This window comes from Alligator mississippiensis, chromosome 10, assembly GCF_030867095.1.
Source record: "Alligator mississippiensis isolate rAllMis1 chromosome 10, rAllMis1, whole genome shotgun sequence".
Taxonomy (NCBI): Eukaryota; Metazoa; Chordata; order Crocodylia; family Alligatoridae; genus Alligator; species Alligator mississippiensis.
The window spans coordinates 37,866,428-37,986,650 of record NC_081833.1 but is presented as its reverse complement, the minus strand read 5'-3'; the positions used below and the strand labels follow the sequence as shown (position 1 = coordinate 37,986,650).

The window sequence follows — 120,223 nt, the reverse complement described above, 5'->3', positions numbered from 1 at the left end:
CAGTTTCCTGATGAACAGCATACTCCTCCTGAATCTTCCAATTTTGGTGGCTTGAGGACCGGGTTTGCACCACGGCAATGTCTCCCCGTGCTCCTCTTTTTGCTGTAGCAGCTTCTAATTGGTTCATTTTGGCTTCTAAAGTATCAGCCTTTTGATGACCTTTAACATGTCGAATGTATAGTGAGGATGGATGCCTTTGAATCCATCCCCAAATTGCCTGCCAGTCACCCTTTTGTGCAATTTCTTTGCCATCAGCAGCATGCCAATTAGCTTTGTTCCACTATGTATCCAGTATAGCAGAGCCTTAGCACAGAAGTCAGAGTCAGTGTAGATCCACAATTTCCCTTCAGGTGGGTTATGCTGTTCAAGGAGTTCCCTCAGAGCTCGTACTTCAGCAGCTTGAGCTGAGTACCCCGCTGGCAAGGGACCCCCTATCGGATCATTATTTACATTCACCACTCCATATCCAGTAAACCACTTTCCATTTTCAAAGCTAGAGCCCCCATCTGTAAACCACACACGGGTAGGCTGATCCTCCACTGCTGGGTTTTCTTCCAGCAGTGGAGCCTCAGTGACCCCTGTGTTCCCTTGGCAAGGCTCTATACCAGGGCACTGGTGAGTAGTGCCTTCTATTAACAAGGCATAGGGGAGCATATCCACCTTAGACTAGGTTTCATGTCCAACTCCCCATCCAGTCAGGAACAATGCCCACTGGGCGATCCGGGTGTTGGACACTTTAGACCCTGTCAGGTTTCCTGACAAAATGTACTTTAAGGGTGAGTGATGTGTCTGAATGATTACTGGGACCATCTCTGTGAGTCCTTCAAATTTTTGAACAGCCCATAGTGCAGCCAGGCACTCTCATTCACACTGGTTAAAATTAATCTCTGGACCTGTCAATTTGCGGGATTCATAAGCTATGGGTACTAGTTTACTGTCTGAATTTTTTTGTAGCAGTACAGCTGATAGAGCTATTTCATTCGTTGCCAATTTAATATAGAAAGGCTTCGATGGGTAGCAAAAGTGCATGGGTTTTTTGTGACACTTTAATGTGCATTAAAATAGGCTAATGCACTTAAAGTTCATGTGTAGACTCACCCACAGAGTGTGTCTATCTCATGGTGGCAACTGGCTTCATCTTGTTGCTGAGGAAATAAGCCCTGCCCACCAGCTCCCTCTCTTCATGTACCTATCTAGGAAAGGAGGCAGTGAGGGACCCTCAAGCCAGAGACACCTCCTGAGCATCCTTGGTGCTTCATATCTAGGACTGATACATGTGGAACAGGTTGGGGGGGGTCTTATTTCCTTAGTGACAAGACAGAATCCCCTTATGCCCCAGTGTAGACAAATTCCTGGAGCCTTGGGATGTGATTTTAGTTTCTTTTCAGAGCAGGGGTAATGTTTACAGTTTGCCTTTCATCCAGAAACACAAGACGTCCTGAACACTGATTTGAACCTCCCTAACTGTGGAGGTGTAGAAACACCAAGTAAGGGGAACAGTCCTTGCACTAAAAGGTTCCCATGCTAGTGTGCTGACAAGGTACCAAGGGCGTGCCTTCTGAGACTACTGTGGCACTGTGCTGACAAACCTGCTAAGCTTTGCAGAAGGCTTCACTTCCCCAGCAGCCTGGTGCACGATGTCCACACCAGGCAGTGCTGCTTTCACACCCTGGCTTAAACACCTTACCAAAAACATTTTGCTAAGCATTATTTGCATGCAGGTTAGGCAACTCTCATTTCTAGGAACACATCACAGTGCTGTGTTTGCAGTTTTTAATAACAACCAGTAGATTAGGGCATCTTCATAGAGGAAGCTATCTAGTTGCCAGGTGAAGCTATATGGCAAAAATATTCAGAAATGGCTACAGGTTAGGTGCTTGAATTTTATTCTTATCGCACCTGGATGGATGGATGGATCTGGGGACTCAAATTTATTGAGTATCAACTGCTGTAGAGGATAGGTGTTCTGAATGCAGCTTATTTGAACTATATAATGAAATGTCTAGCTGTAATAGGATCCATTTTCAAAATGTTTTGTTGCAGGGTATAAGATATTCAACTCTTATTCCTACAAGTGCTGAGTAACTGGTCTGCTGGCCTCTACTGGAGAGTATGTCAGCTCCCTTCAGTTCATGGGCCCTAGGAAACCAAGCTGATTTATTTGTTCTATTTCTCATTTCTTTTGACACTTCTTAAGGGCAGAAGTTTTTTTAGAACACCATAGCAGGATGCTACATTTGCTAGCAGCTATTGTTCACATTCTGAATTAGCATTAAAGAGAAGGAGCTTTACTCTGGGATTTTGGTCTAGCTGCAAAAGTCAGAAGTAAAATGCAGCCCTTATAACCCTCAAGCAGATCAAAGCACTCTGAAACCATCTGTCAGAATCATTACAAAGGGAAAGGGCCTCGTTGTTTCATGGCTGTACTTCAAACCAGTCTGCATCTTGCTTTAATAACCATTTAACACTCACAAAACGCTGCAACATTTAAATATTTAAATGTTAAGAGACAGATTGCAGGTTGGCAGGGATGGGTGCAAGAGGGCTTTGGATGGATGGGGAGGAGGCAGAATTTGGCTCAGTTGCAGTGACATAGATAAGCCATTAGGAGCAGTTCACAGGACTGATTTGCCTCAAATCATTTACACAACAGTGGGCCCGTCTACACGAGACACTAAATGTGCAGTAGACTAATTCTACTGCACATTAGCAAGTCATGGCAAAAGCCATGCCAATGTGCTAATATGCAGTAGAATTAGCTTACTGTGCATTAGCATCACTAAAAAGGCGTGCTCTGGGGCTACTGCTCAGTAGCACCAGTTACTGCACATTCCATTTGTACCTGCTATTACATGTACTAAAATTAATGGGCAGTAATTATGATGCATTAATGTATGTTTGGATGTGCTCAGTGTAGCTCTGTTAACATCAGTGGAGTTACTCGGTGGAGAAGGAGCATGCTGTTCATGAGAATCAGAAATACAGTGATGTAAATTAAAAGCAGATGTAAATAAGGAGAGTGGCGCAAGCTGCGTCAATATCTGCGTGAGCAATACTCAACTGCTTCCAACTGCCTGGGCCTGTCTGTCAGTATCTTACAGCCTTGTATGTTGGTCTTGCATATTCATGAGCACTCATTTCTTCCCATATTTTATTTAAAGCGTAATTTTTCGTAAAAACAAATGATGGCCCTGACCTTGAAAACACTTAAGCATTGGAGCTGTGCAAAAGACCATCGTTTTTTTTTTACATCTGCATTTCAAAGGGACAGTGTTTCATTTCATTTTGAAGCACTGTGCTGTTTTGTTTCGTTGAAACTATTTCACTGTTTTGACTTGTTTTGACGTTTTGCCCATAAGCTATAATGAGGAATCATGAAAATGCCTAAAATGTTGTCATTTATTGCTTGATTCAGATGCAAATTATAGGGATGTTAGCCTCTTCTGAGGGCATGAAGCCTGCCAAGTTTCAAGGTGATAGGTGCAGAGGTTTCTTGGAAAATGTACCTCAAATGCTTGAAAGCAAAACTCGTGACACTTCCCGGTAGCAGCAGCCTCCTGTTATCTGGCACACAGATTTCATAGATTTCGTAGACATTAGGGCTGGAAGGGACCTCAGAAGATCATTGAGTCCAGCCCCACACCCGAAGGGCAGGAAGTCAGCTAGGGTCATAGGATCCCAGCAAGATAAGCATCCAATTTACTCTTGAAGGTGTTCAATGTAGGTGCTCGAACCACCTCCGATGTCAGGCTGTTCCAGACCTTGGGGGCTCGGACAGTAAAGAAATTCTTCCTTATGTCCATCCTGAAACAGTCTTGCAGTTCGACCTTGTCATCCTTTGGGGCACTCTGGTGAACAAACGTTCCCCCAGATGCTGTTGGTCACCCCTGATAAACTTATAGGTGGCCATCAGATCATCCCTGAGCCTGCGCTTTTCCAGGTTGAAGAGCCCCATAGCTCTTAGCCTGTCATCGTAGGGTCTGCTTCCCTGACCTCTGATCATGCGCGTGGCTCTTCTCTGGACTCTCTCAAGCTTCTCCACATCCTTTTTGAATTGTGGAGCCCAAAACTAGATGCAGTACTCCAGCTATGGCCTCACTAAGGCCGAGTACAAGGGGAGAATGATGTCCCGGGATTTGCTTGAGAAGCATCTATGAATGCAAGCCAGCGTTTTGGTCACTTTACTAGCCGCAGCATCACATTGCAGGCTTATGTTCATCTTGTGGTCAATGATGACCCCCAAGTCTCTTTCTTCCATAGTGCTAGCCAGTGTAGCACTGCCAAGCCTATAAGGATGCTGCAGGTTTTTCCTCCCAAGGTAGAGAAACTTGCATTTTTCAGTGTTAAACACCATCAGATTCTCATCCACCCATTTGCTGAGCCTGTCCAGGTCAGCCTGGATCGCCCCCTGTCTTCTGGTGTGGATGCTTTGCCCCAAAGTTTGGTGTCATCAATGAACTTGGCCGGTCCACTTCTGACTCCAATGTCCACATCATTAATGAAGATGTTGAACAATATATGTCCAAGGACAGAGCCTTGGGGGACCCCACTGGTCACAGGGCACCATGATGATTGACTTCCATCAATTACTACCCTCTGGGTCTGACCATGGAGTCAATTTCCCAGCCAGTGGATCATGGTGGACCCAAGGCCACAATTGGCCAGTTTTGCCAAGAGGTGATCATGGGATACCAGATAGAAGGCTTTTTTGAAGTCAAGATATATGACATCAATCTCTTCTCCCTTGTCCAGGTGATAGGTCACCTGGTCATAGAAGGAAATGAGATTGGCCAAGCAAGACCTACCTGCAACAAACCCATGCTGGCTATCCCTCAGGATGTTGGCATCGGCCAGTCCATTAAGGATGGCCTCTTTAATAATCTTTTCTAAGATCTTCCCTAGGTTAGAAGTCAGGCTGATGGGCCTATAGTTTGCCGGATCCAATTTCCTCCCTTTCTTGAAGATAGGCACCACATTGGCCTTCTTCCAGTCTTCAGGCACTACACCAGAGTGCCAGGAGTTTTCAAAGATCCGTGCCAGAGGCTGGGCTATGATGCTCACCAGCTCCTTGAGTACCCTGGGGTGTAGATTGTCAGGGCCGACTGACTTGAAGGTATCCAGCCTCTCAAGGTGTTCCTTCATGAGGTCAGCATTGACGGAGGGCAGGGGATCTCCCTCACCCAGACCTCCCTGTCCCGTAGTGGGCATGGGCGTCCCATGGGACTGATGAAAGACCGAAGCAAAGTATCCATTTAATAGGTTGGCTTTTTCCTGGGCGTCAGTTGTCAGTTGTCCCATCTGGTTCAGAAGGGGTCCAATGTTGCCCTTGCTTTTTCTCTGGCTCCCCACATATCTGAAAAAGGACTTTTTATTGTCCTTGATGCGCGAAGCTAGTTAGAGTTCAGTTGCAGCCTTGGCTTTCTTGGTTTGCTCCGTGCAGGACCGGACCAGTGCAGAATATTCCTCCTTGGAGGTGAATCCCATCCTCCATCCTTCGTAGGCCTTTCTTTTAGCATCAGGAGGTCTGCTAGATCCCTGGAGAGCCAGGGGGGCTGCTGTGCCCTCTTGCTGCCTGCCTTTCCTCCGAGATGGAATAGAATTAGCTTGTGCATTGAGGATTGCTCCCCTGAGAAGCAACCACTCTTCCTGAACTCTCCTCCCCCTGGGGTCGTGGTCCCTTAGGGCCTCACTGATGAGCTGTCACCCAGCTTTCCATCGATCACTAGGTCGCTGATTACGTCATCCCCAGATCCAGGGGCCTGCATTAAGTGATAAGTGTACGGGGCTGGGAATAGCGAGTGGGTGGGTGATTGTGGGTGTTGCTGCTCCAGTTGGATGAAATTGCAACTGATGGTGGAAGGCGAGCTTTTCTGGCCTTGGACTACATTTCCCATCATTCCCAAGCTGCCAGGGCTTGGGATAGTTCCCATGGAGACATGACAGTGGTGCTGCAAACATCTTTTGGAGATGTGTTGTGAACTTTTTTTTTTTTTTAATGGTGGGTTCTTCTTGGGCTTGGGGCATAATATACCCCTCGCCCCACTTCATGCTGTTCAATCATCCCCCATCCGCCCCCCACCCCAACAAGGACAGGTATACTTAACAGGGCTGTGCGAAACAGCACCATTTCATTTCAACTTCCGTTTTGCCATTTCAATAGGACAGTGTTTCGTTTCAAAGTTTCATTTCATTTTGAAGCACTGTTCCGTTTCATTTAGTCGAAACTGTTTCGATGCTGTTTCGACGTTTCACCCGTAGGCTATAAAAGGCCTATAACTTTGTCATTTCTTGCCAGATTTGAATAAAACCAGCAGAGAGGATAGCCCCTTCTGAGGCCATGAAGCCTGCTATGTTTCAAGGATAGAGGTGCAGGGTTTTCTCAGAAACTGAACCTCAACCTGCTGATAAGCAAAACTCATGATGTGTGACTTTGTGTGTATGTTAAGGTGCACCCTCACTGGTGATGGGGCCTCTACATGACATGGTAGTGTGCCCCAATGAGGTCTCTTCCTCCCCTACAGCCTCAACTTGGTCTACCGCTTTAAATAATAACAGGTAAGTAAGCAGCACAATAGCACTAGCATCTCAAGCAGCCAAACTGTCACAGAGCCTTTATTTCCTTTCCTGCAGGAGCTTCTTTTCCACCAGCTGCCAGAGAACTCTCCCTGCCAGCCCCAGCCCTGGGGCTTAGATGTGCCCAGGGCCCTGCGTCCTTCCAGTCAGCTGACCGGGAACAGGTGCTAGGGGTGTAGGTTGTAGCTGTGTTAGTCTAAGGACATGGCACTGGCAGACAAGGTTCTTTGGGTCAATCTAGTATTGTTTAGTAGACCAACTGAATAGTTGGAGAAATATATCTTAGCAAGGTCTGGGGTTGAAAAACCCTTTGTCAGGCTGAGAAAGCACCTGCAGTTGGTGTGTGTACTGTTCCTGGGGAAAGGGGATGTAGCAGCGCAGGTAGAAGTGGAGAGATGCCTAGGGAGTCAGATGTCTGATAGGTTGCAGTGTGTCAGAATTCCAATGTCTATACTGAGTCCATGAGTTTCTGTACCTAGGAGGTTGATGAAGTGCAGTTCATAGGCTTGTCTGTGAAAAGTGGTTTGTAAATTCAAACAAGCACTGAACCTCACTAACCTCAACACCAGAAGCCAACTTCCTGCAGCCCAAAACACACCAAATGGATCCAGGCCATGCCATGACACGAAATGCATTACCTGCCAACAATATATCCAGTATGGAGATATCTTCACAATACAACACATCTCTCTATCAGGACACCAAGTGCTCTGATGGAAAATACGTAGGAGACACCAAGCAACAACTGCACACCAGAACGGTGCACACCAAAAATCTATCAAAAAGAAGACCACCCAACTACCTGTCTCCAGTTTCTCAGGCCTGATTCTCAAAGGGAATTTACAACCCACTTTTCACAGGCAAGCCTATGAATTGCACTTCATCAACCGCCTAGGTACAGAAACTCATGGACTCAATATACCCATTGGAATTCTGACACACTACAACCTGCCGGACATCTGACTCCCCAGGTACCCCTCCACTTTTACCTGCTACATCCCCCTTTCCTCCAAGCCATCCTGTCCCTCACCCCCCGACATTTCCATTTCCATTTTCACTCACTGGCTTTCTTGCCTGCATTGCATGCCAGCCTCTGGCTTCTTTACTATTTCTTCCATTCAGGAAGAGCACACACACTAACTGCAGGTGCTTCCTCAGCCTGACAAAGGGTTTTTCAACCCGAAAGCTGGCATCTTAGGCACCTAAGCTGAGCTCACCTGGAGCCTCACAACTCCACTGCAACCAGCCTCATGCCTGTCAAAGATGTGATGGGTCTGGGCTTTCCCCAGCCAGGACTGTGTGTGTGCATGTGGTAGCTGAAGAGTATGGCACCTCCCCACCTTTCACCAGGGAGATCAAACAGTACCTTCACACAATGCCTTTCCTCAGATCTGGGATAGAACCATATTCTGGTATCTGTATTGCCTAACATCTCAACCCATTGTATAGTTGGTTCAATAAAAGATACTGCCTAACAAACCTTGCATATTCCCTGGACCATTGGGCCTACAACACCACTATGGCCCTATTAAGACTCAGACTTGCACCCCACCTCTGGGACCATACTGGAGAGTAGGGCTATGTGAAACAGCACCGTTTGGTTTTGACTTCCATTTCGCCGTTCTAAGAGAACAGTGTTTCCTTTTGATGTTTCATTTTGTTTTGTTTAGAAGCACTGTTCCATTTCATTTAGTTGAAACTATATGTGACAGGTACACGATCTGGGCTGACCTAAACGTGGCCCGCACACCTGTTCCTGGGGGCAACCACCCGCCTACTTGCCTGCCATGCCTTGTTGTTAATTGATTAATTGGTGTTAATTAGCGGGAGGCTGCCCTTGTACTGCCCCGCTGCCAGGGGGCGCTATCTGCGGCTCCGTTTCCTCCCCTACACCGCAGTCCACACCTCGCCGATGGAATAATCATTGACTCAGGTCAATCACTATCTGGCCCCTTCCTGTTCTCTCTGGGCCTTCCTTCCTTAGATGCACTCCCTCCAGTGCTAGGGCTCTCCACGGCCCTATCTCACTCTGCGCCCTCTTCTCTGGGGCCTTATCTACAATGCTGCCCCCACTCTGGGACCTTCTCAGTGACGCTACGCCCTCTCCTGGGGCTCACCATGCCCGCCCTGGGGCTTCCCAATAATGCCACCCTCTCCTGGGGCTCTCCTTGCCCACACTGGGGCTTCTCAATTATGAATGCTGCCCTCTCCTGGGGCTGTCCGTGCTCACACTGGGGCTCCTAAATAATGCTGCCCCCTATCTGGAGCTCACCGTGCCCACACTGGGCTTCTCCGTAAGGCTGCCCCCTCTCTGGGGCTCTCTGTGCCCACACTGGGGCTCCTTAATAATGCTGCCCCCTATCTGGGGCTCACCGTGCTGCTGCCCCCTTCTCCGGGGCTCACCACGCCCACACTGGGGCTTCTCAGTAGTGCCCCCTCTCTGGGGCTTGCCATGCCCGCACTAGGGCTTCTCAATAGTGCCCCCTTTCTGGGGCTGGGGTCTATGCACCCTGTACGCCACTCCCTTACTGGTGCTAGGGTCCCCACGCTGCTGTGGGTCCCCTATGAGGCTTCTTCCATCCCCTTATAGCCTCATCCAAACCACTGGTCTTGTAACAACAACAAAACACAAGCCCCTGGGCTGTAACATAAATTAAAGCCGCCCAGCTAAAACATCAGTCCGGCCTACCAGGGAACACTCCTTCCCTCATCAGTCACAATGCTGCTCCTGTAGTCAGGCCTCCCCCTTCTTCCCTGAGAGAGTTCCTTCCTCTTGGGCTGCTGGCAGGGAACTGCCTCTAGCCCCAGCCCCTATGGTTTATAAGGACCAGGCCCTGCCCCTTCTGCTCAGCTGACCTTCCCTGGTTGCCCCGGCAACCCACAGCTGGGCTTATTTCCTGGTAGGGCTTCCTCCCCAGCAGTTTTCCCTTCTTTGGGAGCAGGGCACCTCAGTGCTCTGTGACACTGTATCACTGTTTTGAAGTGATTCGACATTTCACCCATAGGCTATAATGGGGAATCACAAAACTGCCTATAACTTTGTTATTTCTTGCCTAATTCAAATAAAACCATCAGGAATGGTAGCCCCTGCTGAAACCACAAAGCCTGCCAAGTTTCAAGGAGATAGGTGCAGGGGCTTCTGGGAAACTGCATCTCAAGCTGCTGACAAGCATAACTCATGTCACTTGTGTGTGTTAAGGCACAGTGAAGTGAAAACAGCAGGTGTGGTAGTGCCTTCTAAGGCCATGAAGCCTGCCAGGTTTCAAGGACAGAGGTACAGGGGTTTCTGGGAAACTGCACCTCAGGCTTCTGACAAGCAAAACTCGTGACATGTGTGACTTTGTGTGTGTGTTAAGGCATGCCATCACTGGTTCTGGGGCCTCTGCGCAACAGGGTAGGGTACCCCAATGAGGTCTCCTCCTCCCCTACAGCCTCAGTGCAATCCACCACGTTAAATAACAACAGGTAATGATTGTAAGCAGCACAGTAGCACTAGCATCTCCAGGCAGCCAAACTGTCACAGAGCCTTTCTTTCCCTTCCTGCAGGAGCTTCTTCTCCAGCAGCTGCCAGAGAACTCCCCCTGCCAGCCCCAGCCCTGAGACCACAAGATGTGCCCAGCCCCAGATGTGCCCAGGGGGACACCGGGGCTGCTAACCGGGGGCAGGTGTAGGTTGTAGCCGTGTTGATCTAAGGATATGGCACTAGCAGACAAGGTTCTTTGGGTCAATCTGATATCTTTTAGTAGACCAACTGAGTTAAAGAAATATATCTTAACAAGGTTTGGGGTTGAAAAACCCTTCATCAGGCTGAAGAAGCACCTGGAGTCAGTGTGTGTGCTCTTCCTGGATGGAAGGAATAGTAAAGAAGCCAGAGGCTGGCATGCAATGCAGGCAAAGCCAGAGAGTGAAAATGGAAATGGAGGCATCGGGGGTGAGGTGCAGGCTGGGGTGGCGGGGAAGGAGGATGTAGCAACACAGGTAAAAGTGGAGAGGTACCTGTGGAGTCAGATGTTCAATAGGTTGTAGTGTCAGAAATCCAATGTCTATTTTAAGTCCATGAGTTTCTGTGCCTAGGAGGTTGATGAAGTGCAGTTCATAGGCTCATCTGTGAAAAGTGGTTTGTAAATTCAAATAAGCACTGAACCTCACCTCATCACCAGAAGCCAACTTCATACAGCCCACAACACTCCGAATGGATCCAGGCCATGCCATGACAAGCCACGCAAAACCTGCCAACAATATCTCCAGAATGGAGATATCTTCACAGTACGTATCTCCATCATCAGGGCACAAAGTGCCCTGATGGAAAATGCATAGGAGACACCAAGCAACAACTGCGCACCAGAATGAGCGCACACTGAAAATCTATCAAAGACAGGAACACCACCTGTCTCCAATCTCTCAGGACTGATCCTCAAAGAGAATTTACAAATTCCCAGCAGCATGATCTCCACCCCAGCTGCTCCAGATGTCTGAGGTGAAGTTTTAGGCCACCTGAGAACATACCTTGCACAGCTACTCCCTAAATTAGTCCCTGAATGCCTCATACAGGGAGGGAACCACCATTCTGCTGAAGGTGGTGCATGTAGGAACTTTGTATGATGGGGCCACGAGTGTCATGAGCCGTCTGAACCCTGGCTGCTCAGCTAAGGAGAAGGGCTGGCCATCCACAGCAAGTATCTGCCCAGTGCTCTGGGTGATCCTGCTCGCCTTTGGAATTCGCCCCCCCTTTCTGTCCACCCGCCTTTCCCCCACTGTTTCAGGGTGGCCTGCCTCTGCTTTGGGGGGACAGGGGCTTTGGAGCGAGAGGGGGACTTCTTTTTGGGTTCGCTTCCACTGGTGCCATGCTGAGGAGGAGCAAAGGCAAGGGGGTCATGCCTGCGGAGATGCATCAGCATCCCTGTGGTGCTCATGTGTTTTGTTCTTTTGCCCTGACTGGTTTTGACTCGGCAGTGCAGGCAGATAGCATATGTGAGATCATCTGCCAGCTCAAAATGGTCCCAGACCACACTACTCACTTGCTTCTGGGGTGCGGGTGCATGTGCGGATGCTGCCTTTTCCCCTTCCTCAGCAGGCAGAGGCACAGCAACAGGAGGAGCGGACTCAGCTGAGCCATTTGTCTCCACAACCTCTACCTCAGCCTCCTCCAAAGTCCCTTCTGAGGAAGGAGACCTGGCTCTAAGGGAAACTTGAGGGGTGTGGAGCACAAACTCAGATGATTCCCCCACCTTCCCCAGAATTTTCCTTGCTATGGCACTCAGCTCCAGCTCCATCTCCAGCTCTTCCTCTGGCACTGGAAGGCTCAGCATGGGAAGTAAAATGGGGGTGGAGGACACTGTCATGCTGGTGCTGCTTGTTGTCATGGTAGGGGGGGTGTTATGGCTGCTGCTCTTGGAGGGCTGCAGACTTGGCACAGGCAATGGCACTGTTCCCCTCTCTTTTCTGCCTGTAGAACTGAAAGCCTCATGCTTGCTAGTTGTAGGAAAGAGGCTGTGTCTCAGTTTGGGTGTGGGGGAACTTATAGCTCTCCCTCTACCTCCTCTTCTGCCCTTCCCTGAAGGCTTGCCAGGTGCCTTTCCAGCACGCTTCATGGTGTGTCTCATAGTGTGTTTGCCTTGGTGTAATGGAAAATCTGTGTGTTCTTCTGTAATGTAATCTGATTTATGTAATATATGTAGATAATTGTATATGTATGTGTATTTATGTAATGTATGTATGTATTTATGTAATGAATAAAATATATAAATGTATGTAGTATGTGTTCCTGAATAAATTCTGTATTATAATATTCAGTCTATGCTGTGCTTCCCTGCACAGTGAATGGAATGCGCACTGTGAGAAAAAGCACGGATTTCTTTTCTGGGAGAAAAGAATCAAAATAGACTAACAAAAACAAAAAGATTTGGGGGGCAGAATAAATTGAAAGGAATGAATATAATAATAAAATAAAAGGGTAGAAAGCAAAAGGTATTGATGAATCTCACTTGCTAGGAACAGGCTAGCAAGTAGGAAATGATAGCCCTTGTCTGATTCTGCTGAGCTGCTGGAAGACACAGCTCGGTAACTCACCCCAAGGCAGAAAGCAACTCAGTTCAAACAATACTGCTTTTTATCCTGTTTTTTCCATCCCTTCCCCAGAGCACTGGGATTGGAAGGGACCTCAGGGAAGGATCACAGTGACTGGCCAACTGCACATGTCAATAACAGAACAGTCTTTCCTCCCTCTTCCCCCTCCCTCTCCTTATTTTCTGTTTCCCTACAAGCAAGCGCAGCTTCAAAACTCAAAATGTTTCACAACTTTCAAAATGTTTTGACTGCCCTCATTTCATTTTGAGGTTGTTTCAAAGCCTTTTGTTTCATTTTGATTTCACTGTTTCGAGCTTGAAACAAGTCAAAACAGTATCGAAATGAAACACCTGGCAAAATATTGCACAGCCCTAATACTTGACCCTGCTGCCCATGGGACAGTAGGTGCCAGTGTGTAATGAGCGACCCTCCCCACCCCAAAAAACCCAACAATGCCAGCCTCCAAAGCAGCAGCCCCCTACCCCAGTCCACCTCACCCCCCTCCCCTCCACTCCCTGTCCGCTACACTGCACACCCCTGAAGACAGACGCAGATGTTTAGTTGCAAATTGTAAAAGAATTTATTGTACTGAAAAGAAAGAGCACTGCTAGTTGCTGTCAGAAATATGTGCTGCTAGAGAGTCTCATACAAGTGCCACTTGACCAGCTTCTCCTTGTGGATATCTCCTCAGTCCCTGTGCTGCCTGGCCACAGCTCTGTCTGGCCACTGCCTGTCACGCTTCTTCAGCCCAGGACTCCCTGAAAACCTCTCCACGGGTCTCACAGATGTTGTGGAGCATGCAGGCTGCCACTACAAAGGCCATTATATTTTCTGCTTCTGCTCTAGCCAGCACGTAAGTGCCCCCCAATCTCCTTTCAGTCAGCCAAAGGCACATTCAATAGCCATCCTGCAGCTGCTCAGACAGTAGTTAAAAAGTAGCTTCTGCGGGTCCATAACATTCTCTCCATAAGGCTTCATGAGCCAGGGTTTTAGTGGGTAGGCAGCGTCCGCTAATATAACCAGGGGAACAGCAGTACTGTGGATTACTGTCTCTTGGACTCCAGGTGTGTAGTGTCCTTTCTCCAAGATGCCAGGGAGAGAAGACTTTCTGAACATGTGTGCATCATGTGCGCTTCTGGCCCACCCAGTAAAAATGTTCATGAACCAGCCCCGGTGGTCCACCATGGCTTGCAGGATCACAGAGGCATATCATTTCTTGTTTGTGAAAGAACCTCCTGCTCCCCAAAGGGCACAGCACTGGGATGTGCATGCTGTCTAGAGCCCCCACACAGTTAGGAAACTCCTCGTCATTGAAGCCATCTATGACTTGCTACAGATTTCCCAGGCAGATAAATTTGTTCGTGGCGATGTCCTTTAGCAGCTGGCATACCTCATGACTCACCACCCTAGTCATGCAGAGAGCCACTCTCAACTGGTTCATGATGTAGTGGAGGCTGCACGGGGTGGCCAGTTTCATGATGGCCCTTGCCACACTTTTGTCCAGCTGGATGGCCCGAAGCATGCTGGTGTCCTGCCTCACAATGTGGGGCTCTAGCATCGAGACAATATGATAAAACATCTCCCTGGTCATTAGGAATGTCTCCAGCCACTGCTTGTTGTTCCAAGTGGTCAGCACGATTCGCACCCACCAGTCTGAGCTGCTCTTGTGGGCCCCGACAATGTGGATGCTGCTCCTGAGCTTTCTCAACAGTCCTATTCCATTGCATCTTCGCATTCCATTTTGTTTTCCCACCAGAACTTGGTACATGTCCATTTTCCTTTTTGCACTGTTATGAAAGCTTGCATAGTTGCTACCACTGCAAACGCTGAAAATGTTATCATGCTAATGTGGTGAGCCATCATTATTCTCATCCATCTCAGCACCACCATCCTCTCCTCCTCTTGTTCCACCATCCTCTCCTTCTGCTCACCCATATCCTCCAGATTGCCCAAGTTGGAGGAGCTTTCACTGCTTTCCTCTCCATTCTCCACTTCCCATTCCTCACACATTTCATCCTGATTCTCCATTTGCCTGCTCCTCTGTCAGCAGCCACTTGTGAGATCTCACACATTATCACCATTCCCCGCACCAGCGGGGGGCAAGATGGGGGTTGGGCTCTGTCTACCTAGCTGCATTCTATAGGTAACCACTGGTTTTTCAACAGCTAGCCCCAGGGCACTGGGCATTTGTGCAGCCTTGATGCTCTGATGCATCAAGTCTTTGTTCAAGACAAGTTGTAATTAAGAGTTGCAAACAGAAGATTTTGCAATAGTTCTCTCCTGTACATGTAGGACCAGACAGCTGAATACATTTCTGAGGTCTGCAAAAACAATTAAATTCTGCAATAAAATTATTTTATTCAGCAATAATATAAAGGTCTTTATTGTGGCACTAACTAGTGGATGACGGGCCAAAACACAAGCAGGCAGGGCAGATGTGAATCAATTTTGGCAACATTCCTGGGCATTGAGCAGCCATCCTAATGGCCTTCTGTAGCCCATGTTCAGGCCCATCAACAAATTTCTTGTTAGTAAAAGGGTGCTTCACTTTTTGGTGTTCTTGTCAGACAGAGATGATGGCTTCACAATCATTTAAATTTTGGCGGCATTTGTATAAAGAAGACCTCCAAATTTTGCCAGTCACTTGCTGTTGCCCATTAGCTGCTTCACCATGCCTCAGAAAGCAAAGGCCAGCAGTGTGGTGGTCTCGGAGCAGGAAGCTGATACCTCCAACATGCATGGACCCAACTGGACCCTAGGAAGAACTGCAAGACTTAATTGACATTTGGTCAAAGCAAATTATCATAGACAGTCTGGAAAATAGGAGGAATAAGCCTGTTTATGTCTCCATTGCAAAAGCAATGCAGGCACAAGGACACAATCATGACTGGACCCAGGTCCAGTGCAAGATCACGGCCCTGAGATCTGTGTTTTACCATGCTAAATATGCAAACTCTTGCTCTGTGGCAGGGCAGACAATTGCTCCTTTCTATGACCAGCTGTCCCTCATTCTCTCCAAGGATGCAGGTGACACTCCGGGTATCCAGTGTTTCAGCACTGGGGTTGTGGAGGAGGAGGAGGTGGAGGAGGAGGATAGCATGCCGACAGAAGAAGCTCCCCCGAGAGTGAAACTGTGAGCATGTCGGAGCAGTATAGAGACTGCTCCATGCTTCCAGTGGACAAAGAAGAGCAAGTCACCTTACACTTGATGTCAATGTTCCACCTGACTCAGGGGAGTAACACAGATGAGCTGGAGGTGGAGGAGGAATGGGGAGAAACCAATGCAGCTGTTGAGGTTTTTCTTCCCAGAACTCAGTCACTATTTTGTGTTGCCAAGACCCAAGAAGATGCGTGACTGGTAACTTGTAATTATCTTGTAATGTGCATCTTACCACTGCCAGGTATTTCACTGCTTGGGTTCATGCTGGTTGTGCTTTGGGGTCTGGTGGCGGGTTTATATTCATGTGTTGCTGGAGGTGGGGCACTATCCTCTTTCGGGGTCGGGGGTGGGGTGAGAGGCATAGGCCATTGTTTTGGGCAGTATAAATGGCAGGTTCTCTTTCTGTGCCTGAATACATTTACTCCACTGCAGGGGAGGGGGGAGGGAAGTGTAGTTGGTGGTGTGTGGTTTCCTCTTCTTGGGGGAAGAAAAAGGAAGAGTTTTGCTTATTTGTTTAACAGCTACTGCACCTGATGGCAGCCGCAGACATGCTCCCCAACCTTGGACACCAGCTTGCACAACAGTAGAGCACTGCAGGCATATGCGTCGGAGGCAGTGACAGTCCTGAGAAACCTCAATGGAGGCTTTGGCAGAGTTGGCATGAGCCAGACTGTCACGCGATGAGTCCTGGCAGGACAAACTCTGTGCCTCCATGCAGTCAGAGGATGCCCTCTTGCAGTGAATGGAAGACAATGGCCATGAAGTTATATGATTTGATGTTTGAAATGGTGAAATCCAACCATCAAAGCAGGTCCCAGCCAAATTACCGCTTTAAAAAGTGGGTGCAGAAAAGCAAGTAGCTCCCCTCAGGTTGCCTCTGTCCTGGAGTTAGCCAGTACAGCTGAGCCAGCTCCCCAAACTAGAGTTAGGGGAGGGCTGTAACACTGCCACCAGGGCCAGGCGGCCACCACTGCAGTTCAGGGAGCCAGGGCCGGTTCAGGGTGATGGTGGGGTGAAGGCAAGGAAAACCAAGTAACCAAACCCTGACAATATTGTGTTAATTACAATAAAATATGTTATCTATCCTGGCTTGCTGTGTCTGACTTCGTTTCAAATAAGTGCATACGCTCTTTTTGCACCCTGGTAAGGGGGCTGGCAGGGGGAGAGGGAGGTGGAGAGGAAGGTGACAAGCAGCCACTTTGCTAAGTCAGTTTGGAGAAGGGAAGCATTCTAACATTCCCATAAAGTGTAAGTGGTGTTTCCCCCATCCCTGACAAGCCATGCATGCACACTTGCATTGTGTATAACTGGAGACTGTGTCAGATTCTGCAAAGCAGAATCTTAGCTCCTTCCTTGTCTCACCCTGACAATGGGGAGCTGATCATAGTGTAACCCGGGTACACCCAAGGGTGTGCCCTATTCTCAATTGAATGGAATGGGTAGGCAGGAGCGGGTGCTGTGAGAAGGATTTTCATCTATAGAGTTAGCCCAAGCCCAAAGTTCTTAACTATATACAATTTATTAAGTTATAATATACATTTATGTTATAATATAAATAAACATAAAACTAAATATCATATACATATATTTACATGGTGGACACTAACCAATAACCAAGGTCAAACCCTAAATGACACTATTTACAACATCACACTACAACATTTTAATTACAAAATATAAGGCACAAACATGAACAATCTTAATAACATCTATTCCTTAATATAGTCCCTGACCCATGGGAAGAGATAGTCCTCCTTCCAATGGGGTCCCTTAGGGGGTGTCCAGGAAGCACCAGGGGCCCCACCCCTTAGGGCCTTGACTAGGCAGGGGGCTGTTCACCCAGCCCCTTCTCTGGGTTTGCCCACCTCAAATGTCTTTCCCCTGTGGGACCCAAGGGCCCAATGACTCACGCTCCCTCAGGTGGCGGTGGTCAGGGTGCAGCTCGATAGGGTCTTCTCTGCTGAAGCACCTCTCCAGGCCTCTCCTGTAGCAAAACACCCAGTTTTTCTTTTATTTGTTTATTTATTTTTATTTTAAAATGCATTCCCTCCCCTTCCCCAACCATTTCTGACTTTTTCTCTCCCTCTGTATTCCCTATAGATAAGTATAAGTGAGCTCAGACTTAGGATAAGCTTTAAACATTTTTATTTTGGTAGCAAGTTTTTGGCTATCCACTGTTTTATATTGTATTATTATTAGGGTTGTATTGATTTTTACTGTTGTATATTGTATTATTATCATTTTCGTATTGATTTTTATTGTTTCATATGGATATTGTATGGTTTAGGCCTGTGTTTGTAAGTGAACCAAAGTCATGTCAAGTTTCCATTTTATATGTCAAGTCTCCATCTTCTGTCCTCTGCCTGGGCATCCCATGTTGCAACAATATAATTCATTGTACCCCTCCCATGTAAACTGGGTCCCCGATGAATGAGAATGATTGGGAATGATTTAAATACAACGGTAGCAGGCCTCTACTGAATGGCCTGTAATGACTGAGCCATCACCTCACATTGATTCATCCAGGAACCATGGACCTCACCCAGCAACAGAGACAAGACCAGCATTTGAAAGACAAAAGGCCCTGCAAAACCAGCAACTCTCACCGTTACAGACACCCGAAACTGCACATCCCTGCATGGAGCACACATGCTCAGCACTCCAGGGGCTGACCCTAGCCTGGGCATGCCTCCTGTCACTAGGGTCACACAAGGTCTGTCCCTATAAAAAGGGGCAGTGAAGACAGACCCAGTGGGATGCCCTCTCCATCTGGACCAGCACCATGCCACACCACCTATCCACCCAGAGGCCCTGCCGGCGACCCTCCTCTGGACAACATCTACTGGACAAGGACCCCTTTCCAGCCTGGATAGGTAGATATTACCTGCACACCTCCTCCTACAATTTAGACTCTCTCTCTCTCTCTCTCTCTCTGTCTCTCTCTCTCCTCCTGGACTTCAGTGGACTTCAGCCCCTGCACCAAGCCTCTCTAACCCCTGTTGCCATTGTGTGTGTGTGCATCTGTGTGTGTGGGTGCAAGGGAACCAATTTGACATTGTGTCACCATCTCCCCTGTTCAATAAAACCACTGTCATTTGCAACCCTGAGTTGGGTCATGTTTTACTGAATCCCAGTCCCTTCCGTATCTTAAATTCCAGCCTCATTCTCTCTCTCTCAGCTCCAGTCCCCACCCTCTCTGCTAGTTTCCTGATCTCCTCCCAATTCCATCTCCCTTTTTCTGCCACCTCTCAGCCTCCCCTGCTCCTACTGCCTTTTCCCTGTGACTTTCTGCTGCCTTTCTCTGCTTTCCTGCTGCCCTGCCGCCTCCTGCTTTTCCTGTGATTTTCTGCTGTTCGTCTCTATGTTTTCAGGCTTCCCCCGCACCTTCTGTAATCCTCCCCCAACACCCCCCCCCCCCCGCAGCTTCCCAGCTCCTCTTAGCTGTCCTGCAGTTTTCTCCAGCAGCTGGAGCCTTTCTCCAGCTTCAAGCACCTACTGCCGCTCCCTGCAACTTCTCTAGCTGCCCCAGAGCTATCCTCTGGCTCCCCACACCCAGAGCCCCTCTTTAACACCCATACTTTCCCTTAGTCCCATTTTCCCTGTCCCCATCTACCTTTTCAGCTCCCCCATAGCTCTGGCTCCAGTTCCAGACTCTGTGCCGGCATGCTTCCCTGTTCTGCAGGCTTTGGACATTGTCTTTTAAGCAATTAAGATCAATTAACCTAAAAGTACGCCTGAGCCTCAGTTCTTCAGCCCAGGCCCCTGTAATCTACCAGTTCGAATCCTGGTCCTGGTAACTTTAACTCCCTACACTTCTACTTTCTTACCTTAACCTTTCCCCAGGTATCCCAAGTACACCAAGCATATACATACATACATACAGATCACAATACCCAACTTAGGAACTCACTTGTGTGTATGTGTAGGTGGGTGGTATGTGTGTAATTACTGAATACACATATATAGATATCATTGTGTATGTGTGTGGTATATGAATTAGTAATCCATGTATGTGTATTGGATGTGCAGGTGTTGGTAACTGGTAACTGATTCTGTCTAAATTTGGTGTGTATAGCGTGTATGGGCTTAAACTGGTGATAGGTGTGCATGAACCTAGTTATTTTGAACGCACATGTATCTGAGTTGCTAGTGTGAGCATGTATGTGTGTGTGCGCGTGCGTGTGTGTGTGTGTGTGTATATATATAAATGGCATTGTGTGCATGATATACAAATTAGTGATCTGTGTCTAACTTCTGGGGTGTATAGTGTATGTGCTTGAATTGGTAATAGGTATGCTTGTGCCTAGGCTGGTTTGAATGTGTATGTGCCTGAGCTGGTAGTGTGCATGAGTATGCACCTGATTGATTTGTGTGTGTTTTGTATATGTGCAATTGTACACCATGCCCTCCTGTCTAACAGCACAATATTGAGATCCTCAGCATTGGCCTGACCCCCCAGGGCAATACTCCTGTGCTGCTGGGCTCCTCCCTACCCCGTGTTCTGCTCTGAGCATGGAGGGCTCAGCTTCTCTCAGCTGCTGCACCACTGCTGTTGGCTCCTGGGTGCTGGGCCTCACACTGCAGCACTACCATTTCCCCGTGCCCTGGTTCAGCACTGAGGGCTCTATTAGTACAGGCCGGGCCCTTCAGGCTCTGGCCAGCCATCCTCATGCTGGATGGCTAACCCAAGCAGCCTCTGCTGCTCCCTGGCTCCCAAGGCTCAGGCCCATGCACCACCCTGTGCACCACGGGACCTAGCCGCTTGCTGGGAGATGGGGCCTGAGCCGCCTCACTGCAGCCCCAAGGCCTTTGCCCCGTGCGCTGCCCCACACACTGTGTGGGCCGCTGGCCCTGCCAGGGTTGCAGGCTCGAGCCGCTGCTTGTGGCTTCCAAACCCTGGGCTCCGTGCACCAAACCATGCACTGTGATGGGCCCAAGCCGTCTCACACCGCTCCCAGGGCCAGGTCTCCACACACTGCCCCTGTGCACCATCAACAGCCCAAGCAGTCTTGCACCACTCCCAAGGCTGCTCCTCCAGTGGCGGCTTCAGGAGCCTTGGGCCTATTGCCTGCTGGGGGAGAGCTCCCCAGCTTTTCTTGGCTCTGCTCTTCGTGAGTCCCTCGCTGCATCTGCTCCTCGTGCTGGGCACGCAGCTCCTTTTATACGCTCCAGGGCTCAGCCCCTGAAGTCTTCCAGACCTGACAGTTTACAGTCTTCAATCAGGTCTGGGGGAGCTCTTCTCCCTGACCCCTAAGGAAATGGGCGTGACTTTATTTCTCCTGCTGCCTCCTGATTGGTGGATAGGCTCCACCAATGAAAACAGCAGGATCTCAAGTCTGGGACTCTACCCAAGCTTGGAAAGGTGAGCCTACTACAATAGAATCTGAAAATTTGGGTTGGAAGGGACCTTGGGAGGTCACATATCTAGTCCAAGCCCCTGCTCAAAGCAGGACCAGCCCCAAATACATCATCCTGTCCAAGGCTTCGTGTAGCCAGGTTTTAAAACCTCCACAGATTTCACCTCTGCTCTAGGTAACCCATTCCAGTGTTTCACCACCCTCTTTGTGAGAACGTTTTTCCTAATATCCAACTTAAACCTCCCTTGCTGTAACTGCATCCCATTGCTCCTTGTTCTGTCAACTCCAGCTCCATCTTCTTTGTAACCTCCCTGCAGGGAGATGAAGACTATTAAATCCTCCCTCAGTCTTCTCTTGTGCAGCCTCGGTCAGCTCAGTTTCCTAAGCCTCTTGTCACAAGTCATGTCCCCCAGACCCCAAAACCATTTTTTTTTTTTGCCCACTGCTGGACTCTCTCCAACTTGTCCACGTCCTTTCTGTAGTGGGGGGCACAAAACTGAACACCGGTGTGGTGTCTCCCCCATCCCTGACAAGCCATGCATGCACACTTGCCTTGTGCATAACCAGAGACTGTGTCAGATTTTTGCAAAATCAGATTTCTGGCAGACCTTGGAGAAAACCCTGAAAACCTTGCTTTCCTGGGGTCCCATACAGTGTGTGTGGTGTGTCACCCATCACAAGCCATGCTTCCACAGAAGCACTTTGCCAAGCACCCACAGTGGCTGATGCAAACAAGCTTCCCCTACCTTCTTTTTGCGCATTTTAAAATGCTGAGGCAGACTTTGCAAACTTTCTCACCTTCTTTTCTCACTCTTTTGCAGCCTGGCACCAGACTGTCTGGTTTCTTTTTTACACCAAAATGAGGCTGGGGGGGAGGGGGCTGCCAACTATAAATTGGGGGAGCAGTGGTTGGGTTGCGTGTTAGCTTATCGACGAGGGAGCTTGAGGTGGTTGTGAGGTGACAGTACACCGGAGGCAGAGAAGGACTCAGCCCAGTGACAAGACTTGCCCCTGGGGGGACAGCAAGGTGAATCCATGGTTTGAAAAGACTGCAAGCTGATGAAGGGGGGTGCAGTGAAGCTTCGAGTGCCACAGCTTTGCGATGTGTGATTTGAAGGAGGACAGCATGATGAGCTCTAAAGTCACCTTTACGCATTGGCAAATGACACCTGTGACCTGCCACTTGTGCGACCGCCCCATGCTTATTGCTTTCAGAGGCCCCGCGGAGCCAAGTAGAGTTGCAGGGCTGTCCCTACCTAGGTTATTTTTGGGCTTTGGGTGGAATTTTTTGGTTCAACTTTCTTGTAAACAGGGCTTGTGGATATTTGTGAGGGAAGGTGCACTGTATATTGGTTTTCAATACAAATTCTGATACTCTTTCTATCTTCCCTCCCTCTGATTTTTAATATATCCTAGTCCCCCGCACTGCTAGCCTCTGGCTGATCCCAGTGGGTGTGACAAGAGGCAGAAGAGAAGAGGAGAGGAAGAGCGTGATGAAATTTCCTTGATGATTCTCTCTGTTCAGCAAATAAATTGTGTCATATACTATAGTATGCATTATATTTTTTAAACTATTTTATATTTACAGTATGCAGTATATTTTTAAAACTATTCTATATAGTATAGTATGCAGTATACTTTTACTTGACTTTTATAATATAGATAGACTTACATATAGCATTATATCATATAGGCTTATAATGAGTTAATAGCAATAATGATAAATGTGAATGGTAGTATTAATATGTATAGTAATAGGTCTGAAAACAGGTAAAGTTGCCTTATCGCCCCTCCCTATTCTTGAAAATTCGCTGTCTGCCTGTTGCCCCAAGAATTAGTTTTTTTCTTGAAAAAAATGCTGGCAGCACCCTCATGCTCACCAGGATCGCTGTACATTGGGATGTGGGGGGTAGGTTATAACAAGCATTCAACCTTGGATAATATCCCAGGCTGCAACTCTTTCCAGTAATACCTTGGCTCAATAAATGCCCCCCAAGCAAATCATTTCCTTGCCAACCCACCCCATCCCATCCAGCCCCAATAGGCCATGCACGTCAGTAGTATATAGGCTCACCAACCTTCAATGCAAATGTGACAGGTGGGTGGGACCGGAAGTCCCGCCCCCTTAGCCCTGCCCCCTTTTCCAATGTATGGCGTGTGGTGTCACCAGCCGCGCCCCCTGACCCTGGTCACGCGGTGCATGATGTCACCAGCCCCAACCCCTGACCGCAGTCACCTGGTGTGTGACATCAGTAACTCCGCCCTCACCCCAGTCACGTGGTGCGTGACATCAGCAACTCTGCCCCCCGCCCCCAGTCACATGGTGTGTGACATCAGCAACTCCACCCCACCCCCCAGTCACGTGGTGTGTGATACCAATACCACATGGTCCATGACATCAGAGGAACAGCCCATGCAGACCCCAAAGCCCAACCCTTCATGCTGCAAGAACCGCCCTAGATCTCGTGGTGCAGTTATGACCTATCGCCCAGGCCCCTGAAGCAGACGTTGAGAATTTGGAAGATGGTATCTTTGTGCCATGGTTTAAATTTGTCCTCAAGCATTTGAATGCACCACACAGGTGTTAGCATGGGGTGGGTGTGGGGGGAAGCGGTTACCAGACATGTCTACACAGGAGGCTATGTTAAAGGAAGTTTATTACTCTCTTGGTGAAGCTGGCAGTTTTGGCGGGGTGAACACACTTTTTGAAGCCACCAAAAGACAGAATAAGGTTCTGAACAGAAGCAGGGTGGCTGCTTGGCTTTCAGATCAGGATGCTTACACCCTACACAGACAGGCAAGAAGAAGTTTTAAAAGAAACGACGACTGTTGTTTCAGATATTGATGCTCAATGGCAGGCAGATTTGGTGGATATGCAGCAGTTTTCCAAGCCCAATGGTGGGGTTAAGTTCGTCTTAACAGTGATAGACATATTATCAAAGTATGCCTGGGCCATGGGTCTAAAAGACAAGTCAGGCGGTGAAATAGCTCGGTCCTTTAAAACCATTTTTACAGAGGGCCATGTACCTCAAATATTACAGACTGATCAGGGAAAAGAATTTTTAAATAAGTCTTTAAGCAAGCTGTTAAAACAGTATAACATTCACCATTTTGTGATGAATAGTGAAGTGAACGCGGCGCTGGTAGAGAGGTTTAGCAGAACATTAAAATCAAAGATGTGGAGGTATTTTACAGCCCGCAACACCTCTTGCTACACTGATGTGTTACCAGAGTTTATAAAGAGCTACAACCACAGTTTTCACAGAGCTATCCACACCAGGCCTGTTGACGTGAGCTTCTCAAACTCTTCACAGGTGTGGAGTCGTGTACAGGGACTATTTCAAAATAAAACCAGCAGCACCCGTGTTTAGAAAAGAAGACCACACAAGGGTGTCTAGGACCAAAGGGAGGTTTGAAAAAGGTTATGAACAATCACTCACCGATGAGATTTTCATAGTGGATGAAGTCCTTAGACGCGTGCAGACACCTGTATACCGCCTAAAAGATTACTAAGACAAACCTATCGAAGGTTCTTTCCACCCTGAAGAACTACAAAAAGTGAACCCCAAACAGGACAGAGTTTACAGGGTTGAAAAAATTCTAGCAACGAAAGGAAAGGGAAGAAAGAAGTGATTGTTGGTGAAATGGTTGGGGTGGCCATCTAAATTTAACAGCTGGGTGGAAGCCTCCCAAGTTTGTAACATATAGGGGGACCTCAGTCAGAAAGCTGAGATGTGTGATGGTGACTTTTACATCACTTTGCCCAGCAACGCTTGCACCAGCATTTTTCTGCAGAAAACCAGCTTGAGCTTTAGCATACAGCTGGTTAAACCTCTGGATCTGCTGGGGAACTGGGAGATAGGGTTAGCAGACATACAATACCCACACAGCTGGAACAACATCAACGAAGACATCCCTTTCAAAATCATTTCTGGGACTAAAAAAAGGGGGTACAGCCTGCCTCAGGGGTATTATACAACCATCACAGAGTTACTGGATCTTATGAAAAATACAATTACCACCAATCCTGCTCCGCCCGAATTAGTTATTCACTATGACCAAGCGTTCAGGAAAGTGAGACTTAAATCTAAAGATAACTCTTATGATTTTTATAAACATGGTGAGCTAGCCTATATTTTGGGAATGCTACCCGGAGTCTCTGTTAAAAAAACACCCTTCCCAGCTGATATTACTGGTGGGTTCAATTTGCCGTATGTCTACACGGACATTGTGGAACATCAGCTTGTTGGGGAGTTTTTGGTACCTTTGCTACACTGCGTCCCTGTCTGTGGGAGCAACAACGAGTTTGTCACCATTACATATGACAACCCGCATTATGTCCCCATCAGTCAGTGCCACATCGACACAATCAGCATTGAAATAAAGATGGATCAGAACAAACACGTCTCATTTCACTTTGGTAAGGTGATCGTTAAGCTTCACCTACATCCCTGGAAGACTTTGAGATTTTATAAAAAGTAAAAGTACAATGGTGATGGTAAAAAACTATGGGGACCCTAATTTGTACAGAAATTATTATAAAGCCCAGGCTGGGTATGGTCTTCCTGGATATCACGGGGTGCCTGTGATGTATGGGGCTGGTGTGGGAGGCATATTTTGCAGCCTCTTTAGAAAAACCGTTCTGCTTTTGAGAAAGGGTCTGAAGATTATTAAACCCCACACTAAAAATGTGGCACAAAACATAGCCAAAGATGTGGTCAGTCACGTCTCCAGAGCTGTCCTAGATAAGGTGGTCAAGCTGGCATCATGTATATTCAAAGAAAGAGCCTTAAAAGACAGAGAGACGCACCAGACTCTGGACGTGCAGGACCTCCTCAACCCCTTAAAAAGAAGAGGGTAAGTCGACGGGGCAGCCAGACACGAAAAACCAAGAAGCAGCCTGGGAGAAAGAAGCGGCACTCTCCTGGAGGAAACAGAAATCTATTTTAACCGCCATGGCCTTTGTTCACCGCGGGTCTGAAGAACGCGCTAAATCCGAACTGGATGTGTTTCAAATAGCCCCTGCACAGACCTGCATTGAGATAAGCTTGTATGTTGAGATCTGCCCACGCTCGGCTATTACCGAGTCCAGCCCCCTTGACTTTTTCATAGCTGGGAATGGCGAAGATTACATGGATTTAAACAACACACTACTGTACCTTTGCTGCAAGATTGTATAGGTGATGGAACTGATCTTGATGCCAGGGCAGCGGTGGGTCTGGTGAATTACCCGCTAGCCTCTGTCTTCAGTCAGCTGGATGTCACCCTACCGAGCCTTCGTTGAATTGGTTCTCAACTACAGCGATGACACCCTCACCACCCAATTTTCTGCCGGCCTGTTTTACAAAGATACCCCCGGGCATCAGGAAATGGTTGCATGGGATGCTGATAATCAGGGGTTTCAGAAACGGGCAAACCTTACAGACTGGAGCAAAAAGATAGAGCTGCTTGGTCATCTCCATAGCGATTTGTTTTTTTAAGAAAAACTGTTGCTGAATGGCGTGGATGTGAAAATTAAGCTGACAGGCAGCAAAGATGCCTTCTGCTTGATGGGCACTGCAGCGGCTGGCCCATGTAAACTAAAAATCATATCTTGCTCACTTTTTGTGAAAAAAGTGAAGGTAGCCCTGGGTGTCTGACTGGGCCACGTGGAGGCCTTGCTTACGGCCAACGCTAAATACGCGGTAGACCGCATGCGTATGAAAGTGTTTAGCATTCCTGCCAGCAGCCAAGTCAGCAACCAGGAGAATCTGTTTCTGGGGCAGCTACCCAAACTCATTGTCATCAGGTTCGTGGATAACGATACCTTTAGCAGGAATTATGCTAAGAACCCCTTTAACTTTAAACATTACAATATTAATTTTGTGGCCCCCTACGTCGATGGAGAACAAACCCCGACAAAGCCTCTACAACCAGATTTTGAGAACAGTAACTGTGTGAGAGAATACATGCAGCTGGTACAGACAGCTGGTAAACATACAAGAGACCGGGCCCTGATAATCAACCGTGAGGAGTTTGCTCTGGGGTACACCTTATTTGCCTTTGACCTGTCTCCTGATCAGGAGTGTGCTGATCATTATTCACTGATTAAAACTGGGAACCTGAGAGCAGAAATACGCTTTGCTGCGGCTTTGCCCACCACAGTTAACATGATTGTGTATGGGGTCTTTGACAACGTCATAGAAATAAATCAGAGGTGAAACGTCCTGTTTGACTACATGTGAAGATGGACACTGAACAGCTCGTCAGGGTTTTATCCTCAGAGCCTTATGCCAAAGAAACTTTCTTAGACGTTTTCCCCTGCGACTGGCTTCCTAAGACTCAACCGTCTAAAAGGCCCCTAAGCTTGGTGGTCAACACGCACCTGCATAATCAACCCAGAGAACACTGGTTGGCTGTCTACCTGGAGGATCGGAACTGCAGAGAATTTTTCAACCCATACACTCACCCCCGAAACAGCGTTCTCTTTCCTCAAAGTATTATGTTGTTTTTAAACAAGAATGCCACCAACACTGTTTTTCAGACAAAACAGTTACAAGACCCCCAGTCTGTCACCTGTGGATACCGTTATGTGTTTTTCCTACTCCACCGTAGCAAGGGGCTATCGTTTGAACAGATTTTAAAATTGTATTCTTCTGACAATTTAGCACAAAATGATAGGGTGGTCATGCATTTTGTAAAAAGTAAATATAAACATTTGTGTGTGGCCGGGCCCGTTCAAAACATGTGTCAACATACCCAGACATGTATTTCTTGCTATGACTTTCATGAATGCTTTGTCTAAATAAAACACTCAGCTAATGTTGTGTAAATAAAGCTGATATTATTTAAATGTGTGTGTGTGTGTGTGTGTGTGCTTTCATTCAAAAAATCCTCTGTAGACAAAAACTTTATAGCAGCATAGAATAATTTATTTCAAAGTGTAAAACTTTACATGGAGAGCCAATGGCTTTTAGAGACAGTTTTTCGCTTCTTAGTCAGAGTTGTTGGTGTTTCTTGGTCTGAGGCAGATACTTTCAGGTGTTCCAGATGATCATGATTCACGACGTTGCCCATAACAGAAAATGGTACGTTCAGTTCGGCCATGGCTTTCATAAAGATGTTCCAGCCTTTAGGTGGATGTTTAGTAGTCCCGGCGTGAGTCTGAAGGGTTCTCTGGACCAAGTCGAGCATGTTAGAACCCTTGACGAGCATCTCTTTGTAGACAAAACCCCCTTGATCATCCCAAGAAGAAATATCCTTGTGATGGCTCAGCTTAGTGAGCAGTACTTTAGCATTTTTCCTGTATCGGGCATGCACGTTATCCAATATTTCCTGAACAACTGTGTCGGGGTTTGTGTGGGTTTCTAGGGGGTATCCAGCTTCTAGGGGGCTCTGTTCTGACAGAAACAGGGTTAATTTCCCTCTGTCCAGATCACCCTGCTTTACGTAGGTCAGGTATTTCTGAAGAACGGCGGCATACAGTTTTGCCTTATCATATTCTGCTAAACCCGGTCTTTGGAGAATATCCCTCATTTCAGCATCCAATAAGTGGGTTGCCTCGGTTCTGATATTTTCCTGAGGTGGTGGGGGAGCCCTTACTTATTCCAGTTCGTGTTTGGGCACCAGGTACATTTTTTCTGCATGCTCCATCACCGGCTAGCCAAAAGCCCCGTAACCAGAGGTAGAGCAAAACTTAACAGAGGTCCGATAAATCCCCCAGACTGTTTCACCAGCTGTTTTTTCTTTTTAAGAGGCAATCTTTTGTTACTTAAGTTTTTTATGATCCCGCGTCTCTTTTTCAGCACGCGAATTTGATGCGGTGTCAAAGGGATGTTTCCTTTTAAGGTGTTCAGAGCAATTTCTGAAATGGCTGCTACCAAATCATCAGAGGCTGAGCAGAGTATAGCTTTTCTCTGCTGTGGGGAGGATTGAAGAAGCAGTTTTAAGAGAGCCAAATTTCTTTTTACGCGGTTAGACATGTTCCTCTTCCACCATCTTGAGAGCTAAGAAGAGGCCACTGCTACATTATCTCTTTTTATTCCCACCTGCTGTTTTTTTAAAAGTGTAAGCAACCGGTTGGTCGGGAGGAAAAAGCCTGGTTTTTTCTTAATCTAAAAGCATCCGGGGTAGAAGCATTTAAATCAACCACTAGATACCTGTAAGGTGTTTTAGTGGCATCCTCAAAAGCTTCTAGAAAGAACTGGGCCTTACCCAGGTACATCTGCTGTGCCAGGGACACTATCTGTAGCTTATCCCTGGGGTTTTTAAACAAAACCATGTATTTTGTGTTAAGGGCAATGGTGCGGCTCCTTTTCCCTTGACAGAAAACGTTTTGAACTATATACATAATGCTAAGATTCTGATGGTGCACGTACTTGGTAAAGGCTTTCTCAATTTCGCTGTTGTTACAGGCAGAGTCCATCAAATCATCTACCACAACCATATTTATTTTATTCGGAGGAAACAAACAGTTGTCATTGAGACTGTCCGGTAGACCCTCCACAAACTTGATAAAAGGATATTTATGTAACCTAGGCAGTACTCCAAGAGGTACCCCCTCTCCAATTGAAGGGATCAAAGCAGGTGCACAAGCGCTGTGGGAGGTGTAGGGACTCTCCTCCCCCTATAGAGCAGAGCCAGATCACCACTGGGGACTTAACCATATACCTTTTAATGAGGGAACAATACTGGGAACATAACCAGTATAAACCAGGAGGGTATAGGGGACACTACAACACCCCGAGGGGGCAGGATTCAACAAAGGTTAGACACTTACAATCATAGACATATTCATCCAGTTGACACAAGACAGGGTTAACCAAAATGTAAAACACAAACAGCACAGCAAACAATACTGGTTGGTATTACTGGAAATACAAAAGGCACAAAATACAAAATGTCAAATTACAAGGAATATAGGGCCTAGGTACCTGGAGGGGGAGAAAACACAATGGCCCCTTTTCACTGCAAGAAGAATTTCTCCTTGTTAGCTCATTCAGCCCAAGCCACCAAAGCTAGGACTTGAAATCAGATCTCCTATGCAGTAGGCAGAAACTCTGCCACACAGCCACTAGTACTGGCACTGCTTCAAGCTGCAAGGGCTCTTGACCTTCCTGGAGCCCCGGCTTCACATTGAGCTGCCTGGCCTCTGATTAGAGGAGCTGGAAGCAGAGCTGGGAACCTCTCAGGTCACTGCTCAGATCTTGCTGGAGCTGGGGAGCTTCTCCTGCTGGCCACAGCCTCTCATAGGCGATCCTGGAGTCCAGTGGGGAGCCTCTCCTGCTAGCCGCATGCTGCACTGCTGAGGACCCCAGTGCTGCCTGCAGGTCCCACGCCTTCAGGGTCTTCTGGGGCAACTGCTCCCACCCTGTTGGCTCAGCTCTTGCCAGCGCTTTGAAGCTCTTTCCTTGTGGTCCCTCACTGGTCTCTCTCTGAGTCAGCCACGCCGCCCCTTTTATCCCCCTCCAGGTGACCCAAGGGGCCAATCAGGGGTCATGGAGGGTGAGTCTCTGGGGCCTGATTGGTGAGGAAAGGGAATCCCAAGTCCTCCAATCAACTTTTGCCCTTTCAAAACCCCTGGGCTAGGTCACTGCCAGCTAGCCTGTCACATCTACAAAGCAGTTCTTTATACAAAGGCTGCCAACAGCTATAGCACCACATGATATTCTCAGGCATAACAGACAACATTTTATCAGCGTAATCCAAAAGGTTTTTTATAAAGTAACTTTTACCACAGTTGCTAGGGCCTGACAAAATCACAGAAAAGGGGTGCTTCCATTGCATATCCATCTTTAAAAACCATAGGGGAGGCTGTTAAAGTTTTCTGTGAGGACCCTTTTGTCATAAATGACTTTCTGTGTTTTTCTCAAGGTTTTGGTTTCTATCATCCACTTGCTTTTGTTCTTGACGATAGAGCGCTGTTGTATCACGATTGTTTTAGGGGTGTCCCCAGCAGGGTTTGCCCCATAATCTAGAACAAGATCTCTCAAGGTTTCAAAGTTGATTTTTTCACTGTTGACCACATTCAAGGTAATCCCTTTCACCTTCAAGCAAACCTTTCCCCCAGACAACTTGTACCCGTAGGTTTTCGGACCGGCCGACATAAACTCTGTGATGTGTTCATCTGGTGGGATTTCGCTGGTGAGCTCACCTAAATAATCACCTAGTGGAGGGTTCCAGTCTCCCTCGCAGCTCACAGATATCACAGAATCTGTGTCGTGTTACAGACACCGTTCTTGCAAGCTGTCTAAAAGCTCGTACAACTCTAAGTGGGCATAAGTGGTGGTGAAACAGGCTATAAAGATGTTTGTGTTACCAGAGACCGTGTAATGCTCTTTGGCATGTTTCCAAGATATGCAGACTGCCTCATCATCAATAAAGTCGCAAGATGAACTTTCATAGGCGGGAGAAAAGAGGTAGCCAAAGAGTTCTTTGGGGTCTCTAACAATGCTGGGGTTGGGCAAGTTGGTTCTCTGACCGAATTTACCCCACAAAGAATTTAGAAACAATTTTGCTATTTGGCACTTTGCAGGGTTGGGTTTGATATGCTCTGGGTATAAAGTCACACCTTTTTGCAAGAAATTAGCCATGTATCTCTCTTGTTTTTCTTGGTTGGTACACCAGGCGGGGTGCTTCTGTCAGTACACCGAGGCTTCCTGCTTCTGTCAGAGGTGCATTCTTATAGACCGTGAAAAAAGGGTGCTAGACTTCTCAGCAAAATGCCAAACTTCATAGATTTGAGCTACTCTGTACCCCTTGGCGATAGCTTTATTCAATCTGGTGTGCACCACGTGCCCAGGAGGGCCCTCTCTTCATCAGTGTGGTCGCACTTTTGCTGTCTTGTTTCTGAGCAGAGGCAGCACAGCGTGAACATAAGTTTCCCGTTCACCCTAGTGGGTAGCATGGGAAAAAAAAAGGCTTCGCGGTGGGTACAGTTTCACCCTGGCTATTCCAAAATAGCTCAACAGGGGTTGGAAATTGTCATGAATGATTTCAGGGTGTCCTGTTGGGTATTCCTTCGTTTTGTTTATAAAGGGGTAAAGACTGGTAAAATCGTAATAGTATATTTGTTCGCCAGGTTTAGTTTGGTAATATAGACAGATGGCATTAATTCTCCCCCCAAAAAGAGCATCCCTAGGCACCAGTGAAGAAGGCAGCAGGGTTCTGCTTAAAAAATCTGCCAGTTCCCCATCCGTTCCTAACAGAGCCCTCCACTCGTGCTCCCAAATGGTCCTAACGGTAAACCCCTCTCTCTTGAGATAATTGGTCTTGTGCAATGCCTGATAATTCAGAAACCCGAAGGTGGTCCACATCAATGGGTTCTGGTCTTTCTCATTGTAGCAAGTGACACAACTGTGGAAAAAGCATCCGTTAAATTCAAACGCCATAGGTTCCCCATCAATGTTGGCATAGTCGTTTAAAAAATAGGGGCCTACCTGAAATTCCCCACCCTGTAAGGCATGTCGAATTTGAATATTTTCTTTCTCCGAAATGTACATTAGCCACTGAATAAATGGGGTTGAAAACCTCTTTTTCTGTCTGTGATAGTTGTCTGGGGGGAGAAGCGCTATGGTCTGCGGTTCCAAAAACATAAACCTGTACATGGCATTGCAGACAGAGGTCAGCGTGATGTATTGAAAAGGATCTATGCAGCGTACTACATTTTGGAGTTCACCATCTACTTTCACTCGGTCTACCCGCTGTGTCATTTTCATAATCTCATCCCTGAAGAGGCAGCAGGCCTCTCTCAAAATTTTTACGTCCTGCTGGCAATAATAGGCCAGCTCCTTCTGCATGTCAAATGTCTTATCACGGTTATGCTGATACCATTCTAAAAACTGTCCTTTCTCACCAGACATCATATTTTCAATGCTGTAGTACTCCATCTTTGGGAGAGGCCCCACATAATTTTGGTTTTCTGCCGTGTTAAAAAAATGTGGGAAATAACCTTTGCATCCTTCAAACCCCATCGCCTGTGGAAGTCTGCTAAGTTTCATTGGCAAAAGATTTAAAGAATCTATGAAACGCATGCCTAGCCTGGTCACTTCAATGCACATGAGTTTACTGCCCTGAGTGATTAGTTTCACACCCATTTTTTTCCTTCAATAACTGGCTGACAATGAAGTAACCATTGTAGCCTTTGGCGCTGTGAGCTATGAAGGTGCAGTCCTTGAACTTTTTATCCATAAAGACCTTAATAAAATCAGACAGACACTCTTCACCTTTAAACTCCCAAGTGCTTTCTGGCTTTTTGGGCTTAGCTTTACAAGCCTTTTGGGGGGTTTTGCCTGCAGCTTTCTGCGGGTTTTTTCCCCTGTCTTTAGCTCCATTGCAAAATTATAGTTGGGCACATGTATCCCTGTCTCCTGCACACATTCAAAATCATAAAAAATGTACCCCTCGCCTTCTTCAGGCTCTTTAATCTGACGCATAAAGCACCAGTGCTTGTTTACATCTGTGATTTTCCTATAACACTGTTTGCACTGCCGCCCTTTGCACTTGTGCTTTTTGTTCACGTAAGATTTACACTCATTGCACAGAGTTTTAGTCAGACATTCAATCCGATTTTCAGAGGCCAGGGCCACATGCCTTTCTAAGCACTCTTTGGAACGATGGAACAGCTTACAATTAGGGCACCTCCGTGTCCTGCCCGCGTTTTCAGAGCAGTTTGGGCTCAGGCAAAGATGACATCAGAACTTGCATGTGTCACTATGGCTGTACAACGTCTGATAAAGATTGCAATTATTTCTCATGCCAAACACCTTTTTCACATCCAAAATACCATAATAATGTTCACCATGCAGCAGAAGAAAAAAGGTGTTGGCGTATCTGGGTGCATCCTGTGTTTTAAATAAACTCCACTCAATTTTTTCCTTATGCATCACTATGTGAATGTTAACCTGTTCACGGTCTTCCAACAAAGGTACTTGATGGAGCATAACCTTTTGATATATAGACATGCCTAATTTCCTATGCAGTTCTTTGGCACCATCTAGCAGTTCGACATCTCTAGCCACTCTACATTTTGTAACAGCCAATAGACTGCCTGCAAAGCACAGGTTAGTATCATAGGTATTCAAGTCGATTAAATACTTCCTCTTTTTAGTAATGATCTGGGAATAGGGGATAGAGCTTATAACTCTATGGCTCCCACCTCCCCGGCCTCTCACAATGACCACAACCAGCCAAAATGTCAAATCAAGCAATATTTCTCTCTGGCTTTGTAACAGATTACTAAACCACTCTAAAAACAGCTCTGGGGTCATCTTGTTTAAATTAATAGCTCAAGAGTATAAACAGTTTCCCATGCTATCTGCCTGAATACATAACTGGGCATAGTCATTGCCTGTGAATCTCTGGCGGAGTTCTGCTACAATTTCTTCCACCCCTCGGCTTATGGCTTCATATGCCACGTGTAATGGCACGTGCTCCAGATTCACAAAATGGAACTCCTCGATGCACCTCGTGCCTCCAAACCTGACTACAGACCACTCTCGCCTTCTCACCCGCACCATATGTACATCCAGTAAAACATCCTCTGCTGACTCAGGAGACCAGGGGGCACTTGAGGGGTCCTCTAAACTGTCTTCCACACCAGATTCGTTATCCCATTCGTTATCCCCTATTCGTTATTAGGGCTTCCTAAATCACAGTCACCATCTCCCTCTCTGGCTCTGTGGGTCTTGGTGAAAGGTCAGGTCTGGGAGACTGGGGTACATTTGAGGGGCCTTCTAAGAGGCTTCCTAAATTATATTCTTCACTCCCTCTCTCTGGCTCCAGGGGTCCTGGTGAAGGGTCAGGACTGGAAGGAGGAGAAGTGTTTGAGAGATCCCTAGGGGATCTCTTTTTTTTTTTTTCTCAACCAGTGTTTAGCCTTCCCCATGCTCCTCTTTAACCAGGCCCTTACTTTTCGCCCTGCGAACCACTTGCTGGTTCACCACCCATTCTTACCCCTACGTTTACCATGACTCCCCCTCTTATGATACAGGCCACGACTACTGTCCAAATTACAAAGACTACCTCCTCTCTGAGTAAAATTTACCCTTTTGCTCTGGTAGTAATCATGATCTTCCAAAGCGCTCTGCACACTCTTTCTGAGATGTATACGTCTGCCAGTATCACCCCAAACCCCCCTCTTTTTTTCACAGTAGTCATGGTCTTTCAAGACAGGGTGTTTATACCCACCCCGAAAACCCAACCTCTTTTTTCACAATAATCATGATCTTTCAAAGCGCTCTGCACACTCTTTCTGAGATGTATACACCTGCCAACGCCACCCCAAACCCCCCTCTTTTTTTTCACAATAATCATAGTCTTTCAAAAAAGGAGAAACACTCTCCTCTTTTTGTAAATTGTGTAAGCAATCAGTCCTGGGTTTCTTATTCACGGGGTCCAGATCACCTGTTTTGGGGGTGTGAATCCTTGTCTTTTTACATATGATTTTCTCAGAGGTATGTGGCTTGTTTTCCTCTGAGGAATCAGACCCTTCTGTTCTGTCCTGGTGGTCTTCTGATCCTTGGGTGTTATGATCTGCAAGCTGAGCATTTCTGGGGCTTTTAGCTTGCACTTTTAGAGGTCTCTGCCCAGGACCCCGCTCTTCTTCAGGAGTGGTGCGTGTGATCACTTAGGAAATACAAAATTTACATCTCAGCATTGAGAATTCACTTTCCTCACACACTACAAATTTAACATTTGCTTAACCCCTACACACAACTTCTCCTCCCACAAGAAACACATAAAGTTTCAGAAGCTGATTTCAGAAAAAATACCTTTTACTACTGGACAAAAACATGACTGTATGTACTTGTTCTGCTTGTCTATTTTAGAAGAAGAGGTTCTGTTTGAAAACAAAGTTACAAACAGTTGTTATAACTTAGTGTGATTATAGTAACACAGCCACAAATAACCCACCATTTTAAAATAATTTTTACCTTGCTGTGGTAAAATTGCATGGGGCTTCCCCACCTGCTAAGCTCTCTGTAATATAAATGAAATGATACAATAAGCAAGTCCTCTGTATTAAAAATTAAATAATAGATTAAGGAAAATAGTGTATGTATAAAGTAAAATATAACTGTATTAAAATAGTCACCCCTAAAAGACAACTCCACCCCTTTAGTCTTAAAACATGTGGAGATCTGGACACACCGGTCAGCTTTTTTTTTTTTTTTTTGAACTGGTTATCTTTATGATACACGCCCGCCACCCCCATACCATACACAATCTGTGAGAATATATATTTTTAAATTCAGTTTTTATTTCCATTAAAAACTTTTATAATATTTTACTAGTTTATTTTGTTACCCCTTCTCCTAAGAAGGGTTTTTATCATTTCTAGTGACCATTAAGTCTCACTGTTTTATCTGTACAAAAAACCCTATATGTATGTGATTAGAGAACCAAGACACTAAAGCAAATGCTAAAATACATTAAGTGTAGAAAACTGTTGATGTGCTTTACAACCTCACATTCCCCAGTCTCCCACCAAGATCAGCAAAAGATATAAACCCCACCCATTTTAAACTGTTTTTGCTAATCCCTTCTCTTAAGCAGGGTTTTATAATCTCTAGTACCAATTAAACTTTCAATATGGGGTATGAGTGTTTTATCTTCCTCAGTGATCAAATCATGAAGGGCAGCATTAAGATCTTCTGCAGAATACACAGTGTTTAGAAGCTCTCTAACCTGAATTAAATGTTTCTCAGTAATTCTGAGAATGTTCCTGGCAAACCCAATGGTTATAACAGCATTGAAAATGCTATCACGACATATTTCCTGGCAAAGTTCCTGAATTATTTGATTTATGTCTTCATCTAACCAAGTAATACATTCGTGGGCTTCCTGACCCCCTAGGTCAAATGTGCACCCCCAGAATAGGTCAAAAAGTCTCTTCATCAAGCAGTATCTCATTATGCCATAAAAGGAAACGCGAACAAGAGACTTCATGAAAACTTTACGTTCACGACTTGAAACTGGAACTGTTGATTCAATGCCTAGCTGTCTTCTGAACTCTTCAGCCTTACCCAGTCTTTGTTCTCTGCAGAAGCATACACTTCCTTCTTGTGTACTGGTGAGTAGGTTTTCTGGTGTCATTAAAAAGGCTTCATCTAGCTGCAGAGGAATTCAAATAAAGGACTAAGTTAGTTAACTGCTGTTTAATCAGTCCTTAGCTACTTCCAAACACACACGTGCCATGAAGTGAACCCACACCACTACCCTCAAAACCCAAGTGCCTCCACAACCATGCTCCAAGTCTCTTACCGGTCTCTTCTCTGCGATGACCTCTACTTCGCATGCAGGCTTTGGCACAAAGTTACCATCTTCCAAATTCTCAACGTCTGCTTCGAGGGCCTGGGCCTCCTCCATTTGCCTGTTCATTTGGTCTTCCCAAACAGGGTCAGGCATCTCAAAGAGTCTTTGGGCAAGGAGCCGGGTGTCCTCCTCAGAACTATTTCTACAGTAACGCTTTCTATAAGGCCGTCTTGGGGTTGTAGTGAGTGGGCCTACAGACGTTGTGAAAGAATCCATATCCACCCTTGCTTGCCTTAGCACGGTCTCAGATAAACAGAGGGGTCATTTGGGAAAGCAGATAGACCTGGTGGGGCTTGCAGCCTAAATCCCACCGCCCTCTACTCATTCCAGTTGGTTCAGCATTGTTCTTAGGAGGTCTGAGGCCTCCAAAACCCCCACCAATTGGTTGGGGGTGGTGGGGTGGGTTGTTAGAAGGGTCACACCACCACCCTGCCGCCCCATAGGCCATGCCTGTGCTCTGGCGGGGGCTAGAGCAGCCTGGGACCTGATAGGCCATAACTGTACCATGTGATCTAGGGCGGTTCTTGCAGCATGAGGGGTTGGGCTTTGGGGTCTGCATGGGCTGTCCTTCTGATGTCATAGACCATGTGGTATTGGTGTCACACACCACGTGACTGCGGGGGTGGGGGTGGAGTTGCTGATGTCACACACCACGTGGCTGGGGTGGGGGGTGGAGTTGCTGATGTCATGCACCACATGACTGGGGCGGGGGCGGAGTTACTGATGTCACACACCACATAACTGGGGTCAGGGTGCAGGGCTGGTGACATCATGCACCACGTGACCAGGGTCAGGGGGTGGGGCTAAGGGTAGTCCTGGAAATCCCGCCCACCTTCATATTCGCATTGAAGGGCGGTAAGCCTATACACTACTCACATCAATCTGTCTATGAAATAAAACATGCTACACATATAGTAATTATTCAGTAAAAATTAAAACAATAGAATACTAGAAGAACCTAGTTGCAGCCTGGACTCCCTCCTTCCCTCCCTGTCTGTCTGTCTGTTTATTGCCCTAGGGCCAAAATATGACACTGCTTCTGGCGGGGGAAAATCCTATCCCTCCATCCCTAACTGAGACAGGGGACTGGGGTCTGTTCTCACCCGCCATTCACACACACACACACGCATGCACACATACACGCATGGTCAACTACTGAGGTCATGTTACTTTTCTTTTCTTGTAGGCTTTGCAGATAAATCACTGGTTACATCAAATACAAATTTGGTATTGGGGTAAAAGATGATTTTTGTATTGAACATGGAGCATTCTCAAGAGATTACAGATTCTTAACACACACACATGCTGCTTCACCACTTAACTACCAATGACAGTCATTCAACAGACAGTCTTCACAATAGGTCTTATGCACTGAGCCCCGTACTCTGGGCTCACTGGGGCCTCAGGCTGGGTCCCTAGGAACCTCCTCCAGCCCCCTGTCACACACAGACATACCTCACCCAGCTTCTGGCTGAGAGAAAATGCCCTCCCTCTTCCTGGTTACTGGCCATGTCTCATCAAATGATAGCTGGTACAAAATTCCCTCCCTTGGTCCCTCGTTCCCCCTGGGATAGGGCCTCCACACACACACACACACACACACACACACACACACACACACACACACCCCCCAACTATTGAGGATGTTACTTTTCTTTCCATGTAGGTTTTGTAAATAAGTCACTGGTTACATTAATACATTTGATACCTGTTGCCCCATTGCAATCATTATTATTATTATTATTATTATTATTCACCACTTGACAACCAAAGGCATTGTTTATTAAAACAATAATGTCTGTGCTGCTTCAGCTATATTGTGATTTCCCAATCGAAATAGATAGCATTTCAATTTATTGTGAAAAAATAAAGAGAAAATGCTGATTTGTACTTGCTCCTGCTTCATTGATTGATTGGGGAAGGGATGATGTTTGGATTGACTGACTAACTGACTGATTGGGGAGGGTGTGTTGGGTGATGGGAAAAACAAAAGGCAACCATTACACAGAAGTTGCCATCATTCAAGGTCCCTGCATGCATGCCTGGCCAAATATTACCCCTTGCTGCTTCTTGTCTGTTGGGTTCTGGTGTGAGCGGGCAGAGAGGGTGGGGAACAAAGAGAGGACTTTTGCTTATGACAAGGTGCTCCTGGATTTGGGATTGCGGGTAAAGAAAGCTTTGAAGGACCTCCCATCTTTCCAGTAATGCCATGACTCCATAAATCTCCAATCTTTAAACAATAGGATTGTAAAGGCGAATTATCTGTGTGCCCTCCTGTCTTTTATGAAACTTGCATACATGCAAAGGATCCCCACACTGAGAAGGGTGGGTGTGTTGGCTACATATGTCCAACTCGGGATCCTTAAAATTCTTGTTTATTAGGCAGATTGAAACACTGTAATAAGTTAAATCATAAACCTTGGGGCTGGTCCCCCCCCCACACACACACATATGCACACACATACACACACACACAGTATGTGTGCCCCTTGGGACTCGGAGCAGGGGGGCAGCAAAAGCACCTGTCGCAGGGCTCAAGTGCCTATATACTAATGCTAGGAGCATGGGAAACAAGCAGGATGAACTAGCGCTCCTGCATGCACAAAACACCTATGACTTAGTGGGGCTAACGGAAACCTGGTGGGATTCATCCCACGACTGGGCGGTACATATTGAGGGTTATAGATTGTACAGAAAGGACAGGGTGGGGAAGAAAGGGGGAGGGGTTGCGCTCTATGTCAGTGAGCATTATACATCGACCCTCATCAAGACAGAATCCAAGGATGAGGAGGTAGAAGGATTGTGGGTTAGGCTACTTGGGGGGCAAAGAGAAAGGGATTTGGTGGTAGGGGTCTGCTGCAGGCCCCCACATCAAGGGGAAGAAATAGATTCGGGGCTCTTGAGGCAGCTCTCGGAAACCATAAAAGCTAAAGAGACGGTAGTCATGGGGGACCTAAACTACCTGGACATCTGCTGGGAGACACAGACGGCAAAGTCCCACCGCTCACGCAGGTTTCTAACCTGTGTACAGAACCTCCACCTGACACAGGAGGTACATGGTCCCACTAGGGGGAATGCCATACTGGATCTGGTATTGGCAACGGGGGATGACATGGTAGGGGACCTACAGATCGGTAGCCATCTGGGGGACAGTGATCACCTAATAATAGAATTCACCATAAGACGTTGAGTGGGTAAGGTAACTAGTAGGGTGAAAGTGCTAGACTTTAGGAAAGCTGATTTCAATGAACTCAGGCAATTAGTCAAGGACGCACTGCAGAGTAGGAGATTTGAAGAGATGGAAGCCCAAGAAGGGTGGCTGTGCCTTAAGGAAACGATCCTTCGGGCACAATGCAAGACGATCCCTGCTAAATGGGCAGAAACAATTGGTGACAGACAGGGGGGACAAGGCTGAACTCAACGAGTTCTTTGCCTCGGTGTTCCTAAGTGAGGGGCACGACAAGTCTCTCACTGGGGTTGTAGAGCGGCAGCAGCAAGGCGCCAGACTTCCATGAGTAGACCCTGAGATGGTGCAGAGTCACTTGGAAGAACTGGATGCCTTTAAGTCGGCAGGCCCAGATGAGCTTCATCCGAGGGTGCTGAAGGCACTGGCCGACATCATTACAGAGCCACCGGTGGGAATATTTGAACGCTCCTGGCACACAGGCCAAGTCCCGGAGGACTGGAAAAGGGCCAATGTGGTCCCCATTTTCAAGAAGGGGAGGAAGGAGGACCCGGGCAACTATAGGCCAGTCAGTCTCACCTCCATCCTTGGCAAAGTCTTTGAAAAAATTATCAAGGCTCACATTTGCGAGAGCCCGGCAGGACAAATTATGCTGAGGGGAAACTAGCACAGGTTCGTGGTAGGCAGATCGTGCCTGACCAATCTAGTCTCTTTTTATGACCAGGTTACGAAATGCCTGGACACAGGAGGAGGGGTGGATGTCATATACTTAGACTTCAGGAAGGCCTTCGATACGGTATCCCACCTCATACTGGTGAACAAAATAAGAGGCTGTGACTTGGATGACTACACAGTCCGGTGGGTGGTGAATTGGCTGGAGGGTCGCACCCAGAGAGTCGTGGTGGATGGGGCGGTTTCGACCTGGAAGGGTGTGGGAAGTGGGGTCCCGCAGGGCTCGGTCCTGGGACCGATACTCTTTAATGTCTTCATCAGTGACTTGGACGAGGGAGTGAAATGTACTCTGTCCAAGTTTGCAGATGACACAAAGCTATGGGGAGATGTGGACATGCCGGAGGGCAGGGAACAGCTGCAAGCAGACCTGGACAGGTTGGACAAGTGGGCAGAAAACAACAGAATGCAGTTCAACAAGGAGAAATGCAAAGTGCTGCACCTAGGGAGGAAGAATGTCCAGCACACCTACAGCCTAGGGAATGACCTGCTGGGTGGCATGGAACTGGAAAGGGATCTTGGAGTCCTAGTGGACTCCAAGATGAACATGAGTCGGCAGTGTGACATAGCCATCAGAAAAGCTAACGGCACTTTATCGTGCATCAGCAGATGCATGACGAATAGATCCAAGGAGGTGATACTTCCCCTCTATCGGGTGCTGGTCAGACCGCAGTTGGAGTACTGCATGGAATTCTGGGTGCCACACTTCAAGAGGGATGTGGATAACCTGGAAAGGGTCCAGAGAAGGGCCACTCGTATGGTTAAGGGCCTGCAGACCAAGCCCTACGAGGAGAGACTAGAGAACCCGGACCTTTTCAGCCTCCGCAAGGGAAGGTTGAGAGGCGACCTTGTGGCTGCCTATAAGTTCATCACGGGGGCACAGAAGGGAACTGGTGAGGATTTATTCACCAAGGAGCCCCCAGGGGTTACAAGAAATAATGGCCACAAGCTAGCAGAGAGCAGATTTAGATTGGACATTAGGAAGAACTTCTTCACAGTTCGAGTGGCCAAGTTCTGGAACGGGCTCCCAAGGGAGGTGGTGCTCTCCCCTACCCTGGGGGTCTTCAAGAGGAGGTTAGATAAGCATCTAGCTGGGGTCATCTAGACCCAGCACTCTTTCCTGCATATGCAGGGGGTTGGACTCGATGATCTATTGAAGTCCCTTCCGACCCCAGCATCTATGAATCTATGAGTAGCAAGCTACAGAGTCAGCAATACCTATCCTACAAGCGCTGGAGTCTGCCGTTGATGGCCAGTCGAGGCTTCTTTCAGCGTGGTGTTATCCTCCAGAAGGGGGTTGCTGCCTGGTCCTTCTGGCTGGACAGGTCTGGTCAAGTTGGAGATCAAGAGGGTGCCACTGAGGGTCACTTTTCACTGCCTTTTATCTGTCCTTGGCAGACTATGGTGACTCCCCAATTTTCAGGTTTGCCCAATCCAGGGGTCATTGACCCTCGTGGGACTTCCCCCCTCCTCGGTGGCTACTGGATGGCATCTGTCAGCCCCAGGGGTCGTCCGCATGAACGTGCAGGTTTGGGATTCCATTGATGAATTTAGAATAGGGCTCTGGGAGTGGTCGATCTGGAGATATTCAGCCCAAAAGTTGGTCCCTGGCATTGATTAAATCAGGCCAGGGCTTCTAGCCCTTGATCAGTGACATTTAGAGATTTCCCGGTTGTTACATTTGTCACCGCCGAGAGCCGCAGCGCAGGGTTTGGGGCCTTAGGAGCCCTAGTCGGCGGGCAGGTACTTGTGACGCTTGGAGTGGAATCAGGTACTGACGCGTTTTGATTAAACAAAAAGGTTGTTTACTTACACTGCTCGTACAGTGCAGGCCAGAAGCTTGCTTCGATTACGGTTGTAAACAAAACTTGGGTCGAGCAGAAATTACAAAGTTTTTTTGGTCGGTCTGCAGAAGTGTTCGGGGTGTTCAAGCCGGCAGTCGTCTTACGTCTCAGGTGGGGGTGTGCTAGGGCCCCTTGGGTCGGTGACGGGGAGTCCTTAGTGGTTGATCAGGCCGCTAAGTTCACTCTGAAACACGCGTGGAGTTTGCTAGGCTCCACTGTGTACTCAGAGTTCTCCACGAGGTGTGTGTGGAGTTTTCTCCACCTTGGGCGGAAACTGCTTCAACCTCTTATATGGCTAGCAAGCCAATTGCTAGCCGCCACGTAGGAATAATTTAAAACTGGCCAATAATAATGTGAATTTGCATATGAGTGGCGGGAACTTTTTTCTAAACTGTAATTTTCCACTACTGTAGCATTTGGTTACTGGGTTCAGGCGTAGCGGAATTTTCCTCCATGACCTAGTTACTGCCACCAGAATGATTGACAGCAAAACTATGCCATATGTATCGAACCCATGGAGTTTTCCTCTGGGCTATACCAATTCTCCTCTGGGCTATACCAATTCTCCTCTGTACTATAGGCATCTAATTAATGGGTTCTGACAACATTGTCTTCTATTGAGTTCTTCCCTTGGTTGATCTGCAGCTTCCAGGTGTTAATTACTGTCTGCTACTATGTTACACATTCAATCACTGATTCACTCGCTCTTTCAGGGGCCAGCCTGATACAGGGAAGGGCAATTTGATTCCTGCCCCTGTTAACATTGTTACAATGTATAATTTACTTATGAAACTAAACACATTCAGTTGAAAGTTGAAAGGTGAGGAGTATAAAATATAAGCTACAAATGCCATGGCACACAAATAGATAAAAATACCAAAATACAAGGGGAGATACAAAATGCACACATACAAATTTTAAAACACAATTCCTTATCTTAAAGTGAGAGAGAGAGAAAGGAAGAAAAGGTAGAAAAAGAGAAACATATCCAAAGAGGGGAGAGCAAATGCAGGCAAGAGGAAAAGGGGGCTTTCTGCTACAGGTGCGGCCAGCACTTTTCCCAACTGACCCCACCCACCCCCGAAATGCAATCTGTGAAAGAAAAAACAACTGACACAATTTCAAACTTTGGAATTTTTATATACTTTAGGTTTCTTTACTATCAATATTGAAAATGTTCAATCTCCGATGCCCATAGTGTTCTTCAGGGAAGGGAAGGAAAAAAAAAAGAATGGGGTTTTTAACTAACAAAAGTCAAAACACCACTGCCTGCCTGAAGACCCTCTCCCCTCCTCCCCCCAGGTCACTGGGACATTCATTACCTCTATATCACCAGGGACGCTTCGTAGTTTGGGGGGATGGTCTGGCAGGCAGCATTCACCTTGACTAATCGCTGTGGTTCTGGAATGGGAATGTGAATTATAAGAAATAGGACGGTTGGAAATATTGAAGGGTTAAGGGGTAGGTAGGTACCAAACTCCAGAAAGTTAGAAAATTAACATTCTGCTGATGCCTCTGTATTGGGCAGTGCTGAACACCGTGGTGGTGGGTGAAGCGGGCTGGGATGGGAATGATCAGAAATAGGAAGGTTTGAAATATTGAAGGGTTAAGGAAGGGCTACCTACCACACTCTGTAAAGTTGCAAAATTACCATTCTTTACAAATGTTATTTCTCTCTTTATTCTTCCCTTCTTCTGGGTGTACCTCCTCCTGTTGGGTATCTGGATCTGTGCACCTAGATAAGAAATCTTCAACCTTATTAGCAGGACCAGGCTGATGGAAAATTTGAATGGCTGCAATGCTAATGCCCACCTAGTAATTTAAGTGTTATCCATTTTCGCTTTACAGAACCATTGAAGAGGGGCATGATCTCTTATTAAGTGGAACTCTCAGTCCATAAGATAGTACCTAAAGTACTCTATGGCCCGTTTAATAACCAAACATTCTCTTTCGATGGTAGCATACCTCCTTCCAGTGGTATTCAACTTACATAGGCGATGGGCCTTTTGTTTCCATTGTGCTGAGCTAGCTTACCATCCCCCGCACTAGATCGGGCTGGACTGACTCCCTGCCCCCAGCCCGATCTATTATGGGGGATGGGAAGTCAGCCCAGCTGGACTGACTTCCCACCTGCAGCGCTATGGTTGAAACATTTTGATGTTCGAAACGTTTTGATTAGCCCCGTTTTTTTTTAAGGCTGTTTCGAAGCCCTTTGTTTCATTTTGATTTTGCTGTTTCGACCTCGAAATGAGTTGAAACAGTGTGGAAACAAAACGGCTGGCAAAATTTCGCACAGCCCTAGCATCTCCAGGCCAGGAGTGTGAGGAGCTATGGGGTACTCACCGGGAATGTCTCCCCGGCCAGGAGCACCAACCCAACCTGAACAGGACCTCCACGCTGCCCTAGCCCAGTCTTATCACCTCAGCAGGTGAGATGGATTGGGGCAAATCCGCAGCCAGGGCAATATCCGGGGGCTGGAGGCAGAGCTAGGGAGCAGAGGCAAAGAAGGAGGAACCCCCAGGAGGATGGAGGCTGGGAGCACCTGACGGTAGATTGACACCCGGGAGCTGGGTAAGCACCTGATCAGGCTCTGAGGTGCAGAAGAACCCTTTTAAAGTCAGGGAAGAAAAGGGCAGAGAAAAGAAAGGAAAGGAAGCCAAGGAGGATGGATACTCCAGAGCCAGGGATGCCAGTTGTTTTGTTTGTTTAGAACAGAAATCAAGAGCCACTGGCTGCCAAGTATTCCCAGCACAGCAGCCGCAGGAAAGAAGATTGTTAACCAAAGGGTGAGAGACCCGGGAGAAAAGCAATGAAATCCAGCCTCTCCAAGGGCCCTGGAGCCCAGATCCGAGGGAAAAAGGAAGCCAGGGTTGGCTGAAGAAAGAGGAGAGTGAAAGCAGTGTCCTCTCACAGTTGACTTTTACAATTTCGTTAAAGTTTTTTTTTGGCTCGTTAAGCAGCTGCGTGCCACCAATCAAGCACAGCGTGGTCCCAATCGGCCCGGAGGGTAAAAGCCTGGTAACAACCCAAGGGACCAACAGGACCTGCTTCCCGGGGAGTCAAGATCTTCCAAGTGTCTTAATGCTAAAAATAAAAGGAAAGGAAAGGAAGGAACCTCTCCAGTCTAGTTATTCAGCTACTTTCCCTGTTTGTGGCATCGGGAACTGGGGCAGGAACTGGAAGTCGGTCTCAGTGGAGGCGGGTAGTTACCACCTCCCTTTCATTAACATCTCCAATAATTAAAAGAAAGATCAAAGTCGTGGCAGGCGGGAAGAGAGAAAGCGTAAGAACCCCCTTTTAGACTGACCAAAGGTTGTGTGTACCCCTGAACGGGCCAGTGAATGTCCATCGGACGAAAGGGCACATGCCCATATCCAGTGACTACCCAACAAGGAGGAGTTCTAAAGTGCAATAGCAGCGCTTAGACATCCCGTGCGGTAATGGGGATAGTTTATAAGATGATACTGCTACCACCTTGCCCGGAGTTCATTCCTTTTCATTATTTTCCTCTGCTCCACTCCATAGTCCTATTCACCAAGAAACCCTCTGCCTTAAAGAAACCTTCTGTGGTTAAACTACAGCAAATCAGAAATTGGACCTTCTTCATTGGAGGTTTTTGAGAAGGAAGTAGAGAGGCATCAGTTGGGGATGGTCTGGGAACAGCAAATCCTCCATATGTGCAGGGGACCCTTGCAGTCCCTTCCAAACCCATGCATTCCTGAGGATGTGTATGATACTGTGTTTTGGTGTCTACAGTGAGAGGCAGTGGAGACACTGCCCCTCCACAACCGCTGTTGACAATAAGATGTCTGGGTTACGCTTGACTAAGCAGGTATTTTGTATATGTAAGGAGGGAGGTTGGAATTCCTAGTGCCCAAGGCTAGCCCATTATAAAGAGTCCCCACGCATTGCTTGATTGCTCTCAAGGGTGCTCTGGTTAGCATGGCAAGGGCCTGTGTGTTAGTCATGCTCCCAGTGCCAGAACCAGTAGCCATGACGCAGTTGGAATAGAATCAGCTTTCAGTCTCATCTCCCCAGCTGTCTCTCTCCCCATTGTCCTCTTTTCTACCCTTTCTGCTTCCAGTGGTATTATTCTGCTTCACTTCCCCCTCCCCCATTTCAATTGTTTTCATCTCTCTTCCTTATCGTCCCCATATTTCCAGCTCCCATTGCTCCCCTTTCACATCCCCATACTGAGGCCTGCTGAATAACTTTATGCCTCTCCCAGACCTGCTACAGCACACACAACACTTAAGTGATGTGTCCCAACAAGTTCCCTTTGTTCTTTGTTGTTCAGTGTTCACAGCATCTGACAAAGTGGGCTGTCACCTATGAAAGCTTATGACTCTCAGGACCAGTTAGCCTCTATATTATTGTGCTACCCTGCTCTGCCTTCAGCTGACTTCAGAGTAACATGACTAATTACCTCTCTCTTATACTCTATGTAAGAGAACAGGTCAAGATACAATTCCTTTCATCTTTTCCCTTCCTTCTGTACACTGTGATGTCTGAGATCTTAGAACTAGACATAGCTGGGAATTTTTATCAAAATGCATGTTTTTTCCCATCAAAAATGACAACTAGTCAAAACTCAAATTGTTTGTGGGAAAGTATTGGGTTTGATGAGTTTAACTAATTTCAAACAATTGGTAAAGATTTAGAGAACATTCAAAGTTATCTAAATGTTCATAATTATCTAAATTATCCCATTTTAATATTTTCAGAACAAAATGTTGGGGATCCTTCTTGAAATGATTTTTCATTGTGAAATTTAACTTAACTTTTCCTAAAAGAAAACAGTTCAAAAGGAAAGAAAAGGTTGGAAGTGAAGCATTTAGAAATTACGGAGCTGGAATATTTCAAATGACCTGACCTGAAGCTGTTCTTTTGGTTTTTCTGGTTTACAAGAACTGTTTTAGATTTCTGATCGATGTCCTGATTCAGGACAGGAAATAATGTTGAATACATCAAATTCCTGCAGAATGAGAAAAGCGTTTCTCAGCTGTACTCATAACAGGCTGGATTCACCATCAGCCCACAGGGACACTAGTCCAGAATAAAGCTGCATGTGGAGAGTATAGAGAAGGGAAGACATTCATGGCTCTTCTCTTACCCTTATTTGTAGTCCATTCATACAACAGGGCACAATTGCTGACCTTGAATTCAGGGGGCTGCTCAAAATGCATCTCAACAGAGCTAGCTAGGATCTTCCTACCACCTGTGTAGCTGTGGCCCACATGGCCACAGATGTTACTGGTGCCCATTGGCATTTAGGCATTTATTAACATCCAAGCCACAGTATTTGATTTGACCTGACCTGATTTGATTGACAAATACCTTGTCTCCAAATTTGCTTGCCATTAGTTTTATCAACTAACCCCTTGGCTTCCTATCATGTAATGGCAGTATGCCAGAGGTGTCAGAAAACCATGGATCACTTTCCATTGTGCCCTTCATAATCTTAGATCCCTCTATTGTATCTTCCTCAAATCCTCTTCTCTTCCAGGGGAAAAAAAAATCCCCAACTCTTTCACTGGGATTAATCTCCCTCAGGGAAGGGGACATGCTATCACATTCACTGTGGGTGTTCTGTCCTAGAACACAGGTGCCCCATGTAACCCAGGAACAGATCAGAAGAGGACTCCAATTGCAATCATATGAACCCCCACCCGGGCATCTAACCACCTCTCTCCACCCTGCCCTAGATATTCAGGGACCCAAACCTGCTTGTGTTAGAGACTCTGAGCCACATAAAGTCTTAAACCATTTCTAAGAGGTACCAGGATAACCCAGCTCTGGAGCAAGGGCTTTGTCTTAAGCTTCTGCTTCTGTTTGTCAAGTATCAGATGCTCCCTTTCCTTGCTCCTGATTTGCATCCTCCTGGTTGGAATCACCTGCGGCCTCCCAGCACTGTCTGAGATGCTCAATGTATCACGCTAACTATACATCATGATTGAATGCAAGGAGGTGGCAGTTGAGATGGGGGGAGGAGGTAGATTATAGGCTTGCCCCCTGCCAGAGGAGTGTCGGTGGTCCCTGGTCAATGAAAGGCAGCATGTGACTAGACTCCCCAGAAGGAGGAAGGGTGGGATCACGAGGAGACAGTTCTGAGCTCAGACTGCATGTGTGAGGAGACATGTTCAACCAGGTAGAAAATATTTGACTTGAAACTTTTCCCACAGTCAATCAGTTGTCTTTCTGAAGTGTTCAGGGACCAGTGAAGCATAAACATGACCCTTCCTGTTTTATCTGTGGAAGAAGTAGAGAGACCTGGGGTGCAGCTCCACTTCTACTCCTAAACAGCAGACCTCAGAGCAGTGTACCCAGTTCTGCTGTGCCACTCACCACAGAGCCATGTACTCCAGCTTTACCCTGAACCTGAAATAGCCCCTGTATCTGTCAGGTCTTCATCTCAGAGCCTAAATTGGGTCAGTCCTCCCCTGACTATCACAGCTGGCATCATCTGCCCACTCAGGAACACACAGTGACATGAAGCCCTGAGGACCTCTGAGGAGAGCTTGCATTGTCAAAGCCATCTTGTTGGTACCCTCTTTATCTCTACCTGCAGAGGTTTCCTAGTACAGCCAACTTGCACACACAAAGCAGGTTGTTCTGGGCACACACTGGTGTTTGCACATATAGTTCCAGCCTTTGCACATATAAATGTATACTGCTGTTGCATGCCTGATGGATTCACCCTCCATCATGCTTTCCTGCAATTTCAAAGTCACAAGATTGCAGAGGGGTTGAACAGATTGTTTTTTGTGCATAGTTAGGGAGCCCGTCAGGGGAAACCACAGTACAGAGATCCCTGTGTAACTCATGCTGAAGGAGCCCCCAGAAATCAGAAGTCCTGTGTGCCAAAAGGAAACCCATAAAGCCAAGGCAATGGAAACCTCCTCCACTTTCTGTCAGCCTCACATTCCCATGCCCAGAGCAGAAGAATGAATGCTCTGAAACATAAGATGTTAAATTATGGATTTCAAGTGGCTCCTGGTTGCTGTGTTCCCGCCATCTCTGTCTCATGTTCCATAAATAGACAACTTGTTAGTACTGAGTATATGGATATCCTTTAGTCTAAAGCCGAAACAATAGCCCTGGGTTGCCAGTGGGGTGAGGCAAGTATTGCACTAAATTTAAAAGAGAGACATTTGCTATGGTCTCTGCCTACACAGTCAGGAGTAGCTGACAATTCCCAAACCTCAGCTTTCCTTTCTCAAGCCCCATAAAACTGCCTTTGTCTGGGGATCCAGTTGCACTCTGAGACCAGGATTTTGAGTTCTGGCATAAAAAGCACAGGACTCCTTCTGTGAAAATCCTGGGCATATCATGGCATTCAGGCATTGCTGTGTCCTGTTCTGCACATGGAAATGGGAGCATGATTCTCTCCCTGGAAGGCTGGTGTGTGATGACTCCTGCACTGAGAGGCTCAGAGTGTGAATCTTGGCAGTGGTGTGTAACTAGCAGGCTTACCTTTTCAGAGCTTGGGTTGCTCCCAGGATAGAGGGTCTGCTGTTTGTTTGGTGGAGCCCACCCACCAATACGGAGGCAGCACAAGGGAAGCAATGCCCCGTCCTTTTCCAAAGGGAGGGGGCAAGGAGCAGCTGGACCTGAATTGGAAGTGCTCCAGCCAGGTCTGGAGAACTTTGAGGGGGTGGACCCCTGAAGAGTATAAAGGGGAGCATGCTCACCACACTGGGGAGAGACGATGAGGGTCAGTGAGAAAAGAGGAGTTTGAGACAGCCATCCTTGGGACCCTGCTTGAGCTTCAGCATCGAGCGAATTGGCGCACGCGGATCAGGCTCTAGGAGCCACTCAAGGCGGCTTGAGTCTGCAAACCTGGCAAGCAGTTGAGCAGTCGGTCTGCAGATTGGCACACAGAGAGCTGTCCCTGGGAGCAGCTTGAGGCTGCTCAGGCCCACACGATGTGCAGCTCGGCGCACAAAGAGCTGATCCTGGGAGCAGCTTGAGGCTGCTCGGGCCTCACCCAGTGCATGGGTTGGCGCACGAAGGACCAGCCTGAGAGCAGCTTGTGGCTGCTAAAGTTAGCCCTGGCCCTAGGCTGAGTGACCAGAGCTCTGCCTTTAACTAAAGGAAAGGACAGGATGGGGAAGAAAGGGGGAGGGGTTGCGCTCTATGTCAGTGAGCATTATACATCAACCCTCATCAAGACGGAATCCAAGGATGAGGAAGTAGAAGGATTGTGGGTGAGGCTACATGGGGGGCAAGGAGAAAGGGATTTGGTGGTAGGGGTCTGCTACAGACCCCCACATCAAGGGAAGAAAGAGATTCAGGGCTCCTGAGGCAAATCTCAGAGACCATAAAAGCTAAAGAGGTGGTAGTCATGGGGGACCTAAACTACCCAGACATCTGCTGGGAGTCACAGACAGCAAAGTCCCACCGCTCACACAGGTTTCTAACCTGTGTTCAGGACCTCCACCTGACACAGGAGGTACACGGTCCCACTAGGGGGAATGCCATACTGGATCTGGTACTGGCAACGGGGGATGACATGGTAGCGGACCTCCAGATCGGTAGCCATCTGGGGGACAGTGATCACCTAATAATAGAATACACCATAAGACATCGAGTGGGTAAGGTAACTAGTAGGGTGAAAATGCTAGACTTTAGGAAAGCTGATTTCAATGAACTCAGGCGATTTGTCAAGGACACACTGCAGAGTAGGAGATTTGAAGAGATGGAAGCCCAAGAAGGGTGGCTGTGCCTTAAGGAAACGATCCTTTGGGCACAATGCAAGACGATCCCCGAGCGAGTCAAAAGAGGGAAAGGGGCCAGGAGGCTTCCCTGGCTGACCAGAGAAATCCAGAGCAGCCTAAGGGCCAAAAGGGGAGCACATAAAAAGTGGAAACAGGGAGAGATCACCAAAGATGAATATACCTCCTCTGCTCGTGATTGTAGGAAGGCAGTTAGACAGGCCAAAGCTACCATGGAGCTGAGGATGGCATCCCAAGTAAAGGACAACAAGAAATTGTTTTTTAGATACATAGGGAGTAAAAGGAAGGCCCAGGGAGGAATAGGACCCCTGCTAAATGGGCAGAAACAATTGGTGACGGACAGGGGGGACAAGGCTGAACTCCTCAACGAGTTCTTTGCCTCAGTGTTCCTAAGCGAGGGGCATGACAAGTCTCTCACTGGGGTTGTAGAGAGGCAGCAGCAAGGTGCCAGACTACCATGCGTAGACCCTGAGATGGTGCAGAGTCATGTGGAAGAACTGGATGTCTTTAAGTCAGCAGGCCCAGATGAGCTCCATCCAAGGGTGCTGAAGGCACTGGCCGACAACATTGCAGAGCCACTGGCGGGAATATTTGAAAGCTCGTGGCGCACGGGCCAAGTCCCGGAGGACTGGAAAAGGGCCAACGTGGTCCCCATTTTCAAAAAGGGGAGGAAGGAGGACCCGGGCAACTATAGGCCAGTCAGTCTCACCTCCATCCTTGGCAAAGTCTTTGAAAAAATTATCAAGGCTCACATTTGTGAGAGCCCGGCAGGACAAATTATGCTGAGGGGAAATCAGCACGGGTTCGTGGCAGGCAGATCGTGCCTGACCAATCTAGTTTCTTTTTATGACCAGGTTACAAAACGCCTGGACACAGGAGGAGGGGTGGATGTCATATACTTAGACTTCAGGAAGGCCTTCAATACGGTATCCCACCCCATACTGGTGAACAAGTTAAGAGGCTGTGACTTGGATGACTACACAGTCCGGTGGGTGGCAAATTGGCTGGAGGGTCGCACCCAGAGAGTCGTGGTGGATGGGGCGGTTTCGACCTGGAAGGGTGTGGGCAGTGGGGTCCCGCAGGGCTCGGTCCTTGGACCGATACTCTTTAATGTCTTCATCAGTGACTTGGACGAGGGAGTGAAATGTACTCTGTCCAAGTTTGCAGATGACACAAAGCTATGGGGAGATGTGGACATGCCGGAGGGCAGGGAACAGCTGCAAGCAGACCTGGACAGGTTGGACAAGTGGGCAGAAAACAACAGAATGCAGTTCAACAAGGAGAAATGCAAAGTGCTGCACCTAGGGAGGAAGAATGTCCAGCACACCTACAGCCTAGGGAATGACCTGCTGGGTAGCACGGAAGTGGAAAGGGATCTTGGAGTCCTAGTGGACTCCAAGATGAACATGAGTCGGCAGTTTGATGAAGCCATCAAAAAAGCCAATGGCACTTTATCGTGCATCAGCAGATGCATGCCGAATAGGTCCAAGGAGGTGATACTTCCCCTCTATCGGGCGCTGGTCAGACCGCAGTTAGAGTACTGCGTGCAATTCTGGGCGCCACAATTCAAGAGGGATGCGGATAACCTGGAGAGAGTCCAGAGAAGGGCCACTCGTATGGTTAAGGGCCTGCAGACCAAGCCCTACGAGGAGAGACTAGAGAAACTGGATCTTTTCAGCCTCCGCAAGAGAAGGTTGAGAGGCGACCTTGTGGCTGCTTATAAGTTCATCATAGGGGCACAGAAGGGAATTGGTGAGTATTTATTCACCAAGGCGCCCCTGGGGGTTACAAGAAACAATGGCCATAAGCTAGCAGAGAGCAGATTTAGATTGGACATTAGGAAGAACTTCTTCACAGTTCGACTGGCCAGGGTCTGGAACAGGCTCCCAAGGGAGGTGGTGCTCTCCCCTACCCTGGGGGTCTTCAAGAGGAGGTTAGATGAGCATCTAGCTGGGGTCATCTAGACCCAGCACTCTTTCCTGCCTATGCAGGGGATCGGACTCGATGATCTATTGAGGTCCCTTCCGACCCTAACATCTATGAATCTATGAATCTATGAATAAAAGAGCCCTGGTGTCCAGAGCAGGGCCCAGAAAAAGGAGGACCCTGGAACCAGGGCCTGTAAGGGTTCAGCTCCCGCGAGAGAGCCCTGGGCTGCCCACTGCATGGCACCAGGCCAACGAGGAGAGCCGAAGGCGGCTGGGAGAGGCTGTCATGGGATCGGCCTCCAGGAGATGAGTCTTGGCTGCTTCAGAGAGGAAGCATGAGTTGCTGGAGAAGCAGGCCCTGCAGGGGAGCCCACACAGGATCGGAGGGTCTGCAGCCTCCACCCTCTATTGCGGGAGGGGCGTATCCACATCCCAGGGCCCTAAAGGGGAGGGGCTCCAAGGAAATCTCTTGCGGAGGTACTGAGTGCACTCCCTATTTTGGGTAATTGTTCTTGTGTCAAGGTCTATATAGCTATGGGTATTCTTTAAGGAAGTTTATGTTTTATATGTTCTTAATGTGTTAATATATATATTTGTATTGTTTCTTGGTAGGTCTAGGAAATATTATTAACTTATTTGGGTTATATAAGTTGAGTCTTCATATGTGTTTATCGTGTTGTAACCTTAACTATCTTGTTCAATGTATTAATAATGATATATATTGTAAGTTATATGGTTTATGTGAATTGTGGGATATTATATGCAGTGTCATATGCTAAGCTTTATTGTAAATATTTCATGTTTTATCTTAAGTATTTATTATAGTAATAAATTGTATATAGTTAAGCACTCGGTCTAGGTCTGTCTCTGTAGAGAGGAGAGGGAACTGCTTTAGTAGCTGGTCCCTCCATCAGCACCCTGCCTGACCCCCATCACTGTCATTGGAGGACAGGGCACACCCCCCTGGGTGTACCCGGGCTATAGGTATGTAAACCCTGCTGCAGTTGTAGGTAAAGGATGGATCCTGGCATTGATGTACTGATGTGAAAATCCTTCTGCACTAGAGCACTTGAATTCTGACATGGTCACAGTGGTGTGATTATGATTACCTACTCTCCAGGCAGCTTGAGACTGAAAAGCAGGAGGCAGTTGGCAACATACAGCATCCTATGAGTGTGGGAGGGAAGGCAAACATCTATTTAGAATCTAGGGAAAAATGAGAGATGTAAAATGTAATCGGGGCATCGGAACTTGGGTAGGTGACACCCTGCCTCTTGAAGAAACTTCCCCAGGTTTTTTGGGGGTAATTAGGGTCACCTCCAAGAGAAAATTCCTTCAGCTGCTAAGCATCCCCTCCCACTGTGTAGGAGATTTCTGTGGAAGTATGCCCCTGGCAAAGTCTCTACCACGACTTCCAACAGTGACCAGCCATGTGGATGTGAACTCAAGGTCTTGGTAAGCAATAGCTCAAAGGGTCCTAGCCTTCAGCAGAGCAGAAAGTTTCCAGTGCTCTCTGCTTAGGCTGTAGGAATCAGTACAGCTCTTCCTACTACTTCACTTTCTTAACTAATTCACCCTGGGCCACATGTTAAGTCTATGGTTTTCAACCTTTTTAGATTCAAGGCAACCTCTGGAAAATGTCAGCTCTTAGTTTCCACTCATCTTTTGACTATAATACAACAATTTTTCTATTGTAAATAACTCAGACAAATCCCAGCAAGTCAGAGTTCTTTTAACACTATGGATTCTTGTTTGAAATAATTGGTATTATCTAGTCTAGTGAATCATGTTTGCACACCTAATAGTGCTAACATTGTGTGGTAGGTATGCCACAGCACCCCTGAAAGGATCTCAAGGCACCCCAGGGTGCTGCAATACCCTGACTGAGAATCACTGTGCTGTGTCAAAGGATGGCCTTTTCCCATTACACAAAACATCAGAGGTAGCTGACCCTCTACTTGCTCCCTTATATTTTGAGGTTAGTCTTGGTGGGCTGGCTGGAGTCAGAGCTTCTGGTTTGATTAATCAGGAAGGAATTTCTTTCAATGGAGAAAGGTACTTGGTGATATTGCAGTAATGTTTCAAAGCCCATCTTGATCAAATTGTTTCCCAACTCCAGTCTTATTAGGAGAGCTCAACACAGCTGATGGCTGCTCTTTCTCAGGGCCTCTATAAAGGGCTTCATACACCCTTGGCCTTTATTGGGACTTCATGTACTCCTGGCCTCTCATCTGCTCAGCCATTTTATTTCCATCCCCTATAGCTTCCTGTCATTGTTAGCTGGAGGCCTCTTATTTCATCACTAATCCCCTTCTTAATCCTGTCATTGTGACATCTTAACTGTAGAGAATGTGCAAGGACTCACATCAAAGCTGCTCCACCATTGCATCTGCTTGTCCTGTCTGGCAGCGGGCGCTGACAATGCAGTCATGGGGCATTGGGGAAGAGAAGAAAATCTAGTGAATCCTCTAGTTGCAGAGAGAAGCTGGAGGGGATGTCTGTAAAATGGTGGCTGTGATGCTCCCGAAGCAGCCAATGCTGCACTTGGACAGCATCATACCTCCTAGCACTCAGTTGCAGAAGCATGAAACTGTTGAATCCAGCTTGGTAACATTAAAAAGCACGTGTCCTGGGAGCTGGGGTTGTTTCCACAGATTATGTTTCATGTCAGTGCTCAGAACACCCAAGGGGATGTTCTACAACACGGTGGGCTGTGATGTCACCCAATCTTACTAGAGAGATGCTCAGTTCATGTGAGGATGGGAGGCTTCCATTGGAACGCCCAGGAAAGCAGGATGCTGTGTGGCTGGCTCAAGCCAACAGATAGCACATTTACTTTGTAGTTTTGAAATACACACCCTGTGCGGCATACGAGAGCCTGGAGGGACACTTGTAGAGATGCAAAAACCAGGTCCTGACCATTTGTGGCCACTTAGACTTACAGTGTTTTCACTAGAGTGCAGGGGCGTGCTCCTTGGTATTATGCTAAATGTTCACTTATGCACTTACCCATGTGCGGACCAGATCTGAAATTAGAACACGGCCCTAATTTTTCAAACCTCAGAACTCTCTGAACACTGGCAAAATACTCGCAGCAAAATCTCTTTGGGATTTTCAGTTTTACTCAGGTAGGGTTTTGTGATTTATTGTCCTAGTTGAGTTCTGCTGCATCATCTGGTTTTCAAGGGAATTGCTGTAGGCCTCCAGTCTGGCTCACAGGACTATCTGGCTTGGAACAAGCTCATTTGGAGTCCTTTGCTGACATGCCAGAGCTAATCTGGATACTAAGAGGCCCAGGGAGAGGCAAAGTGACCGGCTCAGTGTCAGACAGAGCCAACCTTCAGGGCTTTGCAGGGGAGCAATAGTTCGCATTCCTATACTCTGATGATCCCTACATTGTCTCCCTTGCTGCTGCCAGAACCAGAGTGTGCCAAGGCCCAGTGTCAGCCACAGATCCTATCCTTCCTGCAGCCAGCAGAGGCTGAGCAGCTGATCCAAGCTCTGTGCACATATTTCCATTTTCCTTTAGGATCGCCTGTTTTCCAAGTTATGATCCCTCCCATTCCAGCTCCCTGCCTCCTCCCTTCCCGCCTGCTCTCCATAACCCAAGGGGGCTTCCTGTCTCGCCCACACCATCCTTTGATCCGGACATGGTACAGAAGTTAGGTCTGTTACCTGCCTTGTCCCTTTCCTTCTGAGCTGTGCCAGGCTTTTCCTACTTCCCTTCCCCTCACCCTCCCCCAAACTCTAACCAGCTGGGAGGAGGAGGCAGAGGAGGAGACTAAGTTCTCTTATCCCTCTCTAGGTCACCACCACAGCAATCTGATCTGCTTGGGCTGGCTGCACAGATTTTGCTCCATCTACGCTTGGTTCCTGGGCAGCTTGGTCCGGCCGCAAGGGAGGGCACGACTCTGAAAGGAGGTGAGAGATGGGGCTCCGAGGGGTGACAAGGAGCCTTGAACGACTTATGAAATCCCCCACAACGCACAGCCACACCTCTGGGGGCAGCCGCAGATCTGGAGGGACAAGGCCAGGCACACTGTGGCCCTCTCCTGTCTGCGGCGTCTGTAATTACAATCCCGATCCAGGCACGCAGGGGCAGTGAGTGGGGCCGGCCTGGCACGCGGATGGGACCAGCTCAGCCCAAGAAAAGTTTCCCGTGCAGACAGGCTGCGATTTGCGTCCTGCCTGGCCATGCCCACGTCTGTGCGGGGCTGGAGTCCAGCGGAGTCCGTCCCGCCTTCCCTGCTGCAAAGTTGGAGCTGAACTTTCCCCGGTGCCCGCTGCGCGGGGAGCTGGGCGAGCGGGGGCGGCGCGGCCGGCTCTGCTGTGCGGCCGAACGCGGGCGGGGGCGCGGAGGAATTTCAACTTCGCCCTGTAACCACGGCGACATGACGGACAAGCCTGCGGGCCAATGGGAAAGGGGATAGGAGCGGGCTGAGCAGGGTGGAGCTGGGCCCGCAGAGCTGGGCATGGGGGGTGGGCCTTGGGCCTGCCACGGCCTGGGTCTGCTCCCCCTGGGCCAGCGCCACAAGTCTCCCCTTGAGTCCAGGGCGAGGAGACGCTGGCCTCCTTTTTTAGGGGCCAAGTGCTTCGCATGGAAGGGGTATCACTTTTCTGATCTGTTTCCCCCAGCAGAAATCATATCCCGGCAGTTTCCCACTTAAAAATGTACAAGATGGTGCTTGATGTGTTGTGCCTAGGCATATATGCATTAAAGTCTGAACATAGACAATAATATACACAGCAGAAAAGAAGAAAGATCCAGGGCTGTATTTATACCCACAGTGTATATTGCAATATAGAGAAATGCCTGCCTCTGTCTACTTTGGTGGTCCCCAGCCTGTAGCTCGAGGACCGTTTGCTGCCTGCCAGCCCAGGCCTCGTGTTGTTGCTAGCTGCCACTGGTAGGTTTGCTTTCGTGAACACGCTTTGTCTGAGGCTGGCAGGGAGAGCAAAGCGTGATGCTGAATGTAGCGTGTTATTTGTTCAGGACTGTTATCCATGGGGCACTGAAGATTGGGATCACTGACTTGACCTAATGTAATGTTATCTGAGCTAGGTTTCTCTCCACACACTCACTCTCACTCTCTAGGCAAGAAAAGGTCTGTGTTAGATTGCTGCACAGTCTGCCCTGTCTAGTCTGACTGCCCAGCTGGGATATGTCAAACTGGCTAATGTTGCAGGGTGCCCAGTTGGCCTAAAGCAGCTGTGGGACCCTATTCAAACTCAGCTGTAGAAACTGACTGCCGGCTGATCACCACTGATTGTGGGTTTCCTTGGCTTCTCACTCCTGGTTGCTCACCTTGGGCTTGTCTCTTGACCTGATGGTGGCATCTGATTTCCAACTTGCTTTCTGTCCCAGTGGAGTGCCCATGCCTTGGTCTGTCATGTTAGGAGGAGGGTTTGTGTGTGCATGCGTGCATGTAAAATAGAGATCTTGTCCTTTACACGGCCCTACCACTAGCCAGCTAGTTGACATCGAACAAATCAGAGCCTTAATCTTTGCCTCAGTTTCCTGATCTATAAAACAGGGAAAGCGATACTGACCTCCTTTTTAAAGTGCCTTGAGATCTAGGGAAGAAAGTTACCATATAACTGGTACTGTTATTATAAAGAAACACATAGAAAACATAGCTAGCACGGTGAGTGTGGTCAGACACATTACTTTACAATACACTGTTTCCAGTTGCTTATAATTTTACAAACTTAAATAATTTGGGCTTGCATCAGGCTGCTTTATTTTGGAGAATTTCAGCAGAAATAGTGAGGCAGTATCAGAAAATAAGATAAGATAAAAATATGTTGTTTAGGAATATTATAAAAATTCTACAGCTGATTTTTTGGGAGGCTCTGATTCCCCCTGCGTTGGAAGAAGGATTTGAAATATGTCAGGGAGGCCACCATTGTGTCAGGATGTGCCTTTGAAGACCTGCTTCTATCTGATGAAGTTAAAAGCTTGCAAAAAAGCTCAGCCTGCATATACTTGGTAGAGTCTTGTTAGAGTTTGACTGCTAAATTCTCCAAAGAACCCATCTGCACTAAGCAAACTCCATCTCCTCAAGGTCCTACTGTACTGCACACATGCCACTCTTCCTCCCCCCACCACCTTTCATCCCCCAGTAAAGCAAGTGGTCCCCAGGGCTGCAGGGGCTGAGCCATGCTTTCCACAGATGTGCTCTTTCCAGTGTGGAAGGAAAAAGTTGCCAGATGGGAATGCAGAAGGGTGAGGAGGTGACAGAAAAGGAAAGCAGAAGCAGAGACAGGCTGCAGCAGAGGATGAGGGGCAGAAGGGGCAAAGACAGGCTGTGAGAGCCACACAGGAGGAAGGCAGGCAGCCTGGGGACTTGAAGAGCCTATAACTATTGGAGCATACTCCCCTCCAGGATCCAGAATGGAACTAGGGCCCTGAGGCTGACCTGAGCTGTCTAACAAGCAGTCGTAAAGTCCACTGGAAAGAGGGTATTATAGCCTACTATACTGGTCACCCCTTTAGAGAATAGCAGGCTGTTACTTGGGCCAGTTTTTCCCACTGGCTCAAGTAGCAGAGGTCTGTGCTGTGGATGTTAGGGATCAAATGCTGCTGAAGATGTGTGGCGAGTCACTATGGAATTTCTCTTTTCAGTTTGCTTTTTAAAGGAGCTAGGAAGTTATACACATGTGCATGCATACTGATGGCATTAGAGGAATGTTAAAGTTGCACAGTCAGGCTCTCTTGTGTTCAGCTATGACTGCAGCCTTAATTCATTCCCCTAGTTTGTGTGTTTTATGCATGATCGCATACTATTTTTTCCATGAGCTAACAGAACAGACTGTGCTTTGGGAATGAGGACAGTTGAGGGGTGGATCTTTGTTTCTCTTGAATCAGAAGATGTGCAGTGATTGAAATGGGACTGTGAAAAGAAAAAGAATGGTTTCATGACAAAGGCAGTCTTATGTTGCATCAGAGGACTGGATTCCCTTGCTGTGTCTGCCCCAGAGTTCCAGTGCATTTCTGGGCAAGTCACGTCAGCATTTTCATAGGTAGCCATTTGTACTGTGTATTCCTCATGTTCCAGATGCCCAACTGGAGACCCAGAGGCTTGATTTGCAGAAGTCCTGGACGCTCGCATCTATGACTGTTGAGTGGGAGCTGTACTTTGAATATACTAAGTGCTTTAAACATACTAAATACTGAGCGCATCTACACAAGAGGCTTACAGTACATTAGCCTAATAACACTGCGCAGTAGTGTAGCAGTTATTAACTGTAATAATGGCCACACAGTTATAGCTAATAGCTACACAGAGTTCTTAGGTTAATGCGCAGTAGGTGTCACTAAACTGTGTGCTGGTGTTACTAATTATTAGAGGTACTAAAGTAAATGTGTAGTAACTAAGGTACATTAATGAATGTGTAGATATGCCCACCAGGCCTAAGGTGACTCCATCCAAAATCAGCGGACCCATTTAACAATGCAGGCATTAATATTTCAGAAATGACAATTGGACCGATGTGAAGTGGTAGCACTCCTAGGGGCTGTGGGGAAGTTGAACTGTTTGGATTTTGTGGAGCAAGTTCAGACATTCCAGCGATGAGCACATAGGAAAACTCCCAGGGAAATGATTACCATATTTCAAATGGTATAAATTGACACAGTGTATAGGCCAACCCTGATTTTCTGGTGCAAAAAGTTAGGGTTGGGATAGGCACAGTGAATACGTCAGGGTCAGGCTCTGCGCTCAGCTGGTTTGGCCCCATGCCCTGCAAGTGGTGCTGCCGAGCACTGAGCCTAGCCCTGTGCCTTGCGAGCCAGCACTGGAGTCGGCTGCCTTCCCTGCTCCCTGCCTGCGCATGGTGGCAAGGAGCGCAGACTTCCTGGCCCGCTTCTGTTGTGCCGCTCAGAGGGGCTGGGTCTTGGCTGGTGTGGCCCAGGCAGCACTGCTTGCAGGGGTCGGGGCCAGCACAGCCTGAGCTGTGCCAGCAAGCACCAAGCCCGGCTCTGGCTCTGGCTCCTTTGAGTGGTGTGATAGATGTGAGCTGGGTAGGCTGCACTCCTCGCCACCACATGCAGGCAGGTGGCAGGGAAGGCAGCTGGCTCCAGTGTGCATGGCTTCCCCTGGTGATGCGCGAGTGCCAGCAGAACCGTACGCTGCAGGGTGGCAGTGCCTGCATGAGCCATGAGGGCCTGCCACCTGCCTGCTGCTGTGCACCACGGGGGGAAGTGTGTGGGGGGTACCCACACCCACACCCTCCCCCACACTCACACCTTGCCTACCCAAGTTCTGTGCTCCCGCTTCCCTCCTGAGTGCGGCTTTGCGTTCCCACCAGCCTCAACCCCACGTTCTGTGCTGCAGCTCCTCTGTCCCTGCTGCTCCTCTACCTGATGCTGGACGCCAGGAAAGCCGAATACCCCAGCAGCTGCAGCAGTGGCAGTAGCCCTGCCTGACACTAATTATTGGGATCGCTCCTCGTGCAATTAGTGCAGTTAACATGACTGCGCCTCATGCATTCGCTAAACTAGCAGTTTGTCGGCAGTGATTTTTTGAAGTGGCAGTGTATAAGTTGAGTTTGATTTTTAAGACACCAGAATTGGGCTTCAAAACCTGACCTACACACTGTGAAATATGGTACTTGTGTATTTAGTGTAGGGTTTGGATGGTTTGTAATCAATAACCTGGAGACCATATGTTAAAATAACAAGGATAAAAAGAAATATCAACTAGCTTCCTAATGAGTGAGCATGGTTTCTCCTGGGCACTGACTGAGACAGGTACCCTGTGGAAGGAATTAGGTAATCGCGTAGTTAAAGACTATCACAATATTGGTGCACAACGGTCTGGGTAGCCTTCATTCTGGAATTTCCTTGCTGTTGAGTATTTGTATTTGCAACGTTACCCTTCTTTTACCACAGGGGTTTGTTTGCTTTCTTGTATGTAGTAGGTATACTGAGACAGAATGTAGGCCAATCATTTTGCATTATATGAGGAGGTTCTGTCCTGCGCCTCTAAGAGACACAGCACAACAGACTCAGACCTGGAGGAGAGGGTGGCTAGGCCACCTTTGACCTTTCCCTGTCTTGAGGGCTACAAGGAGGCTTCCAGTTTATTTCAGCCTTGAATCCCTGTAACAGGCCCTTGACCCTCCTCCCCCACCCCTGCCTCAGCATCCCCCTTCAGTCAGGGATTGCAGCTGTCTGCCGCAGTGCCTCTACTTAGGAGAACTCTCCTTCAGCTAGAGTTCAAGGCTCTTTTATGTCCCTCTAGCCCTTTTGTGTGAACGCACAGAGATTGGACCATGGGAGAGAATCTTGCCCAACATCTGTCTAATCTCAGTCTCACTCATCCTTCTGTCTATATATTTCTTTCTTAATTTCTAATTCAGCTAATATGTCCTTAGAGCTGAGCTCATCCTGGCATGCCAGATCAGAGCAGTCCTCGAATGTTCAGAAAATTTGGATTTACGGCTCAACCCTTAGATAATTGATTCATTGGGTCTGGAGCTGCTGCTTCTTCTTCTTGGTTTGGAAAGCAACCAGCACATTATATACTCTACCACAATTCTAGTATTATAAAAGCCTAAGTCTGCCTGTCTGCCTGTCCATGATGTGTTATTGGCTGCCAGTCAATCGGAGTGCGAAGAAGTATTCTGACAGAAGGCAGCCCGCTGCCTTGATGGTGGGGACACAGGAGATGGAGCACAGCTGGCCTTGCACCCCCACCCCTGCTCCCTGGAGGCGGGGGCAACAGAGTGGACAGAAGCAGGGGGTGAGGCCAGCAGGGCCTTGCCCCTGCCCCCCGCCCTGCTCCCGGCAGGTAACGTGGGTGGGGGAGTGGGCCTGGGCCCAACATGGCAGGGAGGGGAGCGGGCCCAAGTGGGGGAAAAGCCGGCCCACCACTGTGCCGGGGGGTTGAACAGTGGGCCTGGTCTGACACAGCCACAGCAGTGGCTGGGGGAGGTAAGGAGCAGGCCTCCTCCCCACCCTGGACCCATGTCCATTCCTCCCCAACTCCCCTTCCCCGCATTGGCCCCAAGCCCACTCCTCCCACCCCCGAGCCAGCCCGATGCGGGGGGAAGGAGCGGGTGCACCGTGGCATCAGTGGTGGTGGTGGGGCCAGGGGAGGACTGGGCCCAGGTCTGACTTGGAGGGAGTGCAAGTGCGAGCCAGGGGAAAAGCCAGCCTTCCGCGGTGGCCGGGGGGTGGGATGGACAGTGGGCTCAGACCCCAAGCAACAGGAAGGAAGGGGGAGTGGGCCTGAACAGAAGTGGGGCCCGCTCCCCCTCCATCATTCTTGACAGGAAGTTGGCTAGTCTAAATGATAAATACTGCTGCTAATATTGTCTAGTACAATATGTAGGAACCACTAGTAAACTCGCTCTTTAATGAAAGAAAGAAGGAAAGGGAAACATCTGGAAATGTGCTGTATTTATAGCATCCTGAGTGGGCAATGGAAGCCTTACTTCAGAGCCAAGAATGGGCTCCATTTGGCAGTGAGTTGTACAGTATGTTGAGATATTTTGGAGTCAGGGAGGTGGGTAGGAACAATGCCAGGCTAGCTCTAGGGTGCTGGTTGTACATCATACACTGTACTCCATTCAAACCCCATGTGTTTGAACATGCTGGGTAGTCCTAAAAATGCACCGTCTGGGGACCTGGGAACCATCTGGAAGTATTTCCCTGGAAGGGAATGGTATTACATTTGAGAGTCAGGTGGAGTTGCCAGCTCCTGTCTGCATGGAAGCTACCATAGTTGCTGTTTTTGACCAAAATGTCTCAGGAAATGCAAATAGGCTTGCTCAGTGAGTTTGCATTTCCAGATCCAGTTTGTTTAGCTAGGGAGGACTTGCAGAATTTGATACCAGTGACTAACCTCGGCCAGAACAAGACATATTGTAAGATGTCTGTTTGCAGTTCATTATTGCTCCCTCTGTGTAGCTTGTCTAGTGCACCTCACCTCATGTGTGACCTGTAACTGCCTCAGGGTGATCAGCTATGCCAATGCACCTGTATCTTGTCCTGGAACACCCTCTACTATTACAAACCGAGTCCCCTGACTGTGGTCTGCCAGTGCTTATGTATGCTCACCCGCAGCACATCTGGTCTGAAGTCTGTCTTAGAGTGGGTAACATTTTGCCCTTCTGTAAAATGTCACCACTTCAGAGTATTGTGCAGATGTTAATTCTTTGGCACAATGGATCTGTAAAATACTGTCATCCCTATTTCACGGATGGGCAAATTAAGGTGCCCAGAGATTAAGTGACTTTGCAAAGGTCATACAGGCAGGGCTGGAAGAGCTGGAAGCAGCTCCGCCCCCGCCCCATGCCCAGAGCTCCCTGCTGCAACTGCTGGCAGCCCTTGCAGAGCTGTCCTGAGCAGGCACAGGCAGTCCCACGCAGGCTGCAAGCAGCTGCAGTGTGGGGCGCCGGCCACGGGGTTGGGGAGGAGACGCTTTTCCCCCACGCTCAGCACCAGCTTGTTACCTGCCCCCGCTACCAGCCTGGGCCCTGCGCCGGCTCCTGGCTCCCCCATCGGGGCTGTGCTGTGGTGGCAGCAGCTGAGGCCCCCCACTTGCTGCACCGGGCAGCATTTGCTGCTGCTGCCCAGCGTGCGAGCTCTGGGCAGGCAGCAGGAGCAAACACTGCCTGGCATGGCAAGCGGGGGGGGCCACAGCTGCTGCTGCCGTGGCGCAGCCCCGATGGGCAAGCCCAGAGGCGGCGCGGGGCCCAGGCTGGTAGCAGGGCAGGTTACAAGCTGGTGCTGACTGCGGGGGAAAAGCGGCCCTCCCCCTGCCCCATGGCTGGCACCCTGCACTGCAGCCGCTCGCAGCCCACATGGGGCTGCCTGTGCCTGCTCAGGATGGCCCAGCACAGGCTGTGAGCAGCTGCAGCAGGGAGCGCAGGCCGTGGGGCTGGCGAGGGGCCCACTTTCCCCTGTGCTCTGCACCAGCTCCTTCCCAGCCAGTGAGCAGGGGGTCGAGGCTGCGCGCTGCCCCATGCCTGTACCACGGGGCTGGGGGGGGGCGGAGGGAGGCACTAGGAGTGAGCGGGTGCGGGAGCAGGGCCTGCATCCGTGTCCCAGGGCCAGTGCCAGCAGGGCCCAGAGCAGGGCAGCAGGGGTACAGGGCTCCCCCCTCTCCCTGCAGGGCAGCCCAGCCCAGCTCCATAGACCCCTGCCAGCCTGTGCCCTGGTCTGGGCCCCACCAGTGCTGACCCTGGGACATTGGCCCCAAGACATTGGGACATTGGTCCCAAGATGGTGACCAGGGAGTGGGGCACCTGTCAAGGGGTGGGGCTAACCATGTGGCCCTCAACAGCTTGCCACAACTTGGTAAGTGATCCTCTGCCCGAAATAATTGCCCGCCCCTGCTCTAATTTAATCCTTCAACGGGTAAATTGATACCCTGCAGAAACAGCGCCCCCCATTAATTGAACAAGCAACTGCTACCATGCTCGGTGCTATGATGCAATTGCTATGATGCTCAGTGTTTCTTCATCTTCTTACTAAATCCAGCTTTTGGCTTCATTCTCTTCTGAAAGCAGGAGACCAGACTTCATGGTCTGACATGGTACAGCCAAGTCCTAAATTCACCTGGAAGAGTGAGCCAAATATGTAGGAACATTTTCCCCACCCCAATCATCTTAGTTATTTGCCCTGGAGGCCGTGACAGAATGCAGCTTATTAAAATTTAAGAACCAAAGAGTTCTGAACTTTTAGACACTGCTGGTTTTGGAAGCCATGAATGAATTTGGATGCCTATGATTCTAGCATGCATGCAAATGACTAGCAGATATTACTCTGACTCATGTTAGGTAGCTTCCTGCTCCATGACCAGCTCTTGTGAAATCAATGGGACCATTCAGGTGAGGTAGTGCTACCCGGTGTGAATAGGAGCTCTACAACCTGGCCCAAGGATACAGCCAGGAAGGAAACCCTCTGTGGGTTGCAGGGGACCTGGAGGAGTGAACAGAGCCTCTATTAAGTGCAGAAGGGATGTGCGAGGGGATGAGCACTGCTGGATCTTACTGTCTACCTCCTTGCCCTCCTTTGATTGTTCAGGGGCTGAGACTTGTAGCCGGCTTCTATGTCCATCTACCGTGAGCTGCCCAGCACAGTTAGGCAGGTTTAAGGGATTAGATTCTCTGACAGCTGTGGGCTGACCATCCGCCAGGCCCTGTATTTATCCAATTAAGACTCTCCAGCACCCTCCCATTGAGGTTTCCTGGAGTGGTTCACCAGCGGTTCACCACTGTGCTGAAGTCACAGGTTCTCAGAGTCAGAAATTATTTCAGCTCTGGGGGAGACAGGCCTCAGCTCAGAACTGTTACTATCTAGGTCTGACACGAGGCCTTGGGTGACCCTTAAAAATGGACCCTATAGGGGCCAGGTGTGGCATCCAAGAAACTGGAACTACCTGAGAGGGACCCTTGGCAGGTGATCTGTTTTCTGACAGAGATACAGAGCAATTGCAAAGATCCCACTAGAATTGTTTGCACCCCGTGTGAAGAGCTGTCTTTACCCCACTGGTATTTTTCCACTGATGCTGCAGAAGTACCCTATCAAATATAAATAAAACAAATCTAGTGTTAAAGAGCTTCTTTAGTTTGCCCTGATGCTCTGCGGTCAGGCTTGTTGCTTACACTCTGCCCGTCGTGCCAAACCCTGCCTGCAGTTACCCACTCCACCCTCTGCTGCCAGGGTTGTAGGGCAGTTGCAGTGATATTTTAGACTGGGATGGATAGAGTTCAGGGTTAGCACTCCCACCAGCTCAGTGGGGCAGTTGCATCTCTCAGAGCTGTTGTTTCAAGCTGTCTTTCTGCAGACTGGAGCAGACAGTGCTGCAGCAGGTCACATACAGAAAGTTTTCCCTATAAATGGGCTAAAACTGTGATGATGCTTTCTAGAAGAGAAACTTAACTTGAGCATAACCTGGTGGGGTCAGCAAAAAAAAAAAATGCAGGGGTGAGGCTAGCAGCAAGAGCCAGTTCAGCTGTGCTGTACTTCTACTCCTTCAGAACAGGGCTCCCTGGGCTGCCCTTGTTGCTTGTTTAGAGAGAGAGGAAGAGAAATGTGATCCTCTCCCTTCCTGCCACTTCTCTTTGTGGAGGGAGGAGGAGGATCCAGCCAGGAGACAAGGTTTCACTCCTGCCTGTTCTCTTTGGTGGTGGGCTAGGGACCAGGCTGTAAGAAGTCATTGCTGCTTCTTCATAGCTGCAGGAGGCTGCGCTTTACAAAGATAAACTGGGCACATTGTATGGAAATAACTACATGGGGAGGGAGCAGACCTTTGCTCACAGCAGGTACAGGGGGAAGCCTCTTCATGAGGAAGAGTGGACCACCAACCTCAGCTGCGTCATCAAATGTAACTAAGATCAGATCCTTGTGGCCTACTCGTGAGCACTGTTACCTGGACTCAGTGCCCTGCAGCTACCTGTCAATGGGTCGAGTCTTTTGGAGTTAGCTCACTAATCAGGCATGAGCCAGGGGGGCAGTTAGGAAGGAGACCACACCAAGCCAACCCAGGTGCTGGGCCACCCTTTCGTCTTTGGAAGGGGTCAGCCACCTTTTTAGGCTCTGAGCTGCAATGACCCAGCTTCAGTCCGGAGCTGGCAGGTGCTAGGACCCAGCCACCACTGTCCCTGCAGGGGAAAGCTCCCCTGAACCGCAGGTCAATGGGGCCCAATCAAATGGCTCTGCAGGTTGAATCTGACCTATGGGCTGTAGGTTGCCAACCCTGATCCCTGCAGTCCTGATCCAACACCTTAGTTTGAGGTTAGGATGAGACAGAGACACTAACTGGAGCTATACACAGTACTTACGATAATCAGGGAGGCTTTGTGGTCTGGTGGGCAAGACACTGGCATGGGTGGGGTTGGGAGATTTAATTCTTCTCTTGGCTCTGCCACTGATTTAGTGTGGGAAAAGCCCTTCACCTTGTTGCATCCTTCCTTACCTTAGAGCCCTCTGGCTTGTCCTTTAAAAATCATAGACTTGCTGGTACAGGGACTGGCTTTGTAGCTAATGTTGTACCAATTCTTGCTTTTAAGTTTACAGCATTTCAGTACCACCCACAATGTGCCAACCAGAAGGGAGGCCGGCCCTCTCATGTCTAGCACTTACAAGCACACCACACAGCCCTGTTCCTGGGACCTGCACAAGCTATTCTAATTTAAATTCATTAACCCCAGGCAAAGCAGTACTCAACTGGCTGCCAGATGCTGTCACAGACAAAGATGGGCTCGAACCAAGCTTGGACTGAGCAACTCCAAACTTCAGAGTTGTCTAAAATCTGAATCTGGGTCTGAAATTTGTCACTCAAGCCCATCTCTTTATTCTGGTATTTCCGTTTGCATTTCTTAGCCAGCAAGATAGTGTAACAAAACCCTTCAGTGTCAGGCACAATCACAACAGCCAGTGAGGGATTTACTTTATATAAAGTGCTTTAGGGGTTAGGGTCACAGGCCAACAGGCCAATGGGAAAGGACAAATACAGGTAAATAGGCATTCACAGTATAGCAACATACACTTAGAGGATGAGCAAACAGGTTGTGGTCAGTACCACTGGGGTACATACATTCAGCACGTAGAGTCCCATGCCTACCTCTGGGGATGTTCCCAAGAACCAGCCTTTAGTATGAGGCTGAAGGTGATTCCTTATTCCCAGTTCCCTATTCCTTATTCCTGATTCCTGGTTCCTTTTTCAAAGCTAATCTAAACCCAATAAAAACTTGTTATTAATGAATTACCCATCCTAAAGAGAGATTTTCATTAGCTATGCATATGTACTAATTAATATGTAAAATAATATTCCACATCAAGTACAGAGCCCTAAATGAAGGTCAGATTAGGATGGGATTATGGGGCAAAATACTTCTTGGGCCACCCCAAATTTCATGGTGATGCCACTGGCTGACTGTTCCAAAGAACCCTGACCACAGTCCTGCCTGGCCCAAAGCATGGTTTGGCCATGCCAGGCTGCCAACTAACAGCCTCCATGCCCACTATACTAAGTATAATGGTTTGAATAAGGAACTGGTTTTCAGGCTGGGATTACAGCTAGAAATTCTGTTTGGGCCACCCATCAGAATACTTCTGTGCCACCAGGGGACTGTCCTGGACATCTCTGACCAGAGATTTGCCTGGCCCAAAGTACATTTTGGCCGTGCCAGGCTGTCAATAGACAGCACCTCAGCCACTGTGCTAAGTATATGGACCCAAAAAAGGAACTGGATGTTGGGCTGGGATTATAGCCACAAATCCTTCTTGGGTCATCCCAGGCCACACCTCTGTATCAATAGGGGACTGTCCTGGACATCTCTGACCAGAGACTTGCCTGGCCCAAAGCATGGTTTGGCCATGCCAGGCTGACAAAAGCCAGCATCCCAGCCACTGTGCTAAATACATGGCACTAAATAAGGAACTGGATTTTTTGCTGGGATTATACCCAGAAACCCTTCTTGGGCCAACCCAGACCATATCTCTGTGCCACCGGGGAATGCTTCTGGACATCTCTGAGCAGAGATTTGCACAGCTCAAAATGCAGTTTGGCCATGCCAGGGTCCCAAAAGACAGCACCCAAACCACTGTGCTAAATATATGGACCTGAATACTCAACTGCAATTTGAGCTAGGATTATACCTAGAAATCCTTCTTGAGCCACCCCAGACCACATCTCTGTGGCACTGGGAGACACTCCTGGACATCTCTGACCAGAGATTGCCAGGCCCAAAACACGGTTTAGCCACGCCAGATTGCCAACTGACACCACCCCCCAGGCACTCTGCTAAGTATATGGACCTGAATAAGGAACTGGAATTTGGAATGGGATGATAGCTAGAAATCCTTCTTGGACCACTCCAGAACATAGTCCTTGGGGACGCTTCTGGACATCTCTGACCAGAGATTTGCCCGGCCCAAAATGCGGTTTGGCCATGCCAGCCTGACAACAGCCAGCACCCTAGCCCCTGTGCTAAATACATGGAACTCAATAAGGAACTGTATATTGGGCTGGGATTATACGCAGAAATCCTTCCTGGGCCACTGCAGACCATGTCTCTGTGCCACCGGGGGACGCTTCTGGACATCTCTGACCAGAGATTTGCCCAGCCCAAAACGCAGTTTGGCCATGCCAGTCTGCCAACAGACAGCACCCAAGCCACTGTGTTAAGTATATGGAACTGAATAAGGAACTGGATGTAGGACTGGGATTATACCCAGAAATCCTTCTTGGGCCACCCCAGACCATGTCTCTGTGCCACTGGGGGGACTCTCCTGGACATCTCTGACCAGAGATTTGCCCGGCCCAAAATGCAGTTTAGCTGTGCCAGGTTGCCAACTGTCACCACCCCCAGCCGCTGTGCTAAATACATGGAACTGAATAAAGAATGGGATTTTGGGCTGCGATTATACCCAGAAATTCTTCTTGAGCTACCCCAGACCACACCTCTGTGTCACTGAGGGACTCTTCTGGACATCTCTGACCAGAGATTTAACTGGCCCAGAGTGCAGTTTAGCCATGCCAGGGTGCCAAAAGACAGCACCCCAGTCACTGTGATAAATTAATGGACCTGAATAAGGAACTGGGTTTTGGGCTGGGATTATACCTAGAAATCCTTCTTGGGGCACCCCAGACCACATCTCTGTGGCACCGGGGGTGCCATTTCCATCTCTAATTCCAGTCTACCAACCAGTTCCTAATTCAAGACAACATACTTAGCACAGTGGCTGGGGTGCTGTCAATTGGCAGCCTGGTACAGCCAAACTGCACTTTGGGCTGAACAAGTCTCTGGTCAGAGATGTCCAGGAGCGTCCCCCGGTGGCATAGAAATGGGGTGGCCTAAAAATAATTTCTAGCTGTAATCCCAGCCCAAATTCCAGTTCCTTATTAAAATCCAGATATTTAGCACAGTGTATAGGGGGGTGGTGTCAGTTGGCAGCCTGGCATGGCCATACCGTGCTTTGGGCTGGGCAAATCTGTGGTCAGAGATGTCCAGGAGAGTCCCCTGGTGCCACAAAGGCACAGTATGGGGTGGTCCAAGAAGGATTTCTCCATATAATCCCAGCTCAAATTCCAGTTCCTTATTTGGGTCCATATACTTAGCACAGTGGCTGGGGTGCTGTGTTTTGCCAGCCTGGTATGGCCAAACTGCACTTTGGGCTGGGCAGGTCTTTATTCAGAGATGTCCAGAAGCATCCCCTGGTGGCAGCCAGGTGTGGTCTGGGGTGGCCTACGAAGGATTTCTGGGTATAATCCCAGCCCATAATCCAGTTCCTTATTCGGTTCCATATACTTAGCACAGTGGTTTGGGTGCTGTCTGTTGGCAGCCTGGAATGGTCAAACTGGACTGGGAAGTGCTTTGGGGCCGGACAAGTCTTTCATCAGAGATGTCCAGGACAGTCCCCCAGTGTCACAGAGGCATGGCATGGGGTGGCCTAAGAAGGATTTCTAGGTAGAATCCCAGCCAAAAATCCAGTTCCTTATTCAGATCTGTATACTTAGAACAGCTTTGGGGGGGTGCTATCATTTGGCAGTCTGGCATGGCCAAACCATGCTTTGGGCCAGGCAAGTCTCTGGTCTCAGATGTCCATCAGAGTCCCCTGGTGTCACAGAGACATGGTGTGGGGTGGCCTAAGAAGGATTTCTAGATATAATCCCAGCCCAAAATGCCGTTCCTCATTCAAGTCCATATATATTTAGCACAGTGTCTGAGGGGGTGTTGTCAGTTGGCAGGCTGGCACAGCCAAACTGTGCTTTGGGCTGGGCAAGTCTGGGGTCAGAGATGTCCAGGAGAGTCCACCAGTGCCACAGAAATGCTTTCTGGGGTGGCCCAAGAAGAATTCTATGTATAATCCAGCCCAAAATACAGTTCCTTATTCGGGTCCATATACTTAGCACAGTGTCTGTGGGGTGGTGTCAGTTGGCAATCTGGCGTGGCTAAACCATGTTTTGGGCCGGGAAAGTCTCTGGTCAGAGAAGTCTAGGAGTGCCCCTGGTGCCACAGAGATGTGGTCTGGGGTGGCCCAAGAGGGATTTCTCCATATAATCCCAGCCCAAAATCCAGTTCCTTATTCAGTTCCATTAATTTAGCACAGCAGCTGGGGTGCTGTCCGTTGGCAGCCTGGCACGGCCAAGCTGTGCTCCCGCCGGGCAGGACTGTGGTCAGGGTTCTTTGGGACAGTCCGCCAGTGGCATCACCACAAAATTTGTGGTGGCCCAACAAGTATTTTGCCCCATAATCCCATGCCAATATGACCTTCATTTAGGGCTCTGTACTTGATGTGAGATATTATTTTACATATTAGTTAGTACATATGCGTAGCTAATGAAATTCTGTCTCTTTAGGATGTGTAATTCATTAATAACAAGTTTTTATTGGGACTAGATTAGCTTTAAAAAAGGAACTGGGAATAAAGAACTGGGAATAAGGAACCAACTTCAGCCTCATGCCTTTAGTCCAGAGTCACTCTGTGCAGGTCAATAGGTCAGGGATCACATAGTCAGTCTGTGGTTCATCTGTGCTGTGCAGAGGCTCCTCTCCCCTTCAGACCATGTCACAGCAGCCCCACCATCACCTCCCCCTGCCTCTTCCTGCTTCCCCCCCAGGTCTTCTGGGATTTGTAGTCCAGCAGCAGGTCTCTGCAGTGTTTCTCATCATCACTTCCACTTTCTGCTTCCGGGTGCCTCTGGTATTTGTAGTCCATGGTCAGTCGGCAAGCCTCCACAAGGCTGCTCCCCTTCTGTCACACACTCATATCACATTTTCAGTGCACACAACGCATTACATTACACAATGCATACATTACACTAGGACTGTGTAGCAGATACATGCCGTGTGTCCTCAGGGCCCTTTTAGGCATCAAAGCTGTAGGACTGCATTCCCCAACTTTCTCTTTGACCTTCTCAGATACCAAGAGGGCAGATACTGGGGTGCATCACTTTCCTGGGGTAGAAAGATCATTTGATTCTCATGTCTGTTGAGTCCTGGCCTTTCCCCAGTGCAACCACTGAGCCCTTCCCCACTAGAGGTTGCACTGGGGAAAGGCCAGGACTCAGCAGACACCTTCCACAAGGTCCTGCCTCCCCAGAGGTGTCACCAGAGGCTCTCCCCACCACCCAGCCCCATTTCAGCCAGCATCCAGAGTAGAGCCAGCCTGGGTAATGAGGCCCTGCCTTGTCTGCTTGTGGTAGGGGGGAGTCACCACTCCTTCTTCATATCTGCTGAGCACTGAATTTCCTCCCACTACCCCAGTCCATCAGTGAGTTTCAGCAGGGGCCAAGAGGCCGGGTTTTCTGCCAGTGTAAATGGTGTGGGGTCTATGGGGCTAAATCAGCTTATCCCACAGAGAACAAGCATCCCTGTAGAGAGAAGAGAGGCACCTGCGTGTGCTGGGGAGGTGGGAACTTTATAGCAGGCTGGAAAGAAAGATAAACTCCAGGCCTCACTTCCTGGCCCTGTGGTGGGGAGTGGCGGCAGGACTGTGTTGTGGCCTTTGGCTGGAGCCCTGTGGGAACATTGTCGGAGCGGCTCTGGAAAATTGGCACTCCCCCTCCATCCTGGGCCAGGTGCCCCCTCCCCCGTGTCTGCTTGGTGTCTGGCTGCTAGTGGCACTGTCCTTTCATGTGGGCAAAGCTGCTTGGAAATGGGCAAATCTGCAACCAATTAGTGAGAGCTGTGGGTGGCTCTCTTCCCCCTCCTCATGGAAATGGAGCCCAGCCTTGGAGATCAGCTTGAAAGGGAAGGGAGTAAGAGCCAGAGAGCCCCTGTCTGCCTGCATTAGCAATGGCGTTAATACCTCTAGTGGAGACACTGGGATGAGCGCCATCTACCCCAGATTCAAGTTTCAAGGAGGAAACTGTTGTGCGTGCTTGGGCTTCGATCCATGGCAAAACCATTCCAGGAGACGCTTGCAATGTGCTGGCTCCCTTCCACCCCCCTCCCTACATGCATGCATTCTGCTCCTGCATCCCATCCCCATACATACATGTAGGCCAACTTCAGAGTCATTGCTCCATTCCAGGATGTCACATCTCAGCCCCTTTTTCCTTTTCTGCTTAGGGCTTGGCACCCTGTCTGCTCCAGATGTGTAAGTAAAAGGCAGAGGCAGGGACAGAGCATGCATTTTCAGGCTGGAGATGAGCCAGAAACCTAAGGCTTAAGCTGTCTGGACCAAGTCCTTCCTCCATGTAAAGCAGCAAGTTTGCACCAGGGATATAATTGGCCCCTCATGGCTGAGAGTGAGCCTATGTTTGCAGTCTTGCTTGATAACTCTCCTTCTCTGAAGGCTCTCTATTTCAGGGTTTTAATGCCTTTCAGATTCTGTCTTTTACATGGGGCTCTTCCATGAAGCAGAGGAGGGGAAGAGAGAGGGAGGAAGGAGAGGTGGACAGTGACACCTATGAATGCCAGTGCCTAAATGTACTTTTATGAATATGCCTGGCTGAGGGCAATGGTAGTTTCATAGCCCCTCTGCACATACCCTGCTCTGGGGTCACATGTGTCCCCAGCATAGATTAGCGCAGCCTCAGGGGCTGTTTTAATTTACACCCATCTGCAGTGGCCCCAAGTTGTCAAGGGTCCCAGTGGCAGGAAGAAGCATAACCATGGGCATTTTGCCACATCTGGGTGAGCCTGCTTTGATTGAGAGCTCACAGGAGCACAGGTGGGGTTCTGGCACTGTGGGGCACCAGACCTATAGTCACCCACCATGCTTGGCACTGAGGGGTGCTCAGTATTGGGTTTCCCAAGCACTCAAATCCTAAAATCCTGATTGGCTTAAAAATCTTGTGATTTATGATTAATACAGTGCTGGTTCTTCTCCTTTGCCTTCAGGGTCCTGCACCTTCTGAGTGTGCTTGGGTCATGTTTTCAAGCTTTTCCCCTGCAATCAGGAAGGGGTAGAGGGTGGTTGAAAAATAACCTCTTTTCTGTGCAGGAAACCTGAGATTCTCATGATTCCCAGACTTGGGGCTTTAAACTTAACCTCAAATATGAAACTCATTGTCAAAGAATGAGATTCAGTAAGACTGCCTATGTTGTGCCATGGGTGTGGAGAATTATTTCTATTTATTATGGAAAATTGTGCTCTGACTTAGAGGCTCCAATCAAGGCACAAAACTCTACTGAGTTAGGGTCTTTATAGACATAAAATGAAAAGAAGTTCCAAGCCCTAATGAGCCTCCTGCCAAAATAGGCTCTGAATCCACTGTAGATGCATCACTGATATTAATTCCTGTCTGTCAGAAGCCCAGAGGTGTTGAAACCTCTGGGTCTAGTCCAGTTGGCTTGCTTCATAACGTGGGAATCTCAGATGCTCTGATATTCCAACTCACCTTTTCTATAACAGTGGATAAGACTTGTTCCAGTGTGGCCTCTCATTTTCTTGTTTACTAAGCCAAAAAGTGGTAGATAGCCTTCCAGATGACACCAGTAAAGGCTCCTAGGGTATAGCACTTTTTTCCACCACAGAACAAGGAACCCTATTATTCATAGACTCCTAGATTTTAAAACCACTGTGATTTCATGGTTTGATATCCTGCAACATATAGGCCTGGGACTTCCCTGCATTCATTTCTGCTTGCAGCATATCTCCTAGAACCATCTTGATTTAAAAATCTGTGATAGAAAATCCACCACAGCCCTTAGTAAGTTGTTTTGATGGTTAATTACCGTCACTTAAGGATGAGGGCTCCTTAGTGAAGTGATTAAAGATCACTTACTTACCTTCACCTTATTATCTAGCTTTATCATCCACTGACTGAAAATTGGTTGTACTTTTGTCTGCTCTCTTGAATAGCCCTCTACCAACAAAATTCTGTTCCCTACATAGATGCTTCTCAGGTCAAGTAGACTTTAAACTCCTGTTTCATAAACTAGATAAATAGAGCCTTACTTCTTTTTCTGTATGTCAGATTTTTTAATCCTTTACTCATTTGCATGCCATTTACTCTCTCTCTCAAGTTTGCCATGGTATAAAAAGCAATGGCACTACTGCTGATCTTGGACAGTGTGCATTGTGCTGAACTCAGTGTGGTCAGTGTGTACTAGGCATGCTCAGACTGTTCCAAGCAGATTGGTCCTTCAGTGGATTCAGGTGTGGCTCCACCTAGTTTTTGGATTCTGGTGGAGCTTAGGTAGTAGTAGAAGTCTAATTGTCAGGATTGGGGATGTTCTGAGAGTGCCCAGAAGCAGAACTGCAGGTATCTAGATAACTGTCTGGTCAGAAAGGGGGCATTTCCAGGGTGACACGGTCACTGAGAAGGGATTTTTTGGATTGTGCTTCTGAAATAATATAGATTTTGGGCACCTATGTCCTCTTTTTTTTTAATCTAGCCCTCTTGAGCAGCCCTTGTCATGGGACAGAGGATTCCCTGACTGGTGGTGCTTGGTGCTGAACCAAGCCAAAGGCATCCATCCATGGGGTGTGTGGTATCAGGATCTGAGTGCAGCTGTGCCCCTTTATGAGAGCACTTGTGCTAACATTCATACCCAGCCCTAGGGACAGAAATTGCTGCTCCTCCAGGCTCTGTGTGTAGGGTGCTAGTGCCCCATCTGAGCACCAGGAGTCACTCTCTCAGCCTTTGACCCTACTGGGCACAAAGCCCAAGATGACTGTTTCCAGCATGCTCTGTCCCAGTGCCTGGGGAACTGCCTTCCCTATTCTGGAGGGAACTGATGGTCCTCATGGACATTCTTGTCAGGGAGAATATCTTGTTTCCTTTCTTTCTTTCTTTAACTGCCTTTCTCTCTGCAGCCATCTGCCAGGCTCTGAATGAACCTTATTCACTCACCAGCTCCCCCTTCCCTGGTGTCACCTCCAGTGATTTATACCCTGGCCTAACAAACACCCCCATCCCCAACAGCCCATCTCATAGTGTGCCGGAGGCCTGAAAGACACAGAAGCTGCAGGGAGAGAAAGTTGGGACATGGGGTAAAGGGGGTGAGTCTCATGAAAGTCTGGATTGGCTGAACTCCCCATAAGGAAAGCAGTCATAAGCAAAGCAATGGGGAAAGCAGAAGAGGTGGAAGAAGGAAGGAGGCTCAGATACCACGAGGATGGCCAACATAAGGGCTATGTGAAAGTGGGGTGGGGGAGAAATGTATAGAACAGAGCAGAGCAAGGGGAAGCAGACAAGTAATTATTTATTTGGTCCAATAGCTGGCTGCAGCAAGCAAAGGATTAGAGATGTGTGGCAGAGCCCATCCCCCAGATAGTTTGAAGAATCCCCAGTAAGTATCAGTCAGAGAAACCCCATTGTCTTTGGTGTCCTCAATTGACTACAGTTCAGCTATTCTGATTTATACCAGCTGAGGATCTGGCCTGGTCTCATAATGAAGGCACAGAACTGGGAGCAGAAGACAGACACAGGGGGCAGGTAGGTGAGGCTCAGGGCTATAGTGCAACAGGTGTTGTAGGGGGATAGAAGGGCAAAGCTAGACCAGAATAAGGAAGGGGAAAGGAAGCTAGTACAGTGATCCTCTGGGAAGGGACGATCTGGTGGGAGGGAGGAGAGAGGCAATCTGGGTAAAGATTTGGACAGGTAAACAGATGGGTTATAGAGAGGCTGGAGGGGAGGGAGCTGCTGTGCTGGAAGCGGGGAGGTGGGAGAAGAAAGGAGTTTTAAAAAGAAAAAAGCCAGGGAGACCCAGTGAAATAAGTGGCAAGCTGCCACGGGTTGTAGTGGAACCAGAGTTTGGATCGGAGAATGCTGAGGAGAACTTTTTAAGGTGCATGTTTTCCAACAATGCAATCTGAGCACATTGCGACCACAGACCCTTTAAGGATCCAGACAGGGCTGCTAGCCTTGTTTGGCAATGAGGTGCAGATGAGAGAAACTGGATTCCTGGGTGGATTTCCAGCTTAGAGCTTTTAAGGAAGGGCCCTAACAGAGAAGAGGAGAGGCTGAAGGAGGGTGTTGTTGAATCTTTATGGCCAGAACTGAAAGAGGTAGTGTTATTTTCTTTTGAGTGCCTTTGTTGAGGGTAGTGGGCAGAGGGAACCCAACTTTTTGTATTCAGGCAAAACTCCAAATAAAGGTCCTGTTTGTTTTTGAACCCTGAAGAAGGTATGGCTGTGACACTAACTAAACCAGCTGGAAGAAGGTACAATCAGCTCACACAGGTATTTACACAGCCTCTTGTGACCAGAGAGCTCCTGGAGGGGCTCTTGGCCTGTGGGGAGCTCTTGGCCTGTGGGGAGCATGCGGGGGCAGGGCATTGCAGTGATCGGTGTTTTAGGACATAGTTTCTCAACCCGTGGTATGCGAACCCCTGGGGGTATACCGAAAATCCCCATAGCAAGGGGGCACCGCTGCTCCCCCCACCACCGCCAAGTTTGCGCCTAGCCGCTTGCCCCCCCAAGCTGGCCACAGACTGCTGCAGGAGGGGGAGGGCAGGCACACAGATACTCATGCACTCCTCGCCAACCCAGCCACAGACAGGTAAGTTTCTTTCTTTATCCTGCCTGGGCTTGGAAGTGGGGGCAGACCAAGACCCACACAGTGCAGGAGGGAGTGTGGTAGGGGCAGGTCGCTGCCCCACTCCCTCCTACACTATGGAGATTGCCCCATGACCCAGCCCATCCTGGCCCCATTCACAGCGCACAGGAGGGAGCAGGCAGCTGCTGCACGCTGGGGCTGGTGGCGGCACCTTGCTCTTCCCGGAGCTTGGGGTGGGCTGTGGTGATGGGAGCGGAGCTGCTGCCAGCCCAATATTCGCTGTAGCCCTCCTCAACCTGCCCCCCCCAGCGCCACCACCGAATGCTGGGAAAAGCTCGGTGCCTCTACTGGCCCCTGCCTGTAGCCAGCTTGGCCTCGAGGCAGCTGCAGCAGGCAGCAGGCAGGCTGCAAACAGCTGCCCTGGACTCCGCAGCCCTGGCATCAGCTCTATGCTGGTGGCGGCTGCACGGGCGCCTCAGACCAAAGAGCAGGTTTATCTCTGCTGTCCGCTCCGAGGCACACATGCAATCGCTGCCAGCATGGATCTGATGCCAGGGCTGTGGAGCCTGCCTGCTGCCTGCTGCAGCTGCCCAGAGCCCAGGCTGGCTACAAACAGCTGCACCGCACTCCCAAGCCCAGCATCAGCTCTGTGCTAGCAGCGACTGCACGCATGCCTCAGAGCAGAGAGTGGGGATAGGGTCTAAGGCAGCACAACCCTCTCTGCTCTGAGGCACATGTGCAGTTGCTGGTATGAAGCAGATGCTAGGGCTGCAGAGCCCGGTGCAGCTGTTTGCATCCTGCCCGCTGTTTAATACAGCTGTCCAGAGCTCAAGCTGGCTACAGGTTGGAGCCAGCAGCAGCACCGGGCTTTTCCGGGCTGTGCTGCCTTAAGCCCCCCCCCCCCGGTCCGCTCTGAGGTGCACATGCACCCACCAGAGCCAGCCTCCTGGCTGCAGCCAGCCCAAACTCTGGGTAGTTACTGCCAGCCACAGAGCCCAGTGCAGTATCACTGTGCTCCTTGGCAACATCCCTCTATAGCACCAAGATGTGATGTTTTACAGCTGTGCAACCCCTTTGTCTGGGCCCTTTGAAGCAGTGGGCTCATGGGCTTGCCCTAGTGCAGCTACCAGAGCTTAATGGCAGGTGCTCAGTACCACTCAACACTGCTTCCCTTCTGGATTTGGCACTCATAGAGCAGGAGCGGATTAGCTGGGCATGTTTCACAGAACTACTCCCAGACATATCCTAGAGGCAATGTGGGCATGTCCTATGTTCCCCTGGATTAAAGGAGAGTTCTCACTAACTGAGACATCCTGGATTTTCCAGAAAACCACATACAAGAGAGAAATAAGGGATTATGGATGTAACAATCTTGTAATGATTCCTGAGGTGGTGGAGTGTGTAGTGATAGAAGTTTTAAGTTAAAGATGCTCCCTAACAGGAGACTCTGGGAACTGGGAGATCGTCCCTCAGTTAGGGAGCCCCAAACTAGGTAGCTAAAGATAGACAAAGGGTCTGCAGTGGTTGTTTACTACTCCACAGTAAAGTCCATTGTTTAGTTCTTCTTATTCAGTATATGCCTGTGTTTACTGAACTCTACAGGTGATCACTACAGAGAAGAAACAAAGATGAGGCTATTTGTGGTCAAAATGCTCCCCATGTCCTATCTTCCCCTGCTCCATTGTACTCATGCACGTTGCACAATATCCTTTTGCATGTAATCAGATTAGATTAAGCAATGGCTCCACATTGACTCAACTCAGATCATCTTCTATTCCCGGTTCCAACAGCTCCTGAATTATGGGGAGCACACACGCTGTTATAGTTGTATCCTCCTCTCACATTGTGCATGGGCGCATGCACATGCACACACACACACGTGTCTTGGTGACCAGTTACATTTAAGACCCTTTTGTTTTTGACCACTTTCAAATTCAGCCTTTGTCCACTGCAGCATCTGGATGAGCACAGATCTCCATGTGGTGAGGGCCCTCTGGAACATGACAGCAGTCCTGAATTTTAGCTGAGGCTTTTCCCCAGGGACAGGCTGGACAAAAACAGCCAAGTCCCCTCCTTCCAGAGACATGTCAGAGCCAACCAGGCCAACAGCTTCAGCCCGCCTTGCTTTAAAGATCAAGCCAAGAGCTCACTCTCTGTTCCTGCTTTGTCTCTGCTAGCAGAGAAGCTTGTGGAGCTGCTTCTAATGACATGCTCTTGGCAGGCTCACCAGCGCCCAATTGCCCCTGGGCTCCAAGTCTTTCTGCACATGTGTTTCTAGATATATCTGCCTGTGCTCAATTGCCCTGTTTGCTCCCTGTGTTTCTTGTGAGGGTGTGAAGAATTTACCCCCCAAACTGCTTCCTCTGCACCTCCCATGGCCTGGTCCAGCTCCCAGCCTGGGCCCCCAGAGCCCTGTCTGCGCAGTGGAATGCAGCACGACACAGACACACACACAGCTGGAAGCCTTGCAAGTGCTTTTCCAAGAAAGGCTTGTAGCTCTGTTTCCAAAGTGCACTGCGGGGATGGGGAGGGGGAAACAAACTGTGTGAAATTCCAGCTTGGGTCAGGAAAACAAACGTGTAGAAAAGACATCTCCTGCCAAAGCAGCTGATGAGAGAAAAGGTTATGATGTGACTTGCTCACGGTCTGCAAATTTATATGCTAGGAAAGGATACCTGATCTGAGGAGCCCTTGAATCTAGCAAATCCAAGGCATAATGAGATCCAGCAGCTGGAAGTGGAAGCTTCATAGTTTCATAGTAGCTAGGATCAGGAGAGACCTGAACAGATCATCTAGCCTGACCCCGTGCCACAGGCAGGAATGAATGCTGGGTTCACAAGACCCCAGACAGGTGATCATCCAACCTCCTCTTGAATTTGCCCAAGGTAGGGGCGAGGACCACTTCCCTGGGAAGCTGGTTCCAGATTTTGGCCACCCTAACTGTAAAATATTGCCTTCTGATCTCTAACCTAAACCTATTCTCCATCAGCTTATTACAGTTGTTCCTCATCACCCCAGATGGTGCTGGGGAGAAAAGGACTCTGCCTATTTGCTGTTGATCCCCCCTGATGAGCTTGTAGGCAGCCACCAAGTCCCCCCTCAGCCTCCTCTTGCAGAGGCTGAACAGGTTCAGGTCCTTCAGTCTCTCCTGGTAGGGCCTGTCCTGCTGCCCTCTCACCAAGTGGGTGGCTCTCCTCAGACCCCTCTCCAGGCTGGCCACATCCCTTTTGAAGTGCAGTGCCTAGTACTGGACACAGTACTCCAACTGCGGCCTGACCAAAGTCGCATAGAGGGGGAGTATCACCTCTCTGGACCAGCTTGAGATGCACCTTTGGATGCATGACAAGGTATGGCTGGCCTTGCTGACTGTGGTCTGGCATTGGTGGCTCATGTTCATTTTGGAGTCAATAATGACTCCGAGATCCCTTTCCGCCTCTGTGGTTTCAAGAGGGGAACTCCCCAGCCTGTATGTATGCTGTGGATTCCTTCTCCCAAGGTGCAGCACCCTGCATTTGTCTACATTGAACCCCATCCTATTCTTGTCTGCCCACTTTTGTAGTCTGTCTAAATCTAGTTGCAGCCTCTCTTTCCCTTCAAGTGTGTCCACCTCACCCCACATTTTAGTGTCATCAGCAAACTTGGACAGCGTGCTTTCCACCCCCTCATCCAAGTCACTGATGAAGATGTTAAACAGTGTGGGCCCGACGACCGAGCCCTGGGGTACCCCACTGCTTACATCTTGCTAGGTTGAGTACAACCTGTCCACCACTACTCTCTGGGTGCACCCCATCGCCAATTTTTGACCCATCCAACTGTAGGCATCAATGCCGCAGTCGCTCAGTTTATTAATGAGAATGGGGTGAGAGACAGTGTCAAAGGCCTTCTTAAAGTCTAGAAAGACTGTCCACAGCGACACCATCATCCAAGGATTTAGTTACTTGGTCATAAAAGGCAATCAGGTTGGTCTGGCAGGACCTGCCTTTGATGAACCCATGCTGATTGCCCCTGAGCATGATCTCCCCTGCAGGCCCCCCACAGATGTGCTCCTTGATGATTCTCTCCAAGATCTTCGCAAGCACTGAGGTGAGGCTTACAGGCCTATAGTTACTTGGGTCCTCCTTCCTCCCCTTCTTGAAAATAGGGACCACCTATTTGCTGAACAAATTGGAATCAGGAATGACACAAACTTGCAACAGTGAGAGTAACCAACCAGTGGAACTGCTCACCAAGGGATATGGTAGATTCTCCCTTACCTGGAGCTTTCACCTTAAGAGAGGATGTTTTTCTAAAGATACACACTAGCTCCCCACAAGTAGCTGGGCTAATTATTCTTCTTTACTGTGGAAGTGAATATTAATTCCCTCCCTTGCAGTAATCCCTGAGTGAAATTCTGTGGCCTGTGTTATGCAGCAGTCATAATGGTCCTTCTCAGTCTTACAATGTATTAACTGCTGTGTTCTCCATACAGCTTACAAATCACCTGTTCTTACACAATCAAGTGTTGACTCTTGGTAGCCTTGCAAAGCCAATACAGTTAGGTGAGGATGCATTAGAGAGTTGTTACACATTTTCAAGCACTAACTTTATAGCTGGTTGGCTCATAACTGGATAATCTTTTTTATCATGTGCTGATTACTTTGCATGTGTGTCTGGTCTAAGTTTATGGCACCACTAACCACTTAATTGTGCGATAAGTACTTTGCATTTGTGACCGGTCTAAATTTACTCCACAGTTAACCACTTATAGTAATATATGTAAAATGTAGCAGGGGCCTTAGTCTGTCAACTGGAAAATATGGAGAGAACAAATACAAGCATGCTGTCCTGCATGGTGTCTCACCCCTTTGTAAACCACTGCACTCTGCAGCAATTCCTTTAGTGAGAGGGAAGATAGAGCAGGCTGGTTTTTTTGTCTATATTGTTACAGGTCTGTGACCATTTAGACCAACATTTTAAAAAATGGCTACCGGTTGTTATCCTCCATGTTGTGGTAGAGATAGGAAGTTTGTAGTTAGCTTTCTTCCTACAACAGATGATGTAGTCATCCAAGGGTTTTTTCCCAGTGGCATAACTAGGGTGTGGAAACTGTCTCAGTTGCTGACTTGTGGAGAGGGGGGCCAAAAAATGGCTGTTCTTGGTAGCAACCGAAAATTGCTGCTGTCCCTGTGCCTTGGGCACCTAGCTGTGTCACTACGCTGCTAGTGGTTGCACCTACTGGGATGCCTACCAGTTACATGCTTCACTTGGGCATCTAGTCTGAGACATGGGGGTCTGGTTTTGGAGGTGCCAAATTCTTCTAACTCCAAGTAAATTTGACTGACTGGTGATTTTGGAAGCCTGCCCTGAGAAAGGGGCCTAATGTTCCATAAATCCTGCCTTCTGATAATCCAAGTGCTGAAGATCAGTCTTCTAAAGTGTCTCAGTTTGGACACCCAATATCACTGGTTCTTTTTAACAGTCTTGGTCTGAGGCCTTACTGAGCCATCAAGGATCAGAACCAAAACAGTCACTTTTTACTGCCTATGCTGCAGGTTTTCACAGTATTGTTTCCCAGCGGCTCTTTGCAATGCCCAAAATGATGGGAGGACCATAACGTGTCTCTAAAAAGGCATTTTATTGCCTATGATACATAGCAAGATATGAGAGAGCTCTGGGTGGTTGGCCCCTCTCCCCTGTCTGTAAGTACCCTGCCAGCCAGACCTGGGCATGATGGGGGAGTTTCCACCAAGTTTGAAGTCTGTTGTGCAGAGTCCTGGGTTGGGTTGAGGGATAGTCATAAGCTTGTAACTCACACCTTTATCCTCCTTTCAGGTTTCCAGGTCACCCTCTCTCCGAACTGTGTCTGGCTGTGACATATATGAGATACCACCTCTGTCGGAAGAGCATCACCCTCACCTGAGATCAAGGGCATGGAAAGGCCCTAGCCACTAGCCATCTCCCAGTGAGGAGGTGCCAGAGAATGTCCTTGCTCCTGAAGTGCTGTCTTCTGTGTCTGACAGGGGCCAGGTGAGGGACACTGGGACCTGCTGGATCACCTCAGCTCTCCTTCATCTGAGGCTTCTTTTGAAAAGGGAACAGCTGCTTAGCTCATCATGTCTGGCCTGTCTCTGACCAGGGACAGGTAGTGATTCCTCACATCTAGTGCTGTGGCAGTTCTCTGTACCTGTCCACACGCAGTGGGTCTGGGTCCTGAATTCGCCACCCCATGACCAAGGGCCAACGTAAGAGAAGCTATTGCTACACCAGATCTGACATCAAGCTTGACCCTGGGCCGCCATGAGCCAAAGCACCAGTTCTCAGCTAGCGGACTCACCTCAGCTCTCCAAGAGCAGTCTCCTCAACATCCTGGGCAGCCCCCAACCTGAGAGGATGAGCCTGCCAGACTCCATGCCCCCTACCCCAAAGAGTGGCACACCCTCACCGGGGCCACTCCAGCTCCCCCTCTTGGGTGCTGTGTGCCTGGACAGTGACTGGGAGAGCCGGGAGGAGCTGCGGCTGAGGGAGCTGGAGGAGGCACGGGCTCGCGCGGCCCAGATGGAGAAGACCATGCGCTGGTGGTCAGACTGCACGGCTAACTGGCGGGAAAAGTGGAGCAAGGTGCGGGCAGAGCGCAACAAGGCCCGGGAGGAGGTGCGCCAGCTGCGGCAGAAGCTGGAGACCCTGACCAAGGAGCTGACCAGCCTCAAGCGGGAGCGGCAGGAGGTGCTCAATGAGAATGAGCAGCTTGGCAAGGAGGTGGCACGGTTGAAAGGGGAGGGCGAGGAGGAGAAGGAGAAGGAGCTGGACAACAAGGTGGCCTCGGAGAAGGAGAACGATGGCTCCCCAGACCAGGAGCCTGTGCGGGATGTGGGCTCTGACAAGCTGGCTAGAAACAAGGTGAGGTGGGATGGGACATGGGGTGGGCAGGAGCACAGGGCAGTACGCATGCACACAACCTCTCCCCTGCCTGGTCATGGCACATGTACTGATGCATGTACAGACAGAGGGCTTCTTCTTGTGCAAAATAGGGGCCTGAAGAGAAAGCAGTGTGACCCAGTGGAGGGAGCACTGGACTGGGAACCACTTGCATCCCCCACAAAACAGCTCCCACAACATTACATAACTAGGGGTGGCAACTGGGAAATCAGCCCTGGATGCTTATTTTGAAAGGGCACAAGAATAGCCAGTGCTGCCAGCCCAGCTGCTACCACCCAGAAACTCCATGTTGCACCTCTGTTTCACAAGCCTTTGAGGATGATGTTTCTTCTTAGAAAGGGGCATCTTCTTTTGTAAAACAGTATGTTGGACCCTCTCCCCTTTATGCTTCCCTTGAAGTGTCTGTCCCCCCTCAGTTTCCAATCTGTTTCCTCTCTCTCTTTGGCCTGGTTTAGGTTCATCCTTAGAATCAGCAGGGTTATTAATGCTGCAGCATTTTTCAGTGGAGGAAAAAATGTATTTGCATCACCTTTGTCAGTGAACAGCTTGTCCCAGCCAGTGGGCCAGTGCTAATGTTGACCACACATCTTGCTTTCCCTAAGGACAGTCCCATGGTAAACACCTGTCTTGGGTGTCCTGTTGGTTTAGTCAGGTTGACTGGTTTTGTCCTGTTTTCAGCAGGAGGTCTCAGGGGGACATTTAAGAAAGGACTGTATAGTGCTTTGCGCCCTCCCCCCCACCACACACACTCTAGCTCCCTGGGGCTGAGAGCAGAACGTGCCATTTTAAAAGTAAGGAAATATGGTCACCTGAAGTGGCACTGTTCAATGGCTGTGCCTCATGTCCATGTAAAGGGTGGGGAAAGAGATGCAGCTCAGATTTTCCTGCAGCTTCAGGTAGAGACCAAATTTAGGGTCTGTAGTTGCTAGGCCTGACTCCCAGAAGCCAGTCACCAATGGCATAGAGGAATGCACAGGGCTGATCTTGCAGGGAATAGGCCCCGCTCAGGCTCTTCTACATCAAGACAGGTGCCTAGCTCTTCCTATGCCACAGGGCAGCTGGTATCTGAGGGCTGGAGGCCAATGCCTGTTTCTAGTAGGGACAGAAATACAATTTTCATCCTGGCACATTGCTGTGTCTATTCCAGAACAAGCAGGAACTCCAGGCCAGGTCTTCTTCTCCCAGGGGCTGGATCCCAAGCCCATTTCCAGCAGAGCACAGACTCTGGATTCAGATGCTACTTCATTCACAAGAGTCAGTCACCCCTGGGCAGGCTTGGCCCTCCTTGATGCTGATCCAGCAACCTTGATCTGACAGGGCAGGCACAGGAGGAATCACAGGCTGGAGGCTTGCAATCTGAGAAACAGCTTATGACCAGGGATCTGGATTTTCCATTTCCTGTTGGAAAACAGAAAAAAAACCATGGATTTTTTTCTTTTAACCCAGAAAAACACAGATTTGTCATTTTAATCGAGAAATACGCAGATTTTCCACTTTTGCAAAGAGCTCTCTGCAGGCTGGCAGTGTTCTCTCTGCAGCCTGAAGAGCAACAGAGAGGTCCTGCAAGTAAGTCTGGTGGGGGTGGGGAGTAAGGATTGAGGCCCCCATAGGGAGGGATGGAGGGAGGGAAAGAGTGAGTTGGGCAGGGCTGGGGTTAGGGCTGATGCCCAGCTGGGGCAGTGTGTGGGGCTTGGGGCGCAGGGCCGGAATGCGCAGCGGTAGGGCCCCAGCGGGGAGGGGGTGAAGCCACAGGCAGCTCATCCGGGGGGGCAAAGGGGTGGGGCTGGCTCCTTGCTGCTGCGTGCACTTCTGGGGAGGCATGGGAAGCACATGCCACCCAGCTTTGTGTGTGGGGTGGGGGCGGGCTGCCTGCTGCAGGATCAGGCTCCCCACCCTGCTGCCTTCCTCCAGGGCCTTCACAGCCCAGCAGGCAGGACTGGGCAGGGAAGGTCCTTGCTGCAGCAAGCCCTGTGCTGCCCTGGCAAAACGCCCCCTGCCCGCCTAACAGCAGCATGGGTGGCAGCCTGGAGTTGTGCCCCTTGCTGGTGCTGGGCAGGGAGAGGGCACCATGCCATGCCAGCGAGGAGCTCCCAGCAGAGGCAACGAGCTTCCCCATCCAGCCCTGTTCTGCCCTTCCATACTGGGTCCTACCCACTGGGTTGCGGAGGCCATGGAGCGAGGGCAGCAGGGCAAGGAGTCCAAGCCTGCTGCAGGTAGCCCACACCTGTCCTCCCCCCCACCCCAGACTCGGCTCCAGCTGTGGGGGAGGGGGAGGAGAAGCTGGGCTGCAGCTGCTGTCTCCTAGGGGCAGCAGCTGGGGTTTGGGCACTGCAGTGGGGAGCAGGGGGCTGCAGATCTAGGTCCCTGGCCCTGTAGCCTTGGTAGCTGGGGGCCCCCTCTGGCAGGGGCGGGGGGAGAACTGTGGGTGGGAGTGAGGGGCACCAGCAGGCCCAGGGGGCTGTAGCTTGGGAGCGAGGGGCCTGGACCTGTGTCCTGGTGAGTGACGGGGGCAGGGGGAGTTCTGATTTTCCATGCTAGAAATACCAAAATTTATAGGTACTTAGAATTTATTTTATTATAGTGATTGAGGCACTGGTAGGCTTCCAAATTGTTTAGAATTGTGAATATATCAATAAAACATTGTGTTCAGTTGATACCTATATATATAATGGTGTTTCATTTTAATCATGGATTTTTGCAGGGTTTAATCAGAGAATTTGCAATTTTTAAACAGAGAAAACCAGGAGCCCTGCTTATGACTGTTCCTTCCCACTGTCAGGCAGGCAGAGGGCCAGCTGGGCCTTTGTTTCAGGCTTAGCTTATTCCCATTGTCCTGCAATTCCTGCCAGACCCCTCAGTCTCTCCAAATCCAGAGACAAGGGATAGTCTCTAACTCTAGAGCTGCAGTGGGTTTTAGTTGTTAAACAGCTGTGTCCACTTTCCCCTCTTGTGTGCCTGTTCCCAGAGCCTAGGTGTGTGATACTGACCTCTGGGGGCCAGAGTCCGTCACTGCATCCAGTATTGGGTGTTCAGGGGATTTACATGAAAACAAGCTATAAATAGGGGCATGGGATGTAGGGGGTGCCATGTCATTATGACTGATCTGAGATACATTCAATGGGGAGTATCTGCCAGAGGAGCAGTGTGAAAAGAATGGATAGTTTTGCTAAAGAAAATTAAGAGGAATTGTCCTTCCTCAATTAGGCCAAATAGCTTCAATCGAAAGCAGTGAACTTCCCTGGTTCTGTGAATTCAAAGCAAGGTCTTGTTTTAGTGGATCATTGAGCTGGTAATTTTATGTGCACAAAAATCAGACCATTCAAAGATTCTGTTCCTATGGCAACTATAGCAGCTTGTCTACATGGGGAAGTTAGTGCAAAGTCAGCTAGGTGTGAATTGCAAACACACTAGGATGCTAACTCCCATTGGAGGCACTTGAGTATGCGCTAAATGTTTCTCACAATTCACTCAATTCACCACCAACGGACTCTCGATATGCCTAAAGAAAGGTTTTTGTGCCCAAAAGCTTGCGAAGAACAATTTTCCCAACTATTTAGTTAATCTAATAAAAGATATCACATTTACCCAAAGAACCTTGTCTCACTAAGTGTGTCCACACAAGAAGGTAATGTGGAGTAGCCAGTGCACTTTAAATTCACACCTTTGTTTACTGTACACTTGTTTCCTCACCTATACAACCCATAACTTGCTAAATTGCCCTTTTTCTCATTCAGTGCAACATATGGCTCTTTGTGGCCTTAATTTCAATGTCTTTGGATGTAAAAGTGTAATGCAACAGAGAGGTAGAGGTTTTGGCAGCCATAACTTGGCATGTCCCAACTTCTGTGTATGGTGTGTGGGGCATCTTAGCAATTACATGGGGCTATCGGAAAATTATAGGTATGGAAGGGACTTCAAATGTCATTAAGGCCAATCCCCATAGGGGAGTTAGTTTAATTGAAGTTAATTTAATTTCCTTCTGCTCAAATAGTGAGAAGTCAATGTGTCCGTTGGACTTTGCCCGGTCAAATAAATGAACATGTTAAGGTACTTCCCATTTGGGGGTCCCAGGCTGTGGGTTTTGAGCAGAATGTAAAATACAGAAAAGGTAGAAGCCAGCAGAGGGGCTGCCAGAGCTGGCCAGGTCTGCTGTGCCTGCACCCAGAGAGGAGATAGCCTAGGCCTGTTCTAGTGCCATTATTAGGCTGGGTTGGGGTGAGATCCAGAATAGGAACAGACTTGAGGGGCAGGGAGAAGCTAGAAGAGATGATTAGTCTAGATGACCATGAATGTCCCCTTTAGCTATGAAATCTCTGCCTCTGCAGTCTGTGAATCTATTCTCTGGATCCCTAGAGTCAGCTCAGCCTCGTACCTTTCTGAGGTAGATGAATGAGTTCTGTGCAGATCAGTGTGTGTGGATGAGACCTTCTAAAACTGCCCTTTGATTTAAACCGAATGGACCCTAAGGCACTGACAGCATAGTTCTATAATAGGAGTCTCACTACCCTTGGCCAAAATCTAGTTCTCCGGGCTGTTCTGTGTAGTTGTTCTCTGCATCCTGGCTAGTGCCTCCACCCACATTTTACGGTGGTTCTCTGTGGACCTACTTTCCTATGCAAGAGAAATTTGCTATGGATTTCTGGTCTTGGTGACTCCTTTAGAGAATCAGTTGCCCTCAATAAATGAGCCTCAGTTCTCTGAAATCCGCTGCACCTTCTTTCAGGTTCTGAGTGAAAGCATTTTTTTTCCAGATTCACAGTTTTTGGATCTATGCTTCTGTGAGTCACCATTCATAAATCTCATCATTTTTCTTACCCTTCTTCTCAAATCCTTTATCAAAGGCATGAGCTAAGTCACCTCTGTGTGTCTGCACCTTACTGTTGATCTGTTTCCAACTTTCCATTTGCTTGGTTCCTTCATACACGACCAATAATAAAACCCACCCAGCAAAAGGGAGTTATAAATAATTTGCCAAAAGGTCCCTTTTGGGGGTAGAGAACTTGTCATTTTGTACCTAATAATTTAAAGAGGTTCCTGCAGCTGATAGAGGTCCTACCTTCCCATTCCAATGAGCCAGACTTTGGTACCTCCATGCAGTTGTTCCAACACAAATGAAACAACCATTTGTTGTCTTTGTAAGCAAGGGCAATGTGGGATGACTCATGGTCGATGTGTACTTGCAGTGTGATGTCAGACGGAAGCATAAATGTCACTAGGTGTACTAGTGACTCAGGAAGAACTAGTACTTAGTTTTCTTTGTCCAGGTGTAGACTTTAGTGCTTTCTCTCCCATTGTGCTGTTTTATGACTTCCTCTGAGGCAACAGGAAAAACAATCTTCTCCTCAGGGCTGATGGTTTCTCAAGACTTGTACACAGTTGAATTATAGTGATGTCAAAACGCTGCAAGCTGAGCAAACACTCCTAAGCTAAAGAACCACTGATTTTCCTATTCACTTAGTTTTCAGTTAGTCACACCCAAGAAATTATTATTTTGTTCCCTTTGATCTTTAGGCAATTATAAATCCATATATATGTTCACTTATAGCAGAAACTGGGTGGGGAAAAAAGAGCTTCTCTTTTGCCACTCTGAGGAAGATCTGTGGTTACTTTCCTGTTCTGTACCAGCTGCTAGGTGCAGTCAGCTAAGATAGAAGTAGATCTTCCTTACAGAAACCAGTTTGGCATCAATTTCTTCCATTGTTGATGAATACTGAAATTAGGGTTCTATCCAAAAGGCAAACTCAGATCCTTACCCAGGCACCAGTCATGCGAGACTGAGGGGCCAGCACTGTGACTCATAAAGTTACAGTTTAAGGGAATAGACTGCTCCCATGTCCTTTTTATGGATTTTATTTAAAAAGATGAGCAAGTGGATACAAACCTAAGCAAGCATATTGCTGAGCTCATTTGCTACAGCTTTACTAAGCTAATTAAAGAACAATGCAATGATCAAATTAAGGTCAGTTATGATTAAATTGATAAATCTGGAGAGCCAATTGTTATATTAAGACAGCAGGTAATCACCATTGCATCGTGAGGTGACAGAGAAGAAATTACTATGTGTTAGCATTGTTTTGGGAGAAGGGAAGAGGCATTTTCCCATTAGTCAAGCACTTCAAGCTAGTGTAGCAAATACAGGGTGGTAATTTAGCTAGTGAAAGATAAAGGATTTAAGTGTTCACAGGACACAGGTATCTGTTCTGGTATTCGGACTTGCTCAAGCAGATAATAATCTGGTCTTGAGCACGTTAAAGAAGTACAAAGATCTGAGTGCCCAAGCAACTTAACTTTAACACTTCCTCCTTCAGTCTTGGTACTTGGATATTACTTTTGTTCCCCTCCTAATCACAGTAACACAAATGGCTAGACGATTCTACCTATTAGGTGCTCAAGTCCCTAAGAAACAGCTAATATACAAGGTGGGTAGATCCTTCTTCTCTTAGCTGCTTTTTTGAAAGCCTGTCATAAGGGTTAGAATGATGATGGTGTACTGCAAAAGTAGATAAATGAATAGATTTTTAAGGCTTAAACAGCGTGGAATAGAACCACACATAGGTGCCTTAGTCCACTTACGTGGGTATAGGTTGTAGCTGTGTTGGTCTAAGGGCATAGGCAGACAAGGTTCTTTGGGTAAATCTGATATCATTTATTAGACCAACTCAAGTAGTTGGAAAAATTCTTCTCTGCAAACTCAGCCTGACGAAGCGTATTTATACCCAACTTGAATTGTTCCAACTATTTGAGTTGGTTTAATAAAAGATACCAGATTTACCCAAAGAACCTTGTCTGCCTTAGTCTACTTAGGTACCCAGTAATTCTTTCTGGCTCAGAATCTTTCCACAGACTTAGCTTAGAGGTGATGGTTAGAGTACACAAACTAACATCTTCTGAATAGCACTACAAACTCTACTGGCCAATTCAATGGCAGGAGTTCCCACAATCACCAATGCATTCACACATGCTAAGGGAAAAAGAGGAGAAGATGGGTGCCCCTTTATTAAAACAAAGGTGGTCATTATGAGCTTGAACTTTTGCTTCATTCATAGATTTCATAGATTTCATAGACATTAGGGCTGGAAGGGACCTCGGAAGACCATCGAGTCCAGCCCCCCGCCCAAAGGGCAGGACGTCAGCTGGGGTCATAGGATCCCAGCAAGATAAGCATCCAGTTTCATCTTGAAGGTGTTCAATGAAGGCGCTTGAACAACCTCCGGCGGCAGGCTGTTCCAGACCTTGGGGGCTCGGACAGTAAAGAAATTCTTCCTTATGTCCAGCCTGAAACGATCTTGTAGTAGTTTGTGACCATTCGTCCTCGTCATCCCTTGGGGCGCTCTGGTGAACAAACGTTCCCCTAGATATTGGTGGTCACCCCTGATAAACTTGTAGGTGGCCATCAGATCACCCCTGAGCCTGCGCTTTTCCAGGCTAAAGAGCCCCAGGGCTCTCAGCCTGTCATCGTAGGGTCTGCTTCCCTGACCCCGATCATGCACGTGGCTCTTCTCTGGACTCTCTCAAGCTTCTCCACATCCTTTTTGAATTGTGGAGCCCAAAACTGGACGCAGTACTCCAGCTGCGGCCTCACTAAGGCCGAGTACAGGGGGAGAATGACGTCCCGGGATTTGCTTGAGAAGCATCTATGGATGCAAGCCAGCGTTTTGGTCGCTTTACTAGCCGCAGCATCGCATTGCAGGCTCATGTTCATCTTGTGGTCAATGATGACCCCCAAGTCTCTTTCTTCCATAGTGCTAACCAACATAGCACTGCCGAGCCTATAAGGATGCTGCGGGTTTTTTTTCCCAAGGTGGAGAACCTTGCATTTATCGGTGTTGAACACCATCAGATTCTCATCCGCCCACTTGCTGAGCCTGTCCAGGTCAGCCTGGATCACCCGCCTGTCTTCTGGTGTGGATGCTTTGCCCCAAAGTTTGGTGTCATCGGCGAACTTGGCCAGTCCGCTTCTGACTCCAGTGTCCACATCGTTAATGAAGATGTTGAACAGTATGGGTCCAAGGACAGAGCCCTGGGGGACCCCACTGGTCACAGGACACCACGATGAGTGACTTCCATCAATTACTACCCTCTGGGTCCGACCCCGGAGCCAATTTTCCAGCCAGTGGATCGTGGGGGACCCAAGGCGACAATTGGCCAGTTTCTCCAAGAGACGATCATGGGACACCAGATCGAAGGCTTTTTTGAAGTCAAGATATATAACATCAATCTCATCTCCCTTGTCCAGGTGATAGGTCACCTGGTCGTAGAAGGAAATGAGATTGGTCAAGCAAGACCTACCCGCAACAAACCCGTGCTGGCTATCCCTTAAGATGTTGGCGTCGGCCAGTCCATTAAGGATGGCCTCCTTAATAAACTTTTCTAAGATCTTCCCTGGGATAGAAGTCAGGCTGATGGGCCTATAGTTAGCCGGATCCACTTTCCTCCCTTTCTTGAAGATAGGCACCACGTTGGCCTTCTTCCAGTCTTCGGGCACTACACCAGAGCGCCAAGAGTTTTCAAAGATCCGCGCTAGAGGCTGGGCTATGATGCTCGCCAGCTCCTTGAGTACCCTGGGGTGAAGATTGTCAGGGCCGGCTGACTTGAAGGTATCCAGCTTCTCAAGATGTTCCTTCACAAAGTCAGCATTAATGGAGGGCAGGGGATCACCCTCACCCAGACTTCCCGGCCCTGTAGCAGGCACAGGCGTCCCATGGGGCTGATGAAAGACAGACGCAAAGTACCTATTTAATAGGTTGGCTTTTTCCTGGGCGTCAGTTGTCAGTTGCCCCATCTGGTTCAGCAGGGGTCCAACGTTGCCCCTGCTTTTCCTCCGGCTCCCCACATATCTGAAAAAGGACTTTTTATTGTCCTTGATGCTCAAAGCTAGCTGGAGTTCAGTTGCAGCCTTGGCTTTCCTGGTCTGCTCCCTACAGGACCGGACCAGTGCAGAATAATCCTCCTTGGAGGTGACTCCCATCCTCCATCCTTTGTAGGCCTTTCTTTTTAGCCTCAGGAGGTCTGCTAGGTCCCTGGAGAGCCAGGGGGGCTGCTGTGCCCTCTTGCTGCCTGCCTTTCCTCCGAGATGGAATAGACTTAGTTTGTGCATTGAGGATCGCTCCCTTGAGGAGCAACCACTCTTCTTGAACTCCCCTCTCCCTGGGGTCATGGTCCCTTAGGGCCTCACTGACAAGCCTCCTGAGCTTGTCAAAGTCGGCTTTCCTGAAGTCAAGGACTTGCGTGTTGCTGACTGACTTGCCAGCTTTTCGGCGGATGGTGAAGGTGATCAGCTCGTGGTCGCTGTCACCCAGCTTCCCATCGATCACTAGGTCGCCGACTAGGTCCTCCCCAGTAGCCAGCACCAGGTCGAGCAGCGCTTTGCCTCTCGTTGGCCCATAGACTTCTTGAGTCAGGTAGAGGTCATCCACGCACGAGAGGAAGCTCTGTAACCGCTCAGATTTTGCTGAGCGATCCTCCCACGAGATGTCTGGGTAATTGAAGTCACCCACGACAACCATGGTCCTGGAGCAAGCTGCCTCAGCCATTTCCTGGGCAAACTCCTGGTCTAGCTCAGGACTTTGGGTGGGAGGTCTGTAATAAACTCCCACCATTGTGTCCCCTGTGCCATGTTCCCCACGGATTTTAACCCAGAGGGTCTCCAGCCGTCCACCCTGGTCGCCAATATCGGCTTGCAGGGACGCGTAGCTTTCCTTAACATAGAGAGCCACACCCCCGCCCCTTTTCTCTACATGATCCCTCCTGTACAGGGTATAGCCATCTATCCCCGTGGTCCAGTCATGGGTGGAGTCCCACCAGGTCTCCGTGATCCCTATGACATCGTAATTGTTTGCACTGAGCAGGAGGATGAGCTCCTCCTGCTTATTCCCCAAGCTCCTGGCATTTGTGTACAGGCAGGCAAGCGCCCCCTGGGGGGCTCCTTCCTTGCCCACAGATTTTACCAGGGCTGGGGCTGGGGCGGGCTCCCTTGAGTGCCATGATCTGGTGGCTTTGCAAGGATTGTTCAGCGGGCCAGCAGTGGCGGTCGTCCCCCCGTCCCCCAGCGGGCTTAGTTTAAAGCCCGGTGGAGCAGGTCAGCCAGTCTGGCTGAGAAGAGCCTCCTCCCTAAGGGAGAGAGGTGGAGACCATCTCTTCCCAGCAGCTCGCTGCCTCTCTCGCCAAAGAGCGGGCTGTGGTCATGAAAGCCAAAGCCTTCCTGACGACACCAGCGCCGCAGTCTTTGGTTGACCACATAGATCCTCCTGTCCCTTCTCAGCCCATAGCCTGAGACTGGGAGGATCGACGAGAACACCACCTGTGCCCCCAGACCCTTAAGCCCTGCTCCCAAATCCCTGTAGCGCCTCATGACCTGGCTGGGAGTGCTCCGAGCCGTGTCATTGGTGCCCACATGAATAAGGAGCATGGGATAGCGGTCTGTGGGTTTGAGGAGCTTGGGGATCCTCTCCGCAATGTCCCGGATGCGGGCCCCTGGGAAGCAGCAGACTTGCCGGGCTAAGGGGTTGGGGTGGCAGATTGGCCCCTCTGTCCCCCTCAGGAGGGAGTCTCCCACAACAAACACCTTACGTTTTGTCTTGGGGAGAGCAGGGGCGGGAGCTGCAGTTAGGCACATGTTGCCTGTGGGGGCCGGCAACTCAGCAGGCTCTGCTGGGGCAGCAAGAGGTGCGTACCTGTTGCTCAGTTCTGGTGGGGGAGGGGCCTTGGTGCAGCGGGCCTTAGGGCCCTTGACCACCTTGGTCCATGCCCCTGGCTGGACACAGCAGGAGGTCCCAGAGTCCTCCTTTGGCGTGGAGGGAGACTGTGGTCTACCCTCTGCCTCCCGGGGGAGAAGGGCCTGGCAGTAGGAGTCTATCTCCTGCTCGCAGTCCCTGATGGCACGCAGTCTGTGGACTGTGGCCTGGAGCTCCTCCAGCTGGCATGCCAGAGACCCCAAAAGGGAGCAGACCCCGCAAGGGGAGGTCGCCATGCTCCCAGGCCCCAGAGCCTGAAAAAGGGACAGGCAGCCCCCGCAGCCGAGAGCCAGGGGCTCCGTCTGCATGGAGCCCGGAACCAGGGGCTCCGTCTGGGTGGCCGTCTCTGAGGTGCCAGAGGGGGGGACCGCGGAGCCCGAGGGGACCCTCGGGGTGCGGCGCGTGCCCATCCGTGTCATGCCTCAGGTAGGCTGGCTACGGCTGGGACTTTCTACCCTGGGGGGTGCGCAGGCAGGGTCTGGCGCCCTCCCGCACGCCCTCCCGCGCGAACTCATGTCTTTAACTCACACAATGGTTATTTGCTAGCCAGGACCAGGTGGTATTGGCTGGTCAGAGCTTATCACACATGTGGGCTCTTTCCTCAGGTTGGAAGTGGGTCAGGCTGACTGTCTCCCCAGCTTAGGTCTTTCACTACTTCCCCTGAATGGTATAGCCTGGAAAGGGGCATGTGTGTTGCTCAGGCTGTTCAGGGCAGGAGAGAGCAAGAGCCCCAGTTTTCTCTCACAGTAGCTTAACTTTAATAAGGATTGTTTCCCATGGGTGCTTCCTCAGGGACCTCTTTTGTGGATTTGGGGTCAGTTAAATGTATCCTAGTGTATGGGATCATCACTGTGGCTCAATCCCCTTTGTGGGCAGTACTTAGGCCTTATATCAGGGTGGGAAGATCAATTGCTGAATAACCCTTTATTTTGCCACATCAGCTGAGTTGACCACAGATCAAATGTTCTTTCAGAATTGGGAAAATCAGGGACAGTCGGGGATTTTTGCTGCCAACTCTCCAGCTGAGGTAACAGACACAAGGCCCACAATCAGCAGAAATTATCTCTGATAAAAATACCTACTGACCTCATCAACACATTCTTGCATGCTGGCATTCTCTTCCTGGCAGCTGCTGCAGCTTTCTCAGCATTTCTTAAAATATTTCAGCTTTGTATTGACAAAGAACTGGGGAACTGACATAAGCTTGTAACTTGTGGCTTTTCACCTAAAACAACTTGCAATGTTTTTATACTTGATCAAGATAAATTATACTTGTACTTAAACAATTAAGGTTTCCTGGGCTTATATTAAACCTAGACCTGTGCTCTCATGACTGATGCAGTCAGTTAGTGGAGAGCTCTGGGACCACTCAGGGTGGAGAGTGCTAGCCTAAAATAATATCATTATTGTAGGCTTGGCCACGCAGTTTTGTGCTGGTTTTAACTGGCTTAGTGCAAGGAAGGATAGGATCAGAAGTTACATTTGTCCCTGGTCAAGTTGTATCTGAGTTTGTCCCAGAACAAAAATATCCCAGGATTCGTATATACACACATCACCCTTCTAATCCATGTTTAGTGAGCAGCTAAATAAAGTGCTGCTTTTCTGCCATTGGGTCAATAATGCAATCCTGGGATAACTGTACAGACAAATGTTGCAATATCCTGAGATAAACTGTTAACTACCTCTTATCTGGCAAACTTTTTAATGATTTATCCCAGAACAATGGACATGGATGTCTCCACAACGGCATTTTGTCCTGGGGTAAAATGTCTTATCCCAGGATAAATGCAACATCTCTTTACCACTGAAGTGGTATAACTAAACTGGAGTAACCGTCTAGGGCGCATCTACATGAGACATTTACTGCAGTTGCCAAATTAGCTCCACAATAAACATTTCAGTGTCTATGCATGCAGTGCTATTAAGACAGAGGAAACTAATTAACTCTGCCATAGGTTTGTATTTTGTAAATACAAGTACTATCCTGTGGCAGAGTTTTTTACTCTATAGCAACACACGTGTAGACATTGACAGGGCTTGTTGGGTCACAAGGGTGCTTCAGTGTGGAAGCTGCCTGCCGGCTAGCCTCCACACTGAAGTATCCTCATGCCTCAACCCGCTCCTCCACAGCATGTTGAGCCAGGTCAGAGCAGCACCAGGCTGGCAGGCTCACCCCTGGACACCTGCAAACTGGGGCTGCTCCAGCCCAGCTCAGTGTGCTGCAGTCCTGGGTGCATGTTGAAACATTGTGCCCAGGAGCAATACACTCCAGCACAATATGTGCCAAAGTTTATTGCTGCACCTTAAATGCACATGCAGATGTATCCTTAGTGTGCTTTCCTTAGTATTTTGGGGCCTATTTCTCTTCTAGGAGCATCTGTTCATATTCTGTCCTAACAGATTCCCTGCCACTGCAGTGGTCAGGGCACTGGGGGAATCCTTTCTCTCCCCTCCTCTTTACCTATTGCACTTCGCAGGGGTTTTTATGAGGAGCTTTGTGGCTATGGTCAGAGGATTTTGTGATTTGTTTGCGACTTATACAATTGCTTACAATTGCAGAGGATTGGACTTTAAGGCCCCCAAAGCCCCTTCCAGTCCTACATTCCTGTGGCACGGTTACATTGGTACAAGGCGAGTCCACTGGCCTCACCTATATGGTAGTTATAAGGCTGGCTGATAGGCTGGTGAGTGCCACACCCCTTCCATTGTACAGTAGCTGTGCAGCCCAGCCATGATTTGCAGGAAGCGCTGAAATCCCTCTGTGTCCAGGCACGCATACTACTTTGGTCTTGGGGTCCCCATGCCATAGAGATTGACCCTGTTGAACCAGGATCTTCGTGATCCACAGCAAAACAGAACTATGGGTTGGGTTGTCCAGCTGACAGCCCACAGACTGCATGCAAACCACAGGTGGTGAATATGCAGGTCATGGTTCCCGGCAGCTGCCTCTCTCACTGCCACAGCAGGGGAAACTGGGGTGCCATGCATCTCAATGAGGGCTGGGGGGGCAGGGGTCACATGCTATTGGCACAGGTTGCACAGCAAGGGGAAATCCAGGGGGGTTCCTGAGTAGCCTACATGACAGGGGGCAGGGCCACAGTAATAGTAGCTGGGCAGAGGTTGTCTCAAAGAATATAAGGGGTGTGAGAAGGAAGCTGGTAAGTTGCTGGGTCTCTGCTGTGTCTGTATGGATGGTTTGAGAAAGCTCTGGCACACCGCAGCACAGTTGTGACGGTCCTTCTTCTTGGCTAACATGCATCCTTCCAGGAGTTTGAGCTGATGGAAAACATACTGAAGAGCAAACAAGAAGGGTCTGAATGGGACCAGCGGAGTGTGGTCAGCGTCCGGACTTCCTTCACCCGCCAGGAGAGGAACCGACTGCTCTGGGAGGACATGAGCGTCATTGAGGAAGATGCCACCAAAGTGACTGCCCTGAAGCTGAGGCTGGATGAGTCCCAGAAAGTGCTGCTGAAAGAGCGGGAGTGAGTGCACCCTGCTACATCACTTCCTGTGCAGTCATGTGATACACAAGGCAGGGCAGGGGGCTAATATGTAGCCTAGGCTGCTAGGCACTGAACTTGAGATGTGCCTCAGTGTGACAGGGGCAGCTCTTGAAGCCAGGTCTCATGCCGGCCCACCCACCTTCTATGGGGCAGTCTGCCCAGTCTCACCTGCCACAACTTTGCTGTTCTCAAAACAGAATCAGCCGCAAGGGGACCCCACCGGTCACTGACTGGTCGCTGGGGAAGGCATGCAACTAAGGTGGCACCAGTTGCCCATGCACATTCACTCTGCCCTCCTCTCACTAGGGCCTCTCGCACTCTACCCCCTCTCACATCAAGAACTTGTCCTGCCCTCCTCCCTTTTGAAGTGGCTCCTGTAGGCCATAGGCTTTATCTAGATCACGCCTTGGGTGGCAGATGTACAGTCTTTTGGGCCTCTCCTGTGACCTTCACCTGGGTAGTGGCCAGCCAAGTTCCTGACCTGAGCCAAGCTTGCCCTGGCCCTTCCTGGGGCAGCTTTACATAAACATACACTGGGCCACCAGCCCTCTGTTCCTCCTTTCTGGGGCTCCACACTTCTCAACTTGCTCTCCAGGGGGTTGGCCCATGTGCTGCCCTTCAGCACGTCCCACACCCCTACTCAGCACACCCCATCTGGGCTGCTCTTTAGGCTGACCCGAGGCCCTACTCAATCCTCTTCTAGGCCCTCCCTACCACCCCCTCTGTAGGGTTACACATCTACCCCATCCTTCAGGGCTTCAGGGTTTCCCTCTCCTGTGCCTGGCCCCATCTGGATCTTATCCCTCTTTGGGCTCAGGTGGCCATAGCTGTACCCACAGTTTTGGGGATAAGGGTTAAGGCACCCCAACCTACCTTTCACCAAGGTGGTAACTGGCCTGGCACTTCCTGGGGACTCCCACACCACCAGGAGTCCTACCAGGCCACCCATTCCCAGCAGGGTGCAGTTTTAGGTCATGCCCAAGACCAAGAGCCTCCTAGCCATCCCCATCAGTTCTTGCCCTTACCTCATGGTTGTTCCTGCTGCAGCTCAGCTAGGCAATGTTTCTGCCTTTACTGCCAGCAGAAAACTGCTGTATTTATATAGGCAGCCAGTGTTTTAAAATGGTTGCCACAATAAAGCACCTGCTGGCTGCTTGACTCTCAGGTTCCCTAAAACTTGAAGACCCCTCAAGTGATCTCAAGCTAACACACATATGATGTGGTTCATGGCTGCTCCTGTTAACAGTCTGAAGCCAGGGGGAGCTCTGTGCTTTCCACTGAGTTTTTGGGCCCAAAATTCAAATGGAGAAAAATCCAGTTGACCAAGCCAAAGGGAAGTTTTATGCAAACCAAACTTAAACTCACGGCTGGTATCTGCGGAAAAAAAATAACTATGCCAATATGTTGAGTGGTATTATGCTGGTTTACACCAGCTGAGATTCTTTCCCAACAGTCTTAATGGGCAAATGACTTATCTCCACTCTTGTAGATGTAGATATATTCTTTGATACTCTAGGAAGAAAATAATCCTTCTCTCCCAAGACTGCAGAGTCCATATCATCACCCATGGTACCAGTTGCAATCTGGCATGCCCACAAGTAGTCTTTAGGGTGCCATTTAAAAGATGTATGCCCGTAGGAGTAGACTTCAGTCCCTGGGATCCCCCTGGGGCCAGGTGCTGGAAGAAGTGGGAGCCTTATCTTAGCTCTATTAGATCTTGTCCCCCCATACCCTGTTGCCTCTGTTTTAGGGATAAATTGTCACTCAGCAAGAACATCGAGAAGCTGGAGGGTGAGCTCAGCCAGTGGAAAATCAAGTATGAGGAGCTGAACAAAAACAAGCAAGAAGTGCTCAAACAGGTGAGCAAGTTGGTCTGACCACATCCCAGGTGTCCCAGGGATGCCTATATCACGTCCAACAGTGTTGAGGAATTTGATCTGTCCTGCATTGCACATGCCATGTAGCTCCTCCTAGGTGTGCACCCAGCACCACTGTGGGGATCAGGTGAGCTCAGGAGAACAGTTGCCCATTGTTCTAGCCTGTTTTCTCAGTGGTGCTCCTGAGCACTGTACAGTGCCATGCAAACATGCCCCCAAGTCCCAGAGAGGAGCCAGGGACAGAAAGTTGCTCAGGTGTGTCATGATCCTGTCTGTGCTTGCAGAGAGGAGAGGTATGCACATTTGACCTGGCCATTTCTGAAAGTCCAGAGGTTACAGGAAGGTGGGAGATTGTTTCATCGTGTTTCTCTGTCTTGAGTAACCTGAGATAGCTAATGTTTAGTATCCACTAGAGGGAGGCCCTGCTCCAGGAAACCATTCCACAAAGCCTGAGAAGAGCATTAATTGGCACCATTTACTTAACTAGGTATGTAAGTGAGCTCCTTGGTAGTATGGGGGTGTACAGCATACGTTCTATGGGCCGGATGCAGCCCACCAGGGCAATCTCTGGTACTCACTATAATTCACTATTGAGCAAAGAAAGGATTTGAAAAGCTGAACAGTGAGTCCTACATCCTCACTGCAGGGCCATTTATTAATCCAGAGTTAGTTTGGTTTCCTGCTTGCAAAAGTGCTGCAGATCACACCCAATCGGAGCAGATCCTCCCCCCCTCCCCAGCAGCAGTCTTCTATCAGAAGTAGCACCTTGTTAGTGGCCCTCAGTAAAGTTTGACTTGAGTGTCCTTGCTACAGTCACTGAGTCAGAAGGTAGGGGCAGGACAGGGTTCACTCAGGAGACAATTCCTTACTGGCCTGTGTAGTGACTGTGAGCCCACTCAGAGGTGCCAGTCATCCTACATCTGCAGGCCAGTCCTTGATCTGCTGCAGCGGCAGGATTTCCTGCAGAGTGTGTGGCATTAGAGTGGGTTCAAATGCCAGTGAGTGCAGCTACCTCCCACGTCCTTCCAGGTCTCTATCAGGAAGCAGGAGTCCCAGGCTGTTTCCTGTGATATCTTCACACCTGCTGGTTCCCTATTCAGCCAGGACTTAATGCCAGTATGGTGGTCCACAGTGCAAGTAGGCTGCAGAACCCCCTCTGCATGTCTCCATCTCCCTATAGCTGAACATCCTGAAGGAGCTCCACCAGGATGAACTGGGGCGGATCTCAGAGGACCTGGAGGATGAGCTGGGGGCCCGCTCCAGCATGGACAAGAAGCTGGCAGAGCTTCGCACAGAGGTGAGGGTGTGGGGTGTATGCAGGAGGTACCATCACCCCCTTAGGGCTGAAATGCTTCAGGCTCCTAGAAGTCTCTGGAGACTCAACTCACAAGAAGAGTGAGAATGGGACATCCAGGCCCCTGATCTCATCATCTCAACCCAAATTTGTTAACAGAATAGCTTGAACCAGTGGAAGCAGGGTCCCAATACAGCCCCCATCCCTGAGCACTGCCTATTCAGTAATGTGTTTAGCCTTAGAGCACCCATGCAAGGTAGCTCAGTACTGCCATCCATTCTAGCAGAAGAAGGACAATCCTGCCTTTCTGCTTTGGGGCTTCCCATGTTACCCGACTGGAGAGCAGTCTGACTGTACTGGGTGTTGGTTAGTAGTAGATGGGGGCCATGTGGATACCAGGTCCTAGTCCCTGCTTTATGATGCATAGGCACCTGGGAACAACAACAGAACAAAACAAAATGAAGTTCCCTATGAGTGTGGGGCGTCACAAGGGCTTGAATGCTTTGCTGAGGAAATGGGTCTTTCATTGAACCTTGGAAGTGGCAGAGGCATTTCACAGGCAGCAGAAGGGACTGGAGGCATTTGGGAGAGTAGAGAACAACACAGAACTAAAGAAGAGAGGCAGATGAGACTGTGAGGGGCAAATTCAGGCTGATCTTAAAGAGTAAAGAGGGTGGGATTTAGGAGGGGGACCAACCCCACGCTGTCCTGAACATCACATCCTCACTTGGGTTCTGGACAGTCAGCACAGCAGTGTCTTGTGGAACAAGGCTTTGGTCTTGGACGACAGGGGGTGCTCTAGGTCAGGGTAGAGATGCATTGGCAGAGCCTGGTGGGCAAATGCAGGGCAGGACAGGAGAGCATTGACAAGTATGTGAGGAGCCAAGGCTGGGACAGCAGGGAGTTCTGTGGTGGGGGCTGAGAGTCTCAACAGAGCTGTGGAGCAACAGGACTGGGACAGCTTGTGTTGCAGGTCAGGATAGAGGGGTATTGGCAGAGGCCCCTGTGGGCTGGTAATAACCAAGAGTGCAGCTTGGAGTTGAGGCTGCTGGCAGAGCTGGGTGTGGAGACTCAGAAGTGGAACAGGTTGCTAGGGCACATCTGCCTTGGTTCTGGTCCAGTTTAGACTGCCCCATGTATCATGTGAGAATGGAGATGAGGAGTAGCTGAGTGAAGATAGATGCTGGCTTTTCTTGTATTAGTGTCAGGATTGATCCATGGCTGCACTGAGTACATACACCCTGGATGTTAACACTGGAACACACTGGGCCAGCAGCCAGCTGGGTTGACTCCTATTGTCCATATGCTTTGCTTATCAGTGAGCCTCCAACACGTGCACGTTTCCCAATCCAGCTTGGATTGAGGTTGGGGTTCTGCACTTCCATGGGGGAAATTCCTATAACCACCAGTCAAGTGATGTCTCCCTCTCATGCCTAGCCCACAGGGAAAAGAGAACTGTTCTGCTGCCAGGCAGGGGAATTACTCCAGTGGCTAAAGTGGAAGAGGCCTCTGTCTTGACCTTGAGTTCTAGTCCTAACAAAGGCCTGTGGTGGGAGAAGGGGTAACATCATGCACAGGAAGGGCACCTCTGTGGGCTACTTGGGTTGACCTTTAGTAACTAATACGCAGTTACCCTCTGGCTTGGCATGGCATATGTGTGTCTCTGTCTCTCTTTCTGTCCATCCCCAACCCGGCCCTCCCAGATGGAGCGGCTGCAAGCAGAGAATGCAGCAGAATGGGGGAAGCGTGAGCGCCTTGAGACAGAGAAGCTGAACCTGGAGCGGGAGAATAAGAAGTTGCGGGCTCAGATTGAGGATCTGGAGGAGGTGCTGGCCCGAAAACGCCGGCAGACAGCCAGTGCACTGGACACTGATCTCAAAACCATCCAGACTGAGCTCTTTGAGAAAAACAAGGTGAGGCTGTCAGGGGCAGGCCCTGACATCCCAGCATGGGCACCAGTAACAGTGGGGCTTGGCTGTCAGGACCTCAGGAGAAGACTGTTGCCTAAGGAAACCCCACAGGCCAAGAGTGAACTTGACCCTTTGATACCAGAGAGTACTTGGTGCCTACAGCTCTTCCCACTGTTCCCTAGCTGGCTTTGGGCTTCTAGGTAATAAAACCATGTCCCTGCTTGACACTTCCAGCCCCACTCTTTGCTTCTTTCTCAACAGCCTTAGGGCAGTGGTGCCCTAGTTTTAGCTCAGGCTCTGGAGGCATGTCCCTGTCCACATGTACATGCTCAGTGTGGCAGGATTATACAGAGGACATGGGATGCCCTGAATGGGTGGGAGAAGAGATCCTGGCTCCTCTCATGTCAGGCAGTGGTGGCATTGCTAACAAGTCAGCCCATCTATAACCTCTGTTCTTTATGATTGTAACCCCCTGAAATCCATTTGTGACCTACCACTTTAAGAAATCAGGTGGAACAAGTTTACTAAAGAAAATACAGATGAGACACAGTGGTTAGAGTACAGGACTTGAGCTGAGTTCCTTTTCTGGAGCTCAGTGGCTATATGTGATCTTGAGTAAGTCATGTCCCCTGTCTGTGACTCAGTTTCCTTATCTTTAAAAGAGGAATAACTGTCCTGAGCCACCTAAGTGGGGAAGCAGTAGGAACCTCACGTCATTGCTAGCATGTGTGCAGTGCTTGGAGAGCCTTCAAGAGGCCACAGGACAGCAGAGGGTTATCAATCCCATGGATTAATCACACATCTCTTGCACCCGCTCTGACCTGAGCACTACTTATGCCCTAATCACCACCACCCCCTCATAGGAGCTGGCTGACTTGAAGCACATCCATACCAAGCTGAAGAAGCAATACCAGGAGAAGACAGCTGAGCTGGCTCATGCCAACCGCCGTGTGGAGCAGCATGAGGGTGAGGTGAAGAAGCTGCGCTTGCGAGTGGAGGAACTCAAGAAGGAGCTGGCCCAGGCAGAGGATGAGGTTGGTCCATGCACACATGCCCTGCCCGTCACTCCAGTGCAGGGGGGTGGGAGCCTGCAGAGTCCAGTGGAGTCACCCTCAGCAAAGAACTGGGATTTGAGGCTGGCCATTCAGATGTCCCCATTGATCAGCAGCAGTGACCCCCAGTCCCTGAGGTCCTGCAGATCGCCCACTGGTCTGATTAGAGGCTGAGAAAGTACTGTGATGCCACTGGGGACCTGGTTGTAGCAACTAGACAGGAAGGACAGTGTTGGGCTGGGACTCAGCAGCTTTGTTGCTTCATTGAATGGAAGGTCAACTTGGACCATCAGCCTTCCCTCTTGGGTATCACAAGACACTTTAGGGCAGTGTTTCTCAACCTTTTAAGCAGCAAGTACCCCCTAACTTTTGAAAATTTTAATAAGGACACGAACACTCAATTTTCCATGGGATTTTATATTTATAGACTAATGTGTGCCATATGTTGGAAGAAGGGCTGTGTATATAAGGTGGTGATATGACAGATGTCTGATCTGGTGTGGGTAGGGTTACCATCTTTTACATAAGGGGTGCACAACTCAAGTTTGTACCTGGACTAGGGGTGATGCTGGCCAAAGCTAGGAGGGCTGAACCCAGTGCCGTGCAAAGTGTGGCATGCCAAATTATTACTGGGGAATTTAAAGCGTCGCACAATGCTTCCATAGTTTTTAGAGGAGGAAAAGAGGCTGAGAGAGAGGAAAAGAGGGCGAGAGAGAGAGAGAGAAAAGGAGGTAGCTGCTGCCAGCCATGGAGCTGAGGCTGTTCCCAGAAGGCAGCTGGGAGGTTGCAAGCCCTGCTGCAGGCATCCTGGGCTCTGTGGCTGGCAGCAGCTACCCAGAGCCTGGGCTGGCGGCTGCAGCCAGGAGGCTGCAAAGAGCTGCTCAGAGCTCTGCTGGCTGCATGCACGCCTCGGAGTGGACGGTGTGGGGGGCCCTGAGGCAGCACAACTCGGAAAAGCCCGGTGCTGCTGCTGGCCTGCACCTGTAGCCAACCTGGGCTCTGGGCAGCTGCAGCAGACAGCGGGCAGGCTGCAAACAGCTGCATCAGGCTCCACAGCCCCAGCATCCGCTTCATACCAGCAATTGCACATGTGCCTCAGAGCAGACAGTGGGGGAGGGTTGCACTGCCTCAGACCTTATCCCAGCTCTCTGCTCTGAGGCGTGCACGCAGTTGCTGCTGGCACAGAGCTGATGCTGGGCTTGGGAGTACGGCGCAGCTGTTTGTAGCCAGCCTGGGCTCTGGGCAGCTGCAGCAGACAGCGGGTAGGCTGCAAACAGCTGCACCAGGCTCTGCAGCCCCGGGATTAGATCCATGCTGGTGGTGACTGCACACGCACCTCAGAGTGGACAGTAGAGATAAACCCGCTCTTTGCTTTGAGGTGCCCGTGCAGTTGCCACCAGCATTGAGCTGATGCCAGGGCTGCGGAGCCCGAGGCAGCTGTTTGCAGCCTTCCTGCTGCCTGTTGCAGCTGCCCCGAGCCCAGGCTGGCTACAGGTGGGAGCTGGCAGCAGCACCAGGCTTTTCCAAGCATTCGGTGGTGGCGCTGGGGGGGCAGGTTGAGGAGGGCTACAGCGAATATTGGGCTGGCGGCAGCCCCCCTCCCATCACCACAGCCCATCCCGAGTGTTGGGAAGAGCCCAGTGCTGCTGCCAGCACCAGTATGCAGCAGTAGCCTGCTCCCTTCTCTGTGCAGTGAATGGGGCCCCGGGCAAGCCGGGTCATGGGGCAATCTCCACAGTGCAGGAGAGCGTGGGGCAGCGACCTGCCCCTACTACACTCCCTCCTGCACTGTGGGGGTCTTGGTCTGCCTCCCCCACCTCCCCACAAGCCCAGGCAAGATAAAGAAAGAAACTTACCTGCCTGTGGCTAGGTTGGCGGAGAGTGCGTGGGTATCTGTGTGCCTGCCCTCCCCCTCCTGCAGCAGCTTGTGTCTGGTTTGGGAGGGTGGAGTGAGTGGGTGGACACAAACCTGGTGGTGGCAGGGAGAACACTGCCGCTCCCGTGCTACAGGGGTTTTCAGTGCCCGCGTACCCCCTGCCTATGTCTCACATACCCTCAGCTGTACATGTACCATGGGTTGAGAAACTATGCTTTAGGGTGGCTCTATGCTATCTCTACACTGCTTTCAAGGCTGCTGCTTAAAAGCAGTTGAGGAGGAGTGGGGTGGGGGGCAGGAGTAATGAGAACAGCTTAAACTAATATAGACATACCCTAAATCTGTCCTGATCGCCCCTGTGTTGGGTCCAAAGTTTAGCTTTGGTCTGGTTTTTGGAAAGGCTTCTGGTCTGGATTTGTAAATTTGGCACTTCCCACCACAGGATGTCCTAGTGGAGGTCTGGTTTCTTGGATGATCTTTGTCAAGTCAGTTCCTAGTGGGCAAGTCACTATCCATGCTAATAACTGATTCTTGTTGGACAAGGTTTGACTCCATCCCTCAAGATGGCCACTCCAGATTGGCAGTGAGGAAGGTGTATGGTGTTGCTGGTCCATTCTGTGCCTGTTGTGTGGGTAAACTGCCAACAAGTCTTCATGCTGATCTTGTGAAACCACATCTAGATGCAAAAGGGCGGCCAAGGCATCTTGGCTTGTCTACTGGCCATGGGAGAGGAAATTCTGGTTATGTGAGCCTGTACAGAGTTCATTTCACATGTGCCGCCCAACTACCTTAAAAAAATAACAACTTTGAATGTGGATGAGATTTGAATCATCACTTAGGGATGGTCTGTGTGCCTATGACTAATAGCCAGCTATCCAGTCTCATGTCAATCCAGCTATCGAGAGAGGCCAAAACCAACACACAAATCCAAACATCCAAGTAATTCAGTGCCACTGCCTTCTCACCTCCTGCCCTGGTCAGCTGTTCCATAGGCATCATCCTCACTTCTCAAACCCATGGACTATCCTGCAGACCATATTTGTGGCAGTGCTTGGGGTAATGGAGTGTGAAGGACTCTGGCTTTCTGCTTTTGCTAGTTTCAGCCATCAGCTAAAGACAGCTGCATTTCTGTCTGCTTTGCAGTTGGATGAAGCCCATAACCAGGCCCGGAAATTGCAGAGGTCCCTGGATGAGCAGACAGAACATAGTGAGAATCTCCAAGTGCAGCTGGAGCACCTGCAGTCCAGGTGAGGGGCCCCACGGGGCCATGGGAAGCCCATGCAGATAAGGCACAGGGGAAGGACTGTTTGGGAGGATGGGCATGAAGAAGGTGAGAAAGAGGAAGTGAAGGCTGAGATGAGTCACTGGGGAGGTAGAAGAATGGACATATCAGAAAGCAAGTAGTACAAGGAGAGGGAAGCAAAGACACGATGGTACAAGAGCTGGAATAGACACTGATGATGTAAATGGGAGAGGCGGGGCTGGGCAATGTACACCTTGCACTGGATTAGTCAGGATTCTCTTTACACCCAAATATGAAACAGGTTAGTTAATCCTGGTGTGCACACTCATTTCAATTTGAGGGGACCATTTCAGCTTAGTTTAAACCTGTTTCTGATCTACGTTACCTAAACCAGAATCTGCCTATTTTAAACTGAAATAAAATCATGCATACAGCCTTTGGGAGAAGTTTAACATTTCACCAGGGCCAGGGCAGCTGAATGAGCCTCCATAGTGGGATCCAGGTCTCTGAGTGCCAGCTCCCTCTACTACTGAGAGCTTGAGGTTTGGTTTGCATTGTTTCCTTCTCTCCCCTGTGATCTGATCCACTGCCACTGTTAGACCCAGGAGACACTCAGAATCCTCCCACCTGATGGGTGCTGTGTCCGAGCAAGGGTCTCTCAGAACCAAACTGAAGCTAGGAAGTACCCAAACCTAGCCCTGACTCTGCCTTTTTGGTGGTACTTGTACAGAGAGCTTATGTCTCCTGACTTGTACCTCCCAAAGTCACGGAACCACAAATGATGCCATAACTAGTTAAGGGAAGGTTGTTAAACAGATGCCATAACTAGTTAAGGGAAGGTCCTTGGGCAAACTCCTGTGGAAACTATTTGCATATTCCTGGATACACATTAGTCTGATGCCTCCTGCTGGGAATGACGACTGGAGGAGGATTGTACCAAGGAAGGGAAAGGTGGGGGGAGGAATCTGACCCGTGAATTATTTATGAAGTACAGCTGAAGGAAATTCTCTTGCTCATGACAAATCGCTGCTCTACAGCAAGACGACTTTCCAAACTGGGCTAATCCACTTAGCATCTCCCCCTTCCCACAAGGGATGCCTGTCAGCTACTGATGGGAGGAAAGGGAAGGAAGTTTTATGAGGAGGGAATGTCGGGCAAGTGATTTTAAAGATACAACTTATCAGCGTGTGTAGTGATGGATCGCCAGGGTCTGCAGGGGCCTGTTTTCTCCTTCACGCTCACTCTGTCTTTTTGTCACTTTAATTCAAGAAAGGTCTGGAAGCTAAAAGCAGGGGAAAATCTACCTCCATCCCAGCAGTTTGGAAAGCCAAGGGCAGCATCCCCTAGCAACACCCAAACCTTCCTGCTTCTCACGGCTGCTCAGGCAGTCTTACACAAGGAGACTTGGTTTGCACTTTGCAGCTGCTGCTTGGTCACCTTCCAGACACACTGCGAGGCTTTTTAAAGCATTTTTTTTTTCTGTGTGGTTATTTTCTTTCTGCTGGGAGCAGGGGAGACCTATTAACCTTTCCCTTTTGCTGGGAACCTTGCCCTAAAACCCTGGAGGGCACAAGCAGCACTGTGACATGGGGGCAGGAGGCCCAGCTTCAGACTCTCCTTACCCACATCCAAGGGTATATGGGATTCTTGTCCTCTCCTGGGCCAGCACTCACCATTCCCAGAGGCGGCAGCTGGCCTAGCTTGGGTTGAAGTCTAGGGTTACATTATATGGGTTGCCCCAAGACCTTGCCATGGTCCCTCAACAAAGAAAGTAAGGTAAGGACCTGTTTGTAAAAATATGCAGAGAAGCTTTTCAGGGGAGAAAGTCCAGGCTTCTCCTCTGTGCATCACAAAGAAGCCAAAACAAGTCTCAGATATGGTTTCAGTCTACCATTCCCCTTTAAGCACCGTATGTGAACAAAGTAATGACCCCAGCATGGACACATTATAGTTCCTGTAATGGGCAAGGGGGCAGGACCCTCTGCTGTCAGAGTTCCTTCAGCAGAGCAAGGTTCTTCTAAATTATTCTGGCATATTTCACATGAGCAAGGTGATACCATATCACAAGGCAGGTGAGACAAGGCTTTGGATATGCCCAGTACAAAGGCCTCATGGATATTACAAGCAGAGATGCCATGGTACAGCAGTGAGGTGGGGTGGGTGGAGATCAGAATAGGCAGTACTCATAAAAGGGTAGTTCTTACTTCTGGGGTCTTGTCTCTGCAAAAGTGCAGCCACATAGAGAAGGTGAGGAGGACCTGGAATGAAAGTGAATGAGTTCAGCAACTGTATTTCGAAGGGTACTGATAGGCTTGTGAAAGATTGGGGTCAGGGGAGCTCATCACCCTCTAGGTTCTCTGTTGTGTGACAGGGGACACTGTGAGCGGAATGGGAGCTGGGTCCAGCTAGGGAAAGTATGATACTTTCATTGGCCTCTGGCTACTGTTTCTTACCTCCTGTGCCAAACACCACATGCTGTTATAATAGGGTAAGCAAAACAACCTGGAGTCACAGACCCCAGCTATTGACACCATCTCTCCACTCGTGCAGTGGTCATCAGTGTCACTAAACTGCAGGTAGCAAGATGGGACTTGTCCCAAGTCCTGGATTCCTTGCTCTGTGAAAGGCAACAAATGCACATCTCTTATGTCCACTGATACCTGAGGGGCTGCAGAGATGACTTCTCAGTTTGGCTTCATCCTGGTAGTCCACCCAGTTTACAGCATGTGCTAGGAAGAGCTCTCTGCCCTAGACCTGAGCATAACTGGCATAGGCATTACCTGCCAGCGGCATGGGTGTGATAATGTGGTCTGGTCCCACTGCTCTGGGTCAAGAGATCTGCACCAAGATTCACCAAAGCGATTAATGGTTTGGAGCATCTCCTTTCTGGGGTTCCCAATTTGGGATGCCTTCCAGGGTTTTGACTGTCAAAGTATGCTTATCATGCCCCCTTTGGCAACAAAGCCCTTTTCTGGTGGATCATTTCAAAACCCAAAATCACCAGTCCCTTTAGAAGAGCTTGGCCCTGGCATAGTTCTGTCCTTGGGCAAGTACCTGCTTCTCTTCTGTCTTCTGTGCAGTGGGATTCATGGACCCGTCCTTTACAAATCCCTGTGCAATCAACAGATGAGCCATGCCAGGAGAGTCAGCATCACCGTTTCATTGCAGTTAGGATGTGCTAGGGCTGGGACAGCTTGGAAGACTCACTAGAACACAGCTTGCTTCAGCTCTCAGTAAGGGAGAATGTGCTAGTCTAGGCTTACACATTAAAGCATCACTTATACAATCTGTCTGCTTGTAATCATCCCATCTTGTGGTCAGCCATGCAACCCAGGTTCCAGTCTTCTGGACCCACTTCTCATTGCCCATCATGCAGTAAGGCTCCTTTGAAGTCACCCTTTGGGTTTGCCGCTATAGTCCTCTGCTATACCGTTGGTAGGAAACAAGCCAAGCAACAAGCAAGTCTCAAATTCTTCAAAGTCCTCTGTTTAGAATGAGCTAACAGGGTTGTAGAGGGAGAGCACAGTGAATGGGAAGTCGTGCCAGGCCAGAGAAATGACTTGTGGTCTGAAAGGCACTTGGGTTTTATGGCTCTTAAAAAGTTCCCTTCTTTTCCCCCTATGCCTCTTCAGCAATAAAATGCTGAAATAGATGCAAGACAAATCGATCCTGTCCCATCCAGAGTGCCTTGCGGAGGCAGCTGGGCTTTTTTAAAATCTTATTTTATTTTATTGGGACATCTTCATTAAATCATACAGGAATAATGGAGGCTTCATCTCCTTCCATCCCCCTCCCCCAGAGCCCCCACTACACTATTGCTAAATAATTCATGCTTTCCAGGAAAATGCAGCAAATGTGTCTATTTGGCCCAGAGGATGATGGGAGAGCTGTTTTCATCACAGTCTCAAGCCCTTTGATTTCAAATTCGACTCATAAATTCAGCCGATGCATTTTAATGCTATGGAGAGAGAGGAACTAAAAATACTAAGAGCTTCCCATTGACAAAGAGCATATGGGCTTGATGCAAAACCTATTGATGGTGACCAGCAGCCCCCTGCTAGCTCCAGGAAGCGGTGGAGCTCTGCCAGGAGCTGTGCTTGGTACAGGGCTGCTCCTTCCTCTCTCTCCATGGCACTGGTGAGTCACCCAGTCCTGAACTGAAAGTCATCATGGGTACTGTTTTTGCTATCAGAATAGGGTCGAGACACCCTTCTGCAGGGGTAGCTGTGCCTCACCCTTACACAGCAGCCTACATTGGTACATCTGAACGCACTTTCTGATGAAGGGCAGCCTCTTAACCTGCCTTTTACAGATGGGGAGGTACCGGGAAAGCCTCATAGTGAGGCTGAGTTTGCTGCAGCACAAAACAATGGAACAGGGTGTCCAGGAAGCCCTAGTGACCCAGTAGAGAAGCATAGCACCAGTAAGTATACAGTGTCAAATGTGCCGTTAGGTGTGACCACTTAGGACCCAATCACCCAGTTATGTCAGCAGCAGAGACAGCCAAAGTGCTCATTCAAGGGTGCTTCAGGACACTGGAAGATTTGGGTTCAGGACAGACCAGGAGGGCATGTGTGCAGGTGCAGAAAGGGCTCCCCCCAGCTTCACTCCCTGGTTCTGAGCAGTGTTGCAGCATGAACTGGTTTCTAGCCTTGAGGAGCACCCCAGGGGATCCCTGTCCTCCACAGATGCCCCCAGGTTTAATGTGAAGGGGCCACATCTGTTTTGCTCAGGCAGCTCACAGGGGCTGAAGACCATCAGATCTCCCTGGTCACAAGCCAGTGTAGCCAAAGTACCCATCCCCCACTGCAGCCTTAGCAAAGGGGGCAGGGAAGAGGTAGAGCTGCCATTTAGGGGCCATACAAGCTGGGATAGCTCAGAGGTTATTCTGCTTGTGCTAGTCTGGCAGAGGCCTGGCCCCAGAGGCAGCTGGATGCTGCTGAGACTCGAGCCCAGCCTTAGGTCATGGGAGGGTCGTATTAAGGAGAAACAAACCCCCTAGAAAATTCCCAGAATGGGAGTGAGGTGGGTCTAGAAGGTCACTGGGTGGCTTACATCCCTGCTATCCCGCCCCCAGTCCTGCAAAACCAGTTTGTCAGAGCACAGTACAAATCCCTGCCCCTACTCTTTCCACTAGGGGAAGCTGGGGACAAACACCCAGAACTGGTGGCCTTGAGAAGGGACCAGGAGTCATGGCATTTGGATCAGGGTCCGAGTTGCTTCTAGGACAGACTCTGTCTGTGCCATAAACTTACACAGTGCCTGGCTCCAATCTCCTCTGTGCCAGCTGCCTCTAGAATCAGCAGCAGGGCAAACTAATTAACTTGGAGGGAGGCAAATTGCCCCAACAGTGTGAATTAGCCAGCCCAAAATGCCACATGGACCTGGCTCTACTGTTTCCAATTTAGGAGGCAGCCTGTGCAGAGCCATGTGACCTAGTGGAGGGCACTGCTGCCCAGCACAGTACATTTACCATGTAGGCCTTGTTTCAGGGGGTTGGAGTCTGCGCATCCAGTTCAGAGCCATAATGAGATGCCCTGACAGAGCATGGAAGCACTAGGAGACCCTCATTCCCAGCAGTGGCGATGAGAGTCCTGTGCTCTAGGTCCAGTGAAATCCTGGGTGTCCAGACCCTGCAGTGAGCTGAAAGTTCTTATGCTGAGTCTGCTTTGGGACAGCTGGGCCTGCTCTCCTCCTCCTGCTTCCTCCCCTCTACCCCAGATAAACAGCTTTAGACAATTATGTGCTGCTGCTAAGTACCCTGTATCTGAAAAGGGCTTTAAGTGAACTTGGTCACTTTAATCAAAAGTCCATTAAGTGCTGCTTGGAGCCATGGAGGGAAGGGCTGTTCAGATTTGGCTTTATCAGCCGGTAACACCCACTTAGCTAATGAAATTGAAATGTGGAGCCCAGGACAGAGGGGGAAGAGAGAAAACAGGTCTTTGCCCTTCTCCTAGCTCCAGCTGACTGTCACACCTCTGCCTGCAGATCTGGGCCCTGGAGTCTGGCCTGGCTGGGTACAGAAATCCAAGCCAGCATCTACCTCAGGGGCTGCACCCTTGAATCTAGCTGGGCACTAAAATCCACATAAATCCAGTACCAGCTCTTCCTATTGTGTTGAGTCACAGGGATTGTTTTGAAAGGTGCCTGGGGCCTCTGCTTAGGAAAGGTGGGTGAGAGGGTCTCAACAGGGAGATGACAATGGCATGTTTGTGGGACTTGGGGGGTGGGGGAGGGTTTTGAATGAGTTGCAGGGGACCTGCCCCTCCACAGCTCCTCATATCAGCCCCATGTGGTATCCAGCCTTCATTCCCAGCACCTGAGAAGATTCAAAGCCACAAGGAGGCAACACTGAGAAAGCAAGCGCTGTGGTGTTTATAAGCATGATGTGCGTTCCATCCCGCACACACCTCCCTCTGGGGCTTGTCCTCACAGTGAGGCCTTGGCAGGTATGATGGGTGAACAGAAAGGTCAATGAAGCCTGTGGATAGGTGGGCCCTGAAGCCACGGTAATGGTCATGGTACAAGAGTCAATGGACAGGAAGAGGGGGGGACATATGCTGAGAAAGGGAGAGGACCATGGCAGAGAGAGAGGAGCATATGGTGATAGACTGACATGTGAAGACACATGTATATGTGCAGAACCAGACAGATGGATGAATAGAGGGGTAACATACATAGGACCTAGGTAGTTTTGAGACCAGGTGTGGGCAAAATACAGCCCATGGAATGGATCTGGCCCACCAGGCACTTTCATCTGGCCCGTGGTACCCACCAATGAATCGTACCCTGCCCAGCCCTTCTGCCTACAAGGGTGGGAGTGAGGCACCCATGTATACACCCCCCCAACATCCCCTCTTGCGCCTCACTCCCACCTTTGTGGGCATAAGGTCCTGGCCTGACCAGCATGGAGCTTCCAGGCAGGGCTGCTGCTGTCACTGCTGCAGCCACTGGGGGACCTGCTCGGCTTCCCCAGTGCCCCTCATTCCAGGCAGCAGGTAGGGAAGTGGTGGGGGTGAGGGTGGGAGCGGGGGTGGGGGGAGCTGCAGCTGGGCAGAGGCAGAGAGCGTGGGCTGGAGGCTGCTGGCAGCAATGAGCCTGTGCCCAGGGAGGTGGTGGGAGTACAGAGCTCAGATGTGCAGGGTGTGGGTGTGAAGGAGGGGAGGGAGGTGGGGGGACCCCTCCCACACTTCCCCACATGGTGCGCAGCCCCCACTGGTGGCAGCAGCAGCAGACAGAGGCACTTTGGGTACTGGTGCCCAGTCCAGGCACTGGTGCCCAGCAGCACATGGCTCTGGCCAGTGCTGCATGTCAAGGTGAGGGGTGCAGCCCTGTTGGACCAGCTATCACGGGTGCTTCCCACCATGCGTGCACAGCCCCTGCACTCACACGCCACTGGAGGGAAACTCCACACGCTGGAACCAGCTGCCTTCACTGCTCCCTGCCACACAGGTCCCGGGACTCTGCCAGAAATGAAGGGAGCCCAGGCCCCTGCTTCCCTGGCTAGAGTTGTGCACTGCTGAGCATCAACACCCCAAGCACCCCTGCCTGCTGCTTCTGTGCCATGGGGGGAGTGTGGGGGGCCCCCATACCCCCCTCACCCCACAAATGCCACACACCCACACCCTATCCCCACAACCCCCCACATATACACACCCCAACATACCCTATGCCCCCAAGCACAGCCACGTCCCCTCCCAACCCAACACACACACCCCACCATGCCCCCCCCACAATATACAAGACTTAAGAATTTATTTTTGAGTTATGCAGTCACCTCTATATACACTACACAAACACAAATCATGACAAAAATATTTTTTGTAATAAAATTAAAATATGTTATAGTAGGTGTTTGACTTTCATTGTATGATTTGGTTATTTTTCTGGTTCTAAGATAGCAACCCCCTCCCAAAAGGAGTATTTCTTGGGGGGCATGTGAAGGGACTTCTGGCAGCAAAGGTCAGGGATAGGAGTGGGTCTACCCATGTGGCCCTCAAAAGCTCACCAAACCTCATTAAGCAGCCCTCCAGCCAAAATAATTGCCCACCTTTGTTTTAGACGGAAGCTTATATATATATGTAACTTGATTTATGTTCGTGTGTGTATATATGTACACGTAGATAGATATGTATATTTGTGTGTGTGTGTGTGTGTGTATAGATAGATATCTATCTATACACACACACACACATACATAGAGAGAGCGAGAGAGACAGAGACAGGAGGGGTGTGTACATACAGGCTCTGTTGCAGCACAGCGTGAGGGCGCTGGATGCCGTCCCTCTTGCAGCCTCTCCAGCAATTTGGTCTCTGCTCTGGTTTTACCCACCCCAGGCTACGCAGACAGCAGAATACACCGCTCTTTGGAAAGATCCGAAGCTCCCGGTTTGGCCCCGAGGACCCTGGCGATGGCACCAGCGACCTGGATGAAGACGAGGACCTGCAGATCCAGGTTCCCTAGTGCCCAAAGTGATGGGGCCATCAGACTGTGGCTGGAGGAGGCAGGAGGACGAGGTGGTTTGGATTTTCTTCAGGCTGCAGCTATACACAGGTGGTGTGAGGCGTGCTCTGTTTGACGGGCCTTGCAATCCACTGTTGGATGAGACAGGACCCAGTAAAAAGCTGTGCACCACAGGGACTGGAGCAAAGAGCCCAGGCTTCCCTTGTGGGGGATGGAGATAGGGCATGCTTTGCCTTTTTGTGGCTTATACAAGCGGGTATTCAGCCAGGTTAGGAGAAGGATTCAGGGGGATCCTGCAAGGTTGTTAACAGGTTATAACAAGAGTGAGGTCTGAGGGAACTGTACTGAAGTGCCTGGAATGCCCCCCTGGCCAGAAAGGAAAGGTCACGGGGCCAGCACTGTGTCCATGGTGCCTGCAGCTGAGGTGTTGCAGACATGTGGCAGGACCCTGAGCCTGTGCCTCTCCACCTCTCCAGCCTGTCTCATTCTCCCTCTTGCCAGCAGCTTCTCCAGGCCCTCCTCTGGCTATCTCCCAGCACTTGGTTTTCATTGATGGGCCGTTTTCTTGTGCCACAACCCCTTTTCATTCCCAGCTTACACACTCACCTTTTGTATCTCCACTGCTGTAGACTCACGTGAACTGAGCCTGCAAGCCATCACCTCTATTTTAAAGACAGGGAAAACTGAGGCACAGATGGGAAGTAAGGCTGCAAGGCCCATACTTCAGCCACTAAGCCATCCTTTGTCCCTCACTCCCACCTCAACAGAGGAACCTCCCAGCAAACATGGACACTGAAACAATACAAGTAGCTGAATGCTTGAGACCCAGACCTGTAACAACCAGGGGTGCCAGTCCGGGGCAGAAAAGGAGTTGAGCAAATCTGGGTCTCTCCCTTGGAGTGCTGACAGTGAAAGCCAATGCCTTCTATTATATATATATATATATTTGTATTTGTATGTGTTTTATATTATAAATATAGAGCGAACAGTGGGACCAGGCTACTGCAGCAGTTCATATGCTGTGGTCCTTTCCCCAAGTTACCTCACCGTATCCATGTTAACCCTATGTTCTATTCTGTTTTGCATCTGTCTGTTGGGGAATGTTCTGGCTGTTCTTGCCTCTGCCTCTACTCAGTCAATCTGTCCCCATGCCAGCCTGCAGGGTTGCACAGGCAAATGGGGGAGTCAGGCCATTGGGGAGTGAGTGGCTTATTGCATAGGGGACTTCTACACCATCTGACAGCTGCAGGGGTTTGTAATAAATTGAATTGGTGCTAAAGCCCTGTGTGTGGATGGATGTGTTTGTTACCTGCTGGGGTCCCTGGTGGGGGAGAGTGCCCTGTGTTTTTTGCTGGCCTCTCTCTCTCTGCAGGTGGGTGACATTGTTGTGAACAGGCCCTGACAAGTTCATGTTGTTTTCCCTTCCTTGTTGCAAATGCTCTTCCCTGCAGAGCATCCCATGAATAAAACAACAGCTCTTGCCATTACTGTGACACCCAGTTGGATTCTGCAGATCGACTAATAAGGTTCTTGGATACAAGCCTGAAATAATGGTAAAAAATTAAACCGTAATGGGCTGTGATAACAATTTTATAGCAAGCTTGGAGTTTATTTCCACGATAATATAATGTGAGGTAACTCCAGTGAGCTCACTTCCTCCAAATGCACCTTCTCTCTCTCTTCCAAGAATCCTTGGAACTAGGTAGGAGCAATTTAGGGCTCCTCCCAGAAGGAGGCACTGTAAGCAATGGTGTAGGGTAAATTGGCTGCAACAGTGTTCACTCGTATCCCCCCTGGTCTCAGCCAACAGGAGGTGCAGTAGGAATTGGAAGAAAAACCTTGTAACTTTAGATCTGATTGTTTCAAGAAAGAAAAGGCAGCTGGCAGAGAGACAAAAGAAAGCACCTTTTGCCATTTGTCCTGCCATTTTTTCCCCACTTGCCTCTGGAGCGCACAGAGCCATATTCAGCTATGGTGTAACCTCAGTAATCTCATTGTATTCCCTTGAGGATTAATCTAGCCCGTGATCTTCAAAGTCTAAACACCTCCTCCCAGCCCAGGGGCAGCTTGCATTC

At 49.2% G+C, this 120,223-nt stretch overlaps 1 protein-coding gene across 3 annotated transcripts; it reads left to right on the top strand.

Annotated features, from left to right (window-relative positions):
* Nucleotides 1-57,472: 57,472 nt before the first annotated feature.
* On the top strand, nucleotides 57,473-119,427 carry CCDC102A (coiled-coil domain containing 102A). 3 transcript variants are annotated; one of them, XM_059713682.1, is made up of 10 exons: nucleotides 57,475-57,535; nucleotides 57,675-57,790; nucleotides 85,093-86,157; nucleotides 100,197-100,411; nucleotides 102,183-102,291; nucleotides 103,490-103,606; nucleotides 105,307-105,516; nucleotides 106,377-106,547; nucleotides 109,585-109,688; nucleotides 118,022-119,427. In XM_059713682.1, exons 3-10 carry the CDS (start codon nucleotides 85,558-85,560, stop codon nucleotides 118,146-118,148), a joined length of 1,653 nt encoding a protein of 550 aa, XP_059569665.1. In that variant the 5' UTR covers nucleotides 57,475-57,535; nucleotides 57,675-57,790; nucleotides 85,093-85,557; the 3' UTR covers nucleotides 118,149-119,427. The 3 variants fall into 3 exon arrangements, with proteins under 3 accessions (XP_059569666.1, XP_059569665.1, XP_006261726.1); XM_006261664.4 differs by having other exon boundaries at nucleotides 57,485-57,530; XM_059713683.1 differs by lacking the exon at nucleotides 103,490-103,606 and having other exon boundaries at nucleotides 57,473-57,535.
* Nucleotides 119,428-120,223: the final 796 nt, after the last annotated feature.

Excerpts from the sequence above, each read along its gene's own strand:
- CCDC102A (XM_059713682.1), top strand. The coding sequence starts at position 85,558 with ATGAGCCAAAGCACCAGTTCTCAGCTAGCGGACTCACCTCAGCTCTCC. Across the intron at positions 103,607-105,306 it reads TGGCAGAGCTTCGCACAGAG|ATGGAGCGGCTGCAAGCAGA; the intron begins GTGAGGGTGTGG and ends CGGCCCTCCCAG. Across the intron at positions 105,517-106,376 it reads AGCTCTTTGAGAAAAACAAG|GAGCTGGCTGACTTGAAGCA; the intron begins GTGAGGCTGTCA and ends ACCCCCTCATAG.